Source organism: Saccostrea cucullata, unplaced genomic scaffold (assembly GCF_032062105.1).
Source record: "Saccostrea cucullata isolate Sc308-1 unplaced genomic scaffold, CSIRO_AGI_Scuc_v1 ctg718, whole genome shotgun sequence".
Lineage (NCBI taxonomy): Eukaryota > Metazoa > Mollusca > Bivalvia > Ostreida > Ostreidae > Saccostrea > Saccostrea cuccullata.
This window is the reverse complement of record NW_026918836.1, coordinates 1-144,179: the sequence shown is the minus strand read 5'-3', so window position 1 is coordinate 144,179 and position 144,179 is coordinate 1. Positions and strand designations below refer to the sequence as shown.

General features: G+C 32.3%; 3 protein-coding genes and 2 long non-coding RNA genes across 5 annotated transcripts; all 5 read left to right on the top strand.

Moving 5' to 3' along the window:
* Window positions 1–19,985: 19,985 nt before the first annotated feature.
* On the top strand, window positions 19,986–23,890 carry LOC134272047 (uncharacterized). The gene is made up of 7 exons (XM_062754285.1): window positions 19,986–20,262; window positions 20,732–20,974; window positions 21,101–21,238; window positions 21,887–22,027; window positions 22,929–22,984; window positions 23,222–23,359; window positions 23,879–23,890. Exons 1-7 carry the CDS (start codon window positions 19,986–19,988, stop codon window positions 23,888–23,890), a joined length of 1,005 nt encoding a protein of 334 aa, XP_062610269.1.
* A 6,902-nt stretch (window positions 23,891–30,792) lies between these two features.
* LOC134272030 (multiple epidermal growth factor-like domains protein 10) lies at window positions 30,793–39,445 on the top strand. The gene is made up of 7 exons (XM_062754267.1): window positions 30,793–31,163; window positions 32,296–32,433; window positions 32,602–32,736; window positions 32,884–33,021; window positions 38,544–38,690; window positions 38,889–39,018; window positions 39,133–39,445. Exons 1-7 carry the CDS (start codon window positions 31,007–31,009, stop codon window positions 39,290–39,292), a joined length of 1,005 nt encoding a protein of 334 aa, XP_062610251.1. The 5' UTR covers window positions 30,793–31,006; the 3' UTR covers window positions 39,293–39,445.
* A 13,979-nt stretch (window positions 39,446–53,424) lies between these two features.
* LOC134272021 (uncharacterized) lies at window positions 53,425–62,404 on the top strand. Its single transcript, XR_009993124.1, has 3 exons — window positions 53,425–53,512; window positions 53,899–53,979; window positions 61,966–62,404. It is a non-coding gene; the product is annotated as an uncharacterized LOC134272021 (long non-coding RNA).
* Window positions 62,405–68,057: 5,653 nt separating this feature from the next.
* LOC134272018 (uncharacterized) lies at window positions 68,058–69,971 on the top strand. The gene is made up of 3 exons (XR_009993123.1): window positions 68,058–68,240; window positions 68,739–68,796; window positions 69,370–69,971. It is a non-coding gene; the product is annotated as an uncharacterized LOC134272018 (long non-coding RNA).
* A 5,521-nt stretch (window positions 69,972–75,492) lies between these two features.
* LOC134272037 (platelet endothelial aggregation receptor 1-like) lies at window positions 75,493–144,079 on the top strand. Its single transcript, XM_062754276.1, has 25 exons — window positions 75,493–75,520; window positions 79,203–79,445; window positions 99,782–100,021; window positions 100,113–100,250; window positions 100,561–100,701; window positions 116,318–116,455; window positions 116,630–116,767; window positions 117,205–117,342; window positions 117,881–118,021; window positions 118,249–118,386; window positions 118,528–118,662; window positions 118,800–118,937; window positions 119,170–119,310; window positions 129,615–129,738; window positions 130,174–130,229; window positions 130,496–130,662; window positions 139,967–140,054; window positions 140,687–140,760; window positions 141,081–141,117; window positions 141,232–141,329; window positions 141,503–141,631; window positions 141,841–141,989; window positions 143,180–143,315; window positions 143,434–143,592; window positions 143,941–144,079. Exons 1-25 carry the CDS (start codon window positions 75,493–75,495, stop codon window positions 144,040–144,042), a joined length of 3,216 nt encoding a protein of 1,071 aa, XP_062610260.1. The 3' UTR covers window positions 144,043–144,079.
* The last annotated feature ends 100 nt before the right edge of the window (window positions 144,080–144,179 follow it).

Here is a 144,179-nt window from a genome sequence, read left to right as displayed (position 1 = left end):
AGCTAGGCATCATTGTTAAAACACTGCCCCTTCCTTAACTGACATCTAATAGGTAATGCCAGCTATCTTTTAAGGTTAGTTGAGAAATGTGTATTGTAATCATGTGAATAAATGTACCAATATCTCATTTCACTCTTTGGAGTTTAAGGGTTGTGGACTGAGCTTTATATACATAGTTCAGATAGTTACTATACTTTGGTGTTACTTGAATTGCTCCTTATTGTTTGATCAGTTTTGGTACAAAGTTTATATGTAACATTTCATGTTTTGTATATTGATAAATATTGAATGGATATTGTACAAAGTCTAGGTAGTCAAGGTATATGTACTAATTTTGTTGGTGTAGACAATATTAACATTATTACTCAAGATGTTTATCATTTCGGTGGATAATTTATGTACTTATTGGGTTGGTGTTGTTAACGGTTTAAACTGAATCGGTGTTGCTCAAGTGGTTGATTATTTTAGTACATTGTACAAAGTTAATAATTATGTACTAATGGGATCAGCATTACTCTTTCAAGTTTATTCAAGTTTATTGTTTTGATATTAAGTTGATAAGTAGCTATTTGATCAGTGTTGCTTAAGTTGTTTATTGTTTTGGTACAAGGTTTTACCTATTGGGTCAAAGTTACCCATAGTTTTTATTGGTTTGGTACACAGTAGATATGTACTTATTGGGTCAGAGTTTGGTACACAGTAGTTATTTACTTATTGGATCACAGTTACCTTTGTTGTTTATTGTTTGGTACACAGTAGATTTGTACATGTTGGGTCAGTATACCCATATTGTTATAGTGCACAATATTTGTACCTATGGGTCAGTATACCCATATTGTTTTGGTACACAATATTTGTACCTGTGGGTCGGTATACCCACGTTGTTTTGGTACACAGTATTTGTACCTGTGGGTCGGTATACCCACGTTGTTTTGGTACACAGTAGATTGTACTTGTGGGTCGGTATACCCACATTGTTTTGGTACACAATATTTGTACCTGTGGGTCGGTATACCCACATTGTTTTGGTACACAATATTTGTACCTGTGGGTCGGTATACCCACATTGTTTTGGTACACAGTAGATTGTACCTGTGGGTCGGTATACCCACATTGTTTTGGTACACAGTAGATTTGTACCTGTGGGTCAGTATACCCATATTGTTTTATTGTTGGATGCTCATACTGACAATCAATTGGCGTCATATGAAGCTTTTCGGTTTATTGTTGGGTCGATGTTACCCATATTATTAATTGTTGGGTCGGAGCTACTTATATTGTTTATTGTTTGGGTCGGAGTTACCCATTTTGTTTTATTGTTGGATGCTCATACTGACAATCAATTGGCGTCGTATGAAGCTTTTCGGTTTATTGTTGGGTCAATGTTACCCATATTGTTTATTGTTGGGTCAGATTTACTTATATTGTTTATTGTTTGGGTAGGAGTTACCCATATTGTTTTATTGTTGGATGCCCATACTGACAATCAATTGGCATCGTATGAAGCTTTACGGATTATTGTTGGGTTAGAGTTATCCATACTGTTTATTTTTGGGTCTGAATTACCCCTTTTGTTTATTTATTGTTGGGTCAAAGTTAAACATATTGTCTATTGTTGGGTCGGAGTTACCATACTGTTTATTTATTGTTGGGTCAGAGTTACCCATATTGTTAATTGTTAGATCAGAGTTACCCATATTGTCTATTGTTGCCTGGGAGTTACCCATATTGTTTATTTATGGTTGGGTCAGAGTTTCCCATATTCTTTATTGTTGGCTTGGAGTTACCCATATTGTTTATTTATTGTTGAGTAAGAGTTTTCTATCTTGTTTATTGATGGGTCAGAGTGTCTATTGTTGGCTGCTCATAAGAACAATCAATTGACGTCTTATGAAGCATATCTGTTCATTGTTGGGTCGGAGTTGCCCATGTTGTTGATTGTTGGCTGCCTCTAATTTTTATCAATTGGCATCTTATGTTGCATATCATATCTGTTTATGGTTGGGTCAGAATTACCCATATTGTTCTTCTTATTATTATTATTCACTTATAATGACAATCAAGTTGATCAAATGGTGTCTTATGAAGCACATCTGTTGATTGGGTCAAAGTTACTTATAGTGTTGATTGTTATTTGCTCGAAATGACATTCAAATTGTGTCTTATAAACCACATCTGACCTTTGACACGGTTTTTCCTATTGAAGCTAATATGGATGTCATTAATAGTACAGAGATGTTGACTGACCCATAGGTTGAATTTACCTATCATGCCTATGTCGCTTAATATTCTGATAACAGCAGTTACTGATACTATGAATCGCAGTAACACAAATTAGTTTGGTTAAGGAATTTACATGTACGAATGAGGCAGAGATATCTATTGTTAATTGCTCTTGACATATTTTGATTGGTTAGGAGTTTTATATACATAAGGGTCAGAGCTTCATATATGATTCATTGTTTTGGGACAAAACTTATTACGATAAAGTATTGGTTCATTTAATCCATATTGTTTACTGGCAGTATATGCCTTCTTTCTTGGAGTTCTAATGTTTATTCATGTTTTAGTTCATATACCTCTTAAGTAAGAAAATATCTATGAGGTGACACTGAAAAAATCCATACAAAGTATTGTTCCCTGTAGTGGATTCATGAAATATACTGTTAAGTTGTTAATATTTCTTCTGATATGTCCTTGGTCATATTGCCAGATTGTTGCCAATATTAAGTCATCCTGAATTAGCCAAACATTTATCATATATTATAATAATTGTGCAGGATCTGCTCATTCATCCTGAAGAAAGTTTCCTTTCTTTTGTTATTGCATTGTTTGCTCATGTAGACCTAATTTTGCTTCCCAATTTTGAGCTGGTATCCTCCTTTGTGAGCACTTTGTACGTGGATGAGTAATAGTAATAATAAAAAAAAATTAATTTTTAAGTACATTGTAGATACATCTCGAACAATCGATGAGAACACAGATCCTCAGGAAAAGAATCCTTACAACCCTCATCATAACATTCCACTAATTCCAGTTAAGAGGGAACCAAGATGATCTCCATAGCCTGGGGAACCAAATGAACCTGTACCTAATGCCGTGAACTTTATGTATTATATCTATATTTAAAATTTCAAAACTTGGTTGACACTTTTTGACTTTACCATGCAATAACCTTAGATAAGTTGCAGATACATGTATGTGCCAGTAAAACTGCAGCAGTGCTGCCATGGATGTGCCCTAAATCAGCTGAATGACCAGGATATCAACTAACGTTGGTTGAGGAAGCATCCATATTAGCTAGATCATGAAACTTGGTTTCTTATAAAACGTTTGCAGGTGAGTCAGCAAGCAAATGGTATATGCAGATTCCAATTATCCACATCACAAATGATCACCTTTTACAACTGGCCTTTCTACTAATAAACTAAGGATAGGATTCTCACTTCTTCAGTTTTAATTACTTATGGGAGGGATCCTTCAACAGTCCTTCAACAGGTAAACAATCCACTCTATATGCTAGGATTATCCAGTCAAAGAAATGAGTAATCTTTATTTGAATCAAAGATAAAGATGTGACAAATTTGAATATGACAGAATCAAGATTATTTTTCCTTTAATAAAACAAATTAAAGAATGTATCTTTATTAGTAAACATAATCTATAGGGAGGGAATTTGTCCTTAAACAAGGTATGCTTACAAATAAAATCACGGGTTATGTATCTTGCAAGAAAATATTTTATCGATGGCTTAGATAAGGTTTGGTATAGGAAAATTTTACCCCTTCAATTCATTACCTTTGTACTATGCCTTTAGTAAACACCTTTAAGTTCTCTAGTTTAACATTAAGGCCACTTTCCATGCAATCTTATTTTTGGGATATTAGCTTATACTCATATTTAAACTTTCAAGTAGATGCTATTTACAAAATTCAGTATAATCTAGGAAGTTCACATTATATTCACGATTTGCTTAAGATCTTAATAATATTAACCTTCACCATGTAAAACGTATTCATACTGTCTTGTATAGCCGCATGGTATGTTCCTCCATTAAAAGGAAATAATTCATGGAATTAATGTATACCACATTCTTGGTTCTACAGTTCTAAGAGGAACAGTTGTTTTGCAGGTATTATTGGAATTGTTGAATATTTTGTCCAATTTCTAATTCAAATCTTTAAATTACAAATTAGAATTAAACAGTTAAAAGTAGTATGAATAGAGAAAATTAAATAATTCAAGGTTTTAGTGTGTAAAATTTTCACTGACCTTGTGTCCTACTCAAGGACACTATCACTCATCACTAGGTAGAAATTGCAAAATTTAAGTTTGCTTAAATTACTAGACCTCAAACATATAAGTTTTGTTCTACTCCCAATGGATAACCAGATTCTATAGTGTACTGACAGTGCAAATGCTGGTCAGTGTTTAATTGTTGTTTTTTTTCCACTCATGATAGACAGTCAGATACTAGAATGTAGTTTAAATACAGGTCAGTGATTTACTGCTGTTTGGTCTATAAACAGTAAATAGTCATATACTAGGAGGTAGTTCAAATACAGGTCAGTTATTAACTGTTGTTTTGTTCTACTCATGATAAATAGTCAGCCAAAAGAATGTAGTTTAAATACAGGTCAGTGATTTACTGCTGTTTTGTTTTACTCCTACAAGATGAAGTACCTTAAGGAACATGTTCATTTGCACACTGACAGGTCAGTGAATAACTGCTGTTGGATATTAAAATACACCTCTCTTAACCTAGCTTGCTTGCTGGCTCATACAATACTTTGTGATTGTTATATCATTTATTCTGAAATTATTGTTATTTCATACTTTAATTACTTAGTAATGCCTATATTTCTTAACATTTCTCGGATATTATTTTATAAGATGTTCTTCCTTCATTTTGTATTACATATGACATTTTCGTGTAAGCTGTGATTATGGAATAATAATAAGAGGATTTTTCATTGCATTACTTTAAAATAAAATGTATGGAGAGGCCAGTGATTAACTGCTTCCATGAATAATTCATATTGTGTGCAAGCTCACCTTGGATGGCACGGATGTGATCTGCATGTCACATCTAACATGGATGTGACTTGCATGTCACATCTTGTGGCCTATTTTGTTTTTATGTGCCATCTTTTTGCTAACTTTTTCATATGATGTTTTCATTGTCTTGTCTTATAGATACTTTTTTCTAGTCAGTTTTGGGGGATCAGACATTATCATATTTTACGTAACTGCTAATCAAAGCTTGTGAATCTGATCCCCTTCTTGTTTGTTAAATTGTTCACATTTATACCGTCATATTAATAAATGACATTATTCATCTCTATGAAAGTGTTTTATTTGACTTATACAAAATTAGGAAAAACAAGCTGCGGTGAGCTTGCATATAAGCATAAGAATACATAAAACAACAACTTTTAGAATAATAATTGTATTTATGCATTGAATGCGATAACTTAGTTGGAGGTTTCCGGTAGGATTAATTTTGGTAAAATATAAAAAAATTCCTAGATCCACGCCTTGGTTGATGGATTACGTGTGATAGAAGGTGTAAGGTCACGTGGTCAGCTCAGCGAGTCATTCAGTTGTATTGTGATAACCCGCCTGCTGACCACGCTAAAATTAGAGGCACGTCTATTTTGAAGACCCTCCTCCACCCCTGCATTCCTACCCCTTAAAATAGCTATTAGTGTGTCATGCAAAATCATATATTTCATTATTTCTGACTCGATTTATTTATACTGTTTTTATGTATTTTGTTTCACTATTATCCTTGGGCTAGGCCTATTTTGTTTTTATGTGCCATCTTTTTGCTAACTTTTTCATATGATGTTTTCATTGTCTTGTCTTACAGATACTTTTTTCTAGTCAGTTTTGGGGGATCAGACATTATCATATTTTACGTAACTGCTAATCAAAACTTGTGAATCTGATCCCCTTCTTGTTTGTTAAATTGTTCACATTTATACCGTCATTTTAATAAATGACATTATTCATCTCTATGACAGTGTTTTATTTGACTTGTACAAAATTAGCAAAAACAAGCTGCGGTGAGCTTGCATATAAGCATAAGAATACATATTTTTTTTTCTTCTTTAAAATTCCTTTACTGCTTATTATTAGTAGTATAAGCTATTTACTTTTACCTAGGTATAGAATAAGATAAATATATGTTCTCAATAAGTTTGATATATTATATAAGGTTGCACATTGAAGTTTATTGAAAAGACTGATTGTTTTTGCTGCATTTTCTTCAGTCTTCAGTTCAACGATGGGTTTTAATAAATCTGATTTGCAATATCTATAATCACAGATCCGGGCCTATATCTTGGTGTCAGGGAATCAAAATATGGTCTTTCTCTGCCCTTTTCAAGAAGACTTTCTAAAAGTTTCAAAGGAACAGAGTGAAGTTTGATACGAATATGACGTAGACCTAACTCCTGATTTACATAAGGTAGTAATGAATCAAAAGAGACATCGTATTACATGTGTATAAAGGTTTATTGTAAATCTTATGCCCATGACTATGCTAACGTCTTGGGGATGGTTAATCTTGGGGATGGTTAAGAAGTCCCATCAAATGTACATTATTACTCTCTGGAATGGAACGATTTTCGATCTTATCGACATTGACAATACATCCATAGGGGAAGGTTTTCCCTAGTATTCTAATCTAAAATTCTTTTTAAGGCAATGCAAGGGCTATTGATCAAATGTGGATTAAGGTGTTATGCCTTATACTGTCATATACTAGCTTGTCATTCCCTGTCATCACAGATGTCCCATTACTACCAATACCTTCTCATTTTCTTGTGATTATGTTTCTTCATTTAAGTATTTTGATTATTTCTCAATACAGCCCCTCCAAATTTCCATCATCCTATTCCATGGTATTGCCGAATCGAAAATACCCGTGAGCCGAAGGCTCAAATGAGCTTTTCTAATCACATTTTGTCCATCGTCCGTCCGTCCGTCTAGTTGTCTGTCCGTCCGTCCGTCTGTAAACTTTTCACATTTTCGACTTCTTCCCAAGAACCAATAGGCCAATTTTCACCAAATTTAGTACAAAGCATCCTTGGGTAAAGGGAAATTTAAATTGTTAAAATAAAGGACCAAGTCTCCTTACAAAGGGAGATAATCAAGAAAAGGCAAAAATAGGATGGGTTCATTAAAAAATCTTCTTCTCAAGAACCACTTGGCCAGAAAAGCTGAAACTTAAGTGGAAGCATCCTTGTATAGAGTAGATTCTAAATTGTTCAAATCATAATCCCCGGGGGAAGGGCGGGACCACAATGGGGAATCAAAGTTTTATATAGAAATAGATAGGAAAAATCTTTGAAAATCTTCTTCTCAAGAACCACTGGGCCAAAAAATCTTAAACTTATGTGGAAGCATTCTGGTGTATTGTAGATTCTAAATTGTAAAAATCATGACCACCGGGGGAAGGGCAGGGCCACAATGGGGAATCAAAGTTTTACATAGAAATATATAGGAAAAGTCTTTGAAAATCTTCTTCTCAAGAACCACTGGGCCAGAAAAGCTAAAGCTTATGTGCACATTGAAGGATCAAGGGATAGTGTAGATTTCAAAATGTCCAAATTATGATCTTTGGGGTAGGGTGGGGATGCATTATGTATTACAAGGGGAAAATCTGGTAAAGAACAGAATGGTCATAGCTTCTCAGGTGAGCGATGTGGCCCATGGGCCTCTTGTTTCATTTCTACTTCTGCTGTGCTTAATACATTGATAGTTTATTTGTGTTCTGGTCAATTACATATAGTACTGAAATCTTTATGAATTAGACAATGAGTAAATTACTATCCATGTTTACGCAAACCATTAAAAATGCATTTATTGAATAGCAAGAAAAGGATAGTTTACTGTGATTGAATGGTGCTGAGAAAAAAGGCTCTAGACCAGGTAAGTCTTTATATATATATATTGGTTAAAACTATCATACTTCGAAAGTTATATATTTTCATCAGTAAACCAACAATCCACTACAAGGTTTTTTTAATATACTGCATGCTCTGTATCTTATAATCTATTTAAGCTTAAAATTGTGTATTCTTCAGAATAAAAACATCGACCAAGAAAGAATCCACCAATATGTTAATTCTTTTTTATTAAGAACATGCTCTGACATCAGAAATTTTAAAATATTTTGATATCGATTAGCACAGCAGTACAGCAGTATTTCCTTCTGAAAATATGCCTTATATACATTATCTTATCAAATGCATGAAGAGAAAACACCTTGACAGTGATTTAATTTACTTCCTTGTTGTTTTGGCTGTTAACTGTAGAGAAATGGGATATCTGATTGTGTTTTTCCTCTTGCAAATATTATCAATACACGGATATGGTAAGTGTTTTTTTAATAATTTGTATAGTTGATCGAAAGGATAGTGTTGTCCAGTATTTTCTTCTAAAAAATCAAATGTTTATATACGTAATTCTAAAAAATATTTGATAAATTTACCAAAATGAGTCATCAAAGTTTATTTTTGGATTATTTTTTCAAGAACGAATCCAGTACATGAAATATGTGTAGATAACGAACAGTAATCGAGCTCAACAGTCCCTTAAACTTTATATAATAGTATCGGATCAAATATAGAGTTCATAAAATATCCGAGGTGGGATTAGGTGCCATGGAGGAATGATCATCCCCTGCCCTGAAATTTTAACAATAACTCCCTATGGTCTACTGCAGATCCATTTTTAAATTGAGGTCAAAACACCAAAGGTCAAGGTCATAAATTAAAAAACTCAGTCTATTTTTTTCACTTTCATTTTCCTGCGATGCATCTCGAGAAACCTTTGAGCATTTTCAATGATATTTTATACCACAACTCCTTTTGGCTAAGAGAAGATCCCCATTACTTTGTTTTATTATACAGTTGTTTTTCAGGTTCTAAATTTTTTGTCTCTTTCTGAAAGCCAGTATTATTCAAAAATTCTAATATTAAAGCCATTTTTCTACTTTTCTGATTTCAAATCAATGTGATACTTCTCCGCACCTAGCTGCAGAACTATTGAGTTTAGATTTTACATTTTATATCTGAACATAACGCTCCCAGCATTGATCAATCAAACTACCTTCCAATCTCTTATTCAAAACACATTTTTGAACCAGTGTGAGTATTCTATCCACCTCCAAACCCTTTATTTTGTCAATAAAGGCCAGTTAACTCAATTATTTCCAATGTTCTGCCTTCCAAAAAACGAGTTTGGTCTATGAAGATAAGTATGAAGGGTAAGAGATAAAATTAAAGAAATCAAATCGGTTAAAAATTTGCTTAAATTTGAGGAGTGATCGATAGACTAGTATTAGAAAATGCATATATTCTCTTGAGATATGGGAAGAAATGTTTTTCCTTAAATTCCATATTTATTTTGAATTTCAGGTCTGTAAAGGTCAAAAGTTAAATGTAATTATTGCTTACATGGCTCCTGAGACTAAAGAGGACTCTTTTATGCAAAATATTGTTTATATCCACAGCTTTTTCACTAATAAAAGTAAATCTCATAATATGAAAAGCTTTTCCGTAGCTTGTTCTTGTAGCTTGAAACACTATCTAGAAAAGACATGAGAACTTGATTTGAGTGAAAATGTCATTTATTGACCTGATAAATGACGAAAGTGAACAAAAGCACGAAAATATACAATTTTACATACAATTATATAAATTATAGCTGGGATAATGCCAAATAATGAATAGTTTCAGCTTAGATACGATATATTGCGATTTAGTGCTTATCCCATCTATTGTTATATAATGATTACCAAGTTTGTGTAACAAGAAGGTGGCGTAAACAAAGAGGCCACACAGCATGCTAAATGCTTGCATGACGCATGCAGCGCCACCCAAGGAAAGGCATTTCGTGAATTACATGCTGCTCAATTTTAATTGTAGCAAAACATGTGTTTTTTAACAGATACTAACATTGTGTACTGAATAACATGTACCTGTACTAAATAAGCATAAACACTAAAAACCCAACGTAGACACAGAGTTATATCTGAAAAAGTAACAAAATATATAAAGGACAAAGGTTACTAAACCTGTGAGTAACTTACATTTAACGAGAATAAAGAAGGGGTCATATGCTGCCTCATAAACAATATTTAGGAACAAACCTTAGTATCATGAGCTCATTTCTACAATTTATATTTTTGAACATCCATAAGCTGACCTTATGCACCAAATCCTGCTGAGCTCCAGCTAACATCCAGTTTTTATAAGCAGCTGTACGCTGACCTCATACACAACTGTTTGAACTTCTAAGCTCATCACAATGATACAATTTTGTAAACAGACATATGCTGACCTGATACACAATTCTCAAGACCAAACTTAAAGCTGAGTTCCAACTGTCTAATAATAGATTTTATGAGCAGCTGTATGCTGTCCTCAAGTATAATAGCTCGCAAATTTAATGGCAATTTGGAAAGTGGAGTGTTCGTTTAATGAACGAGCAAGCACTTAATTTTCAAAGCGAACACTTTGCAAGCTCCGAATTACTGTTCTTTTAAGCAGCTATATACTGACCTTGGAAGGTTCAAATTGTTGTTTCATTTTGATGAGATGCTTTTAAATTTTTTTATCGGAGCAACCATTTGCTGACCTCATAGATTTGATTTATACGTTTAATTACTGAAATGGATGTAAAAAGTTTATCAGATCCTAGATAAATTCTGGAGAAAAAACAGCCATTTGCTGACTTCTCTTTTTCGATAGTTGGGGGTCCTACATGTATAAGGGGAACATTTAGTTTGGAATTCTTAACAAGTGTGGAATTTAATTTTATTTTGATGTGATGCTTTTAAAATTTTACAATTTATCGGAGCAACCATTTGCTGAACTCATATCATAGAATTGATTTATACGTTTATTAACCGAAATGGATGTAAAAAGTTTATCAGATCCTAATTACATTCTGTAGAGAAACAGCCATTTGCTGACTTCTCTCTTTCGATAGTCGGTGGCAGTACATGTGTAAGGAGGACATTTAGATAGGAATTCTTAATAACAAGTGTGGAATTTAAAAACGGAAGGCATTATTTTAAAGTAATGTCTACCTGCATTTGAGTCCTAACGACCGAGTTTTTGGATTTCATTTTCAGATAAGCCATTGTTAGCTGCCATTAGCAGTACAAACGCTAAAACTATGAGCAAAGTAAAGTGATCAGTCAAAACTTACTGCATGTTTCAATTGGGATGCCACAAATTTTGCGTAACTGGTTATCAGATTTGAAGTTGAATAAAGGACCAGCTGTGTGTTAATGTTGAGTAATGTATGCTTTTAAGGCATGAACTGGACAAAATTGGCAATCTAAGTTATTGGCTGCTAGAGTAAGTATAACTGGATGCCTATCATTCATAGTTTGGAAAACCTCAGTGTGATCTCAACTGAATTATCATCATTGAACATTATGGCTTGTCTTTGAATGTTGAATGAGTTGTTTATAGGAACGAGTTCTCCTAAGCTCATAAAAGCGTTCAAGGCAAGGATGGAAGACTGCTGGTAGTATGGTTCTTGTGTCTGCTTTTGTTAGATTCTAATTCGCTAAGAATGGGGTTTGTCTAGCAGTTTTTGCTAGGTTCTGGGCTCTTTTGACAACTTTCCTCACCATAAAGGAGCATTTAAGGTCATAAAGATAAAAATGTTAAGGAACGTACCTTATGGCCGAAATATGTGGATTAATCGTGGATGGGTTAAAACCCTGAGTAAATAAATCCTAAATAACTTGCAATATTTTTTTTTGACGGTATAACCGCTATATTATCAGCGAAAAAGATAATTTTTGATAGCTGAAATATGGGACCCAAAATTTCTACAAGCAAAATGATTGGAAAACTCTAACATGAATTTGAAAATTTGTATAGATATCTAACTAAGATTTAGCAGACCATTTTGAGCCATATACAGCTTCATAGCCCAAAGCACCAGATGCATCTGTCTATAAAGGTAGCTTCTGTAAAGAATACCACTAATCCTGATGAAATATTGACTTGCCCCAAAGATGATCTTTAAAAAGCTACCTTGCTTTAATGTCAGCATGCTCCTTAGCAGTTGATTTTATGTAATGGTTTGTTTTGGACACACACGTTAAATCTATTAAGAGTCTAAAACAATGCACGACCATGTGTGACCACTTGAAAGGCAAATTTAGAAGATCTATGAGTTTGTCTTCAGGTAATCTTAGGCTACTTTCCTTAGGGATAGAATCTACCTCAATTCCGTATATAGTCAACATGTTGTCGGCAAGACGGTTTCTTATTCTTTAGAAGAAAATCATACTCTCAAACATAAACTTTCAAAGTTTCTAACATCAGAGAGACATTTTTGAGGTAGTGGCCTGATATTTATTCAACATAAACTTTTGCAAGGACGTGCTTAAAACCTCAAATAACTGACAAGATGAACTGGCACCCATTGGTAACATTTCTCAAATAATATTGATTGTTCAAATGATAGTCTGAAGGTGCATTGGGATGTTTCTAAAACCATCTCCTATGTCTAGCTTAGCCATAAGTGCCCTTTTCCCATATTTCTTGATTAACTGTAATACATTTTCATTTACGTCACATTGCACAAACTCATTTTCCACAAATTGTCATGTTCCGCCATCTCATTGATAGCTGTTTGTACGGTGCGGGCAGTGTAGCCTCTTTTGCATAAGTGGGACTTAAGAAGACCACTTTGCTCCTGATTTAAGGCAGGTGACGAACAGATGCGTGAAACGAACTTCATGGGCAGACTGGAACGCAACTTGTTACTTCAAGCACCATTTAGGCCCCATAGCTGGTTGCGTTTCATTGACGATATAGAGATGAAGTGGGTGGAATGTCGCGAGAGCCTCGAGGCATTCATTACGTTTGCCAACACCTTTCATCAGTTGATCAAATTTACAGTAGACGTATCTAATTCGAAAAACGTATTCCTAGATACTACATCTACCCTGATTGATGGTGAAATCGAATTCAGTCTCCACAACAAACTCACAGACTCCCACTTATATCTTATGCCCACTAGCTGTCATCCCCCACACACTTTTAAGGGAGTGCATAAGAGTTTAGCCACCAGAATTCGACCCATCTGTTCGTCACCTGCCTTATATCAGGAGCAAAGTGGTCTTCTTAAGTCCCACTTATGCCAAAGAGGCTACAATGCCCGCACCGTACAAACAGCTATTGATGAGATGGCGGAACATGACAGGCAAAACCTATTACACTACAAGGAAAAAGACAATAGCGACAGGGTCCCTCTGGTAACCACATACCATCCCGTCCTTAAGAACCTTAGCGGTATCCTTCAAAAGAACCTACCAATTCTCCATTCAACCAAGCGAATGGCAGAGGTCTTTAAGGAACCCCCATTGGCTGCATACAGACGCCCAAGGAACCTAAAGGACATGGTAGTAAGAACCAGACTGGACAACCCATTACCTAACGGGGGCTTTAAAACTTGCTCTGACATGAGATGTCTTCTTTGTAAGCACAGCACTGGCACAGACAGTTTTAACAGCCCTGTTACAGGCCGCAGCTACAAAATACTAGGGAATTTGTCCTGTCATACTGACAACTGCATTTATCTCATCAGTTGCAAAGTTTGCTCCAAACAGTATATTGGTGAAACAGGAGATCTCCGTAGGAGAGTCAATAACCACCGTTCGACCATTAGGACCAAAAATCTCAATGAACCCGTTGGGGAACATTTCAACCTTGAGGGTCACAAATGGGAGGACATGACAGTATTGGTGATTGACCAAAACCCATGATGGACAGATGCTCAGAGGAAAAGCAAAGAAACGTTCTGGATGCACAGATTGAAGTCATTCCGCCCTAATGGTATTAACAAACTGAATGACTTCACCAAAATGAACGTAATTAGACCCAATTCCTGAGCATACTAAACAAAATTATTCTCTCAATTTAGTGTAAACTCTACAGTTAATTTGCGCCACCAACTCTCGAACAACCACATAACTATGTATTGCTTACGCCTTTGTTAATTATTTTTTCCCGATAATAAGTCCTTACGCAGGTAGGTTAAGGTTACAACCAAATATTCTACTTGTCTATATGATATGACGTCATAGTAAGCTATATGATGTGAGGTTTAGAGATAAAAATTTCTTAAAATCGATATCTAAGATTGATTTGAAGTCGTAAAAATGAATCAAAATATGCAGAGGCATAGTGTAAAGGGAATTTTGTCGCTCCTGGGCCTTTGTAGTTATCACAGGGGTTACATACCAAACCCGTGACGTCATTACTGTTGATCATGCAGTAGCAGAGTGAAACTGAATCGTAACGAGAATTGATGTAAACAAACACAAGAAATTGGAGTTTAAAAGAATTTAGAATGAATATCATGTGTGATTCTTGTGGGGATAAAGCGTTTGAATAAGGTATGGTAATATAATTTTGCAATTTCCTTGTAGAATTATAGCAGGGAGGGTGTTTACTTGCCGATCAGTCTTTCTTCTGTCGTTCGTAACAAAAAAGATGCAAAAGTTCAACACTACGCCGCATACCTTGAAACTTAATTTTTGTTTCTATCTAGAGTTCTTATCCTTTTGTTTTTGGAAAGTGCTGCTAGAATCGTAAGGTTTACGGGAATTGATGCTTTTTTTCAATGTTATGAACAAAATGTAAAAATTTTGGGAAGGTTTCGTCCGAAATTGTTGAATATTTATTTCTATGATAGGACAGTGCGATTCTAGCAGCACTTTTCATGGTAAAGAGATGTTTTTACATAACTATTATTACAAATTGAAACTAATTATCACCGGGGCAGTGTTAAACTTTTCACTTTTTCATTAAGGCATATTTTCTAATTATAGACGTCACGTGGTGACGTCGTGGTGAAGTGCCTCCTGTAGTATAAGAGCCATTGAAGTCTATAGAACGCAGAATTATAGCAACAGTTTTATCCTTGATTTTTCCGATTTATTAGTGTTGCATAATCATAAAAAAGTGTGAATTCGCCGAAATCTGATCCATGCGCTGTCTTAACATACCCGCGTAAATATTTCAAAATTTCAAAATTTATAATTAATCACAATTCATATGTTTAAATATCCCAACTTTATGATCTTTCTTTCATTATTCTTTATATATATATATATATAAAGCACTAAAAATGACCAACGACACGAACAATATAAATTGCCAAATTTTCGGGACGCCCTGTCCCTTTCTCAGGACAAAGAAAAAAGTTAAAAAGTCATAAGAACAAAGGAAAAAGAGAAACAAAAACAACTAGCACTACTACTAAACTACTAAACACTAGATATTTACATACTTAATTACATGATGAATTAGAAATTATTAAGAACACTAATAAAGAAAGAAATCCGGACCGCTATGAAATGCGTCCGGTCTTTCGGGTATACTCGGGTGAAGTGCGATTTACATAATTGAACGAATTAATTATGTTAATTAATTACGACAATCAGTAAATCGTACATTGTTTCATTCTCTCAAAATGGCGTAACTTTACTTAATAAAGAATAATCAAAGAAAAATAATATAGCAGGGATATTTAAACATATGAAATATGATCATTTATAAATTTTGAAATATTTAAGGACTTATTACCGGAAAAAATATTGAACAAAGGTGTAAGCAATACATAGTTATGAAAGTTGTTCGAGAGTTGGTGACGCAAATTAACTGTAGAGTTTACACTAAATTGAGAGAATAATCTTGTTTAGTATCATCATGAATTGGGTCTAGTTTACGTTCATTTTGGTGAAGTCATTCAGTTTGTTAATACCATTAGGGCGGAATGACTTCAATCTGTGCATCCAGAACTTTTCTTTGCTTTTTCTCTGAGCATCTGTCCATCTTGGGTTATGGTCAATCACCACTACTGTCATATCCTCCCATTTGTGACCTTTAAGGTCTTTAAGGAACCCCCATTGGCTGCATACAGACGCCCAAGGAACCTAAAGGACATGGTAGTAAGAACCAGACTGGACAACCCATTACCTAACGGGGGCTTTAAAACTTGCTCAGACAGAAGATGTCCTCTTTGTAAGCACAGCACTGACACAGACAGTTTAAACAGCCCTGTTACAGGCCGCAGCTACAAAATACTAGGGAATTTGTCCTGTCATACTGACAACTGCATTTATCTCATCAGTTGCAAAGTTTGCTTCAAACAGTATATTGGTGAAACAGGAGATCTCCGCAGGAGAGTCAATAACCACCGTTCAACCATTAGGACCAAAAAACTCAATGAACCCGTTGGGGAACATTTCAACCTTGAGGGTCACAAATGGGAGGATATGAAATATGAAATAATAGGCTTAATCTGTTTTCAGCTTACATTTGTAGTAAAATCTTGATAATAAACATGTAGTGTTTTATATGAAAATAAAGGGTTTTCTCTCACCAATAATTTTGCTATGAAAAGAAGTATTATTACAAAATATGTACACATTGACAGACTACCATATTCCGGAATAACGTCAATTTCTGTCATGTCCCGTTGTAACAGAAAAATACCTGCAACAGAGTTTATTCCAAAAAAAAAAGATCGAACAATCTGCTCGGATCTCCTTGATATTTCACAGGATCGTTCTCTTACATCATATTTAGACATAATATGTCTGTTGACACCCCCTGTTAAGAGAATGGATACCCACATCCTTTGAAATAAAAGTTCTTAAGATGTCCCATGCAATGAAAAATTAGTGTAACGCATTTTCCATGGGGGAAAAAGAAAATTTTGTTGGTAAAATTTACAAATTTGAACTGACATGCAATGAGTTCTTTTAAACAACAACCTGTTCCCAAAAAATAATGAAAATTTTCCAGGCGCTAAGGTATTTAATCAAACATATTCCATGTCTTGCAAACATATCCCCCTGTGTAAATGACGTCATGTCAAATATATATTAGTAAATAGCTTATTGATTTATTCCGAATTCGAGAGGCAATATCTATTAAAATTTATGTCAGTGAAAAGAATTGAGAAAATACTTTTGATACATATAGGTTTCATCAGATCTTATCGCTTAATAAGGAAATTACTAAAGAATCGAAATGTCTTGCAGAAATGTCCCCAGCTGCTTAAAATGACTAATGACGTACTAGGGATGCACGATTTGGGACGTACGTCAATGTGCATTTCCTATTAATTTGTTAAAGTATTGCTGTACCCTTAATACTTTACATGTTGATCTTTGATTTAACCTCGCTGTATCTTTAGATTGCCTTTTCTGTTGAATTATTTTATAAAAAAAATTGATCACTGCGAAAAATGATAACCTCGAAACGAACATCGTACACAAATGTAGGTGTAATATTAAATCCATGCAATTACAGAATATTTTTTTGTAAATGCAAGAGATAAAATTATGATAGAAAATTTAAATTACAGTGCAATTTGTTTTGATGATCTGCTTAATTGAAAAAGAACATTTACCCAATGTTCTGTCGACAAATTACTATTAATCATTATTCATTACTTCAATGGGATCAATTATTCTTTAAAAACATATTTAAACACTGCACTTAGAGAATTCATATTGAGTCGTTTTGACGTTACAGCGTTGAGTAGCAATTCCTGACGTTGCATCATAATATATAGTTGAAAATAGTTCAAAGTCGATGTCACACAGGTTAAAATAATTATAAAGAATCTATGACGTCATAGTAAGGTTACGTAAAATTTAGGGAAAATTTTACGTAACGCAGCCTTACTATGACGTCATAGATTACTTCCTTCCCTGCAAAGACTCTCATGACGTCATGACGTCATAGTTAACGTTACCAAGCATTACAATCAGTTCAATTTTTGTACTTCTGAAGACGGATTATGAAACCAAAAAAGCGCTTTTGTTAAATGAAATTTGGAAACAGCATTTTCTTTTTTCTTTTATTCAAGCATTGAATTCATATTTTTGGATGTCTTCGGTCCTATAACATACCTGGCCGTGCCGACAAATTGAATACCGCGCGTTAGCGCGGTATGATAATTTTTCTGCACGGCCGGGTGTGTTATTGGATCGAAGACATCCAAAAATATGAACTCAATGCTTATATTTACATTCTCTAATTTTCCTTCTTCATAACTGCTTATTTCGTTAATCTTAAATGTGAATTTATCGCCCTTACAAACTGCCGTGGTTAATAAATGTAAGAGCCGTTTGTGACGTCAAATGACGTTGCAAAGTTAAATGACGCAAACAAACATTGCGATGAAAAAAGTGACAAATTAATTCTTAACGCACATTACGTTAATTTTAACGTTAATTTTTCAGGGTTGCAGTTTTTCATTAATTAAGGGATGAATTTATTAGCTACCCATTTTATACGGTGTAAACTCGGTTGGGGCAGTTTACGCTTTATAAACCGCGAAGAATTTGGTAAACTGTATGAATTAAGGACATTCCATCCTCAGATTTTTAATGGTTCAAAGTACAAAAACTGCATTCATTCTTATTTAATAAACTTTAAATTTACCATTTATGCCAAAAAGGTGTAGGACGCCATACTATTTAAGATGGGAGACATAAATAAACAGAAGCATATGTAAACATAAAAATGTACATTTTTTTTTGTAAACAGCATAATAAATATAATGTAAAATTTGTTGCAAATGCATAATTCTGGTGCTGAAAGTTCAAAATACTTACTACTTATAATATAATTTATCCACAATTGACAATGTTCGAATCCCAACATTCCAATATAGCATACTTCCATGTATATTCCATTAGTATGCATTTGAGAAAGAAATACATTATCAATATACATAAAGCATTTTAAGGAACTTTAAAATTCTTTTAATTTTGAATTATGAATATCAGGCAACCTATTTTATATTAGAAATGCCCAGCTTCAAATGCCTGAATGAGGATACCTGAGTATGTGTTATTGTCCTTGTCAACACTTTTTAAGGATTGATTAATTGATAAAATAAAGAAAATATGTATTTTTAGAATTATTTTACTTATCAATATTTATCATTTCACCTATAGAAAACCATTCTTTCAAAAAAGAATATTCTGTTGGGTATGAATTTAAAGCAATAACAGTTTCTTCAAACACCTATAACATCAAAGTAGGATATAAATACTTTAAATATATCTTTTTGATTACTTTTGTTTAAGAAATGCAATCCATATCATTGGCGAAAATATATAATGCAAATAAGTTTCATTCAATAGAGATTCTTTGATCAAATAAGTTAATTGTCAACAATATCTTGTAAATACTTTTTCTGTATTATATTAGAAAGTTTAAATTAAGTACCAAATGAAACATGTGTACAAAAATTGGAGAAAATATTTAATACACATTTTTCAACCAATGCATTAGAAAAAAAAAATCATGCTACCTTTTGTGTTTTCTAATTAAAACTATCAAAGTCTTTTCAGTATAAGCTAACTCATAGATTTTTATCACAAAATAAATTACTATAATTTCAAATAAAACTTCAAATTTCGCCACAATGCTTATTATGTAATAAAAAAAAAGTACCAACATGTGTACAAAAATGGGAGAAAATATTTAACACAAATTTTTCACCCACAGACTTAGAAAAAAACTTATGCTACCTTTTGTGTGTTCTAATGAAACATCATTACAGTCTTTTTAGTATAAGCAAACTCTTAGATTTTTTACTCATAATAAACTACTGTTTCAAATGAAAATCCAAACTTCGCCTTAATGCTTGTTATGCAAAAAGGAGGACACTTTAGAACACAAATTTTAATTCTTTACTTGTGTTGCAACTTTTTTGGAACCATTTTCTAAAATAATGGAATGATCTACATATATTCAATATAGAAATGATTTCTTGTCAAAATGTTAAGTTAGATCTATATGAGAGAAAATGTGATGTTTTAAATTACTGCATTTTTCTTGCAAAGTCATATATACACTCGGTGTCGGTATCTAATGTATCTAATGTGGATGCCATCAGCTTTCAATTTTAACATGCCAAGTTATAGTTCACATGTATTCTTTCTTTTCTCTGAAGATAATTTGTCGTTGGGTCAATATTCTGTACAAAGTTCAATCTGGCCATGTCCCCCAGACTGCACCAGGTATTCACCAAACAATGCAGTTGATGGGAATAACAAAACATGTATGAGGGCTGACATTATTGGCGAATCATCAGGTGAAAAAACAGTGTGGTGGAGAGTGAACCTTGGAGACATAAAGAGTATATACAGTATCAGGATACAGTTTAAAAACATATGGCAGCAGTACAGTGAGTAGCAACTTTATAAACTTTGCTTTTATATGAAATAAAGAATATACCACTGAAATTGTAGAGACCTAGTACTATTCAAAGGTTATGGCTAAGATTGAGTACTTTATAAAAGTGAAGCTCTTTAAGAAATAGTTACACTATAAAGGTCATGTCACAAGTAAATAAATGTGAAATATGAAATCATTGTATATAAAGTAAATGTTTGTTAGAAAGAAATTAGCAGTGAAATTTTATAGACTTGGTACTGTTCAAAAACTGTTGCCGTGGTTAAAGTTCAATAATTTCTTGCTTTTGCAAGAAGGGTTACAATTTGTAAACTAAAATGTCGAAGTCAAAAGGATAATATATTGGTACCAAAAGTAAGATCTTGTAATAAAGAAAACGTAAGTGAAATATGAAGCCAAAACTGACAGACAGACGGACTAATGGGGTAAAATCTAAGTAGTTACTACTGTTTTGTTTTCAGTTGTTAGACAAAGAGGAAGACTAGCAGGCTTTTCTTTATACATTTTCAACACAACAGAAATACAAAGTGGTCATCTTTGTTACAAGGACGGACCAGAATTACCTCTGTTGGATATCACAAACGTCTGTACCAATCATGGGAGATACGTTATATTTTACAACGAAAGAAAAATTTGGGAAGTATATTATCCTAAGGATTACGAAACTTCAGTGGTAACTGAGTTATGTGAAGTGGATGTTATGGGTAATATCTTAATTCACTACAGACAAAATATATTCAGTTTAATAAGTGCAAGTTGATATCTACAACACTCTTATATTTATAGAGCTTGAATACTGGTCGTTTTTAAAATATGTTTTGTATAAAAAGGTTGTCATACAGAAGGCTTTTATGGACAAAACTGTGATCTTGCGTGCCCCCTACACTGCCAAAAGAGAAGATGTCATATAATAAACGGAACCTGTCTTGGTTGTACAGCGGGCTGGATTGGAGATTTCTGTAACACAGGTAAGATTTCCAATTTCCCAGATTAAAGAAGTACAATAAGGCAGTCAAATATAAAGTTATTCATAGCTGTATTATGAACTGTAAATTAATTTTTAAAAAGGTTAGATTTTAATTAAACTTTTATTGTAAAACATATTCTGATTTCAAAAACACTTGTTAAGAAGAAAATATCATTAGTATAGTAGTTATGCTCGATCCGGGTCCTCCTTATTGATTTTCAATAAAGAAAAAACATGATTAAATTTAAGGTATTTTTTTTAACATTATTTAAGGAATAAATGTCAAATATTTTGGTTTTATGATGTGATCAATCGAGTGTCTTGGGTGAGTGAATATTTGCATAAATGCCGAAGGCGTTTATGTTTAAAACTGAAAATGTAAATATCTATAATATATAACGCAAGCAATCGATTGATAATTTTCATAACATTGAGAAATCTAGCACTTATTCCTTGTCTTTACATGCGTTTGATTCCACAAACAAATGCTCTAAGGCTCGCTTATGTCTCCTTTTGTCCCGCATCTCACGTTAGTTTTTGTAACCGCGCCAATCGATGAATCAGTACATTTGTGTAGAAGTATCGTACATAAATCATTTGCAATATATCGGACAAAGAAATTGGAAATGTAAACATTTATTTATAACAGCATGTTCCTTTGGATATCATGGCATGGAATGTAAAACAAGGTGTACAGGTTACTGTTTACGTGGTTCTTCCTGTAATCATGTAAGTGGTCTTTGTGAATATGGCTGTGAGTCTGGATGGACTGCACCATCTTGTGATCAGCGTAGGTATCATTTTACATTTTGTTCTCGGCCTAAATAAGTTTCATGTACAAAAACTGTTTCCTACCTTACCATTAAAACAATTGAAGTCACTACGTTTATCTTGAAAGTCGGTTGTTAGATTACCATTTACATAATTTATGTATTTTTGTACTGAAATTTCTTAACATAAAACAGATGTTTAAACCCTGTGGTATCTTTCTTTAAGTTCCCTGGGATATATCTAGTCGACATATAATTGGGAGAAAATATTGTTTATTGATAATATGTTATAAATATAAATCAAATTAAATGCTGAAGACAACAGCAACTTATTTGTAAGTATTATGTTTAAGGACAGGTTATACAAAAAATCTTTTTTTCTTTGGAGGAGACTTTATATCATGTCACAAAGAACTCAGTTCACTTCATGCGTTATTTGGCCCTCAAATATCAATAAAAATAAAGTTTGCTTTTGGTATCATATTAGCATATCAAAATAACATAGACCCTACCTTCTTCTAAAAAAATCAATGTTTGTTTGAAAAGTATGATATGCTTTTTAAGAAAATTGATGTTAAAAACAACCATAATTGATAAAATTCAACCAAAAAAAAACGAAAAAGTGAACTTTTTTACATGTTTTGAATCGGTGGATATCGTATCACCACTTTGAAACTATGCATATTTAGTAGCCATTTTTTAGTAACTTCTTTCAATCATTTGGAGAAAAGGGGAATTTTAAATTAGAAGCTTGTCATCAAGATCAATATTGCATATTTCTAAATTGTCTGTTTGGATCATATTGTATAAATATCAAATCATTTTTTTTTTAAATATGACTTTTTTTCACTTTCGCGTACATAGTGACATTTGTACATAGTCTGAGAATAGTGGATAATTCTTAGAATTTGTTCTCCTAAGAACTGGAAAAGGAAATAGACATGGAAAATATTAGTAATGTTTCAATAAAAAGACAAGTATATACAAATCACACTCCGTCACACCCAGTAAAGCTTTAAAGGCGAGAAAAAATTTCAGAATATGTTTCCTTGGTGCTAAATGTGTAATATAAACTTTATAAAAATATACCTAGCCAAGTGAATTTGACAAAATGACAAAGACAAATAGCAGCAATATCACATGGGCTGATTTTTACCATTTTGCCACTCCTTATAAAATTGACAATACTTACATTCATATAAAAATCTTTTTAGCTTGTCAAGATGGATGGTATGGATCGAATTGTACACATAAATGCAGCGATAATTGTAGAAATAATTCACGATGTGACAAGGCAAGTGGGGAATGTGAAAGCTGTGTACCTGGATACATTGGGACATTTTGTAGTAGTTGTAAGTACACAGCTGTTTTGTCTTAGATGTATTGTTAGTCATCAATGTAAATGTTAAACTTATTCATCTGGAATGGATGACTTTTTTTACACTTTCTATTGTAATGCCTTATTATTATTATTTTATCGAACCTGTTATGTGATTGGTTCTAGATTATTAAATTACACTTGAAGGCCATGAACCTGCATAGTTCCCTGTCTTCGGCATGTTTTTCGACATATTCAAACTCATCGGATACCTAATTAAATTTCTGCAATATTTATCGTTCGTTGTTTAAAAACTCACAAGAATAGTAAACGTCACAATAGCCTTGTTTAGGTCATGAAATTTCTGATTGTTTTATCAAAGTTTTATGTGTTAAGGGTTAAAAAAATTTAACATTACGCAGGTATGTTAAGGTTGATTCTATGTCGGAAAAGTCTTTGTCACAAGATTTTCAAACTTTGCAAAATGAAAAATTAGCACTCGCTTATCAATCAGTCAAAGGCACATGACATGTTTCTTTGTTATTAATTGTAGTGCAGTCTGTGATGATATTTACATATTGCGACTACACATTTTCAGTCATTTTTAGGGGTACTTGTCATGAAGAGAATATGAAAAATCTCAAAAATACTTATTTAAACATCGCCGTTCGGTGGCTTTATTAATTGAACAGTATTAAACATTATTTCTCAATAATATATTTTTTTTATTCCATCGAGATAAAAGATTAGTCCACATTTAAGAAAATATAGGCCAAATGAACTTTATTATTTTTAGTCAATTGTCGACCTTAAGTTTGTCAAAATTTTTCCGAAGTCTTTGTCACAATGTTTTCAGTCTTTAATATGATATAGAACATACCCAAATGATTATAAAAAGTGATTAAAATATATACCTTTCGCCTCTAACTAATGGAATATAGGTAATTTACCAATGCTAATATTCTTGACCTTTTTGCACTTACACGGGATCTAATTATTAAACATTAAATGACTGTTTTGGGGTTACTTTCAGACTAAAAATGGTTATCAAAAGTTGTACTTTTTGATTAAAAAATTATATTCAATAGAAAAATTACAATCAAACACCAAGAATATGAATAAGTAACGAATAAGTATGAAATGGAATGCACATCATTTCATGATATATATCACAAAAATGTACACACGATCAAACGATCTGCAACACGTACATCTTGGACATAGACATATTTCATCAAGTACACTATTTAGTTGACAACTGAAGATTTCTAAGGATTTTGGCAGTCATTGAAAATGATTACATACCATTCACATTATTACAGTAAGGTGTACACATTGTAATTTCATTACACAAGATATTCCTGGATTTGTCAACTTAATTAAGGTAAAGATGAATTAAATAATAGGTGCCTACAAGTTTCTCTAATTCCAGAAATATATTTTCATTAAGCATTATAACCAAAAAATATATAAATTAAATTAAAATTATTTTGGCATGATTTTAAAAAGTATTATGTGAATTTCAAAATGCAGTATTTTCTACCATTTCTATTGAATCTGTATAGTACGGGAAACAGTGACATTGAATTAATTATTACGTCATAATGGATCTAGCACAGGCTAACACATTCACTGGTTATGATGTCATACGACATAGGTTCTACGTTAAGGTTACAAGCAAAACTTCTACTTGCCTCTATTATATGACGTCATAGTAAGCTATATGACGTGAAGTTTCAGAGATAACAATTTATTAAAATCGATATCTAAGATTGATTTGAGGTCGTATTAATTGGATTAAAATATGCAGAGGCATAATATAAACGGAATTTTGTCTTTTCTGGGTCTCTGTATTTATCACAGGGGTTAAATACCAAACCCGTGACGTCATAACTGTTGATCATGCAGTAGCAGAGTGAAAGTGAAATGTAACGAGAATTCATGTAAACAAACACAAGAAATCGGAGTTAAAAAGCATTTAGAATGAATATCATGTGTGATTCGTGTGGGAATAAAGCTTATAAATAAGGTATGCTAATATAACTCTACACTTTCTTCGTAAAATAAAAGCAGACAGGGTGTTTACTCGCCGATCAGCCTTTCCTCTGTGGTTCGTCGCAAAAAAAAAAATGCAAAAGTTCAACACTACGCCGCATACTTTGAAACTTAATTTTTGTTTTAATTTAAAGTTCTTATTCTATTGTTTTTGGAAAGTGCTGCTAGAATTGTATGGTTTACGGGAATTGATGCATTTTTTTCGATGTTATGAACAAAATGTAAAAATTTTGGGAAGGTTTCCTCCGAAAGTGTTGAATAATTATTTCTGTGATAGGACAGTAGGATTCTAGCAGCACTTTTCATGGTAGAGAGATGAATAATCTGCAAATTCCATGCTACTAATAGTAAAGTTCAATAATGCGTCAAAACAAATAAAATTTACACTTAATTTATTTTAGGCATCATATATTATGTAAAATTAGTAAGAACCTTTCCTATTAGACGCTATTCAAAAATAATCATCGACAGGGGCGTAAACGTGCTCATTTTGGCCCGTCAGGAATTTTTATAAAATTCTCTTATAAGGGTTTAACATGACATACCATGTTAAATACGGCTAGAAATATTTTTTTAGCATACATTTGCCCAAGTGAAATATACGTTCAAGTAACGTTGCATAGGCGTCGAAACCGATGGGGGGGGGGGGGGACTAAGGCTAGCCCCCCCCCCACTTTTTTTTCCAAATAAATACTTAGTATAAACACTGAGCATATCTTCGTAAGTTTAGCCCCCCCCCCCCCCCGCTTTCCACAGATACGTCTTAGTATAGGTTAAAAATGGAGAAAGTGGTGGTTATGTGAAGAAAATTTTAGGTACTGGAGTATGGAGTGCGAACCTAACCCCCCCCCCCCACTTCCCCCCCCCCCACGAAATAGGATTTTCGTGTTTGGGAAATAGACATTTCCTTTTTTTTTTTTTTTTTTTGCTTGTCAGGTTTTTTTGGAGGTACACTTAGCCCCCCCCCCCCCCCACTTTCAATTTGCTTCCGACGCCATTATTAGTGAGAAAATACGGTAAAATATTTGATAACATAATTTGTTCCCTTATGAAAGTACGTATAACCTGTACTTCTACTTGTAAGAGTTTTAAATGTAAAAGTGGTTTACTTAAAACAAATAATCCGGAAAATAATTATATTTCAGTGTATAATATCGTTTTACATTAAACAACATAACATTAAATACAGATACATGTAATTCAATTTATGTCGCTATGAGAAGTATTTAAAAGTTTACATCGTCAGATAGTTATGGATTTTTTAAACCAATCAAAATCTTTTGATTTTGTTGCGCAATTTTTGTTAAGCAGTTTAGTGCGTTAAAAAAAAGACAATCACCGATTCTTTTTATTGGTTTGGTTTTGTATTATTTTGCATTCTAGTGAAAGTTCGAATTTTTCTAATAACTTGTCATACGTTTCTTAGATTGGCGCAGTTGTTTGGACGCCTCCAAGGATTAACTCATTGATGTTATATTTTGTGCATTTGTACATGTACTCTGATATTTTCACAGCAGTTAAACTTCTAGTCAGTCTCGGGGGATCACACCATCCATTCAACTGATATTTCTCAAAGGACAGATAAATATATGCGTGTACTTATCAGAAGACGATTGAAAGAAGCCCCTGAAATTTTAATCGATCAAAGCATATTTCGAAAATCTAGAGGTTGTGATTTTAACTCCTTGTCAATTTATATATATATATATATATATATATATATATATATATATATATATATATATATATATATATATATATATATATATATTATTGAATTAGTGATAATCAGTTCTTTTAATAGGTATTTGAATAATATTCAGGTTTAAAAAAAACGCACACTTTTTGAAAAATAGACAGCAGTTTAAAAAATTTGGACTTACGTGTACTTGGCAATCTACACGGAAGTGGGTAAGTGTAGAAATTCGTGATTCGCAAACCTGATGACGTTATGCACACATTTTCGGTGGAAATCCCCTGCTACACGTAGACCTGCGCGTACACGTTTGTTTAATAAACGTCTCTATTATTTCAAAAGCATAAGTAGTAAAAATGAAATAATAGATGAAATACTGCGAGAATTATCTTTACCACTGGATACGAAAGAATTTCAATATACATGTACATGTACCTTAGTATAATTTTACGTTCCATGTTGATAGTCAAGAAAATCAAGGAAAAAAATATGCATTTCAAAATGTCCTTGTTCATTTAACTTCCGACATTTGTTGTAATCCCATAAGTGCGTAAATGTTAGTAACTCCTTCATGCACCAGTGCCATAAGTACATGTAACAAAACTATCATTTTAAAAGGATAAAAAGAAAACATGCATAAAATGATTATATTAATCTCCTAATTTGGTGCATGTATTAGCGATCATATTCTTGATAAAATGGTGTAAACATCAACACAAAAATTTATTTTTCGCTCAAGTAAGCTTTACTGATCAAATTTTTCCGTTGTCTGTCCTTGTCGTCGTTGTTGTTGGTCGTTGTCATCGTCTTTGCATTTTTTTTTTTTACATTTTTGTTTTCTTTTCAAGAACCGTCGCCCGCGTAACGTAGTGGTTAGAGCATCTGCTCTAAAGTGGCGAAGTAAGGAGTTGATCCTTACGTCGCGGGTTCGAATCCCACTGTGGGACGTGGAGACCGGTCCTTCGGATGAGACCGTATAAACCGAGGTCCCATATTGCAATAGGTGTTGGCAAGTACTCTTGGGTGAAGGCGATTCAGGTTTATACAAATAAAGGTCCACGCCCTCTTCCTAGGGGGATAATCATGAATTGATAAAAAATTAATAGCTTCTTTTTAAAATCTTCTTCTCGAAAACTATTGATCCAGGAAAAATGAAACTCATGTAGAAGTATCCTTAGGTAGTGTAGAATCACGTTTGTTCAAATCATGACCCTCAGTCTCAGTTGTGGGGGGAGCACAATGACTGATCAAAGTTTTACATAGGAATATATGGGGAAAATTCTTAAAGATATTTTTTTTCCATAACCAATGGGCCAGGAGAGATAAAACTCATGCAGAAGCATCCGCAGGTACATGTAGTGTAGTTTAGGTTTGTTCAAACAAGACCCCGAGGGTAGGGCGGGGCCACAATGGCTGGTCAAAGTTTTACATAGGAATATTTAGGAAAAAAAAACTTTAAATATCCTCTTTTCAAGAACTTTTCAGCCAGCAAAAATGAAACTCGTTTGAAAGCATCCTCAGGTAGTGTAGATGTGAAGTTTGTTAAAATTATGACCCCCATGGGTACGGCGGGGCCACAAAGGTTGATCAAAATTTTACATTGGAATATAGGCAAAAATCTTTGAAGTTTTCTTCTCCAGAACCATTCAGCCAGGAAAGATGAAACTCATGCAGAAGCATCCTCTGGTAGGGTAAATTCAAGTTGTTTCAAATCATGACCTTCGGGGGTAGGGCGGGAACACAATGGCTGATCAAAGTTTTACTTTGACAAAGGTAGTGTAGTTATAAGATTTTTGAAATCAGAATGTTTGGAGGTATGATGGGGATAACATGTGGGATCAATTTATACATGGGGTTATATACTAAAATATCTTTATGTACAATTGCCAATGCCAATTTATTTTGACATAATAACTAATTATTGGAACTTCTCGTTCATTAACATTTTCTTGTACTCTTGTAATTCCAACTCACATTTATTGTACTATGACAAAAGAAACCGTCTTCACTCTCCATTCTCATTAACAACAAGACATTTAGGTATGTTTCACTTTGCCGCTAATGTGACTTTAATTAGAGAACATACTTGTAATTAATTATGTTATAATTGATCTTGAAATCCAAAAAAATAATAATAAGCAACTTATCATCTGTATCAAAAATTTACCACAGAATGAAACCGAATTATGATTATGATTAATATGTAAACCGTGATAACATAATATATGGCGTAATTGATTACATAATATATCAAACGTTCTTGTGGTCTGAAACCGACAAAACGACTAAAAACACATTAAAAACCAAGAAAAGAGGATAGATAAAACTGGACAACCTAAAAAACAGGAAAAGGTGGAGGGGTGGAGGCGGCTTAAGATAATTTGAAGCTATCCAACACACATGTACTTTTCACGGCGTCCTAAAAGAAACTGAAAAGTGACGCTATCTGGACGACCGGGTCCTGATTTTTACCGCTCATGAATTTCATTGGACCTTTACTAAATGTTTTCAATTCATTTCCAAGAATCGCTTGCATCTGCCTCTCCTAATTTGGACACGGCAAAAACTTTTCTACGATATGGCAAGCGCGATAACTCTTGCACGCAGAGCATTCCTTTGTACATAAAATATTTGAAGTAAAACTTTAAGTAAAAATTTTCTGGAGAACACCAAAATACGACGGCGTATTAGTGCCATTTTAACAATGTATAAATTTTTTTAAAATCGTTTGTACGATTTAATAAATCGTTTGTACGATTTAGTAAATCGTTTGTACGATTTAATAAATCGTTTGTACGATTTAGTAAATCGTTTGTACGATTTAGTAAATCGTTTGTACGATTTAGTAAATCGTTTGTACAATTTAGTAAATCGTTTGTACAATTTAATAAATCGTTTGTACAATTTGTATTTTAAATCGTTTGTACAATTTAGTAAATCGTTTGTATGATTTATTAAATCGTTTGTAGGATTTATTAAATCGTTTGTACGATTTAATAAATCGTTTGTACGATTTAATAAATCGTTTGTACGATTTAATAAATCGTTTGTACAATTTAGTAAATCGTTTGTACGATTTAATAAATCGTTTGTACAATTTGTTTGTTAAATCGTTTGTACAATTTATTAAATCGTTTGTACGATTTAATAAATCGTTTGTACAATTTAGTAAATCGTTTGTACAATTTATTAAATCGTACAAACGATTTATTAAATCGTTCAAACGATTTATTAAATTGTACAAACGATTTATTAAATCCTACAAACGATTTTAAAAAAAAATTCTACATTGTAAAAATGGCACTAATACGCCGTCGTACTAAACCCATGATAAGTTTTTTTTAATATATGGAACTAATAAAACCATCCTCAAGTGGTTAAGATTTGTTTAGATTATCATCCCCGGGGTTAGGGTGTGCCCATAATGAGGGAGCAATGTTTTGCAAAAAAAAAAAATAAAAAAAAAAATCTTCTCCAGAAAATGTTTTGTTTCGTCAAATTGACATGTAAGCATTTGCAAGTAGTGAATATATAAATTTATTTAAATGATCTCCCTGGTTGAAGGGGGGGGGTAGTGAGGGGCGGTCACAATTAAAGATAAAGTTATAAACTTTTCAAATCTGAGCTGATTTGTGTTTTTATCTAGCCCATTTGCTGAGGTGAGCGATGTAGCCCAAAAGCCTTTTGTTTAATATCCCAGGAATGTCATGTTAGAATGTTAGAATTGTTTTTGCATGAAAACCCTGTCATTTATAGTGATGTATAAAACACAAGGTGAAAAGAATCGCCAATGACCTTTGCTTTTTTTTTTAATCCTCATGGGTTGAAAATCTGATCCAAACACAAATCAATTGATTATATAAATACGTGATTAATGGAAACTTATAATTGTGGTATGGGAAAAAAATATCTTATGCGTTTTATATACTTATGTTTATTTTATTAGCTTGTAATATGGGATCATATGGAGAAAACTGCAGGGAAACATGCAGTTCATTCTGCATAGTAGGTCTACATTGCAGCAATACTAATGGACATTGTGAAGACGGCTGCGTGGATGGATACATAGAACCAAAGTGTGATAAAAGTTCGTTTGAATACTAAAATTGATAATGTATCATGAATCAAAAGATATATGAAGCATTTTATTAATAGTTTAAAACTGATTTTATAAATTATTAATTCATTTCAGTCATAATATAGTCGACATCAAAAGGATGCTTGAGTTTGAAAATTGACAATATCTATGTTGTTTTTGGAGACCAGGTCCTCCAGCAATCACCTGAAAATCCCATGCGTACGAATTGCGCCCAGGTATTTGCAGACCTATTTTTGTATTTGTATAAAGCAGAATTTGTGCAAAAAGAAGAAAGCTGCTATGACCCTCAATTCGACATTTAGATATATCGACGACTTTTTGTCAACTAACGATTGTAATTTCCATTGATTTCTTATGTCAATACGATATATATCCTGGGTGTTTGAGAAAAGGATACCGGTATTTTAGAGTCTAGTTGGAACATCTGTTTCATATTTGTATAGTTTACTTTAAAAGATGTTTATGGTAATTTAATAATCAGATTCTATGATACAATTGATGACTTTAGCTTTCCTATGGTCAACTTCTCTTACTTATGCAGCAATATATGCACTAAATGAAATAAGAATATCAGCAGTTTTGTTGAAAAACCAACATTTCGTAAGTTCCATAGTTGATACAATGATATGTCAGAAAATACGATTTCTCATTTAGTTAAATGTTGACTGACTTTGTTCATACTAATAGACCCTTTCACGGTAACTGCGGTACTGCTCTTTTGCTGGGAAAAATGATATAGATTAGTGAAATATGACGTAAAAGTAAATGTTTATTATACGTCATTTAATTATCTGTATATAAAAACTTCGTCAAACGTTATCATTTCTCCTCGCAAAAGTGTAGTACTGGCTATAGGCTAATTGTTAGTCAATTATTTATACACTGAAATGACGAAAGATACTTGTGCTATATCTCTATCCTGACAAGGATCACACGCTGGGTGTGACCGATCGACAGAGGATGCTCACTCCTCCATGACATCTGATACAACCTCTTAAGTTTTGGAGGTCCGTTTCATAGTTGTGTATTATGGATTTTATTATACATTTTAAATCCAGATAATAGTTTTATTGTAAAACAAATATTTTACAATGTTCGTACAAGTTAGACATTTTGTTAGGTTGTGAGGGTGGGTGGTATGGCAAAAACTGCTCAAAGCAATGTAATGATAACTGTGTGAATGAGTCCTGTGATCACAGAGATGGTGTGTGCCTGTTTGGATGCAAACCGGGCTGGATTTCTGCTTATTGTACTCAGGGTATTTTTTTTATTTTAGACTTAAATTGTGTAGTTATAAAAATTACATGTATTGTACATACAAAATTTAAAGAGTTTATCAGTTTTTAATTTTAAGATATATCGTATTCTAATTGTAGCATTCTCTTTATGTATAATATCTAAAATAACTCATTTTTAATCAATGCAGCATGTAATGAAGGACTGTATGGCAAAAACTGTTCAAACATCTGTCACCACTGCCTTAATAATCTGTGTGATCCTAAAAATGGGACTTGCATTCAGGGATGTAACGACGGGTACATGGGTCATAAATGTGATGAGTGTATGTTATTATCAATTATTTGATAGATGTTATGTTTTTAATAAAAGAAGAAAACAAAAATCATAACTTCTTGTTTAAGAACATCTCTCATTCTTTCAGGATTTGCATACTTTTTTGTTTATTTTTTCTATACTTTTTTTTCTAAAGCGTGCAATATAGGAAGGTATGGAAAGAATTGCGCCAACTTGTGCAACAAATATTGTAAAAACAAGTCATGTAACAACACCGATGGTAGATGTACAAATGGGTGTGAAGCTGGATGGATGGGGTTAAACTGTCTAGACGGTATGAGTTAAGGTTTAAGTAAACTCAGTTTATTGTAACCACATTATAAAGCAAGATGCGTATGCTCTACAACACAACTCAGTAATATTGTCCTTCATTCTAAAACACAAATTCATATCACTCACTCCCTTCATTTGTGAAGGTTCATCTGCAATAAACGTGTTATTACTTTTGAGGTCTATATTGTTGTAAATAAATAAAATACTTGCACAACAACAACAACAACAACAACCGTATTTTAAAGTATATTAGCTTTTCCTATCCCACCGTGCGATACACAGACTAATCACAAAACGAATTTTCATTACATACTTCATATACGTTGAACGACTAAATATTAGAAAACAATCTTCTTGTGTAAAAAAAATTATCCCTCGAAGAACCTTATCAAGATCTGTTTCGAAGTCAGATACACTTTTAAAAAACTTCAATACCATTGAACAAAATATATTTTACAAGGTATGGCTTCATTACAGTTAAACATAGAAAAAAAATTCAAAACAAATTAGGGATGTCAACGAATAGTCGTCTATTCGACTGTCAGTCGAATGGACCGACGATCGAATAATGAAACAAGATTCGAATATTAAATAAATGCAAGAAAAGGGTTGATAATGAAATTTTCATCTTAAAAATGAAAAAAGGTCCTTCCTCAGACTATACAACTGTACATATAGTGTACGTCCTCAGACGAATAAGTGCTTAAAATAAGTCACAGTATATAAATAATTTTCCACATTGTTATTGAACGTAGCAAATTATGCAAAACTATACTGGACTATGAAAATTATTTAATTTACTTGTACCATTTATATTTATAAACTCTAGGAATTCCAAATGGTTAGAAACACACAATATTTGCATAGCCATGACGTTTCTTATTTCGATAATTATTAAAACAATAATCTAACATAAAAGAAATTTTGATATATAGCTTTGGCAATCATTAATTAAACAAACAGTATTTAATATCATCGGAGATGAGGATAGTGTGTGCTTACAACTCCCCATTTCCAATTTATTTCAATTTTCCATTTTATTTTAGAGGTGCTATAAAAAAAATAAATGCTCCGAATAGTCAACTATCGTTCAAATAATGCAATCGAATGTTCGACTGAGAAAATTAATACTTTGACATCCCTAATAAAATAAAATGTGTGCCACCAGGGACCTATATACTAATATATGTCCCTGGTGTCACTATTTATTTAAGTCAGATCGATCCACTTAGCATAAACTTTGTGCCGGATTTTAACACCTGTAATGGAATATTTGAGGACATGCGATATGCTTTAACACATCAAGATTCTTCAAAGATTTTCAAAGCGGAATAAGTACATATCCACAAATATACTTATATGTTAATAAAGAGCTAGGTTCACTTTATGCATAAAATAGCCCTGTACTTATATTAATTAATGAACTATCACCCTTTTGGATCAGAGGTTGTGCTCTATTTGTAATATTAAAAAAACACTTTAGGCCAGTTTCAAAGGACTTTGCTGGATATGTGTAAAATGAAGCATTTTATGACTTCATAATGCATTCACTAGATAGGAAATTACCTAATGATTAATAGATGTTTGGTCACAAAAACTCCAAGTCAATTGCTGACTGACGTTTTTCATACTAATTGTTAGTCCATTATTTATACACTGAATTGACGACAGATTTTTTCGTTATTTCCTTATCATGACAAGAAGCACACGGCGGGTGTGACCGGTCGGCAGGGGATGTTTACTCCTTCGTGGCAACTGATCCCACCTCTGATGTTTCCGAAGTCCATGCTGCTCTGCTCTTTATTTGTATTGTTTTATGGACTTTGTGTTTGAATACTGTTCGTTATCTCCATATCCTTCTATGAATATTCTTAAATTAAACTGACGACAAGGAGGCATTTAATGATTTCATAACACGTTATTACTGAATTATTCTTTCAAATCTTGATTTAAGTGAAATAAAAGAAATAAGCTGTAATTACTGACAAAACAAAATATTCAAAAACTTTCGACCTGACTGGCCTCACTCGAACACGATGAAAAAAACCATGAAAATAATGACAAAGTAATTGATATCAGTTTGTTTTACATAAATATTGAATGTAGTAAGTGGTGCAAATAAATTTACAAATAAATCGTGCATATTTACAGTTGAAAGGATCAAGACAATAAACTCAAAGCACAATTCATATCAAACAATATTTTCATTTCTATTTTTTTCTCTGTGATAACTCCTTGATTGTGTGTGTGTATTGTTTAACGTCCCTCTTGAGAATTTTTCACTCATATGGAGACGTCACCGACGCCGGTGAAGGGCTTCAAATTTAGACCTATACTCGGCTCTCAGGGCCATTGAGCAGTGAGGGTTCTTTATCGTGCCAGCGCCTACCGTGACACGGGACCTACGTTTTTAAGGTCATATCCGAAAGACCCGTGACTTTCACTTCTAGTGCCGAGCGCTTGGCGAAGGAACAGTCACTACCTATGTTTACGTCTTAGGTATGACGCGGCGCCGCGATCGAGAATCGAACCCGGGCCTCCCGATCACGAAGCGAACGCTCCACCACTAGGCTACCGTGACCGGTGATAACTCCTTGAAGTTAGCGGCCTAATATGCATGCATATCCCATGCACAACTGTCTCCGTGTCTGACGCTAAGGAGGCGAAATATACATGTAAATCTCGAGCGTCTGCCTTTTTGTTTGACGTCAGTGGGCGAGGACTATTGAAATTGGCATGGGGACCCTTGTGTAATTTAAATCTATGTCTACATTTTTAAAGTCTAAATCTACAATTTCATTTCACAATGAAATGGAAATAAAAGGAATCACTGTGTAGTTAGTATAGTATGCCAAGGAATTCAACGATAGTTGATTAAATGGGATAATTAACTTCGCCCGTTATCCAAATTATCCCATGTTTCCCACTATCGTTGATGCCCTGGCATAATATACTAACTAGACGGTGATTCCTTAAATAACCCTTCTAAAAGAAGCTGTTAAATAATTACTATGATAATTTGTTTAAATAAAGTATGTAAAATGTTACCTTAAATTATTAACATTTTACCAAATAAAATTTGGATTATTAAAAATTCAAAGGGACAATTTGAAAGCACACTTATTTTACCATAATTAACAGCTTGAAAACGTACATCTTTTCAACTTTATATCTGATCATAACAGGGATCACACAGCGGCAGGGGATGCACACTCCTACGTGACCCCTGATCCCACCTCTTATGTTTTGAAGGTCCGTGTTTGCTCTACTTCTATTTTGTGTTGTTTTAGGGACTTTTTTTATTTTGAATATCAGAATTAAAATACCGATATGTTTCACCAAATAGTTTTAAAAGTGTGTGATTTTATGAATAATTTTTATTGTAGTCTTTTGTATTCTGTTTTTTGATGAAAGGCCTCATTTTAAGGCATTTTGTGTATGTTTTTTTTAATCTTACGATGTTTATAAGGGAGTCATCTTGAAGCACATGAATGCTGTACCGTGTGAAAGATTACAGATTTTGAATTCGTATTCTGGTCTGGCTGCCCCCCTTTTTCCCTATTTACATCATGTTACATCATGTTACAATGTCATTATGGTGCTTGGGGTTAGATTGTACAATATTTTGCATAAGATGTGTAGTACTCTATCTTTGAATCCCTTTTTCTGACTCTTTTATTTTATTTCTACAAGATGTTATTTGTTGCTTTAACAATACAAGAGCTAAGTCGTTCGCCAGGAGGACTAAGAAGCATAAATACCTTGAAGGATAAATAACACATATTTCTCAAAGATTTACATTTAAGTTGATAACCTAAACAATGTTTATCAAGTTTAGTGGGAGTATTTTATTAGATTTTGTTATTTGGTTGAAATTAGTGCAAAATTTTGTATGGAATTTTATAGGAAGCAAAAAAAAACGTTTCAAATCTACGTACTTAGAAAAACCTACAATTTCCTTATATTTCAGGGATTATTAATTTATGCCATTTTAAATCAAAATCAGTCAAAAAATATATATACCAATCCATCCATCAAGTTTTTGTTTGTGTACCCTTAAGGGTATACATATGCAATGAAAACCTTTTTTACTTTCTTGATTCGATACGCAAGACTATGCTCTACGTAGGAACAGTTTCTAAAACAAGGTAAAAAAGGTAAATTATAGGCAAACAAGTCGATGAGACAAGAATATCAGAAGTCTCGTTTAAAGTCGTCATTGGGGTTGGGCGGGCCACAATAGGAAATCAAAGTTTGACATAAAAATATATAGGAAAAAATCATTGGCTATCGAAGATGAATAATAAAATATTTTTTGAAATAAATCTGTGAAAAAAATAATTTTCTCGCGCTTCCTCACAAATTTATATTGACTGTTCTATCGACAAAAATGTGGGAGGATGAAGTGGGCTTGTTTGACTGGTTGTTCATAATCATTTAATGGTTTGAAATGCGCCAAAAATATGGAGTTTTCTGTCATTTCTTACTTTATTCATAATTCATTATCTATGTTGTTTTCATACTCCTCTCTCTCTCTCTCTCTCTCTCTCTCTCTCTCTCTCTCTCTCTCTCTCTCTCTCTCTCTCTCTCTCTCTCTCTCTCATAAGAATCGAAAAAAATATCAGTCATTTACAAGTGACTGCATAGTCGTTGGCTTTCGTAGGTTTTGTAATTTTATTTTCTTTAAAAAGAAAAGTACATCAGCAATTGATATTTCTTTCTGTGATAATTTTTTAGTAAATTTATTTGTTGTAGTTTCTTTAAAATTTAACCATTGCTTTATATCATTAGACAAACAATGTTCTAAATGTTGTTACATATATAAAAGAACAATTTTGAAGGACCTTTTCTGAAATACATGTAAATAAATGCTTTTACACATAATATTACAATGAAAACTTTCAAAAGGCCCTTAGTTTGTTATAACCTCCCTTAAGTGTATAATAAAACAAGAGGCCAATGGGTCACATCTCTCATCTGAGAAGCGTTCACCATGCTGTTCTTTACCAGATTTCCACCTTGTAATACATATTGTGACCCCACCCTACTCCAACGATTATGATTTGAACAATTTAGAATCTACACTACCCAATGATGCTTCCAAATAAATTTCACCTTTCTGGCCCAGTGGTTCTTGAGAAGAAGATTTTTTAAAGACACAACCCTATTCTTGTCTTTTCTTGATTATCTCACCTTTTGAGGAAACTTGGCCCTTCATTTTAACAATTTAAATTTCCCTTACCCAAGGATGCTTTGTACCAAGATTGCTTAAAATTGGCTCAGTTGTTCTGGAGAAGAAGTCGAAAATGGGAAACGGACAAAATATGATCAGAAAAGCTCACTTGAGCCTTCAGCTCAGGTGAGCTAAAAACTTATTAAGTGCATCATAGAGTATATTTACGTGAACAAATTTTCTTTGAGAAGGGTAAAGTAGAAGCGGCATTGAAAGCAATTTTGAAATAAATTTAATTATGTATGTACATGTATAATAATGAGGGTATTCATTTCTTTCCTCATTCTTAGAGTGTCTGTCTGGATTGTATGGGGAGGATTGCATACAAAATTGTGGCAAATGTGCTTTGAATCAAACATGCAACAGGACAAATGGGGCTTGTTTAACTGGCTGTGCAGAACCATTTACGGGAGTGAAATGCGACAAGAATACGGAAAGTTCGTAATGTCTTATATGCTCATTATATCCTCCCTCTCTCTCTCTCTCTCTCTCTCTCTCTCTCTCTCTCTCTCTCTCTCTCTCTCTCTCTCTCCAAGATCATCACCAAGTTGTTGAAAGCTCCTCCATGTTTTATAACGTATCTTTTTATTTTCATAAATGGAAATATAACATGTATTTATTGAATTTTTTTGTAGCCGTACTGAAAATAACACCTAGAAATTTTTCTGAATGTGATTTTTTTCACGGCTTCGTCATAGCCTTATCAGTAGGATTTGCTGTATCCATGGTAATAAATATATATGCCTGTGTAATGAAATTACGAAGGTAAGAAAATTAGTATTACTTAAACCAATGAATATTTGGTGTTTGTGCACTCAAATTAACAGAAAAAAATACTTGATCACGTTTCTTAAATATAGTTGATTTAATATTCTATAGAAGATACTGTAAACGAAATGAGGAAGCATCGAAACATAATGCTGTACTTAACCACGGAATGGCTGAAAAGACTGAAGATACACATACCTACCAGGAACTAAATACTATTAATTGTGATTTTAATACTTACCATAATCTTTCATTTGGCACTTCTGCCTAGAATAAGAAAGAAAGGAAATGTTTCTCCGTATTTCTTAAAGATATTTAAAAGCTTTATGTACAACGTACGTTCTTTCATTTTTGATTATGGATATACTGTAGTTTAAACTGATGTAATATATAGAGTTGTCACAATGGGATGATTTCAATTCATTGCGAATAGGGCTATTTCATTGAATGACGAAAAAATAAAAATCAATGAGATTATTTTCAATGAGGTCAGGCAGGTATTTTAAATGAAAAACAAAATAAATCATAACATTTTCGCAAAAAATAAAAATTACACCAACCTTTAAAACATTTTTTTTTCACCGTCATTAAACCACTTGATATGTAAAGATCTAAGATCTGCTCTACATGTACAACACAAATTTATCCTCTTAGTTTAAAAGACGCATGCTCCTTTAAAAAAATACAATTGAAGGTTATTTTTTTTGTTTGAAACGAAACCTTTCAGTATTTTTTGTTCATCAATTTCAAGTTTTTGTTTTTCAGTGTGATACAGGGACATTCCTGTTCCGTAGTCTATGCCTTATGCGTATTAATGAAATAAAACAATCCAGTGACGTTATAATGATTTCATTTTTCTTTTTAAGTTGTCAGATATTTTGCTTTTTTGTATTAGAATAGTGCTGAGTATACATTTAAATTTGCAGCCCTCCACCGACAAGCAGTATAGTTTTCATATGAGTGAAAAAATCTCGAGAGGAACTACGAGACCCAAGGTGGATAGAGAATGGATGTCTCCTTTTTATCATATCTGATATGTTAAAAATCTTACGCAATCTTACGTAATGAAGGGTATGGAGATAACAAACAGTATTCAATATCAAAGTCCATAAAACAATACAAAACAGGAGCAGAGCAAACATGGACCTCTAAAACATCAGAGGTGGAATCAGGTGCCATGGAGGAGTGTGCATTCCCTACCGACTGGTCACACCCGCCGTGTGCTCCTTGTCATGATCGAGAAATCCGTCGTCAAATCAGTGTATAAATAATGGACTAACAATTAGTATGAAAAATGTCATTCTGAATTTGACTCAGTGATAAATTGTATTTGCTGACAAGGTCATTGTATCGACAATAGAACTTACGAAACAATTATTTTAAACGAAACTGTTGATTTTCTTTTTTCATCAACTTGTCTGTCAATAACTTACATCGTTTTAGAAACTTTTCATAAGTAGAGCATGCTCTTGCGTGTCGAATCAACTGAGATATGTAAAGACCGTATGCAGTTGATAAAGGTATATTGCTGCATACGTAAATGAAATTGACGATAGAAAAGTTAAAGTCATCACGTTTATCATAGAGCCAGCTGGTTGTTAGATTACCATTAACGTCTTTTTCAAGTAGAATATTCAAGTATGGAGAAGATGTGTCAGACTCTGTGGTATCTTTTATCTCAAGCTCCCCAGGATATATCGAATAGACATAGGAATGGAAATTAACATTGTTATTTGACAATACGTCGTCGATATATCTAAATGTTGAGTTGAAGGCCACAACAGTAGCTCAGCTGTACACTGCAGTTAGTGATATCTTTATTCAACAATTATAGTATTGTTGAAATTAAGGGGTTTCTAAGATATAGCATAGATTTTAAAGTCGTTTATTGAACGAGCAGGACTGAGACAACCATATTTCGTCACAAGTGACCTGCATAGTGACGGCATTTTAACATTGTGATGTCACAAACAAGAATAAAAACCTTATTCAGCATATGCTATTTATAGAACGTTTGTATGACTATATGTGTACGAATTCATTTTCTAATCTGAATTGTGGTTTTGTAGATATAGAGATAGTTCGCGAACTTTTTAATCATCCCTCGTAAACAGAAATAACAAAAATATGGTCAGGCTCTGGACATATTCAATAACATCTTTTCTTTACCATATACTCCATCTAAGGAACTTTATCCTCAGATACTCGTCGTCCAAAAGCCATCCAGAAGTCACTAGTATATGCTTCATGTATCTGGAGAGTGTGGTATTCTGCAAACTTACAAATTAGATACATAATAATATAATGACCAAGTGCCTATAAGTAGCTTGATTTTCTGTTTCCTTGTATTAACGATTTCATTTTTCTGTCTGTGGTGACATTTTTGAACCACGGTGTAATATAGATCAAAAGAATGAATATGGATTCTTTCATATATTTTAGAAAATGATCAGACGATCAGAAGATTACGCGAGATATATAATTATCGGGAGGCGTTTTCAAACTTTATAAAAAGAATTTTGACAACAACAAAATCAAACTGGTAGCTTTGAAAACTGTATCTCATATGTTATTTAAACATTGATTGCGGAAGTGAATTCCTTTGTTTTTGAGTTTCTGCAACTTATAATCTCTATATTGCACGGGACTTCATTGAACAAAGCACAAAGAACGATAAAAATCTTCTTTAACGAGTGTTGCAAACCAACTTTGTCATTGTGCTAATAATTGCTCGTTTTACATAGTAAGTCAAGTAAATATTTATGACTATTCCACAAAGTTAAGGAAGTATTTTACCTAATTATGCAAATAAACCATCAACTAACAAAGTACCGTATCAATGTTAAATTTCAATTATAATAAATGTTCTAGCGAAAAGGAATGAAAATGGACTTAAAAGCAAAACACCGGTTTGAGTCTGTTTTCCATAATGTACAAATAGAATTATAAGTCATACTGATATGTCATATTGATATATTTTCACAAGTGTAATAAAAAGAGATAAAATGCTGCACAAGATATTCTTTTTAAAATATTAAAAGTAATAATTAAATGCGTCTTCACCATTTTTTCACAACAGAGCAGAGCTGTAAATAAAGATAAACACATTAATTTAAAAAAAAATCCTTTTGAATATATGCATACAGTGTACGGGCTTGTATAATGCACCGAGAGATAGGTCATTTACTCAAGCGTTTTCTGACTTCCTTGTTCGTTTGATTTATTTCCTTGTGAAAATGGAGTATCTGACTGTGTTGTTCCTCTTGCAAATATTTTCCGTATACGGATATGGTAAGTCAGTAGCATAAGGTATAAATAAGAAATGAGAGACTTCAAGTTCAAATATTAACATCTACGCTATTTTACATACTGAAAGATGTAAAAAAAAAATTACAAATGCTGTTGATTGCCGCATGGCTTGCTCTTCTTGAAGGAGCATATACTAGTATAACGTTAATGTAATAAATGTTCATCTTTTAGTGTTAAATACCAGTGTAGACCATTTGTGTTCTTATTATAATTTCATAAGAGAAGGGGAAAATACTCAGTAGCATTGTTGAATTGTTGTTTCTTTATACTGTTCATAATAAATTGTATGCTAACTGTTAAAGAGCTTTGATTTAGAAAAAAAACATTTTAAGTGAGAATTGAAAGCAGTGAAGATAAATTTTATGCATCGTTTTCGGTATATATTCTGTAAGATGTCAACAAACAGCTGCAGATTTTATAAAACTTACATTTTTGGTGGCATATGTATGCCACCCACATTTCTTGTCATCATAGCAAATGTTGTATAGTCAAGATAACTATAATTATTTAACTGTTAAAATACAATTTAACTATGAATGTGAATTTCTTCTTTTTAACAAATAAATTTTACGTTTTGCATCTTATAGTTAAATACTTTTCACCATGCCCTCCCTCTGAAAAATGTCTGATACTGTAGCATTTAGATCTTGACTGGACAAGATAAAAAGTTCGTGTTTGGCACCAAACCATAGAGTTATCATGGATTGGTGAGAATTGAGAAAGTTATCTTAAATTGATATGATAGGCTATGTTAACAAAAATGTGCTTAGCATAAATATGCTACCATAAATTACTTATTATTATTCAAAACATCTTGTATATAAAGGTATCATTTGGATTGATCAGAACAAAATTAAATTAGGTCATCATAAAATATAAAATGGAAGATAACTATTTCCCCAGTGACGTTTATACCTGTGAAAACCTCTCTTAAAGATTAATGTACAGCTGCCTATAGGTACATGTATTAAAATTACGATTTTCTTTATTCCTGCTTTGTGGGGCTCGTAAATTCCTAATAATATGTTCTGCGTAGACATTTTTAAAACCTTTTTTCTTGCTTAGAAAAACTGTAGAGAGCATTGTAATATTTTATTTTTGTCGTTGAATTTGATTTAACTATACAAGCCCATATTGAGCAGAGTTTCTTCCTCTTCATTCTCATGAAAAACATTCATCAGATGCGTAGCTTAGACGAGGGGTCATGAGTTATAGAAACTTTATTCTACACATCACGCAGATGCCTTCGTATAAGTACGTATACGTGTTTGAATAATCATGGTATGTTCTGGAGAAGAATCTCAGATCTTTTATTCTATGATTTACTATGTATTTGCAATACATTAAACACCATTTTGGCCTCAAAGTAGAGCATAAGAGTCATGATGAAGTATATGGAGTTAACAAACAGTTTTCAAGCTCAAATGTCCATTAAGGACAGATGAAACAAACCATTTTTTTTCTTTGGAAGAGACTTAATATCATGTCATAAGTTTAGAAAAGTGGATAGTTCTTAGAATTTTTTCTCCTAAGAACTGGAAAATGAAATGAGTGTGCTCTTTTTTTATGATCGGGAAAATAACGGAAAAAATCCGTCGAAAATTCTATGTGTAAATAATGACCAAACAATAAGCATGAAATGCGTCAGTCAGCATTTGACTGAATGATAAAATGAACAGAATTGAATTTACATTACCTTAGGAAGCTTTCATATAAATATTACTGATCATGGACTGGCTACTCTTGAGAAGTATTTTTGAAAGATTTTTTTTAAGTTTTAAGGTAGGACACAATAGAAAGCCAAAATTTTCCTCAAATTAATTTTTTCTGAAACTTTAATATTTTGTTCTAGGATGCAAAATCGCTCTTTATAGATGATATGAAAAAAATTCAACCACACATTTTTTGCCCACATAGTCTGATATATGGCCTATCAGACCCCCGTAATAAGATTGTGAAAACAGACGTTTGACTTGAGAATGAGCCTTATTTTAAAATAATCAATTAATCTATTACACATTTGTGTAACACTTTCAATAAAGATAACCTTTTTGTTACTTTAAATAAGTAAGTCATATTGATACTGGAAAATTTGAGTAAAATAATAAGTAAAAATAGAACATGCGTAGCGTTGGACTTGAAAATTCACATGTAAATTTCCGACAGTTTTAGTTTTCTTAAGAGAAAATGTATGATTCAATTTTTGCAAAAAATCAACAGAATGTTTCAAATGGGTCCTAGAAAAAAAAATTAAAATTAAAGAAAATTGAACCAGTGGTTAAGATATTTTGGCGATTAAAAAAATTCAATGGCAAAAAAACTAAAAGATTCAGAAGATGACGTCACTATATTTGACCGTTGACTTCTTTATATGACCTTGAACTTTGTAGTACATAAAGAATGGGGACTCTTTAAATATGTATTCAAATATCAGCCCTCTACTATTTCTGGAACAAAAGTTACACTGCATTTTATAGCAGACTGTTAAATGCTTATTTATTACATTAGATAGCATAAACAAATTCCAAAATGTAAGCTCCCAAGTGACCAATATATAGGATTCTCTGATTTTTAACACTAACTATGAGGCAAACATGCCGAAACTTACTATTTTTCTTACAGGGAACATTCATTATTGTCAATATAGTAATATTATTCTTTTTTCTCCAGTACTTTTTAACAAAACGGGTGTTTTGTCCTACCTTAAATATTATTACCTAACCTACTGTATAAATTGTAATTAGGCATTTTGAATGTTTCACGGTTTATTTTATGTTTTTGCGTGAACATTCCTTGAAATTTCCGTAGCAACCAGCCAATTTTTAACTTGAATGAACAAAAAAAAATATCTTTTCTTTCAGGCACTATTTAAATGTAACTACTTAAGGAATTTCTTTTTTATTGCTTTTCATCTCAAGAAACACATCATAAGTGCTTTCACAATCAATAACATAGATCTAAGATTTAAGATAATTGTATGATACATATGGGTATATATACATGTTTTTCCCTTTTTGCTGACTTAGCAAATACCCCTGATTTTGGAATTATTCAAATGATGGACAAGATACAGACATGGTGTGTATATAATTTAAAAGCAGAGGATTTGTTCTATCAGAATGAATTTGAATTCAGAAGCGTATATAACGTTTTTAATTTCATATCCGTTGGCTAGCAACAAAAATGGATGTTTTTATGAATAAAAACGTTAACAGATAATATGAAAAATCCTGAAATCATACACCACATTGCTTTTTATCTTTGAATTATAAGAACAAATTTTACAAGAAATATAACTTTTGAGACTTTTCTGAAAATTAGGGACCGTTTTACAATTTTATATCTCCATGGTAACAGCAATTTCTTCTTAGCAACACATCATAGAATGATAATATTATAGCACCTTCATGTATAATTGTTAAAGATTCTTCTTTCATTTTTGTAAAAATTTAATCAAGCAGATTTACAAAATGCAATCAGCATCTTATTAAAGTTTTTTTTTACTCGATAATCCAATGGCAACGATTATGAGCATATAGCAACCAATATAATCTATGAAGAGTTGTAGGCACTTCAACAGTTTTTGAAACCCTAACCAAAATGTTTCCATGGAAACAGGTGTAGATATTTATGTGTTTAATGAATTTTAACTGTACTTTAAACCGTTTAATCTGTGTGGAGCTCTTCATAGAAAGGCCGAGAATGAAAAATCTGTCAGAATTCTTGTTCATGTACAAAATTCTTCAATCCATTGTTTATTATTTAATCAGGCAAATTTAAAAATGCAATTAGCATCTTTTAAAAATTTTTTTAACTTGATTAACCCAAAGCAACAATTTTAAGCACATACAAGCCAATATACACTATGAAGGGTTGAGAGCCATACTCTGTGAGCATTTAAACAATTTATGTTCACAGAACCAAGATTACGGGACATTCATGATTGACATGTAAAATGATTGCTGATAGAAAATATGTATTAATATACAAATTCTGCAAAACAAGTCTTTAATAATCAAACTAGTAATGTTACCATGGTAACGAGTAAAACATTTTTGTTTAAATCATTTATTTTTGTCTCACCTGAGCTGAAAACAATTAGCTCACCTGAGCCGAAAAACAGGATGACCAAGTTTACTAAGGTGAGCGATGTGGCCCAGGGACCTCTTGTTAAACTACATATTTTATAACTTAAAAGGTTTTGACGGTTGCTGAGAAAAATAAAATTCAACATTTTTTATTTCGTTCCTCATAATATTTTTATACCTGTGTTTAATACATATGATCACCATTTTAAAGAAGGGGCATTGTCTTGAAGCAGTGTTCCGACCCTCTCTCCTTTAAAACATAAGTACAGCAATTATATTTCATTGGGGGTGGCTCTGGGGGAAATCGAACTCTATAACTACTACATAGAGTAGGATTTCCCCCCGGAAAATTGACTCTGGTGTGAGGTTTCCGTAGGGGAAATCCTACTCTAGAGCAATTTTCCCAGGGGGGAAATCCTACTCTAGTCTCAGCCAGTTTTCTGGGGGCGGGGGTGGGGGAAGAATCCTACTCTATAGCAAGTTTTCCAGGGGATGGGGGATTTTAGGGGGGAAAGGCTACTCTACAAGACTGGTATGCTTGTATGGTTAAAATTTATTTACAGTTATTATATAAATCATAATTTATATACAAAAATAATTTTACAGACGAGTTGTAGGAGAAACAGCATTTCTACTTTAGTCATATGTCTTTGAAAGATCGTTTTGTTTGCATTTTTAATTAATTAAGACCTCCCCCTTTTTCAACTTCTGCCACTTACATGTAATTTATAATTTAGATTAAGTTTTGTAAAATAAGTTTGTTCATAAGGAAGATGTGGACCAGATACGAATTCTGAAATTTTTCTTTCGGTAAACTTGCCAAAATGACCATGGGTGAAGGTCATGACACACCCTACAGTCATAAACAATATTTGTGTGAAGTACTTGATTCAAGTTCATCCATAAGAAAAAAAATTGACTGGATACAAATCTCGAACTTTTCTGTCAGTGACCTTGAAGTTGCACAAACGACCTTTAGTCAATGGAAATGACATACCCTCAGATCATAGCAATCTTTATTCAAAATGGGAAGTCACCAAGTTTATCCTTGAGAAAGAAATAGAACGGACATGAATTTTGAAATTTTTCTTCCAGTGACCCTGAAGTTGCTCGAATGACCCGGGATCAAGATTGTGACACACACTAAGGTCATGAACTATGGTGGCATATTTCTGCCCCCTACATGTTAACATGCAACATAATTATGTAGACATCAAACATACGAGTATTTATGTCAACATGCTAGTTAATTATGTTGACATGCTAGTTACTAGTCATAAGAAAATTTATGTTAAAAATTTACTGGCAGACCAAGGCAACATAACAGCACTGTTTGTTTCCAAAATTTATACATATTGTAACAGAAGACATGTTAAGTGTAAAAACCTTGCATTTTTGTCATTTATTTAAATTACGAAAAATGAAATCCATTTATAAAAAAAAACAATTACCAAAGAATTTGGCTGGGAGACATACCAGAATCATTGAAATTGCAGTTTAATAAATGATTACGAAACAATGGTCTCCCAGCCACAATATTGTTACAACATACAGACGTCACGGCGTCAGGCACTACTAAGAATCAATATTTCCTAGGTGCGAAGATAATAGGTCACAGTTTGTGCAAGCTGATTATCATCGGATTTTGTTACATGCATTTCAGCAATAACAGTTAGCAGAAAAATAACCATATTGCTGATACAATACATTGATGTATTTATTTCCTTTAGCTTTTTGCTAGCAGCTATTTATTTCATGCGAGCTCTAATACGGACATGTCCGTTTGACCTTTTTTCTGCGTTTCTATACTACTGGTTTAGTCCATTTGTCTTCTATATAAGGGGTGATATACTCATTTTGCGCCAAAATGTCACGTGTAAGTTTTTGCGCCCATTTCCTGGATTATTCTATTGAATGGAAATGAAAACTACATGAATAATATAAAGTAACTGTATGTTCTTCTTTGTTGGAATCATGGTCAAGCTTTGGAAAAAAAATATATTGGTGATATTGTGAAGTGAGTTAGAAGTTACATCATTTAAAGTAATAAAAACGAAACGAACAAAAACATATCTTACGAGGATGCACTGGCCAAATATACATCTGATCATAGCCCCCTACACCCCGTCCTCCAGGGGGATTCTTCCTACAAATACAGAGGATATAGACTTATGAAAGTGTCATCTCACAATTCAGGATTGAGAAAGTTTATTACTTTTTTGCTCGTACAAATATTTTTGATGTGGACCCCTCATCCCTGGGAAAAACTTCCTGAATCCGCGCCTGTCGCCATTCATATATCGCCGTCAAGTTTGTTGCATGGGTCATTTAAGCATATAGGGCTTTATTTATCCCACGTTTCCAACAATCTTTGATGCGTTGGCAAGAAACCATTAAACATATTCTGCATGTCAGTCATAACCGTTACGATTACCAATTTCTTGCTGTTATCATATTTTCAGCTGTCTTTCTCAAAGCCTATGCTGTATGCAGTTGAATCTAATTTGAATCTAATTTATGTAACCTCTCTAGCATTAATCAATTACATTAGTTTTTTTCCTTATTCACTTCATCTTCTAAAACCAGACTCGCGGAGTGATCGAGTTGTTCATCTTTACGTCACGGGTTCGAATCTACAGCGGGACATGTACATGAATTCTTTATTTTATTTGAGATACAAACAATATATACGATTACGATTTATATAAAATGTGTTCTTTTTCCATTGCTCTGATGAATGTTTTGTGCAACATCTTCATAATTTACTCTGTTGAAACAATTTACGCCCCCCTCCCCCCTCCCCTATGTAAACCTGTACAACTTATCATGCTTATAGGTTCGATAAATATTGATGGTATTAGTCAGGCAAGCTTTTTGAAAAGCTGTTACTTGAAATGCGGTTCAATACAACATCAAACTTTATTGGAAACAAAAGTGGTGCATAAAAAGCGCCCCTGGAAATACAAATAAAAATAATTTTGGTTAAAAAAAATGTGGGGGATGGAGTGGAGGTGGTGGTTGCTTTTTTGTCCACAAAAATGTTGCGGTAGCACTCCGAGTAAACAAAGAAGTATAAAAATAGGATGCCTTGCGCGGCAATCGTTTTGGCTCAAACTGCTTAGGCCTTGATAAAATTTATGGACGCGGTAAAACTGGATCACAGGAAAAACCGGGATTACAAATTAAAGGTTTCGTAAAATAACAAAAAAATAAACACATTGACATCCACAAAAATACATACAAGAAATTTTTAACATAAATCGCTTTATTTGAAAATAAACCTTATTTTGTTTTTCTTTTCTGTAGAAATTTTAATAAATACACGGAAACTTTGTATTATATACTGACTGACCTTTAATTCAAACATGTATGCAAATGTTATAAGCAAGATCACGCTGAAGCTGACCAAATCAGCGAAAACCAACAGACAATTGCTATCAATTAATACATGTAATTTTGAAATAAATTGTGATATAAATTTCATTTTTGTCATTTATTTTGAAAAGAAAGGATCATAAATATATGTAGATGTAGAAATTAGACTACACTGAAATGAAGGAAGAAGATTGAAAATTTTGTGTACATACTCTCTTATGAAAATATTATCTTTAGTAAAAAGAATTTAAAATAGAACTAAATTGTCGCTCATATTCATGGGTTTGCCTACACTATAAATACGAATAGTAAAGCCAATGTCTACTCGATCCCTGCTCTATATGAGTGAAAATTCTCGAGAGGGTCGTACAATGTAAAACAACATACAATCAATCAAAATTAATACTTCTGGAAAATCTGAATTTCCTTGAAGATTTTAAGACATTGAATGAAAAAAGTATATCTTCTTCATTTAGAGACCTCGAGAAAATCAAGCACGAGGTCTTAAAAATTAAGAGTCGCCTGCGTGGCGCAGTGGTTAGAAGGTCTGCTCTAAAGTCGCGAAATAAGTCGTTCCTGACGTTGCGGGTTTAAATCCTATTATGGTACAAGAAGATCGGTCATTCAGATGAGACCGTATAAACCGTAAAGTCCTCTGTCGCAGTAGATACTCGCACGAAAAAGACCCCTCACTGCTCAATGGCCCTGAGTACCAAGGATACCGTAGGACAAAATTTCTAGCTCTCCACCGGCAAGAGATCTAGTCTCCATATGAGTAAAAATTCTCGAGAGGGACATAAAACAACATATAATCAATCAATAAAGAATCAAAAATGAAAGTGCATTCCATTGAAGATGCAAAGAAATGCGAATGATAGTATTGTTCTCGACCACGCCTACCTCCAAGTCAATTTTCAAAAGTTAAAATATTCGATGAATTTTTAATATTTTTTATATATAATTATATGGATTTTTATAAAACATTACTTATTTGGGAAAATAAAGAGAGATAACTCTAAAAGTTTGGTAAAACTGTTTTTACTATAAAAATCAACGGAAAATATTTTTACCCCGCCCCCCGTGACACAAAAAATCCTTTTTACAGGTTATATGGACTCTTATTTCACACATTCAAACCAAAGCTTTTTATGTGACATGGGGGAGGGGGACATTTGTTTATTGACAAAAACGACAAAAATGCTTATTTTCCACCAATTCCAAAGCAATTTACGACTGAAACATTATATTTTATTAATTAAATGTTTTATTTATTTGCCTAAAACATAAGAAAAGATATAAGAAACATTTAATCATATCCAAGATTATTTCAAAATATAGTGGTGCTTGAAAGTCCGATTTCAATTGAAAATATCGTCTTACCCTGTTTTCAGGAGCTGGAATTATTGATAATTTACTATTTAGCGCTGGTATTAAGACAATTCATCAATTACCATTGAACTGTTCTTCGTTTTAAACAAAGATTATATTGCCAAATTGCTATTTATATTGAATTTTATGGTTCCAAAATGTAATGGAATAGAGAGTAAACGTGCATAATTCTTAGCTATGTTTGTCCCAAGCATCATACAGTGGTAAGAGCGTTTACTTTAGTGACACTGAGTGAGTAGTTGATCCTTATTCATGTACGCTGCTGGTTTGAAATATTCTGCAGAACGTGGAGACCGATCCGACCAATTAGACTGCTTAAACAGAGGTCTTGCGTTCCAGTTTATGTACATGTAGGTAATGGCAGGAAAAAAGATTTCTCACTACCTAATGGCCAGAGTGCTGGCTGTAGGTCACCGACAAGCAGTGGAGTTTTAAAATGAATGAAAATATTTCAAGAAAATAAACAAACGAACAGAGAGGTATAGTCAGCTTGTGGAAAATTTTTCAATAACAATTTCCTTTGCCATGTAAGCTACATCTATTTCATATTTAGATCTTTTACTCGAAAAAGACGTACGGTTAATGGTTATCTAACAACCAAGCTTTCTAATAAACGTGATAGAGTAAACTTTTCAAATCTCAATTTCCCTTACTTAGCCAAAAGATATGTGTTAAGAAAGTTGTATATGTGGTTCTTCGTTTGTGTCCCAAAATTCTGCAATTATTACATGTAATAATGGAAAAATTAACGCTAAACTTATTGGATTAAAGTTTGGTGCCAAGGATTTTTCTAGATGCCCTTCGAGGTATCTACATGCAAATTTCAGTATCACTCTCTAACTTGTGAAATTTTAAAATTTTATAATTTACGCTGGTAATATTCTAAATTTTTTTCATATTAAATAGTTTGATTCCTCCGACCGGATGGTTTTTCTGATTTCTTTTTATTATTTTTGTGCATCGCAGTTTTTTCATGTAGTGTAACCGTAGCTATTCAATAAGTAGGCCTTTCTACTAATTTTTCAAGTTGCACATACGGTAAAAAAATCATTTCATTTATAGATTTATATGTACATGAAATTATCAAAAAAGATAATAACTTTTCATGCATACAATTAATTAAATCATTAAAACATTTAAGAGCAATTCTCTATAAGCACCAAAATTTGATGGAAAGCCATAGTCACCAATTTTAATAAAACTTTGGTAAATTAATACATACTACTAGTCAAGTATACTGGTATATGCAAAATGACGGGATACTGCTGTTTCCATGGAAACCAGCAAGTCATACTTTTGTCACATTTGCTATTATTTCCTTTATAATGTAAGTGGCTGAAACTCATAAACGCAGCAACACAATTCAACTTAACTAATCCTGTAACAAGATTATAGATATATAAGTTAACCTTAAAAAAATTGGAGGTGTGTTATTTAAAATAAAGAAAATAAAGCCTTGTAAATTTGCTGTTTTTCAAGAGAAAAGTGCTAAATTTTATCAAGAGTTATTTCCCTTCGTGTAACTCTTTTGTGTTTCCTGTGAAAAAAGGAATGTTTTTTGCCAGCAGAAGACTTTCAGATTGGTTTGCTGCTTCGTTTTTACTACAAATTCCACTTGTCAGGAGATGTATTTAATTTGAATTCAGTTGATATGAATAATAAGGACATAATACTAACAGAATGTGGTATTTTGCCGTCCAGTTCTGAAAATAAGGAAATTTGTTCCACACATTTTTCTCTGCCGTTGAAACAAAACTGTGACCAGCTGGTGACTGAGTGATGTACGAAGAAGAAAGTTTCAAGTGCCATTCCTTATTTTAAAAAAAATCTGGTGAATCATAATTCATTCCATGAGAAGCAGAAATGCAACAGACTGATCCCAGTCAATGGTTTACTCGAAATACACAGAGGCTAGAGCCAGTACTAGAGGACTTGTTCTTCCTGTAACCTGTGAGTATTGTACAGTCAGTGTTTACTAGTATGTATAGTGGACTATGTATTGTTTTAAAGTGCACATTTCAGTCTTTGAATAAATGTTCTTATTAGGGTTTAAATAACATGATTATAATGTTTAAACAAATGTTAATATAAATTTTTATTTAAAAAATGGGTTAGGGGATGCTTAAATTATTTTAACAAGCATATAGTACTTTTAAAAAAACTATATTAAAACAAGATTTGTATGAATGATATATCTTTTGATTATCTGCTCAAATAAACTTAATTCAATTTGAACTTTTAGCTCTATGCACCAGCCTGTCTCATGAAGTTGAAAACATTATGAAGAGGATGAAAATCTAGCTAACAATCAAAACAGGAAATATGATCAGGTTTGTAATTTATTATTCATTATGCAAGCTATCATTCATAGTTTAATTTGTCATTTAGAAATTTCATAATAATAGTAAACAGTTTAAAAGTAAACAGAAAACAAATTGGAATAAAGATGTCTTTAATGAAAAAAAAATTATACAAGACATCATCTAACAATGATTACAAGGTTACTGGTACATACATGGTCTATTGGAAATATAGTAATAAAAAATAAATTATATAATTTACACCGAATAATTTAATTTATTTGATCAAATATTTTAGCATTATATATATGTTATGTGTATTTTACAAAGTTCCAGGATAAACAATGTTGTAACAGTAAACGCTATGTTTTTGTCACTACAGTAGAAGGAGTGCTTATTGTGCTTATTTATTTTAGGCTCAGCCACACCTTAATGAACATAAAGAGCTACTTCATTCAAGGCAATGATATGTTCTAACAGCTGATTCAATGAAAGAGGTACTACATATTGTAGATCTCCATTGCAGGAGAAATGCCACACCAGAATTTTAATAGATCTTTTAAGTAGGGATGTCAAATCGGTCAAATTTTAATACTCGGTAACTCGGACGTTTTTCCGATCGAGTACCCGGGTACTCGGTAGAAGTCTAAATAAATATGAACAAGTTAATTGAAAACTGTAAAACATTGTTAAATCTTGTAGAAATACAACCTTATGGTCTGATGGAAGGTTTACCTGTAAATGTGTTGTAACAATAATGACCACTTGTGCCGACGAAATTTAATCTAACATTTTTTTTTTAAGTTCAATTTTTTTATCAGATAAATACGAGAAATAGAATCATAAATGGCTCAAAGTGGTTTGTTTTAAAAAATAATCTGTTCGCTAATTGTAATGTAACACTTTGATGCATTTGAAGTCCAAGTGATAAGTCGTCAGAGCTACATGTATAGTATCAACTTGATCAAGTTCTCCGATTTACGATCTTCGTACACTTTTCCATCCTAGATTTCATAAAATTATGAGACGGTATGTTGTAGTTTGGTGCAACGATGGACATAAGATTTTTAAAGCCTTTGCATTCAACCATTTGCATTAGTTGGCACGCAATCAAACGCATCCATATCAACAATCGCACTTGCAATATCGTCTGTCTCTTTCCCCGAGAATTTACGGCTTCTGGGGAATACAAAGTTATCTAATTTATTTAAATATAATAGACCTTAAACGATGTTCAATGAAAACAAATAATTAGAGCAAACTAAACATTAGGGTAGAAGACAGCCGAAGGTGAGAAAGGCCAGGTAGGTAGCAGGTGCTTGGTCACGGTAATTACTGTATAAACACTGCCACGGGCGATAACGGTCATTTAGAGGAGTAGGAAACCCTAATTACTATATGTACAAGTGCAATGAACATTTTACGTTTTAAAACCGATGTTTAAATGAATTAATAAATAAGCTTAGAAATATTTAAAAATATACATCCGAGTAACCGAGTACCGATTTTAGTATTCGATACTCGGACGTTCGATCGAGTACCCGTGTTACAACGCACTTTGAAAAATTACGCACTTTGAAAAAATTTTTCAAAGTGCGTTAATTTTTGGGACCAGGTTAACGCACTTTGAAATTTTTTTTCAAAGTGCGTTGAATTTGGGACCAAATCAACGCACTTTGAAAAAATTTTTCAAAGTGCGTTAAGACTGTACATCATAATTTTACACCATGTCAACATTTAACGCACTTTGAAAAAATTTTCATGAAACAAAAGGAATTAGACTTATATTTTAGAAATAGACAACAGTATTACCCCCTCGCAACGTATGATGGGATATAGTGATGCGATTATGTGTGTTATTACTTTATGTGTATGTTATTTTTTTCTGTGTGGAATTGATGTAATTTGTATCGCTATCGATGTCAAATGCTGCCTTGATTTACTGAACATGGTTTTTGGGGGAAGGAATGCTTCGCTTTGCGGTGCCCTTACTTTGATGTGTTTCTTTCTAAAAACTGATGGATTGAGGAAAACCTAGAAACGGACAACGAAGAAAAGACTGGCTGAATTAAGGTCTATCAGCTCAACTCTTTATCATTCCCACCCAGATGTATCTATTTCTATAACTCGTAAACTTACGTGTCAATGATATTTGAAAAAAGGAGCATTATAAATACTTAAAACTTAAAAATGGTAAGGCAGCTGGTACTGATAGAATATGTAATGAAATGCTTAAACATGGTCAAACGGTCTTGGTACCAATATTACTGAAAATCTTTAATGGTTGCTTAACTCATGGATATTATCCTTCTTCATGGTGTGAAGGATACATTACTCCAGTATACAAATCTAACAACACTAATGATCCCAACAATTATAGAGGAATCACAATAACCAGCTCAATTGGCAAACTGTTTAACTATATTCTTAACTCAAGATTAGATAAATATTTAAAATGCAATGATAAAATCAATCCTTGTCAAATAGGATTTACAAAACAAGCTAGAACTTCAGATCATGTTTTTGTCTTGAAAACACTTGTCGAAAAATACTGCAAATCAAAACAAGGGAAGCTATATGCTTGCTTTGTTGACTTTTATAAGGCCTTCGATAGTATAAACCATGCTGGTCTGAAGCTTAAACTACTAAAAGCTGGTATTAGCACTAAATTTTACTCAATTGTTAAGGATATGTATTCTAAAAGCTATTCTTCTATTAAATTGGGTAACAAATTAATCGGTCATTTCCGTACTTACAATGGGGTAAGACAAGGTGATAACATGAGCCCAAACCTATTCAAGATTTATCTCAATGATCTATCAAATTATCTGTCAAATTCTAAAAGTTTTGTAAAATTAAACAATGATTCATCTATGTCCATTCATTGCCTAATGTATGCTGATGACATGGTACTTCTCTCCCCAACTGCTGAAGGTCTACAAGAAAAACTCGATATACTAAGTAAATACTGTAAGGACTGGTGTCTCAAAGTTAATACAAAGAAAACAAAAATTATAGTCTTCAATTCATCTGGCAAACACGTTAAAATTCCATTCCATCTGGATAACAACAATATTGAATGTGTTAAACAATACAAGTATCTGGGTCTGACTGTTAATGCATCTGGAACACTAAGTAATGCTAAAAATGATTGTTGTAACAAAGCCAAAAAAGCCTATTTCAAACTTCAGAAAGACTTTCTAACATTTAATCCATCAATTCGAACTGCTTTAAATGTATTTGACCACACTATTAAACCCATTATCCTGTATGGATCGGAGTTATGGGTTTTTTTTTGACCCAACAACCTCTAAATTTAAGAGAAATCCAAATATAACACTAGACAAAATATACCAAAGCTTAGAAGGCGAAATTTTAAATCTTAAATTTTACAAACATTTACTAATGGTTCATGGTAAAAGCAGCAATTTTGCTGTAAGATCTGAGCTAGGACGTTTGAATTTACATTTTGATGTCATTAAAAATATGTTGTTATACTGGCATAGATTAGAGAATCTAGATGGTGAATTTCCCTTGCTTAGTGAGGCTTTTAACTGCTCTAAAACACTACACCAAAATGGTTTTACTTCATGGTATTCTTGTGTTAACTTTTTACTTAACCATATTGACATTAAAATTAGTGATTTCCTAGGTATGTCAACCCCACAATTTAAAATCAATTTGAAAAGAATATTACTGAATTTCTATAAATTAAAATGGGAAAAAGACAGGAATTTACATAAAGATGGCAAATTGTCTACCTTTACCAGCATAAAGACTAAATTTTGTTTTGAACCTTATCTAGATATTCTTACAAACAATCAACATAGATCAGTTTTAACAAAGTTAAGAATATCGGCTCACAGGCTTAAAATTGAAATTGGACGTTACCAAAAGATACCTAGAGAGGAACGAATTTGTTCACTTTGTCATCACAACGAGATTCAGGATGAAATTCATTTTCTCCTTGTATGTCCTCATCTTAATGTACAAAGACTTGAACTCATAAATATTTGTAAAATTAAATGTAAAAATTTTCAGTCTCTATCTTATGATAATCAATTTTATTGGCTCATGACTAATGAAGACCCAGACATCCTTAGACCTCTTGCTGGATTCCTTAGTAATTTACCTTAATTGAAGATATTGTGATAAGCATAAAAAATTATATACCTATTTCCCAGTTTCTTGCCTTTAACTATATATATGTATAAATTATATATTTGTATGTAACTTACAATACAATACATGTATGTATATTCAGTATATATCATATACTTTTTTGCGTATTTGTTTTTTTAACAATTGCTCTTTATTTGTAATATCATCATCATGCTTGTTCTATCATTTGGATCCTCCTCCTTCTATTTGTAAATCTTTTTGCTCCTCCGGGGGCCCAAATTGGATTAATAAAATCTTGTATCTTGTATCTTGTATCTAATACAATATAAGCACTGTACACGGAAGTCTGTAGTAAATTGAAATTTTTTTCTTTTAAATCTCAAAGTCTATTTATGTTCATTTTCAGGAAAATCAGAATATTAATTACATTAATTACATTTAATAATATTAAGTACCTGTCTGCTTTCGATGTTAATTTGATACCATATCTGATTTTACAATTGTAACATTGGTGTCCGCCAAGGAGAAAATTTATCACCTCTCCTGTTTTCTATGTATATTAATGATCTAGAAGAGTTTCTGGCCAGCAAAAATGTACATGGGCTATCTTTTAATAATATAAGCAGTTCAAACTCTGTAGAAAATGAAATTTTGATGTATTTTAAATTATTTATTTTGTTCTATGCTGACGATACAGTTATAATGTCTGAGTCTGCAGAGGGTTTACAACATGCTCTAAATGAGTTTCATTCATATTGTGTACAATGGAAACTGACTGTCAATGTAGACAAAACAAAAATTATGATTTTTTCGAAAGGTCCATCTGTTAAGAATGTATTTTATTACAATAATTCTGTTATTGAAATTGTGAACGAATTTAAATACCTAGGTATACTGTTTTCTCGATCAGGTTCATTCTGTAAAACTAAAAAACATTTATGTGAGCAAGCTCAAAAAGCCATGTATGGAATTATACGAAAAATTCGACAATTTAATTTACCAGTAGATTGCCAGCTTGATTTGTTCGATAAAGTTGTCACTCCAGTACTTTTGTATGGATGTGAGATATGGGGTTTTGAGAACATTGATATAATTGAACGTGTTCATCTTAAATTTTTGAAACATATTTTTAATCTAAAAAGTAGTACTCCTAGTTATATGGTTTATGGCGAAACGGGTCGCTTCCCTTTGTATATAACAGTGTATTCGAGAATGATATCCTATTGGGCAAAATTATTGGTAAGCCCTGAAAACAAGATTGTTTATGTTACATATAGACATTTATTTGAACAGTTCAGTACAGGAAGTCATAAGAATCCTTGGATTTTATGTATTAAGAATATATTTGATAGTTGTGGCTTCTCAAATGTGTGGAATGAACAGACCTTTATAAATATTAAATGGCTAAAGGCTATAGTTGATCAACGTCTTAAAGATCAGTACATACAGAAGTGGCAAAGTAATATACGCGATTCATCTAAAGGTCTCTTTTATAGTATCTTCAAAACAGAATTTGGATTTGAAAAATATTTAGCCTTACTACCAAAAAATTTAGAACAATATTAATTAAACTAAGAACAACAAATCATCGTCTTCCAGTTGAGACTGGGAGATGGTTTGGGATTCCCAGAAATGATAGACAATGTAATCTTTGTAATAATGGACAAATAGCTGATGAGTATCACTACATTTTAGAATGCAAATATTTTTCCGAATGTAGAAAAAAATATCTTCCCAGTAAATATTGTAATAGACCAAATTTTTTCAAATTATCAGAATTGTTGTCATCTGCTGACTCCAAACTATTGATTAAACTAAGTTGTTACATAAATAGAGTATATGAAAAAGTCTGTCCTCCATAGTTATCTGTGTTACTTTATATGAATATTTCCGCCATTTCACGTGTATCTTGTATATTATTCTTTGTATATATTGTACATATTGTTGAACCTCATGTACCATTGATATGGTCTGAGTGAATAAATTGAACTTGAACTTGAACTTGATAATCTCTCTGTTAACCTCCAGGTATTTAACTTACATGATATTTTCATAGGAATTGTTCATTTAACATGTATCTAATATCTTTTCTCATGTTTTACGTTAATAAATAAAACATGTATATTAAATTAATAAAATACAATAATTTAGTTTTAAATAGCTTTAAAATTGGTGAAAAATAAGCATTTTTTTTTTCGTTCTTTGTCTATAAACATATCCCCCCCTGTGAAACACAAAAAGCTTTGAAATAACTTGTAAAATAACAGTCCATTTTATCTGTAAAAAGGAATTTTTGTTTCACGGGGGGGGGGGGGGGGGGGGGGAGTTGTTTAAAAAATATTTTCAGTTTTCCGTTGATTTCTATAGTGGAAAACACAAGTTTGCCAAAATTATAGAGTTATCTCTCTTTGGTATCCCAAATAAGTAAGGTTTTATGAAAATTCATATAAATATGTATAAAAATTTTGAGAATCATTCCAAGATGTTAATTTTTGAGAATTGACTTATAGATGGCGGAAGAATAATACTATCGTTCGTAGTTCTTTACGACCTTGAATGTTGACCTTTTGACCCCAATTTCAAAAGGGGTCTTCCTAAGGCCACAGGGATTCTGTTATGTTAAATTTCATTGCAAAAGCTCAAAGGGTTGTCGAGATATCGTGTGGAAACGAAAGCGTTACAGAAAGACGGATGGACGGACAGCTAGACGGACGGACGGACAGGTAGACCCAAATTAATACCCCCCCCCCCTTTTCAAGCGGGGAAAAAAAGTATCAAATCAGGTTCAAATGATAAGTTATCATACTTAAGATTTGTAGGAATATTGACTAAGCCATGCAGAATTTTTTTTCAAAGTGCGTTAATATGGTCCATATTAACGCACTTTGAAAAAAAAAAATTTTTTCAAAGTGCGTTAACCTGGTCCCAAAAATTAACGCACTTTGAAAAATTTTTTCAAAGTGCGTAATTTTTTCAAAGTGCGTTGCCACATACCCGGTTAACCGGGTACTCGTTGACATCCCTACTTTTAAGACATCCCTTTTAAACTATGTCTGTATCAGCCTTGAGAGACCTGGGTATTAGCTTTTAATTATTTTATTCAATTTATTGGACATTTTTCAGAGAAAATAATTTTAAAAACTTTTTTTTGCAAACAAAATGCTTATAGTTTAAAATTTGATGTTTATTAACAAGTGAAAAATATGAAGGTCTATATTGCATGATTAAAATCTTCATAAAACTATTGTCACAACTAAAATGAACAATTTTAGTAGTCAGTCAATTTAAAAAAAAAGAAAGAAATTAAATTGCAAAAAATTTAAGAAATTTTTTTTTTGATAGTTTGACCAATCCTGATCAAATTTAAATAATCCCAAGGAGGATTATCAAATTAAAAATACAGACATCATTTTCTTGCCCTGTTTATGTATATTAACTACTACTAAGAATTTCATTCGGTTGTCAAGGTCATTAACTTTTTAACCCACATTACATACAATTTTATTTCAACATTTTTTTGTCTTAAAGGTCTATGAAACAAAATTATGATGAGGCATATTTCCTCATTTTAATTTGCACTACATTGTATTAACCAGCACTGGTGAAGTTTAAACAGGAATAACAGATTTGATTTGAAAAGAGCTGTAAAAAAAAGTATGTGAGCCAATGCACAATAGTAATACCCTCACTCTGATGTGAATATACACTTAGTATCATGTTAATGTTAAACAAGTTCAATAACGGGCAGATGCAGGAAAATAGTAAGATTACAGAAATGAATTTAATCCTGCTATATTGCATGCCTCAGCAAAGAATGTGCTCAAGTTTCTATCATCTGCAATGACTAGTTGCTGAGAAAGTTGTTATAAAATTTCTGTTGTATGATATGGACGGATGCACAAACAGGAAGTTGACATCAGATGGCATGCCTCAGTAAAGAATGTGCAAAAATTTCAAGCATTTGAAATGAGTAGTTGCTGAAAAACTGACACCAAAAATTTGCTACTGACATACACATGGACAGACAGACACACAGGGATAAAACAATATACCACCCTCTCCTTTGAAGCACATGGGAGGGGGGGGGGGGGTAATAACTACTGTAGAAGTTAGGGCTATACGGATCTTGAATATCAGTCTAGATAGCTCAGTGGTTAGAGCACCTGAGTCCTGACTAGTAATGCAGGGGTCACGGGTTCGATTCCCAGTCCAGCCATATGTTTTCTTCATGCATTTCTCCTTTCCTACACTACATTTACATTTATTTATTTTATAATACTTTCAGCTTCATAGAATGTTACATGTATTTTCAAATAATTTATAACTTGGTTTAATTTTTGCATATTTTATTCTTTTTGCAGGTTATTGAACAATCTCTGAAAACTGTCAAGTAAAGAGTCAGAGTGGTTGTAGATACATGCACAGAAAATGAAGAAAAAACTCTACTGAAACCATGGCTTAGATATCAACATAAAATAACTTCTTTTCTCAAGTATATCTCTTTCCCAAGTATTCCAAAAGTGGATCTTTTTCAAATTCAAAGTTAAGTATCACAGGGAGCATTAGAGATTGTGAAACAGTCTGCCTACAAAAATTAAAAGGGAGGAAAACATCTACATGTGTACCAAAGATGGTTGCACACTATTGTTCTCTATATATTTTCCTTATGATTTTCATGTACAGTCTTCTGTGTGATTGTTAAGTTGGGTGCAGTAGTAGACTTCTCCTAACCTTGTATAGAATTTTACAATTTAAATTCTGAGGAAAAATCCTGTTTTAGTGTTCATTCAGTTATAGTAATGGGCCACTCTCCTATTTAACAGCTTGATATCAAAATATCAACATTGAATGCTTATCAATTGTTTTAAACGAATAAAAACATGTATCATATTTCCAAAACAAGATTTGTTCTTTTTTAAAAAAACAACCTCTTTTTAGCTCACCTGAGCCAAAGGCTCAAATGAGCTTTTCTGATCAAAATTTGTTTGTCGTTGTTGTCATCGTAAACTTATCATATTTTCATCTTCTTCTCAAGAACCACTGGGTTAATTTCCACCAAACTTGCCACAAAATATCCTTGAGTAAAGGGGATTCAAGTTTGTTCAAATGAAGGGCCAAGCCCTCTACCAAGGGGAGATAATTATGAATTAATGAAAAATTAATGGCATCTTTTAAAAATCTTTTCAAAAACCATTGGGCCAGGAAAGATGAAACTCATATGGAAGCATCCTCAGGTAGTTTAGATTCCATTTTGGTTTAAATCATGACCCCCAGGGGTAGGGATTGGCTACTACTGAAGATCAAAGATTTACATAGGAATATATAGGCAAAATCTTTGAAAATCTTCTCCAGAACCACTGGGCCAGGAAAGATGAAACTGATGCAAAAACATCCTCAGGTAGTCAGGTAGTGTACCAGTAGATTCAAGTTTGTTCAAATCATGACCCCTCAATGGACGATTTAAGTTTTTCACAGAAATAAATACACTGGAAATTTTTAAAACTCTTCTTTTTAAGAACCACAAAGCCATGATTGGTCATATATTTAAGTAAGCATCCTCACGTAGTGTTAATTCAAGTTTGTTCAAGTCATGAATGGGAAGTAGGGGCTGGATAGGGTAGGCCATAACTGGGAATCAAAGTTTTGCCTAGAAATATAAAGGAATTTTTTTTCCCCAAGAACAGAACAGCCATGTTTAATCATATTGAAATTGAGGCATTCTCAGGTAGTACAAAGTCATACAGGTTCAAATGAGGGCTCCCAGGGGTAGTGCTGGACCACAATTTAGGGAGGTCAAATGAATGAATAGGAAAAAAAAATCATCTGCGCAGAAACAGCAAAGGCATTTGTTTTATAGAAGCATCATCAGGTAGTTGGTAATTTAAAATTCCAGACTCCAACCCCAATGTAAACTTCTCAATACTGAAATGATTTCTGCATTATTTCCTAGCCAATGTGCTCAGGTGAGCCATGTGGCCCATGGGCCTCTTGTGAATGAAAAGTGTTGCTACTCAAAAAAACGACCTGTCTCAATGAATGTACAGGTGTGTGAAATATGAAAGCACTGGCACAGTCGTGGCTAAAGTTAAATGTGGGTCAGACTCCAAGGTCAAGGTGGAAAGGTGAAATAAAAGGTACAAACGAGAAGGCCTTACAAGAAACACACAAGTGAAATATTAAAGTCTTAGTACCAATTGTTATAATATGGCCATGGTTTATGCTTTTCAAAAATACATCAACATCCAAGATCAAAATGTCAATATTGTTTGTATGTTTGGGGAGGCCTTGTTGAATTGAATACAATTATGAAACATAAAGGTCCTAATAGTAACTGCTCAAAAATCATTCCCAAGGTTAAAGTGGGTCAAATTCCAAGGTGACGTTCAAAAGGTAAAATATGTATTTTATAAATTCATATATCCATGCAAAGGACTTGTCACAGTAACGTATGAAACCCCTAGCACAAAATTTCACGCGTTGTAGACAAGGTAAAAATTGGGTAAATTCCTCCGAAACTGGTCATACTCCAACGTCAAGATATCAAATATTTTGGTACACAATGAAAAATCTTGAGGGAATAGATAAATTATGTTGAATATGAAAGCCATAACCCCAACAATATAAAAGTTATAGACAATGTTAATATTTTTGTGGACAAACAAACAGAATGGTTGAGAGGGCAAAAACTACATGTATATACCCATATTCTTTGATTACTGGGGCATAAAACATGTAAAACACTTAATAAACATACATGTACACCGTAAAAACATCTTTACCGAAGAAATTTTTTTGAAAGCATCTCAATCTAATTTTGTCTTTCCGCTGTCAAATGAAAAATATGCTTTTTAGCCCATTGTCTAAACACTTGAAACACTGAAAGACTTGTTGCTAAGGAAAATTCAACATGGCTATTTTCATGGCAACTACTCAAATATTTTAGAATAAACTACGATTCATCCCTTTTCTCAATATTGTATCATAATGATGAATAGATGGGGTCTTGTTTGAATTACAATGTTACGGTGTATCACCCTCTGTTTGATCTTAAAAAGACCAGTATTATTACTATAACTCACACGCATAGAACATTATACAGCATATTATATTAAATGAAAGTTTGAAAGGTTTCCATGACAACTGTGCATGTGCCAATGAACACATTAACACATTAAAATCTTTTAATGAAATAATCAAATGAATTAAATCTAATCTAATTGAATTTTTTTTTACATGAAAATTGAATATGAAGATCATAATTATGTCTCTTTTTACAACAAAAGCACAATACATGGACATATATAGTTGCTATGACAACTAGCAAATCTTATTTAAAAAATCAAAATTCTGCACTAATATGCGATACATGTAGATTGATCCAAATTTTAGTTTTTCCAACAATTTTTAATCCAAAAAATATGTATAAACACAAGTAAATCTATCTTGATATATTTTTGATGTTGCCATGGCAACGATTTTGAAAGTCAATTATTTTGGATTTAAGAAAAAACACACCTTTTATTTTTTTGTATGTTTTTCGTTTAGTTCAAATTCACATTATACTTGATTGAGATGAAAATCTGTCGCTGCATTTTTCTTTAATTTATGCTCAAAAATGTATAAAAAATGCATTTTTCAAAAAATGGTCAATTTAGCAAAACATTGAGATTTTAGTGATTAAATTAGATACAAGGATGATAGACAAATTTAAATAACTTGCATCTTTTTGTTGCTTTCAGTCTTGTTCTTAAGCAGATATATTTATTTCATATTCAAATTTTTCGGTTGTTTAATTATTTTTGATTAAAAAATGGTAAAAACAGTGCTGTGAGAAGCGTCTAGGAGGCCATATTTGAGCCATGTATGGTTACCATGGTAACGGAACCCCCAATTAAATTTTTTTTGCTAAATTTCAAGAAAGGGTGTTAAATAAGTAATAAATATAAAATTTGATCAAAATCGGTGACATCACCTTACCACCCATTATTGAGAAATTTTGGTTCTTATAGAGAATGGCTCTTAATTATTTATAATTGAATTGTACGATGCTGTGTTTTAAGGACAGGGAACTCAGGTGTGAAAAAAGACCATCTACATTTGTAAGTGCCGATTTATGAGTTATCGTTTATAGGAATGACATATAGGCTATTTCAGCATTGGTATTATTATGTACACAAAAGGGTTCCTTATATTATTTTGTACACAAAAGCGTTGACCAAAAAGAACTCAAGGGGAATGTCTTCACTCTACCTGAAATAACAGAGTCAAATGAATTGGGAACAGACTATATTCAATATTTTTAATTCTCTTTGACGATTGTTATGAGGAAGAACATATAATGACATGTTTTTGTGTGCACTTTTGCGCTTCCTATATAAATATATGCATTTTACAAGTAAATGCAACAATTAATTATCTTATTTGTTTTATCTAGCACGAAGAAGAACGACCGAGTATAAACATTTAAACAGATTAGAACTAAGAAGGAGGGTAGATTTCACTCTTTATTTTAATTAAAAACTTGACATATCTAATTAAAAGGTGTCTGCAACTACATAGTAAATAAGTTTAACATTAGTGCTAAATTTCAAAACCACTGAATTCTATTGACAGCAAAGAAACACTTGGGAAATGCTAAAAACTGACTTGCGTATAAACAGTTAGATACCTCGGACCTGCTCTAAACAAGTTTCAGCAACGAGTAATCGTTCATAACAGCAAACCCTAGCTGCAGTTGAACATGTTGAAAGGCCTACAATAAGTTTAATTACCGTCACGTATCTTATAGGACGGAGTGCATGTCAATAAGACACTGACTAGACGAGGTTTAACAAACGATAACGACAGAAAAATGTTATAAGTTATCGGGTTTTTTATGTTCTGACAAATATTGACTTACAAGATAATACTGTTAAAGTAATCAAGAAAAGATTTATGAATGATTCACATTTATCCTATCAGTTCATGAAAAACCTCTTTCTGGATTGTTAAGATAAAAATGCGATTAACAATACCAGATCAATGTGTTTTGTTTTATTTCAATAAAAACAACATGTTCAAACAAACAAGATGTGTTTGTGAAACACTGATGCCCTCGTATTGCAACAAAAGCAAAGAATAAACTTTTCTTAAATGCAAATTTATTGAATATATTGGAACCAAAAGCAGGGTATTCTCACTGGAAATACAATTGTGAAATATGAAAGTGGACCACGGTTAAAGTTTTTTCATAAGTATGGAAATCGTCAAGGTCAAGGTCATTGGTAACCAATGAAAAGTTAAGCCCTAGCCCTAACCGTTCAGAAATTTTGACCAAGGTCTATAAAAGTAGGTCAAACTCCAATGTCAAGGTCGAAGGTCTTGCTATCAAATGAAAGGTCTTGTCACAAGGATTAAATGTATAAAGGATGAAAGCACTACCCTAACCGTTTAAAGGTTATGATCATGGTTTGCTTGTTAAATATGGTCAAACTCCAAGGTCAAGGTCAAAGAGTTAAAGTTCTTTCTATCAAATGAAGGGCCTTTTTACAAGGATTACATATGTACAGGTTGAAAGACTTATCCCTTTCCGTTCAAAAGTTATGACCAAGGTTAATTTTTTTCACAAGTACGGAATTTTCCAAGGTCAAGGTCAAAAGGTCAAAGTTGTTGGTATCCAATGAAAACTCTTTTTAAAAAAAATATATGAAGGATAAATGTCCTGGTATCTACTGTTAAAAAGATATGGCCAAAGTAAAAGTTTGGAATGTTTGTGTAAAAGTGAGTGAAACTCCAAGGCCAAGGTCAAAAGGTCAAATTTGGTGGTACCCAAAGAATGGTCTTGTCACAAAGAATACGCATGTGCAATATGAAAGTCATAGCTACACTAAATCAAAACTTATGGGCAAAGTTAAAGGTTTTGCGGACAAACAGACAGACAGCTAAACAGTCAGACACACAGAGAGATAGACAGACAGTTAGACAGACGGACAGAGACAGACGGACGGAAACGACAAAAACTATATACCCCCAAAACTTTGCTAAGTTTCCACATAAAAATACAAATGTTCTTAATATATTGAAATAATTATATCAAGAGTGGTTGAGAGAGCATTTCAGTAGCAAACATAGTTAGTACAGTGCTGCTATCCCACAAATTGACATGGGATGGGATTGAATAGGATTCAGAATTGAGGATTCACGATAGGAACATATAGAAATTAATCCAATCCTATCCTATCCTATCCTATCCTGTATCCTACAACCAATCAGATTCGAGCAAAGGTTCATTCATATTTCAGAATAATTTACAAAAACGAAATAAAGTATGAAATGTTTACAAAAGAACTATTTATAAAATTTAGATAGAAAATAAAACATTCTCTTTACTAAAAACAGATTTGCATTATAAACTTCGAGTAATACGGCGTACGATCTAACCGTGAACGAGCACCGGAAGGTAGAATATGAGAATGTAAACAACGAAGAGTCCAGGCATCGAAAGACCGTATTTCTTCAGCTTGTTTGGATGATTTAACCGATTCTTACTTGTGTAAAAGTGTAATAACATGTTTTCCTGTTAAATTTGCTCTGTTTGATTGGACAATTCCACAGGAACCGTCGACCGCGGACTTGAATAGATGATGTGCGAGAACATGTAAGTTTACTACAAACTGTACACTGTACATGTGTGCATTTTTACACTTATTTCGCCCTTTAGACAATATTCTAATGACTTAAATTATAAACATTTTATTCTATTTTATGTAAACAAAAATAGGGTGCGGAATGATAGAGAGAAGTAGTGTAGATAGAAGTAGCTAGATAGAAGGGGGGATAAATATTTACAAATACTCTGTCACATGATTCAATCAGCTATCAATGAGCTCTTAGACTAAAACAATCATAATTATGTATTATGCCTTAATCAGTTTGCTACTATTATCATTTCCCTAGTAAGGTTAGAAAATAGTTTCTTTCATTTCAGTGCAATTTATGATAAATGAATGTAGAATCATTATGACCATTTCTAATGCTATACTGTTTAAATGTTTGATAAGCTCATTCAGCACTGCACTTACATTGTATGTACATTTGTAATGATGTATTGTGAGTTATGAAACACAGGTTAATCTCTTAATATTCATTATTACAGAGAATGGATTTGCCTGCACTCATGCATCATCACAGTATAAAGGATTTTAATCTAAAGAGTATGTATGATTTGATTTTTTTATCATGTATTTATGCATGATCATTAAAATGCATATACATTATATTATCTGAGTTGAGATAACGTATCAGCAGATTCTTGGAACAAGTGATTTTCTTGTTTTAAAAATCTGGAGAGGAAATTAAACTGAAAACTATGTTGAAATATTCTAGTCATTTTGTTGTTATATAAATTGTGTATTTTCTTTTTCATATTCAAATTTCAAGACAAAAAAAAAACATTAATTAAAAGATAAATACAAGCAGAAAATAGAGAAAAATCTCCCAAACTAATGTATTCATATACTTGTTAGCAAGTCAACAAGATAAAATGAATTATAATGTACTTGTGAGTAAATTAGGTTACATAAGATTAAAAAAAAATTAATTTATGACTGAGGTTGCAGTATAAGATTTTATTTTTCATGATTTCTTAATGCACTAGTTTTTGGAGAGAAAAAAGGTGAAATTAAAGCCAATTGTACATGAAAAGTGAAAGATAATCACAATCAAAAACAGTTTAAATGTGTAATAACACAAAATTTACAATCTACATGCCTATAATTTTTTTTCAGGACAACCCTGCTCATTTCAGCTGTACAGATTGCAGTTCATCTCATATGCTGTTAGACTAAATAATGAAAGATGTTCAAACCAGTTTCAAAGAGTCCTAAGTCTGAAATCATGGTGCTTTTATTAGGAGATCAGTGCTTTTTTCTGTGCATTGTTGACATTTGTGGAACTGTTTGGTTTATGACCATCTCTCTGACAATAACTCTGACATTTGAAATTCAGTTTGAGCAACGGATAAGGAAGCCAAATCATATGCATGTAAAACATTATACAACTGTAATAAAAACATTGATAAACTTAAATTTAAACAAAGTGCATGTACATGTATCTGTGATCTTGGCATTGAAATTCATCCTGTACATGGATACTTTTAATGAATTTGTCTCATGGCAATGGAATATTCAATTGTTAAACATTGTTGAGGAATCACCCTGAATAAAAATATTGTGAACATGATCAAATATTTTTTCATCATTTAAACACTGAAAAATTTAAGATCAAATGTCAAGGTCAAATACAAGGTTTACTCAAGAAAATGTGATAATTGATGTAAATACTGTGAATTCTTTTGCATGTTTTATAAGATCTAAGGAACATGTGTGGATCATTTTAATGTCTCTCAATCAGACACTAATGAACATTAAAGATCAAATGCCAAGGTAAAATACAAACTTGCCTTACTCAAGAATGAGTTATAAATACTGTAAATACTGTGAATTCTTAATTTCTTATGTATGATTTATAAGATCTAAGGAACGTGTGAGCTCACTACAATATTTATTGCTTTCAATCTGTCTGAGTCTGACAATGAAGATTTAGGAAATATTTTAAATTAAACATAAATTATTAAATTTCCACACATAAAACAAAATTGGAAATTGAAATACATTTGTTCGGCACTGAACTGACCATAAACTGAGAAGAAAATGAAGTTAAATAAGAAATTTGACATTCTAAATATCTTGAATTTTATTCAGCAACTATATATTTTTCATGTTTGTAAAATATCCACATAAGAATAAATTAATATGAATTTAAGTAAAAAAAATTATACATTTACATTTAATATTTGATATAATAAGACAATTTCACATTTAAAATGTTTAATATGTGAAAGTCAAGATATTCTAGATCTAAATTTTGACTTGTCTGTTTGGTTTATGGTCTAATCATATCTTCTTTTTTATAACCGCGTACAGAAAAACATGTTATACAGACACAGACTTCACATGTACATGCATGTTATTTTTATGCTGTTCGGTTTAGGAAAAAATAAAATTTTACATAAAACATATACTTAAACATTATTACCGTATAGACCTTTGGTTTTTTTTTTAATAATTAATTATAACACGCTGGGAGCAAGTCGCGATCCTGTGGCCATGTCTCCCGATCATTGTAAGTAGGAAAATTGAAACAAAATCTAGTTATATTTTTTTTCGTTAATTCCTTCTTCTGGATGCCCAAATTCTTTACAGATGTTCGCAAAATCAGTACTTGCCCACGTTTTATTACAATCTGTTTGTTTACATTTATTTTTAACATGGTAATGAAAATCCTAAATTTAAAATGTGCACTGTGTCATGAATTATGGAATGTCGATCTCGATTATTTTTATCCATTAAAATATATAACACTTAAATGAATACCATAACTATATCTGCTTTTTTTGGTGGTCATTCCGTTTTGTTTTGTTTTTTTCGTTTTGTGAAATTAATTCCTAAATATTAAAAAACTAAGAGTTGCGGGATAGGATAGGATAGGATTAGACTGAAATCACAGGATAGGATTGTGGATGCAGGATTCACGATAGGATAGGATAGAATTGTCAACTTATAGGATAGCAGCACTGTAACCACTATTGAAATGCGACCACTATTGAAATAATTATTTCAATAGTGGTTGAGGGTGCATTTCAATAGCAAACATAATTTATGGCCACTATTGAAATACGACCACTATTGAAATAATCATATCAATAGTGGTTGAGAGTGCATTTCAATAGCAAACATAATTAATGGCCATTATTGAAATACGACCACTATTGAAATAATCATATCAATAGTGGTTGAGAGTGCATTTCAATAGCAAACATAGTTAGTAACAACTATTGAAATATGACCACTATTGAAATAATTACTTCAGTGGTGGGTGAGAGTACATTTCAACCATAGGTTTCAACCACTATTGAAATACGAGCATGCACTATTGAAATAATTATTTAAGCCGCTTAACCCGAAACAGGCACATATTATCTTACACAATAAAAGTACGTCATTACATAGATAATGTATAAAAATACATTATAAGATTGATTTAATATTTAATTACAACAATCCTTACATGGAAAACGCAGATCAAAACCTTATTGACAAACAGTAGTTCCTGACGGAAGTTAAGATCTGTAGTGAAGTCAATTTTGAAAAAAACAAGTTTATCGGATATATTTGATAATGAAGATAATTCAAACCCGAGTATTTTTTTTATCTATTAGTATAAGCCTTAGTCATAATATATCTTTTCAAAATTAAGAAATTAATTGAATATTATAATCCATTGTAACTTTTATATTAATATGCATATGTTTAAAGAATAAAGAAAAAATAATATATTTTAAATGATTTTTAAAGGAGCTAAAATATAAAATGCTCGGGTTTGTTCTTCATGAGATAAACATCTAAGCGATAAATTTAATTTTTCGAAGGTGATTTCACGCGATATCTACAGTGATCAACATAGGATTATTTTTTGTGTGACTTAACAAAACTTATTTTTATAACTTTTGAATTTTGATATCTTTTAAAAGAAAATACTTTGGGGATATAATTTGACAAAACTTGAAACAATTTATGGACAATTATTTTTCAAGAAGTAAAACGAATATATATTTTTAGCAATTAGAATCGGACCAAGCGGCTTTAATAATGGGGAAGAGTGCTTTTCAATATGATTACGAGAGGTTTCAACTACTCATGAAATATGAGCAGTATTGAAAGAAAATTTCCATCGCGTAATTGTTTTGTTTTTTATCCAAAATTTCACAAAAATTGGATTTGGGGTGAAAAATATATACATAGATTAATAATTAAAGTGTATAAAATAATAAGGATGGTTTTAGTGAGGCAAAATGTTGAACATCATAGAAGATTTACAATTATTTCTTTACATTCTAGAAATTTATTATTTGCATCATTGTCAATGAAATCAGACAAAAAAAATATACCAATCCAGGCATCCATATTTTGTTTGTATCATCAGTCCTAAGATGAAGATTTAGATAGTTATTGAAATAATAATAATTTCAAAAGTGATTTAAATAATTATTTTGATAGTTGCTGATAATACTTCAAAACTAAAACCATAATTTAATCCATATTGAAATCTTTATTTCAAAAGTGAACATTAATTCAATAGTAGTTCCAACCTATGTTTGTTATTGAAATTAATCTCACCCACTATTGAAATAATTATTTCAATAGTGGTCGTATTTCAATAGTGGTTATAACCTATGTTTGTTATTGAAATACACTCTCAACTACTATTGATATAATTATTTCAATAGTGGTTGTATTTCAATGGTGGTTAATAACTATGTTTGCTATTGAAATGCGCTCTCAACCCCTATTGATAAAATTATTTCAATAGTGGTCGTTATTTCAATAGTGGTTGCAACAGTGCTTGTTTGATCAAGTGGACTAAGATGATTGGGTAATTTATTTCTATTTTTTCAGTTTCGAAAAAGAACATTTTTTCTTCAGGCGAGCCTTACTGCCTCCGAGTTTCTGATTTATAATGTAATTAATTTTTGCATTAATTATCCAATCATTAACTCTTAATTATCTAAAATAAAGTATAAAAACAGCATTGCGTCTGAGTACTCTCAGTTCTTTGATGAATTTTCTTATTGGCTGCTAGCTTCTACGGGCTTAGTGGCTGCTGTTATTGGCTGCTAGCTTCAGCCTGGTATTAAAGTATCATTAATCGTATAAATGAATGATTATAACGACCATAGAATTTAAGTTATGTCACTCATGAAACTTGTTATTTCAAAGTTATTTTGAAAGGTATATTTTGGATAGTACCCGATAGTATGACGCGAGAAGATAAGGGGTCAGTGTGCATCCTACTTATAGCTACGGTTCAATTAAGTTTACCTTTTTGCACTTAAATTTTTATTCTTTTATTTATCAACATTTATCATATTCTATTAGATATAACAATGGCTATGATTATAATCTTATTTTACGTAAACTAGTTTGAAACATATTTATCATTGAACAAATGTTACAAAATAATCCGCGTAAATTATTTCGTGATATGTTTATTTTTTACATTATAAAGTTACATATTTGTGGCATAGAAATCTAAATAGGCGATAAAAAAATATTTTCTTTCAGAAAGTACTTCGTAGTATATACACCGATTCCACACATTACCCCATATCATGGACCTGTCCGAAAATGTATATATATCACATATCAGACCGGTGTGCAAAAATCAATATCAAACCGGAAGTAACTTAACGCTTGTATCAAGTTTAAAATTTAATTTACTTGATTTTATTTAAATACACATTTTAAAAAATTCCTTAATAACATTTTTGTTCATATTTATTTTTCAATTATCTAAAATTGCCTAAATAATTTTAAAGAAAAAAAAGCATAAACAGACATGAAACATTTTTAAATTATTTTATGTAAACTCGCTGACTAAGTATAAATATATGATAAATAGAATACTACATACTAAAATCCATACCCTTGGGCCCCATATAAGCCTGAGTTTGGTGAGGGAAGGTGTAAAATCTGTTCAGTATAAATTAAGACCTATATAATATACATGTAATATTCATAGTATATTAAAACGGAAAATATTCTCCGTGTAAAAAGTATGTGAGGCTAAAATTCCAAGATATTAAATTGAATAAACGACAGATATGCCGAATTTTCAGCTAAATATACTTCCGCCATGAGAAATAGTCCCTCATTAATATGGCTTTCTTGTGGAAGAATTATACTTCTTGGTGTGCTCCTTGGGAAAGAGTCAGAAAATGTACATATCTCGCAATATTTCTGGGACAAACCAGTTTAACGATGAATTTGTTACATATAATGTAGCAAAATGTACAAATTTGATAACTTAAATCCAGTGCATTAACTACGAACTATCCGGAGAGTTCCGATTGCAAGCATGGCGTGTTTGAAGCAATAAAAAACAGTGAGAAAATAAATTTTGAATATTCATTTATATTTGGATTTTTTCAGGGATGGGGGAATAATAGACATCTTATAATCTCAAAAAGTATGCATGGGGTGTCTCAGATTTCTTTTTAGAACAATCTTTTGTTGTAGTTTTGTTTCATATGCAAATTTTCATTTGGACGCTGCATGCCCCATCCCCACTTTTGTTGCTGTTTGTCAAAATATAACAATATCAAACAAACTGAAGTCATTCTAAATACTATATCCCCAACCTTTGTCAATATGCGTTTTCAGCTGGGAGTAGAGATTTTAAAATAAATTTCTGTATAACTATTTGAAAATAAAACAAAGATGGGTGAACTATGTGAGCCAAAGCGTTCCAGTTCGCCAAACTTGTAGGTGAAAATTAAATCTCAATTATAGCAAATTTTCTTGTGACATTAACGTATACTTGATGTACAATCTCCACAAAATTTTTATTAAAAAGATTGCTTTTTGTCTGCTGTTTAATGTCCTTTTCAAAAGTTTTTCACTCATAAAGAGACGCCACCACTTGAACTGCAAATTTTGTCCTATACTTGGCACTCATGGTCATTGAGCAGTAAGGGATCTTTTTCGTGCTTACTCATACTGTTTAACAGGGCCTCGGATTAAACAGCCTCATCCAAACGCCCGATATCCACTTCCCACATTATTATTTTTTGAACCTGAAATCAACTCTTTATTTCGCAACTTTTAGAACAGAAGCTCTAACCGCTGCGCCACGCTGGTGACATTAAAAATATTATTTTTTTTTCCTATGAAATAGAATTCAAACCCCAAAGAGGATAAAAAGAATCATTTTCTAATACTATAACATAATTTTTGATATGAGTGGATCATCACATATTCCAATTGCAAGGCCTGAAGATCAATAAGGATAAGATGTTTCAGATGAATAGTCTGAAAGAAGGTATGTGAACTCGTCAAGTCAGTTACTGTTGACTTCCTTTTTTTCACAGGTTCATTATGCCGCGGAATCTCAGTTTCCTTTTAATCTGCGGTTTGAAAATTACGCGGATTTCTCAGATTGTCACTATATCCCTTGCTTTTATATTAGTACGCTTGGACAAATTTCCGCGGATGATTTGTGACCGCGTAGATAGAGTAAATTAATACCACGCGGAAGAAATTACTTCTACAGTATATTCAGTTGGGGCTTGCTTATAAACAGTTGCAGAGTGTGTCATGACTTGGAGGAGAGTCATTTATACAAGTTTAATATCAGAAGAATTGTACATTCCTTTATCGTCTTAGCTTTCTACTGCTGAAAATTGCAAAATGATATGCCTTTGAAGATTCCTCACAACCTTAACATTAGGCAAGACCTTGACTTAATGTCATTTTGTACTATTCGTAGCTTTATTGGATTCCTACTCATTGCTTTGCAACGAGATCGAATCTAGTTTCGTCTTTTAAATTTGAAAAAAAAAATCCCATACACTACTGTTCATAAAAAGTCTGAAAGCGCATTATGCGACTGTGTATATTCCAGACATGCTGGTTTATTTTCCTTCTAATGTTTGACACGTCTGCTTCATATCTGGACGTTCTACTGACTTTAAACGATATTTTAAAGACTAACTTCTTAATTGTCTGACAACTATGATAACTTCAGCATTTGCCAACTTCAACATTCTTTATGTACTAATAATTCGCTAGCACTTGCAAATGATGTTTACGTCTACCAGTTACATGTAGCCGTAAAAACACAAAGAATCTGGGGGGATTAGGCGAATAATATGCCTACGCAAAGGCAGGTAAAATATTGAATTTAAAAATTCTTACAAATTCCACTTTTTGTTAAATTTGAAACTTATTTATATCCTTATGCATACAGTGAAGATAAAATCTGAATCAAAAGAAATTGATTGTAATTAACCCACCAAAATGGAAACACGCTTTAGAAAATGATAGAAATTGAATGTTAAAACTGTGTGTTTTATATAGAGTGGGTCTTCGTACCATTTTTTTTTTGTAAAGAAACATTGAAAGGGAACGGAAAGCTGTATCTCTATCCCCATTTTCAAAAAAAAAAAAAATGATACGAAGACTCACTCTATGTAAAAAAGTTAGTTATCCTAATTTAATTTCGGAACATATTCTCAAAAACTCTAAACCCAATTATGTGTTTGCTATACTCGTACATATAGAACTGTTTGTTAAAAAGGGTAATGTATATGCGACTTCGTGGCTCAGTGGTCATAGCGGCAGTGTTGAAGCACCCAGTTATTTGTCGCGAGTGTTCGAATCAAGGTTTTTTTAAGTTCAGTTTGCAATTTATAGATATATATATTTTTTCACCAAAAACAAAGGGAAAAAATAAGATAATGAATTTATTTACGGTCAAATAATATATTTCCTATAATAAAACAAGTTTTCAAGATGTATAACATTTTGAATGCATTCAGTTCAAGACAATATTGCACAATTGAAAGGTAAACAATCATGGGTAGACCAGCACGGTATGGCTGTTCCGTAAGCAAAAACAGTTAAAAGGAAAGTTAAAGCGTACCATCTCCCAACCCCTAAAAACATATTCGATAGAACAATTAACACGCAGCATGAAAAGCATCACATGTTAAAAATACTGGAACGATAACAGCAAGGTTTGAAATGGTAGATATTGTCATTTGGACAGTGCTGTACATAGTTTAAATGTTTAGGTAAATCGTGCGACTATTCCGATAGCTTACAGAGCGACAAAATCCGTGTGGGCATATGACTCGCCTACTCCTCCCAAATTCTTTTAGAGGTTTGAGGAAAACCTCTTGGTTCGTGGGGATTTAATTTCGTGGATGTAGAATTTTTCAGTAGTTATGTAATTGAATGTTGTCACAGGGGTTTCAACAACTCTAATTAAAGTCAGCATTTCGCAAATTCAATGGTTGTATCAATTACTCTCTCAACAAATATAACATATAATTGGGCCAATTTTCTGGCCTTGGTTTTTATGCTAAATTCGACAAAGAAATGTTCCGTTTACTTGATTTATTCACAGGGCTCACGGCGGATGCGATGGGTCAAAAGTGGATGTTTACTGATAGATATTTAAATAATAAAATGCTTTCTTTGGTTGTCAGTACGGGAATTAATGTTGCAGCTATTGCAGAAAAAGCCTTCAGTCTGTTTAAAAACATCCATGTATAAATCATATGTGTCAGAGTATAGTGAGTCTTTAATATCAAGTTCATTGGGATATTTTGAGATGATATATGAAAAGAAATTCAAAAAACAATTAAACAAAAGGAATACCAAAACTTATCTTGTATCTTTGCAAAAAAGACCCCGTAGCTTAATCATAAATTTGTTATCATTAAAGTAAAAATGAAAACAAAAATAATGTACGAGGGTTGTCCCAAAAAGTCGTAGACAATGTTTATAATTTTTTAAACATGCAACCAATACTTACCAAATTTTGCATAGACATAATGTACTTAATGTTCTTTAAAATTGTGAATTTTTAAATACATATCTTTTATATTGATAATATTAGGACAATTTATATGAAGGCCGATAAGGCCTGTCGGCGCATAGACAAAATTCGGAATAATTTACGCATATTACTATTACATTTGCTATTTTTTTAGTACTATATAATACGTTGAACTCAAATTCAAATCACTGAAACCAGAATTAAAATCTTAATATTATGTCAGAATTTCATTTAAATATCATTAGAAACAGACGATTGGTGTCATGATTTTCATAGTATCGATGAACTTGAGTATGATGAAAATGACGACGTCAAACGTGTAGTCGGCGCACGGAGATGTAATAAATTGTGATATGGTTTATATACATCAGAGACGGGAAAAAAAGAGTACAGAAGTGACATTACACACCAGATTTTAATAAAGAAATTGTTTTTAGATTAGACAATATTCAATGAGAGTTTTTATTCTGTACCAAAAATAGTTAATTACGGCACATAAGAAGTAGAGTACTATTTGATGAACGCAGACAATTGGGAACAATCTGGACGCGAAGGACTTCAAACAATGGGCATTCTCTGCTGCCTACAATGTAAGACGATCTTTCGACTAAATTTCGACTGAAATTTGAATCTGCTTTGAAAACTAAAACAAGTAAAAAAACAAACAGAAAGTAGTGATTTTAAATATTTCCATTAATCAAGAGTGGTCTATCACTTTAAAAAAATTATTGAATATTAATACCCGCGAGTGAAGCAAACAGAGACCATGACGTTATAAGAGACGTACTTTACGCTTTCTTTCGTGCGCCGGTGTACACTTATATCCTTTCTTTATTTCTTCATAATTTTCTTATAAGAAGTGATATCAACATGAAACTTGAAGTGTATGATCATAAAATGTTACTTTTTGCTATGACAAGGAAAGAAATTTAATTTAGCAAAGAGAAACAAAACCGTTTCCCCTATCTACGACTTTTTGGAACAACCCTCGTATTTAATATTTATGTAGTGTACATGTACATGTTTCTTATTCCGATCAACTTCAATTAAAATTCATTTATATTTGCCATATCCATAACAGAAAATCATTTTTTATCATAGCAGAAAAATTAATTTCTGAATTTGTCAATTTTCAAGTATGAAAGATATCTTTTTTCAGATAATATATCTGCGGGTAAATATTCTGAACAAAATTCAGTTTGGCCATGTCCCCATACTACTCCACACTGCACCTTCAATTCAGCAAACAACGCAATTGATGGCTCAATCAATACATGTATGAAAACTGATATTATTGGTCCATCATCAGAAGATCAAACGGTGTGGTGGAGATTAGACCTTGGAGACATAAAAAGTATATACAGTATCAGGATACAGTTTAAAGACTATGGATTGCAATATTGTAAGTAACTACATTTCAAAGAAGTGAAAAGACTGAAATCTAGGCTTTCACTAATAGAGTTTTTTATATAGTTATTATTTATACAAAATTTTATTCATAAATAAAACTGAATGGGATTGGGCATCAGAAAAGCCTATTGTAGCCCTCTCCATACAAGGTCAAGCAAGGTGAAAACACACACTTTTAAAGGAGTGTTAAGAAAGTTTGTACCATAATGAAATATTGCAAATTTCAAAGTAATGTTTAACTGAAAAGATTAAATTCCTAGGCTTACATAATCACAATACTGTGCTTTTGATTTAAATTAATAATTTTTTTCAGGAAATTACAGAATTTTTTTTCATATGAAAATATATATAAATATCCTTAAAACACTCTTATGATAAAAGTGCGTGTCATAAGTTGGAGCCACTTTGGTACCCATAGCTGTGCCTTTGATTTGAAGGTAAAATTGCTCATTAAAATGAAAATGGTTATTTTCTTAAACTACCTGAAGGGCTTCCAGTATAAATTCTTTAGAGAAGCTTTCATTTGTTCCTGTCGGATATTTCTCCATCCAAAATTTCACAGCTTCAAGTCCCAAGTAATGTGGGATGTTGGTGTAAAGACTGATTATTTCAAAACTTACAAGAAGCGTGTTTTGTTGTACTTCCTTTGAAATGTAATTAAGGAAATCCAAATCATCACGGATGAAACTGGGTACTTTTTTGCACAATTGTTTGAGAATCAAATCAAGTAGTTTGCTCAGTCTTTGTGTTCATGAGGATGGCCCTGCTACATATATTATGGGACGGAGTTTTAAATCCGAGGGTTTCGGAATTTTTATATATGTATTTTCACATCTTTTGATATTTTCCTGGATTTCCTTGGATTTGTGAATTTTTGGTAGACCGTAGAAATTACTGGTTTTAACTTCTAAATGTGTGAGATAATCTATATCATTCTTAGTAAACTCAACAGCAATTTTTTTGTAAGCCGTTCAATTCTACGCATTGTTTGACGGTCTCAATTTTTGTAAAGTTTTTTATAAAACTGATCATCTTGAAGTTGACTCATTACCATTTCCTTGTAATGGTCTCTATCCATTATAACTATTGCACCTCCTGTGTCCACTTCTTTGATAATGATAGACGAATCTTCACTCAGATCTTTCAAAGCATTTTGTTCCTTTCTTGAAATGTTTGATTTCACATTGGTTTCCACTAAATTAGTATCGGCTGAATTTTTAAGACACATTATGCAATCTTCAAGATGTTTATTTCTGTTTGGTGGCGGTTTAAAACATGTTTTATTTCTAACTAAAGATTCGTCGTCTTCTGTTTCATTTTGAAAAAAAATCTCCCAAACGCAATTTTCGGCAAAATTCCTCCGTGTCCTTTTTTTTAAGTCAACATCATCTTTTTTAGGGGTCGGCGTAAACTTTAACCCACGTTCTAAAATTGTTTTTTCTTTACTTGTTAGGTCCCTTTGGGATAAATTGATTATCTTAGGTCCAGGTTGTTTTGATTCATCCATTTTCTGTTCCTGTTGAATACTTCCGGTTTCTTGCGTTTCTTTTGATTCTGTCCCTGTCCTAAAAATGATCCCTGTCAAGATTATAGTTTTGTTTGTTGTAATTGACATTCCGTTGGTATTTTGTTTTTTTATTCAACGTCTTGTTTTGATTCTGATGTTGTCTTTGTTTATGAAGTTGAACATTTGATTGATGGAATTTTGGATTTGCTGGTTGGTGTTTTGCAGGACCATTACTTTTCTGCTTATTTCCTTTCTTCACCATCTCAGCATATGAGGGATTTTGCTTCATTGTTTTACCTTTAGATTTGAATGTAGGAAGACTTCTGGCTTGTTGATTGTTATTCTGCGTTTGAGTTTTCCTTGGTTTATTGCTAGCAACGCGTTTCTGTTTTGTTTGTTCTGTGCCATACGTTGCTTCATAATTTCCTAACCATGCGATTTTGGATTCAAGTATTTTGTTTGATTTCTCTTCTTCTCTTTTTGTATCTTGTTTCCAAAGATCAAGAAGTTTATCCCGAATTTTTCCATTACAGCTTCTGCCTATCACATCTGTAATTTCCGCATCACACTTTTCAGATTTGCTTTTAAGAAAGAAAACTATATGATAAACTTCCGGAAATGTTTGACAAAACTTTTGTACAATACATTCGCCAAAACTGGAAAAGTTTCTTTGATGATATTTTTATTTTTTGGAAAAAAAGTGAAGACGATTTACAAAATTCCGTACGGTGATTAATCAATTGCGAAATGTCCGCCTCTTTTTCAGAAAAATCGTCACACGATGTCCGCCGCTACAAAATGGGTTTCATTTGGGTCCATTTGGGTAAATCGTCGGATTACGTCCGCCGCCAAGAAATGTCCATCTATTCTCGGTAAACTCGTCACTGATCACATAATGTCCGCCGTTAAGAAATGTCCTTCAATATTTCTGATTGTAAATATCGTCTCGTAATGTCCGCCAACACGAAGAGTGCGCACTTTCTTTTTTAAGAATTGAGACGTTTTATATACATTTAATTTTTTAATAAACTTTATATCAAAATTATTTTAATCTTTTTCTAAGAAATGATGTTCTCAATTTTTTAGTCTTAGTCGTAAGTTCTTTTGTAAAACGGGCCCCAGGCCTTTACCGACTTGAACAAAACAATACAGAATTGTCCCTTTCTAAATTTTCAAATGATCACGTGTTTACTTCATCCAATGAGGGAACGCGTTGCGCGGTCTCACCTGGCCGCAGGTAGGTATCTGTTTTTACTTTGACCACTGCTGCGCCACATTTCTTGGCAGCGGACATAATATTACTATTTTTGGGGGAGAAAGGCGGACATTTTGTAGCGGCGGACATCGTGTGACGATTTATCAGAAAAAGAGGCGGACATTTCGTGACGGCGGACATAACGTGACGATTTTTCCGAAAAAGAGGCGGATATTTCGTGACGGCGGACATAACGTGACGGCGGACAAAACGTGACTCAACAACCATTTATCAATAAGATCTAGATCACTAGTAAGCGATTGTTCTACATTTGTGGCTTCCTTTTCTACAGTAGGAGGGGTCATCAGCAAAAAAACGTTCATGTATATATTAAATTGTCACAAATATCATTCATATATCATTTACTCGAGTATATTGTCTAATCTGAAATCAGTGCACAATTATATTTTTTCTACATTGTACTTAACAGGTAGACTTTGGGTCCAAAACTCAACGTTTAGACGATAAAATTAATTTTTAAAATTTTTAATGAAAATATATTTACAGTGTGTAACATTCTGAGCATTAAGCTCACAATGGGTATTCATGGTGACAGTACACTTTGAGTGTTTTTGCTGATTAACACAGGCACTTAGTGTCAGGGGGAGTTAACGGTGTCTCCATTTTTCAAAAATAAACTTTTGCAATAGAAAATGTACAATGAAAGGTTTATTGAATCTTCGCAATAAAATTTAATTGGACCTTTCATCTCACTCTTACATTTATCGGTCACGGTAGCCTAGTAGTAGAGCGTTCGCGTCGTGATCGGGAGGCCTTGGTTTGATTTTCGATCTAGTCGCAGTCGACAAACCTAAGACGTAAACATAGGTAGTGACTGTTCTTTAGCCATTCGGACGTAGATCCCGTGTCACGGTAAAGGTTGGCACCATAAAGAACCCTCACTGCTCAATATCCATTAGAGTCGAGTATAGGTATAAATTTGAAATCCCGGTCACTCTTTTCAGGGTATTTGTCACGAGCTGCTAAAAGGTTTATTTAAAGCAAAATGGATTGTATATCTTTTATCAGATTGTACCCTTCATTTTGCCTTTACACTTTAATATGATTTATTATGCCTCTATTGATAATACTCGAATTTGATTCGCTGGTTAGAAAACTTTAAAACACAACAATGACTCCAAATGGTACTGTTTACAGCAATAATGACCCAGGAATCATTGCACGTGGGATATAATGACCCGGTCATTATAATTAATGACCGCTAACTAATGACCTCTTAATCAAAAATTCCTTTTTGAGTGAAGTTAATGTAAAAAATAATAAAAAAATAAAATAATTAAATAAAATAATAACAAAATCATAACACGTTTTTAAAATTTTTCATGGTCCGTTCTGCATTACCATACAGCATACGGTAAAATTTTATCGTTAACTTAAACACGGTTTACTTATTTCAAAATATCGTTACAATTCAGTTCAATGGAATGTAGAAGCGGCTCTTTAAAGAGTTGAATTCTGTGTTAGGTTTTGACTGTGTATTTTTATTAACCAAATTTAATTGCATAGTTATCAAAGATGAAAAACACTTGAAAGTAACAGGGACCTGTTCTGTGAAATGCACATAACTTCTTTTGTCATTTTTGTTTCTGTTTTTGTTGAGCAAGGGGGCTAAAAATGCATAGGTGCACTGAAAATGGATGCATAAACAACCCAATATCCCTCATGATTCATCTGTCAAATACGCAATATTAGTAATTGATGAATGTATTATAGTTAGATATTTATAAAATTCAAAATTTTATCTTTCTTTTGATATGTAGAAGTCTATGTAACAAGCTCCCATTCAATTTCTTTATAGAGGTCAGATTTGCTTGTCCCTCACCAAGTAACGTCCTGATAACATCATACATAAAACTGTATTTTGCACCCTTAAGGAGTAGCATTTGATGACTTTTCACACATTTATTTGCCTGTAAGTTCATAGAAAATTGCTTTATTTGTTCTAATTTATGTAGTAAACCATACAATATAATCTCAGGTTGACACTGTGTAAGGCATAATGCCTATTAGATACAAGTTCCATAGAATTTATACATGAGATAAGGATTCTGAAGGCTAAATTTGTTATTTTACATTATGACGCAAATGCATTGTGACATCAAAATGTGACGTCATGTCAAAAATGGAAGCTCTGCAAGGTCATGACCTTCAATTTAATTGATCGCAAATGAGAATATATATTATCTGTGTAAATATAAATGTGACATTGGCCTATTAAGTATCTGGTTAGGGTGACACCGTTCAAACTTTTGAGGCAATTTTTTGATTTAACACAGTGACTATTTCTCATTAGATCCCCGCAGGGGTAATAAGGAAGCATACAAAATATTCTATCTTGACTAAATCTTTCCTACATTATGACGTCATAGTAGGCAAGATGACGTCAATTTTAGAACACAAGTCTTCGTAATATTACTCTTTATGGATGTAATTTAACTCTAGAAAATGAATAGAAACGTGTAAACAATAAACACAAATAAAATGTTTTTATTTTGATTTGCTGTATCAGTCATTTTGATTAAAATCTACCACCGATGACGTCATATGTGTATATCAAGTAACTTGGAAATTGATCCATGTCGTGTGAAGAGAATTTAGCTAACACGGCAGGTACAAAGATACGTAAAATGGAGTTTAAAAGGAAGTATCGTGAATATTGTGTGAAATTCATATGGACTTCAGTTAATTAAACAGGTATGCTAATTTAATTTCAGCGATTATATTCTATTTCGAAGACAGTCAGCTATATACGTAGTCCGGTCGGCCTTTCCTCTGTCATTCATGACATAAATAATGCAGCAGAACAACAAGAAGCTGGATATTTCAAAACATGAGATTTGTACAGATGGAATGTTTGCCTTCTGATAAAATTAGAAAGTGCTGCTAGAATCCCGAGTTAAGCATGGTTTTTACGAAAAATCTCGGTTTACATGTATAAAATTCAAAACAGAGTGCAAGGTTTCGTACGAATGCGTGAATAATTATTTTACTGACAGGACAGATGGATTCTAGCAGCACTTTTTAGGAAAAATAGATGTTTTTCAACTATATTACTCAATCAAAGACATTATCAAACTCCGGGGTATTGTTGTTCTGTTAGCTTTTTTATTAAGGAAACATTAAAAATTATTGATAGAAGTCACGCGATGCCGTGGCGGTGGTACACGTCTTTGTATTAGACACTCTTTTATCTGTATGCAATAGTTAATAACAGTTTACGTTTATCAGCGGTTTTGGTAATTTATCAAACTTAATTTTCTTCAAAAAGTCTAAATTTCCCGAGAAATTACTTACATACTTCCTTAACATACCCGCGCCCCCTTTATTCATACAGAAACAAGCAATATGTGTAAAATTTGCTTTTCAAAAATAGTTATCAGGTAACATTTTATTGATATTCAAATACTGTTTATTCCATACTTTGTGTTTTTAAAGCCGCTTAGTTCTATTCTTATCCCTAAAAAATATATATTCGTTTTTCTTCTTGAAAAATAATTGTCCATAAATTGTTTCAACTTTTGTCAAATTATATCCCCAAAGGCCTTTTCTCTTAAAAGATATCACAATTCAAAAGTCAAAAAAAAATTTTGTTAGGTCACACAAAAAATAATCCTATGTTGATATCGCATGAAATCACCTTCGAAAAATTAAATTTATCGCTTATATCTCATGAAGAGAAAGCCCGAGCTTTTTTTTTTTATACCTTACCTGTACAAGGACAATATTTAAGCCTTCGATACTAAACTTCCTTTTAAAAAATATCTGATTTTCTTTTATTCTTTAAATATGCATATTAATTAATATAAAAATTAACTATGGGTTATATACAATTAATTCCTTAATTTAAAAGATATATTTTGACGTCTAAGGCTTCTACTAAAGGCCTATAAAAATCTTCATGCAAAGAAAAAGGTCCATGATTGCTCTTGAAATATAACGAAATATACATGTAGTTCAATGCAAGTAAATTCATGTTCGCTGCTCTTTTTAAAGTGTCAGCTTTCTTAAAAGACAACTCAGTCGTAAGATAAACTCTATATGTCAAGAAATGATTTTTTCCGAATCTCTTTTTAATTCAAATGTTTTAGCTGAACTTTCTTACATAGAACACCAATCTGTAAGTTTGCTTAAAAGAAAAACAAAACAGAGAATTTAATCACACATAGCATCGACAAAACAATGTGAAATTATTCAACAATCCCATATAGAAACCTGTCGAAAAGCCTGCGCTATTGAGAAAAATTTCGCTTACAATTACATGACTGTACATGTTGGAATTATACAAGATATACAGTTAAAAGACTTGAGGTAGTTGAAAACATCTCTGCACTTTCCGATATCACCACGACTTTTAACATTTGACTGATATTTAATATTTTAATTACGGGGTATTTGTATAGAAGATAAACGTATGAATAAAAGTACAGGGCAAGGTTTTGAACCGAACAAAACAGATAAAGAAGGATATGGAGATAAAGACCAGTATTCAATCTCAAAGTCCATAAAACAATACAAAATAGGAGCAGAGCAAACTATAAAGAAATGGAGAGAAAGCAAATGAAGAGTTAAGAAAGGAATAAACATGAGAAATGAAAATAGAGGAACTGTGTACAAATAAAAATTTACTTTCAAAAGTGAAGTGTTTTGAGTGGCGTCATGGCATGTCTTTTGTTAAACAAGGCAAAATCAGAGTCGTGAAGAGCGTTATAGAGACGGAGTTCATAAGGCGTACAAGTCATGTAATCACGGGATTTCCATTGCTTCAATGTAAAGTCAATACCATTTAAACTTCTTGCGTTTCAATCCACACAGGCAGCATAGAACCATTCAAAAACAAGGCTGGTGTAATCTCTGGGTGTTCAAGAAAATTTATTATGAGTTCGCTGGTTTCCCTTGTCATGTCGTTAACTAACCCCACGATGCCCTCTTTGACTTTTGTAGCATAGCTTTCGTTTTTTAGTCTGCATTTTGTCTGTGTTTTTTTTATTGTTTATTGTCAGGAGGCCTTTTCTTTTTCCACTTATGTGATGAATGGCAATAATGTCATTATCGATGGCCACATTTCCCTTTGTTTTCAATATTTCTTTAGCAACCTGTAAAGTATCTTCGTTCACTCCAAATATTCGCAGTTATGATAAGGTTGTCCGAAGGCTTAAAATTCCTTCAAAATATACATTTAATTTTGAGCAAGATTTTTATTTCATTATGTAATCCTTGTTCGCAATTTTTGTCAACTTGAGATAATAGTTTAATCAGGATGTATTTTAAAGCATTTTTGTGATGTCACATGACTGTGTTGATCACGTGACGGGCATTTATCACATTCCTAATCGTTGCACAAAAATCGATTCGGCACAAGTGCAAAACAAAAATATTGTTCAAAGTTTATAACATAGATCAATTCATCGTGACCTCGGGTACATAGAAAATGCTGGGGGCAGGTTTAAATTTTACTCGTTAAGAAAATATTTCACAAGCAATTCAACTTAACAACATAATGAGGGGTATTTTCCACTTTTTATCGCGATTTATACAAAATTGGATAAACTACACACAATCCCCCAGCAAAATTCAGTTAGAGGACATACTTCTCTTGTATATTCACACAGAATATCTTCAATTTGTCCTTGTTTATCACTTGTGCCAGTCCAATATAAACACGATTCTTAAAGTCTAACTCTGTCTACAGACATGTAAGGGGAGCGTTTCACACATAATGTTTCGCTATTTGAATGTGTGCATATCGGACAAGCAAAAATAATAAAGGAATATTCAAATTTCAAACGTTCACTTGAATTAAACAACAAGTCCCCAAAATAAATCTACATGCCATGTAAATGTTATGACACCTTCCCCGTCATGTCATCTCAAGTATGCAGTGACTTGACGTCATATATAAAATACATGGTTACTGTCTTGAAATATAAGCGATATTTGGGCGAGGGTAAGAAAACGTGATAGAGGGCGAGGCTTGCCGAGCCCTCTTACGTTTTCGACCCGAGCCCAAATATCGCTTATATTTCAAGACAGTTATCATGTATTTTGTTTATCCTGCAACATATTTCTTACATTTGAGCGTCCAAAACAAGCTAATTCCGACAGATTTAGGCACATCTGTGCAGTTGAAACTATGACGCCATGGCGTAAACATTGCAGTATACGTGACGTCACAATGCTTTTGGAACGTCGGAATACATGCACGAGGCTTTATTAGGGCAGTGACCGGATAAAGCTTTGGTTTATTAGGTTACCTTTATTAGGTCAATGCAAGGGGTAGTTGCAGGATAAATTCTATTATGACGTCATATCTAGGTAGCTCAGAGAAGTAACTATCATTTGAACAGTTCGATATTTTACGGGCAGCCTTATCCTAGCTGCGTTTTCAAATTGTTTTAATTTGAATCTAAATATTGTTCTTTGTAATTCGCCTCAAATTAACTGTTTCAAAAGAAGCCAGTTCTATCTGTTGCAATTTTTTCTAGCTCATGAAGGGTTACCATGTTTTCGCATAGTTTTTCTAGGAGAGTTCCATTATCAAGTGGGTGTGTTCCCTTCTTTCTTATACTCTTCCAGCAATTCTTTTACAATGTTGTAACTAACGATTTAATGTGTTTTGATTGTGCTTTTGAGTTGAAATTTCATCTCTTTTAGGTCTTTTTTTTTTTTTATTAAAGAACCCCTTATTCACCTGATTGAATTCCCTGAGTTTGACCTACGTTTTCTTGCACTTTTTCCATGTCATCAGTTTTATCCCCTTTGAGTTTTCCTGATTGTCTTTTTTTGACTAGTATGGCAAATTCTGTTCACAATAACAAAGAAGAGTTCTCACGATTGTTTGCGACGTGAATATTTCAATCCACAAAAACTTCCTGTCCAAGACTTTTTCGCAATTATTTTTTTCATTAATAATATTACAATACACCTGTAGACTTGCCTCATAGGTATTTTTTAGAAGTAGATGCAATTAATAGATCATTGAACTGCCACAATCTGGCCTCACAGAGCATCCGTGTCAGCACATCTAGAGCGCCATCTTGTTTTTTTTCTTTTTTTTTGACTTATTTCCATAAAAAAATGATTTTAAGATTTATAAATGTGACCTTAAAAATGATATTTAGTCAAGAATCAAAACAAAGTATACGAAGCACCAACTGGCGAAAATACAGGCAATGGCCTTGGGAAAATATAGTACGTTATTGACAAGAAATACTCAACTTGATAATTTTTTTTTTTTAAATCTGCAGAAACATTTTTTATGATTTTAGATTTTTAACAATTACACATGTATAATGATAAATTAAAAACGGATACCTGGACTGGGATGCTCAACGTACTGGTTAAATTTGACGATTGAAGTTAGCCATTGGTTAAATTCGATATCCACTGGCCAACTTACCACTGTTCTAATGTTTGTTGCTCAAAATTAAATTAGTCTTTGGTTAGGCTAACCACAAGTTAAGTAATTTTACCACTGGTTATATCCCACAATGCACTACATTTGTCCACTTGTCAAACAAGAAATGGCTACCATGGTGAATATAAAATGAGTAAATAGTGAAAAGTTTTAATATTACAACCGTATTGAAGAAGTGGAAAAACACCTACTAGATGTAACAGTTATCAAAACTAAACAAACGATTTAGTCACAAAAAGTGAGGAAAGCACAACTCAGCTAAGATTATACCATAGTTCAAGTGGAGGATCAATTAAAGTGGCATAGGAGGATCAGTACCACAGCTACGATGGATAAAAGGCTGTCCAGACTGATGATGGGCACCTCAACGCTCGTTACATCTTACCCATTTTTTAAAATGATTTAAAGCTGTTCCTACCCAAGACTTGGATATACTAACAAGGTAAATACATCAATTTTTATTGTCTCATACCTAAAGATTGGACACCTTTACACCATGTTAAGTTGTACACGTCGTCTGCTATTATTCGAGGAAATTCACACTTGTATTATGAAATCGCTTTTAAACATACTTTGACAGAAGGATCTCAGTTCAGTACTAGTGTTACGTCAAACATGTACAGACAAGAAATTTGTCACCCTGTATTAGTATTACAATGAATAAACACGTATAGTAGGTAGTCACTTTTTTTACTACGGAAAGGTCATGGTCGAATACCGATATATACACTAGACAAAATTGCTAAAGCACCACGTAAGAGAATTAATATTTTACTTTTAAAAACCTGTTAATGATGTTTTTGATATATAAATATGCTACTGTAATTAACAAAAAAGCATATAAATGTCGAACATTTTAAATGATTAATTACAATGTTTACTGAAGTGTGACCAATTCATGGAAAAAATTAGAATGTTTTTTCCATTTTTGAAGAAATAACATTAATTTTTTTCTTCGTGTTTGTGTTCTTTGCATTCGTACTAATTAAATACGCAGAAAAAAGTCACACTTTAAAAGGCGTTTGACGTTAGAGGAGCGTGCTAAAGCAGACAGTATGGCGTCTGCAGGGAGTTCTTTTAGAGAAATCTGTAAAAAATGAAAACGATAAAAAGTTAATGAATTCCACTTATGAAAAATTATTGCAAATAGATTTACAAACTTAAAAATTATTACGAAAGTTAGTCACGGCGTTAAGATACCACCATACAATAAGTTGAAAATTGTTCCATGAAACTGGGTCAACCGTAAGTTGAGTGTATTTGGTATGGACACTAAGGCACCGGGTGATTACTAGGCGATATGAGAGTCAATTATTGTATGTAATATGCTTTATAACTTGGGGACTACTCCTGTGGCAACCTCTCAAACCACCTTTAGTGATCTAAAATTTCATATAACATATATTATTTCAAAAATAGTGTACAGTGCACTCAGGGGTCTTTTCATTATACCATGAATTTTGTCAGTCCAACTGTTTTGGAAATAATGGAATATCACATGCACTAGTAGGGATCCGGCAAATGTTCAAATTACAAAAAAAGAATTAACAAGTGATGCGTTAGAAATTTTGTCTAGTGTACAAGTAGTACACCTAGTGATTTCGTCATTTATGCATTTAGCTCCGAGAGATTAAAAAGTGACATTTCACATCTGAAATTTATTATAAATATCACACCTTTTAAAATATAAAACGCAGAAATGTTTTCAGCTATAATGTGACATAAACATTAGGTAAATTTTTGAAGAAAAAAAATCTTCAATCTAAAGAAATAACTGAAGCAAAATAAAAACTGTACAATTCTTCCCCCTTTTGTAAAATTTCCAACACGCCAAAAAACCCAGATATACGGTATAATCCCTTCGTGACCATGTCAAAATAGAAATGATACGTAATATTGTCAAGCAAACGGTAATAAATATCATTTTGTAAAAACAAAATGACAAACACATCATGCAAGTCATTTTAAAAAGTGTGAGGGTGGTGGAGTGGTTTGGATTCTTAATTTATTTGAATATAGTTTAATATGTTTGGTTACTAATGTAGCCTATACTAGTATGCAAATGACTAACAATTTTATTCATTTAAATTTTATTTAAAATGTACATGCACCTATATCTATTAATTTTTTTTTTATCAGCAGCCGTTGGGGAAGGCCACTCGATGAAATTCTTTGGAACGCCAACAATTTATACTGAGAAGAACCCAGATAAAACAACAATTAATTACTCGTTAGTCATAATTATCTGCTGGTTAGGAGACTTAACCCAACTTTTTGGAATGACTAACTTTAGCCAATATTTAACCACTGGATAGCAAAGTTAACCAGTGGAGTAATTTTGAGCAACAGAATTCAAGCAATGGTTAAAAGTTAACTGCTCGATAAGAGATTTAAAAAGCGGAGTGTTACCAGTGTTTTAGCTGCAATAATTTAGCCCTCTTTCCTTTTATTTTTTTTTTTTGGGGGGGGGGGGGGGGGCTACAACTCCTTAGGATCTCCGTAATGGTGCAAAGCGGGATCGATTCACTCCCACACAGATTTCGGCTCAAATTGTCAGTAAAGGGCTATTTTATTTATATGTCTTACCTGGACTTCCAAATTGTAGTTATCCCAGGCATAAATCGATCCAAAAATATACAGAACAATCCATATATCCGTATTTTTCGTGTATGTCAACATCACAACTTAAATCTAACCGTCATGTTTGCTGACCTTGGCAGATTTTATTTTGGGACAGCCAATGAGATTAAGGATCTATAGGGAGCGTTTTTCTTTGGAATTACCTTATTTTAAGATAAAATATCGCTGTTTACGAAAAATTGACATATGGAATAATTTTATTTATCGATGGTTTAGTGTTACTATTCACCACAATTATTTATAAACATTGACATTTGCTTTATTAAGTTATTCTAAATTTCAAGTGCAAGTCTCGGTACGTCACACGTGAACTGTCATGGCTGCTAAACAAATCGACAAGTAGTCATGCAAATTTATTTTACATGGTTTTCGCGATTACCGAGCTAAGATGTCGACAGTGATTAAAAATTTCGTCTTATATAAGTAAGTTGAATGTGAAAACAATTTATTCTACATGCAGTCGCCCGTATTTAAAAGAAATATATATTTTTGCACCATTACGGAGATGCTGTTGAATTGTAGCCCTCTCCAGAAAATATCGGATAAAAAAATCGGAGAAGTCTACATTATTGCAGCTAAGTGTTTTGAGCAACCCAACCCTGATCATTAATAATTATGAACAAAGTACTAGTATACAGCATTTCCCATATGCTACAAAAGCAAGATGCATATTCAATTATCTTCACGTTTATTCAGGTAATGGAGTGTGGAATATAGAAAAATCAACTATATTCCAACATACCATAATGTTTTGAAAATAGAATAAAATATTTGCACATGACACATACGGCATTTATACATGAAATACATAAAGGAGTCAAATTTCCGCTTTTGGCTAATCCAACACTCAGAACAAAAAATGCATCTGTCAATTACATTGACATAGTAAATGTCCCAAAAAGTGAATTCAAATGAAACATTTTCAGATTTTATACCAATTTCATATATCTGCATTTTGCTGAAAATTTTCATATTGGTAAAAACTAAGGCTAATTTTGTCTTTCACTGTTCCTATTCTTTGTTTAGGTCCAATCATCACTAAAAGTTTTGCATCTTGTAGTTCATTATATTTGATTCTCTAATAAAATCTCATTATCAAAGGAAAACGTGTATGCTGGTTTTAGGCACAAGAAGCATGACTGAATGTATAAATACTGGAATTCCAAAACTCCATATCTAACTGTCTTTTGTTATTTTTGAAACTGGAAACACATTGGCTATTCCACAGATTGCTGTGTACTACTAGCTTACCTGTGGCTGTTTATTCTGTAGACAATGAATTTGACAAAATCAATTCTAAAATCTGGAACCAGTTTTGTACATTTTCTTATATCTCAAAACAAAGTTGATCATGTTAAAAGTAGGAGAAAGGCCTCAAACTGTCCATTCAGTGAACCTAAGGACCTAAGACCCTCGAGTATTTCTTTTTTTTCACATAATGGACAGTTTGAGGCCTATGTCTATAACCTATACTATGGACTTCATATAAAAATATTTCCGGTCGAAAGAATTTCGGAAAAACCTGACTGAATTACACACAATTCCTACTATGCTCTTATATTGTATACCATGAAAATGGTTTAATGTATATTAAATTTTTGAAGCTTGAATATCTATTGTGCTTTCATGAAAAAAAGGTGAAGATAACGAACAGTGATTAATCTACAAAAAACTATAAATAACAACTCTGTATGTAAAGAAGGAATAAAACGACTGCCGTCACGAGAAAAGGGCCCTTAAGGTCAAATTTTCACAAATTGACTTTTTGGTAAATTTTGATAGCCGGACTCTTTCTGAATGCAAAAAAACATAAATTTTGAAAATATCTCTCTTTTTCGGTATTTTATGAGCATTTTAGTGAGGCGCTCCAAAAATAACTTTGACGTTACTCATTGAAAACGTAATGACGTCGCCTGTGTCTAATTCAATGTTCAAAAAATCTTAAAATTACATGTTATTTAAATAACATCAATCGTTTTGAGAAATAAAAACTTGAGAAAGTATTTAATTTTTTTCTTCCAAGCGACCTTATGTAATTATTCTTAAGGGATTTCGTATGTTATTACTATTTTCATGCTAATTTTAGAACAGAGCTAGTAATTTCGTAGAAAAAAGGGGGGTCTAGACAGAATCTAGGAACGCTTTATAACATAATCAGTAGGGAAATAATATTTGTTTATATCCATACAAATTATCCTTTTTATATAAAATAATCTAATTCAATCTATAAAATATATAAAGCACTTGTAACACTTAAGATTAAAAGAAATGTATATATAGAGAGAATCCCATGCAGAAGGACACTGTGCGCAAAACGGGGCATCCCTCGCAAAATGCACTGTTATTTTCATAAAAAGAGCTGTAAAACTCTATTTCAAAATTTTCATCAAATGATCTTTTGTATATCGTTAAAAAATGAAAAAAAAATATCATTGAATGCCGAGATGTCTGACATTCATCTAATATATGAGCGTTTAAAAGCATGTCAAACTACCATATACCAAACAGAAGCAAAATCTACGGGTTTCTCTTCATGAAAAGCCTTATTGCAGAATGTTTATATGCTATAGTTGAAAAAAAACATTCTTGTACATTATTTTTGTGATTTGAATAAACAATTACAGAAAGTTATTTAAACAGGTGCTCTGCCAAAGCAAATTAAACTAGGAAAATATACTGGTAACAGTAAGGACTCGGGTAACAGGAAGGACAAAACAGTAACAGGATGGACCAAATAGTGTAACAGGATGGACAATGAAATCTACATTTTAAATAAAAATTGACTTTTTTTAAACTTTATTGGTTAAGAAAAGAGAAAGAAATGTAGAAAATAAAAACATAATTTTGTCAAATCTGGCAAATTCGAGACAATAAAAGACATTTATGTCCATCCTGTTACAAAATTTAATTGTAAAGTGCTATTAAAATATCTATCACTTCAATTTTTGTTTATTAAAGGTACTCTATGCTGTTGCAAAACTAAGAATTTTTCATAATTTTAAGAAAAACAAATGAGAAAACTTAAATAGGTATATAAATACCAGGATAATTTGTCCCTCCTGTTGCAATTTCTGTCCATTCTGTTACAAGAGTGCTTGTTTAAGTTATAATGGCACTATCTGAAGCACAAACAAATTTCAATATGATTTACAAAGTTTTTTAACATGTGTTATTAAACTTATATTACGTAGAAAAATAATAGTAATTGTTTTTGTTGTTAAAACTCAAGATTTCCTTACTGTTACCATATTAATGGTAAAAGGAATGACAGTAACAGGATGGACGTTTCTCATATAAATCACCAGTTAGTTAGTATAACGTACTCTTTTTGCATCATTGAGACATTGAAACCATTTCTTTGTAACTTAGTTAATCTAATTGTTCTAGCTGAATAAACAATTTAAAGAGTACTTGCATAATATGAAGGTAACAGATAGGACGTATTTTAATTATACTCTACCAATAAGACAAACTTATTGACCTTTGAACCCTTTCTTTACTCACTTTCAAATCATGGCGCTCATAAACTTGAGACAACAGAAAATGATGATATAATGTGGATCATAAAAACAGTTCCTAGGAAAGTGAGATAACTTTTATTTTAACATTTTCTTTTTGGTAACAGGAATGACATAAACTTGTAGGACATGTCACTTCCTGAATGTTAAATGCACAATACTAGTATTTAGTGGGTGGCATAAGTAAAACAATCATATTAAATTAATCTGTAAATGAATTCAATTAATATGAGGTGCAAAATTTGTACATATCTTCACAGGGTAATATTTTCCCCATCATTTAACTAAGCGAGTTATAAAATTTTTGTTGAAGAGACATGCTTTTACTGTTAAATTTTACTCGGAATGCATAGAATATTTTTTATAAAACACCTGGGAGATGATCATAAAATAACTTATAAGCTGTATGACCATGTATATTTGTTACATTAAAAGTTTAAATCTAAAGTTTAAACTTATCTATAACTAGTTATAGATAAGTTTAAACTTTAGATTTAAACTTTTAATGTAACATATTAACCAACGGGGAAAAAATTTCACTCTTAAGAATGTTTTTCCTATTATTCTGATCAAAAGACAAAAAAGTGAACTTTTTTTGAAAATGACCCATATATACATGTATGATCTCAAACAAATGATTTATGTATAATATAGTATAATTTAATCAAGGAGATGGGAATTGTGCTGTTCTTGCCTCATTTTATTATATGTACACTTAAAAGTGCTTGACTTTTGTGTCCGAAATTACAGTTCCATTAAATTTTTGACGAAATCTATTTGAGACTGAATGAATACTAATATATTTTTACGCAAGAACGGCAGGTCCTTAAGAAGCCATTTCAGTTGAGGGGGGGGGGGGGGGGGCAGCTATATTTTTTTCAGTTGTGGGCACTTTCAACCACCAAATTTTCCTTGACAAGCAAAACAATTTTTTTACGGCCAGGAACGATCATCTATTCATTTTCCTCCGTGGCAATGGCTAGTTAACTTGATATCTTATAAGTTTTTCACATTTCGATGCGATTGTCTTATCTAATAATGAACTGTTACGACCAACTTTCGTTAATGCTTTTTGTATGAGGCGATACTGTTAATTAAGCAATAATATACCGCTCTAATTTGACTCTCTCTCGCTGAAAATATTTAGGCAAACCATTTTTTCCCTAGTTATTACTTCAGAACATGCATACCAAACATATCAACAACAAAAAAAAAATTGACCCGTACCTTGCCTGTCCCCTCACAACTCGTTTGAATATAGAAGGGGGGGGTTCAGTCAGGAAAAAAAATACCTTAAAAAAACCTACTCCAACCAAAAAAGGGGGTGTCGAAACTCAAATCCAATTTCGCCGTCGGGGAAGGGGGGGGGGGGTTAGGTTCTTTGATACTTGTGTGTGTGGAGGTAGGGGGAGGGGCGGACTTTCAATGTACACCCCCAACCCCCGTTGCTACTTGTGTGTGACTGTATTATACCGGGGTATTTTATTTAAAAGAAGAAAAAAAATGTGTTTGTTTATTAATTACTTTCCGTAGAGTCATGATAGGATTATGATATAGTCTTATCTCGGAGCCTTAAGAAATTAATGTCGAGATATACCGGGTATTGATGCATGTATCAGAGTTGAAGATTTCAACGCAAAATGTGACTTTATTTATTTCATATCATGAATTCAATAGTCAGTGATATATATTTCACGCTCATTAAAGTTTTTAAAGATTTTGAACATTTTCATAACTTTTGGAAATTACACCCATAAGAATTTGTCACATACTTCTTGCTCTTTTAATGATGTATTCTCAAGAGATGTAGCCATATATCTGATGTTATCCAGAAATTCGTACGTCTTTTGGCTTAATCTATAGGTTTTTTTTTCCTTTTTGTTTATAAATATCCTCATTCATAATATCACTGTCTATATTGTTCACTTCTTCAACATTGGGTATACAGCTTTTGGGAAAAGTCTACAATAGCAGTATTTAATTTCTTAACATGTTGCAAAATAGGTTCCAGTGGGATTTCATTCATTCATTTTATCGGAACAATTTCAGAAATTTGAAACAATAGTAATTTCTACCATACAATTGCTTTGAATGTATTTATTTAATAATTTTAAATTAGTTTCTATAAGCAAAATTTTCCTGGCATCCCCATCATCCATATTTTTCCCTTAGCATATTCTATTGCTGTTAATTTAGTAAAAAATATTTATTGTTGATGTAGAAGGTTTAGATCTCCCATGTAACCAGTATCTTTATTCAATCAAAGAGGGATTATGTTTCTTAGCTTTTATCGGACTTTTTATTCGTCGATTTTTTTGGCTTGTCGTCTTATCCCCCCCCCCCTTTGTTTTACATAATTTTAAACTCGACAGTTCCCTGAAGGCTGGTTATCGGGGCATATCAGTATGATTAACTATGAATTAAGATTAAAATGGCTAAATACGTTTTAAACCATTGTATATATTTTTCAAGAACGCTAATTACTATATGTGCATAGATCTCTCGCTCGCTTTTCTCTCTCTCTATCTCGGTTCTCTGAGAAAAAAAATATACGTGTACATGAAATATACCTTTTAATATCAAGACTTCTAAACATGAATTCAAATTTCATCATTTGTAAATTGCTCAGAAAACAAATATGCAGCATCTTTAATTTATTCATTTATAGACATCGTTTTAATCGCTGTTCCAGAGCTAGCAACGTGCATGTCCAATGCCGCGTATATCACCATCAAGTTAAATACTTTTAACAAAATTATGAATAAATTTACGTACTAAATTGTAATAATATCATATACTTATTAATAAATGTCCGCATCAACATGATCAAGTTTCAAATTTTTGTTACGCTTTGAAATTCAATTTCATTTCTTGTTCACAAAATACAGTCAACAAAAATTACATCCGTGTTTGCAATACCGCGACTTTGACGTCGTTTTTTGAGCATTGTGACGTCAAAAGATAAGGGCCTTTTTCTCATGACGACAGTCAAACATCGAATCCTGGAATTCAAGAGAGAGGATCAAGTACCTAGGAGTAGTAAGCATCCCCTTCCGGCTGCTTACATATACATCTGCCATGTGCTATAATAAGTATTGATCGGTTGTTCTGGTCATTCCGTCGGCAAATTCAGTTTAAAAACAAAGGCCTAAAAGTCTCTATGATGAACGTGATGACTTTAACTTTTCTATTGTCAACTTCCATTACTTATGCAGCAACATGCCTTCATCACTTGCATACTGAGTAATTATCTCTCAGTAAATTCGAAAAGCCTCTCTTACAGTAATCATTTTGTAAGTTTTATGGTCGATACAATGACCTTGTCAGCAATTACAATTTATCATTGAGTCAAATACTGTCTGACGTTTTTCATACTAATTGTTTGTCCATTATTTAAAAACCGAATTGGTGACGGATTTTCCTATTATTTTCTGATAATGACAAAGAGCGCACAGCGGGTGTGACCGGTCTGCAAAGGATGCTCACTTTTCCATGGCACCATGATCCCATCTCTGATGTTTCGGAGGTCTGTGTTTACTCTGCTCCGATTTTGTATTGTTTTATGAACTATTAAGCATGAATTCTGTCCAAGTATTTTCCCCTTATACGTATAGTAGTTCCTTTAAAATAAATTGCTCTATTTTAATTTTGGAATCTACAAAAATTGTACATTGGACTGAGAGGATGTGTGAAGACCATTCTAATTTTTCATTTAACTTAATGAATTTTAAATGCTTTTCTTTTATCGGTTTTTGTCATTAGTCGAAACTGGTAACGTCGAAGAAATCAGATAGTTAGGAAACTGACAAAAACATTTCTTCTAGAGAAATGAATACTTTTTTCGGATCAAAAGCTCTTTTGAAATCCCAATCGTATTGTTTTTATTGTCGTGGCAGCTCTGCACAGTTAACAATTTTTCTGTAATTTAGACTTTCATTAATATGTTTAGTAATTGCATTCATTTTGCTTTTAGTACAAAGACAAAGGGGAAGATTTGCTGGATTTTCTTTAATTATTTCAAACACAATCAGAAAACAAAGTGGTTATAGTTGTTACAAGGACGGACCGGAATTACCTCTGTTAGATATTACCAACGTCTGCACCAATCATGGGCGTTACATTACATTTTACAACGAGAGAATTGATGGGGAAAAATATCCTGATAATTACGAAAAATCAATTGTAACTGAGTTATGTGAAGTGAATGTGATGGGTAATATCTTACTTACTACTGATATAAATCATTACGTTAAGTATGTGCATGTTATCTTTAATATATACTCATCTATGCTTTGTGTTTCAAGGTTGCATTAATGATGGCTTTTATGGAGAAAACTGTGACTTTCCCTGCCCCTTACAATGCCAGGACAGAAGATGTCATATAATAAATGGAACTTGTCTTGGCTGTACAACTGGTTGGATGGGAGATTTCTGTAATAAAAGTAAGATTTCCATTTTCCCATCCCTTGAATAAAGACGTATACCGAGGCAGTCAACATTTAGTTATAAAGTTGAAATTCATTATATACTGAAATATTAACAACACTTAGTAAACATGAACTTCCAGTCATTTAATATTTTTTCTTTTTCAATAGTAAAATTTCAATTTTGGAAAATATTGTAACCCTATTTTCAGTAAATAGTTGCTTCTTCATCTATGGTCTCCTTTTTCATTTTCAAAGAAAAAACGTAATAGTTTTAAAATACAAGAGAAAAGAAAACAATGCTAAATTTTATTTTATTTTCAAACAGCTTGCGCCTATGGGTATTATGGCATGGAGTGTAAATCAAAGTGTATAGGTCATTGCCTGGCTGGTACTTCCTGTAATCATATCAGTGGATTATGTGAATATGGATGCGATGCTGGATGGGCTACACCAACCTGTGATCAACGTAGGTACACGTGTATCTTCCTTACATTTTTGGCTTTACTGACAGAGTTAAACCAAGTAGTGTTCCACCTGCATATCGCAAAGAAATATTAAAAGAAGGTATGCCCTTAACTCTGCAAATCAGCTTTAAAAAATTATAATATATTCTATTTCTTTAAACTATATACAGACACTGACTTAATAAGAAATAAAATAAAGCAAGAACTGTTGTCAAAATTACGAAGAATTGACTTTGAACGATTTTTCAAAAAAGGGTACGGGGTTGTCCATTCATAAGAATTAAGGTTTGCATATAATTATATTCCCCAAAAAGTGCACAACGTATTAAAAAAGATTGGTTTTAAACCAAATTGATTCTTTATAAATATGTTGTCCGCTGCATTTCATTTCTGGAAATATGCATAGCATTTCCGACATTTTTTAATTTCATTTCGGACATTTTTTGTTTTCATTTCCGACATAATTTCTTTTTCGTTTCCGGAATTCACCTGTGCGGCAATTCAATTTCTTCTAAGTAAAAGAAAATGGAATTTTAAAAGTATTTATACTAAATTATTAATAATTCTTAAAAAAAACATCTATACATATGTTCATACATGTAGCACTAAGTCTAGGTAAAAGAGTTCAATGAGCATTTTTTACCACATTTAATGTGCACTAAATTAAATGTTAGTGACAGCACCATACTATGTCTTATGTCCAAGTCACTAATAGATTTACAAAATTGGATTTCAATAATTCATTTATGATTTATTCCTGTAAATTTTTCATAAGTAAAGTTATCAAACCTGTTACTATAGGTACTGCATATGTATTTGAAAAATGTCGGAAATGAAAACAAAAAAAAGTCGGAAATGAAAACTGAAAAATGTTGGAAATGAAAAGTTGATAATTACCAAAAATTTCGGAAATGAAGTGCAGCCAGTAAGCTTTTTGTCAACAAAATAACATGAGCGCAAAATTGTTAACCTTTAATACATACGTAAATGATACGTCGATTGAATAAAAGAATCAAAAACCTAAAAAGAGTATGGATTAAATATTTCTTCAAAATATTTTTGAAAACATAATATGGTTTTTTAATATGTACTTAAGTAGTACTTCATCTCATATTTCTGGGGTGTTTTTTTTTTCTTTTTTATTTGTTTTAAATGTCTCAGTACACCAAACATATGCACCTGTTTAACAAAAGCATCCAGTTACTTCCATTATTCAGGCCATGAGCCTAATGTGTTTTAGTAAAGTAAAATGGTTTACCTTTATGCCCAAGTAACAAAGAGGGACAGTAAACTTACTGTAGAGCAATGCTAGCTAACAATGTTTTTGATTGGTAGCAAAGCGATATTTAATCTACCACTGATATTAGGTGCTGCTTTAGGAACTCCTAGTAAGAAGTCGCTAATGATCTTATGATGAAAATTTGCAATAATCTTTTTTAAAGATAGAAACTTGATGTTTAGAGACCTACCCTTAATTTTTCATTACTTGACCGTCATTTGTTATTTTTTGAATAGCATGACTAAGTTGGTCAATGTGGGAAAACAAACATAAGAACCATAAAGAAGAATGATTAAACAGTCATAAAATCTAATTAGTTTTTGTAGGTCGGAAAATGAACTTACAGAGAATCATCCTTTGATTATCAGGCAAAAAAAATTTTAGAAGGGTAGATAAAAAATTATAGATAAACTGAAATTAAGCTTTTTTGTTTCAAAATCTCACGCAAATATATAAACACTGATCTGAAAAATACATATCGGTACATGGAAGTATGCTTAATATACTACAGATAATTTGATAATAGATAAGCCATGTAGACGTTTTCATTTTCTTAAAATTCCAATTTGTATTTGAAAATTTAATGATACCCCTATTAGCATAGGGCTCATTACATAAACTAATATCATAATGACATCGGATATAATGAATCGAATGTCACAATTATGTATATATACATGTAAAATGTGTATAACTTTAGGAATTATTGGCTTTTGTTTTTATATACTGAGTATAACTTTATTTTTCTTTAGTTTAAAATGAACATTGTACAATTCGACAATGCTTTGATTAATTTTCTTAATATATGTTGGAATTATACATGTACAACAATTGTAAATAACAGTCTGTAAAACAAGCTTTCAAAAAAGATTCTTGAAATCATATTTGTCAAAACTTTGTCAAATTGGACATAAGACGTTCACTCAATGCTTGTTATTGATTTAGAGATTGTCTGAAAATTTATCAAATTACAAGTAAAGTGATCTTGAAATAAAATTTTTTATATAACTTTAGAAAAATAATTGGAACAATTTATGTACATGTCTTCGTTTTGTTTTTGGAACTGTGTCGTAAAACAAATGTTTCAAATACTGAAAATTCAAATGAATGCTAAAGAAAACAAAATGTATTTGTGAATCACTGATATCCCTATAGGCCTTTCACTGTTAGAGTTAATGGAGAAAGTTAAACTTTTCCAATTCTAAGTCAAACTTTAAGGTCAAGATAAAAAGCACCTGTTTTAATGAATCTACTTGTAAAATAGAAAATCCCTCGCAAAAACTGATTCAAAATCTATTGCCAAGGTTAAAGCTTTTTTTCCAAAACGTAGATCAAACACAAGGTTAAAAGGTCAAAACTCTTGGTATTTATAGAAAGGCCTAGTCACCGGAAATAAACATATGAAATATGCATGAAAGCCTGTGTACCAAATATTCAAATGTTATAGCCAATATCAACGTTTTTTGAAAGTGGGTCTAATGTCAAGGTCAAGTAGTCAAAAATATTTACATAAGATCTTCTCACTACAAATGCACATGTGAAAGCACTAGCACCAACTGTTCAAAAGTTATTTCCAAGGCTGATTCTTTTGCAAAAACTGGGTCAAACTCAAGGGTCAAGGTCAGTAGGTCAACGATGTTTCTACCCCAAAAAATACCCTTCATATCTTGTCATAAGGTATCTACTTGTGGAACATAAAAGCAAAAAAGTCATAGCTTCGATAACGGGGGAAAAAATAAAAAATGGAGGTACAGAAGCGTAAAAACGTAACAAATAAACGAGTCAAAAATATCATTCTACATCGTCTACGATAGTTGATTCGGCTACGCCTCGAGAAATAATTGCTATCTTGAGGGACAATCAACTTGCTATTGTCCTCATAACCAGTAAATAAGTGTATCAAATTTTGAAAGATATATGTCGTGTAAATAAAGTAGACTGTATTTTGAAAATGACATAATAATATCATATACGAACAACATGCTATGGATATACATTTCCTAATGAAAAAAATGTGAAAAGAACGAATAGTGATGATTTTAAAATATCCACAAACAATTTGATTCTGTTAACTGGGCATAAATACGGACCCCCGCAAATTGCAGAAGTGGGATCAGGTGTCTAAAAAAATTAAGCATCTCGTGTTAACCCGTCACAACCGCCGTGAGGCATATGAATAAATCAAGTAAATGGAACACGTTGTTATGAAATGCTGACTTTGAACTTGGTTGTTGAAACCCGTGTAACATCAACGTATATGTAAATGCATCAACCTGCCTCAATTTAAAAATATTAATCTGGCTCTTGGTTATTCAATAAAGTAGTAGATGTAAAGAACATATGCAAATGATAACTGAATATTATTTCTTAGTAATAAAAGTTGACAATACAAAAGCGTAAGTCATCGATCCCATCTGGCAGGGGATTTAGTTTTTATTGGGTCTTAATCGACTATAGTCATTAGAATGTCCAAATTAGAATCAGACACAAATTCTATTGTATTAGCAAGAAAATTCTTAAACTTTTTCATCTGGAATCACATTGTGTGCATATTTTGGTGAGAAAAGTTGTATAATTATGCAATTTAAGAGAGCCTGCAGATTCCTCGTGATTCCTATCACGTACAAGCTTTCGTACCAATAGGCCTAAGCCATTCTTGACTTCGATCTAGTCAACATTTCTCTTGACAACAAAATTTTCTTGAACACTCTAATAACTTAACAATTGTACAAGGCAACTTAATCCATACTTCTTTGTTAGCGTAGTGTAAAGCTGTATCAAGAATCGAGGGAGGTCAACTGAACGCAAACATTTTCTTCTTTTCTTCTTTCAGATTTTGTAAATTTCAAGTTTTTTTAATTCATATAGACTGTTCAATACAATATTATCAGTTCACAACATGAAATATTTGATAATGAAGTTCAATTTTTGACTAAGAATAACAAAATGCAAATGTAGGGACACAGAATCAGAGCTGGACAATCAAGAAAATTTATGGTTTACGTATACGGGGGTTGTCCCGTAAAATCGTGGACAAAGCGTTTTTCCCGGGCGCACTAAGCTAAAAATTTCAGTAAGTGTTTATTTATCATATTTAAGTGCATGATAATTTTTTTGATAAAATATAGGCAAAAATAAAGATTTATTATGCTTGGATGTGCTCGAGGTATTGCCCTTTGGCGCACGGTCAAAAAACCAAGGTTTTATTAAAGAATACACAAGTTTGAATTCAAAAAAAAATTTTTAAATACATAAGATTTGGATTAAAATTATCCTAATTCAATTCCACAATCAATTTCGTAGTCTATGTAAAAATTTTAAGGCATTTGCTTAATTTTTGGCAGTTTCTCGAGCATTCGAAATGGGAAAGTGGTAAACACAACACATAAAAAATAGCTACGTTTGATGACGTTACGGCGCACCGGAGAGCAGTCCAGTTTGATTTCTATGTTGTAATGACACCTTGAGAGACTTTAAATGACCATAGAAGAAAAAAAAATCATAAAAATATCACCATATATTAAGTATACAAATGAAAATGATTTTCTTGGCGAAGTTTTTTTTTTTTTTTTTTTTGATCGAGTCCCTGGGGAGTACAAAACATACGGACAAACTTCTGATGTAATAGCAAAAGGCGCTGTCACAGTAGACCGCCGATATGAGATTTTCTATTGGTTGAATGATGGTGAGAATATTGTCCGTAACTTACTAATAAATCTTCAGAAGATAGCATGAGGGTGCCAATTGGTTCTTCGACTGTTTATGGAGACTAAAGAATGTGTAACAATGAAATTCCTAAATTTAAGTCGGACTGATCCAACTTCATTTTCAACAAAGATAAAACGTGACGCTGTTTTAGACCTTTGACGTTATAATCCATGCGCCGTAAGGTGATACAACACATGGCATAAAATCTCATAATTTGTTTATTTACGCATATATTTATCTAAAATTTGCTGTGTATATTACTAAAATATGTACTAAATAATAGTGAAAATTTCAGAACGCAGCGGTGTTTATTGTTCACACTAGACAACGTGTCCATGATTTTACGGGACAACCCTCGTATTATACTGATAATTCTTAATAAATGTTCATACATGTATTTGGATATTATAATATGTTTAGATTTATATGATGTACATGTAACAATTACTAGCCCTCTAATTGGTCGTGGTCCATCGTTTTGAAAATCATACTAAGATATGTTGCACTAGACCTTCCACATGGACATAAACATTTATTTTTTTTTCTACACTGGACTAAAAATAGATCAAGAATTTCCAACAACTGATAGCAACCCTCAACTACAATGTTCACTCGCCTTAGTGCTCGGATAATACTACTCTTGGGGTAGCTCAATTTTCATATTGTCCTCAAAACAGCAATTACTGTATATTAACTTTTTATATGAAGAGGCATATGGTGAGACAAATAATAGGTAAAAATGTCTTCGGAATCGTCGTCAAAAATTTATCTTAATAAAAGAAGTATATTAAACAAAAATCCATGTTGTAAAAATCCAAAGTCATTTCAAAAATATCCTTCAACTTCCATTGCATATTTGAACATTGTTTCATAAATAAAAAAAATACTGTAATTTATTTTCTGCATAACGAATCAGAATTAAGCAGTTTGTGTATTTTACGAAATTCGAGTGAATATGACGTCATTTGAATTGCCAATTTGAGCTAATTAACACATTTCAAATTTAAACGACTAAATATTCCGAACTAAAGTGATCATATTAGTGTTATATTGTCATTTTACATAGTTGTATTACGCTCAGTGAGTTTTTCACAAATCCTTTTTCCTATGTAAACGACATTAAGAAATAATTTGAAAAAAAAAATGAATATCCGTCATTTTGAATCGCCATTTTGACTTTTAACCTACAGCTGCACCATCATTCAATTGTAGAATAGTAAGATAAAATGTTAGCATTGTATTATCCTTTTTATAGTTTTATTACACACAGTTAAATATTCACTCATTATTTCTCCATTTTGATCGACATTCAGTGAAAATTAGAAAAATTGGATATCTGCCATATTGAATCGCCATTTTGACCTCTTTAACGCCATTTTCATGAAGGCCAGCATATTTTTTTCGGATTCAGCATACTCGAAATAGGTTAAAAAACTATGCTTGACCAAATAATAATTGTTTGCCGTTCGAAGTTATTTCTAGCCTTCTTTTTAAAAATCAGGACCAGACTATCGTTAATGCGAAGTAAACTAATGCGAATCAAACTAATGCGAATTAAATTGTGTTCACACGACAGCTAATGCGAAATAAACTAATGCGAATAAAAAATTTTACTTCTGCAGCCCGGCGTCAGCTCGGCTATTATGACGTCATTTGCAAAGCACGTCACCTTATGCAGAAGCAGATCCATTTGACATAATGGCAAAGTGTCTGTATACACATTTTAAATTTTCCTTAGTTTTTCACTCAAAAATAGCACAAGTACCTATAGCTAACCACCCACTGGTCATCGATGTCGTTCAAAAAGTCCAGTTCAAAATGTTCTGTAGTATTTTCCATTACTACTGTTTTCCTGGTTAAAGATAAAACTTTCGTTGACATCTCACGCTTTTTTGTTTCATTCAGACGGGATGCATAGTGTTTAATGCTCGACTCGGATTGTGACGTTACATTATTTGACTTCAACGACGAGCCTATTGTGACGTCACATTGTTTTTGGCGTCTTGAAGGTTTAATTAAGTCACTTTTTAAAATGAATTTAACAGCCAGTCTCCGAGAAAAGCATGCAAATTAGTCCGAAAGCAGGTTTCTCCGATTGCCTTCAAATTTTATGAGCCAAATCTACTATGCATAAAATGAAATCAGACAAATTTTCATTGAGCTAATCAAACCTACAAACGTTTTATGGCCTGTTACTAAAAATAGCTCTTATGCAAGAAAATTTTAGGTAATTTTTTAACAGTTTAGACATATTTTGAGGAGAAAAAAAATTGCAACTTTAAAAATTATTCAAATATTCTGTTTTGTTGTAAAAGAAAAAAGATTAGTTCTTCTTAAATGCATAGTCAGAATGACTGACATTCATTTTGTTTTAGTGCAAATAGGACATGAAATTGGCACTGTTCCAAGATTTGGAAAAAATGACAATTTTTAGTGGAATTGAAACTATTCTTGTAAAAAGGGGTGATGTTTTAATCCAGTAATTTTTATTGCTTATTGTTAAGAATGTCTATGTAAACAAAATATATAAAAATTGCCCTTGGCCAATGTACACTTTAGAAAATATTGAAAGTCAAAGTTTGTGAAATTTTCACATAAAAAATTCAAGGATACAGTTGAAAATACTCAAAAAATAGCTCAAAACATGTCCAAAACTAAAAAAAAGAGTTAATTTCAATAGTTCTTCCTATCTGTAATACAGAATTTAAACAAACATATATCTCAATCTAATACTCAATGACTTTAAATAAAAAAAATACATAGAAAAAGAGGAGGGGGGGCTAAAGAGGCCAAATATGCATGTAAATCGTGTGGCTGCCTTTGTTTTTTTTTTAACAGTGGGCGAGGAATGTTTAAATTGTCATGGGAGTCCTTGTATAATTTAAATCTATGTCTACATTTTAGCTCACCTGAGCCGAAGGCTCAAGTGAGCTTTTTTGATCACATTTTGTCCGACATCTGTCTGTCTAGCTGTCTGCCCGTCTGTCTGTCTGTAAACTTTTCACATTTTCGACTTCTACTCAAGAACCGCTGGGCCAATTTCAAGCAAACTTGCCACAAGTATCCTTGGGTAAAGGGGATTCAAGTTTGTTCAAATGAAGCCCGTTATGCATAAATTATCCCATGTTTCCCACTATCGTTGATGTCCCTGGCATACTATACTAATTTTTAACTAGACAGTGATTCCTTTTATTTCCATTTCATTGTGAAATAAAATTGTAGATTTAGACTTTAAAATGTAGACATAGATTTAAATTACACGAGGACTCTCATGCCAATCTCAATAGTCTTCGCCCACTGACGTCAAACACAAAGGCAGCCGCACGAGATTCACATGCACATTCGACTTCCACAGCGGAAGACACAGAGACAAATGCGCACAAGATTTGCTAGCATATTAGGCCTCCTTAGCTCCTGACCTATCGACCTACCTAATTTACATTCCGGTAGAATTATCGAGAAATCAACTCTTTGAGAGTTAGCTGAGTTGATTTCTTGATATTTCTACCGGAATGTAAATTAGGCAGGTCAATAGCTAAGGAGGCCAAATATACATGTAAATCTCGTGCGGCTGTCTTTCTGTTTGACGTCAGTGGGCGAGGACTTTTGATATCGGCATGGGAGTCCTCATTTATTTAAATCTATGTCTGCATTTTGAAACTCTAAATCTACTGTTTTATTTCAAAATGAAATGTAAATATAAGGAATCACTGTCTAGTTAGTATAGTATGCCAGGGATATCAATTATCGTTGATGCCCCGGCATATTATACTAACTTGACAGTGATTCCTTAAGCAAATACATGTACACTACATGTAGATTTCGTCAAATGACTGCAGTACACCCATCAGTACATTTTTTGCTTTTTGTTTTTTTTCATTTTATAACTTTTTATATATCTGAGTTGGAATCCAGACAATGTCGAGCTCATTTACTAAACCATGATATGTGACTTTCGGCTATATTAATATTTTCTTTCTAGTATGTGAGAATTTGTATTTGGGAATATGATCGCGAATGTCCAAGTCATTCCGACACTTGGAATCTATATTACAGAAACCAATTTCTATAACGTTTCTGAGATGATGTTCAATTGTTGTGTCCAAGTGTTAACCCCCCCCCCCCCCAAAAAAAAAAGGAATACATGTCTATTATTCATCAGTTCAGCAGCATTAATTTCATTACTGCTTTTGATGCAGTCTGATTTACTTGAAAAAAAAACCCACTAAATGTAATTAATGATTTTTATTTTTTAGATATGGAATAAACTTTCTCAAAACAATACTTTGACATCATTATGTAAATGAGCCTGCTGTTTTATGTTTCTCCGCGTGGTAATAGAAAATATTTTATAATTTATTATTTAACCCTGAAAAACCAACTTTATACACCAGGAGTTCGTCTAAATGAAAGTAATATTTATTCCATTATATCGGGATCGATTTTTTTGCGGGGGGGTTGCGCGCAGTGCCCTACTTCTTGGACTGGACTTCTCTCTTTTTTCATGGTATTTGGGGGAGGCATTGTATTAACAATATTAAGTTGTATTTAAAGATGAAACGTACTGAATTTGAAACCTGCAACGAAATTAAATTATCATTGAGTCACACCAACGTTGTTTTGAAGCGTCTTAAATTGCTTCTCAAATACTGGAAAAATTTGATAAATTATATATTTAAAAGTAATTAAGTTATGCATATTTGCATTCAAAAAGTACCAGGCTATATAAGGGTCTGTTTTCTCGTATACGGCAGTCATAATATTAATAACATTTAGTAGAAATATTATTTTTAAAAAAGAATTGGTGTCTCTTTTGTTCTATTTTTAAGTCTTTCCTTGCAATTGCTAGCTACAGGTTTAATGTTTACTTTTTGTACTGATATTAAAATTATTGGAATAAATATGACTCTTTTATAAGCATTTTCCTTACATCCTATTACCTTGGTTAAACAGGTGCTTTTTCATTATCAATTTGACGCTTCTTTTTCCGGACGCAACTATTTTACGTCGTAGTTGACGTCATACGAATACGGCATCCTTGACGTTATAGTCATAACGTTATTCGGCGTCGAAAGGGTTACGAAATGAATTTAATTTTTGAAGATTCATGAGGTTATGAACTACGACGCTTCACGCTGGCATATTTCATGAAGCAAAGCGAATTGATGAAAACGTTTTCCGTTCAAATTTTTTCTTTGATACTTCGATCAAAGGAAAAAATTTTACATTCATTTCGTATCTAACGCGCTTCATGATAAATATGCCGGCGTGAAGCGTTGTAGTTCATATACCTCATGAATCTACAAACAATTAAATTCATTTCTTATACATGTATTTACATTATTTTTCTGATGACTTGCCATAAATTTACGCCGTTCAACTGTCATTTTTAACAATGGAGATATTCATGCTTATTCGTGGTACATACCTAATGTAGTTCATGAGAAAATATACTGCATTTCATTTTGTAAAGAATCATAGAGGAAAGTTATTGGAAATGTAAATATTAAGAAATGAATTTAATTTTTGAAGATTCATGAGGTTATGAACTATGACGCTTCACGCCGGCATATTTCATGAAGCAAAGCGCATTGATGAAAACGTTTTCCGTTCAAATTTTTTCTTTGATACTTCGATCAAAGGAAAAAATTTTACATTCATTTCGTATCATTTAATTTTGTTTTTAAATTAATAAAATGAAACTTTCTTACACTTTGCTGTGAAATTTACGTATCAAAAGCAGTGCGTATGAATAAAGCACAACAACGTTAACGTTGCTGAAATTAAAAATGGTTAACTTATTGGGCTAACGAAAAAACATGTTCTCATATATTGTCTTGTCATTAGCAACCTTCTCAAACAATAATTAACAGTTCTTTAACACAAAAAAAAACTTTCCTGTTGTTTTATTATATTTTCCCATATCCCAGTTGGTAAATTTTCCCTGATAAGTTCGTAAATGTAAAGGGAAGCTACTCAAATATCCTAATATTCTAGGCAGAAATTTTGGGTTTCATTTGCGCTCCTTTTCATCTGAATTTCAAATCGATCATATAAATACGTATCACAACCTGTCAATACTGTTAAATCTGAAAGAGTCTGTTGCCGACTGTTTAAGATTAAAAGAATTCCGTCCTCATTTATGCGGTGTCTAAGAATTAACACATTAACGGCATTTTCCAGCTTTGGTAGCATAAAACATTTCTTCACAGTTCTATTGTTCATATCAGTTATCTCTAAAACATTAATTTAACATAAGTATGCTGATTTCTTTCATTCTTTCCCATAACTGTATTGTTGTCATGCAGGGGATAATTCAAAAAGAAACAGACAGGCTTCGAAATTCAGGAAAATATCTATTAAAGTAAAACTATTTAACTATTTCATCCAAAAGTAATCTGGATCAAACGGGAAATATACATGTAAAGACAGCCAAAGTAGTTCCGGCTGCTTAGTGCAGGCGAACTCTAGATTTTATTGATGCAGTTATCAAAACATTTTTTTATTTATCCAATCAGAATCAAGTATTTTATAGAAATTAAATGATTAGCCAGTCAAAAGTAAAAAAAAAATTGATGGTCAATATTATTCGGGTGGACTAATATTTCAATTATCTCATTTTCGTGTATATAGAGTTATATAGTAAGAATATCTTACTGAATATAACAATGTTGTGAAGTGCGTAAGATATTCTACATAATAATATAATAATGAATACAATAAAGACTTGCAATGGTGATGGGTAACGTCAGTTACAACCCACCTGAGCTGTGGATCTCGAAAGACTTCTGTATGGTTCCAGGGTAAATTCACAACTGACTATTATTAGAAAGTAAACACTTGTTGTACGTAATAAATAGTAATCCAAACCCGACCTCTTTTTTACTATATTCCTCCCCATTTTAATTGAACCCAAGGTATGACACAAATCAGAATACCCGACTTGATGCCATTTAAATATAAAAATTGAACACAAATATTAAGAACGATAAAATATAATCTTAAAATCTTAACACCTATTCAAGTAGCATTTGTGGGGCATCTCTAAAACCAGCTATACTTTTCTTCTTCTGCCAAATGTATTTCTCCTGAAAAGTCGTTCTTTTTTGTGACTGACCAATTGATTTTATATGAAATATCACCTTTTATTTTCTTTCTTCCCTTCATTAAGTTTTCCCGAATTAGAATACTTATGAATTAAAAGTTGTTTTAAAAAGTTAAAAAGAATAAAATTGGTGTATAAATCTCTTTCTTATAACAACCTCATATAAAAGATAAAAGCTGTGAAAGACAGTAGTTACTCAAACATATTTCTGCTGATTTAATCTTGTACATAGATTATGTATATTTGTTTTGTTTTCTGGCTTCATTAAATATATTGTTAACTGCAGAAGAAAAACCTGATATTGAATTTTGGATAATGCATCAGAAAATCCGACGCATAATCTCTAGTGTCAAAAAAGATGCTGAAAATACATGTATCAGATAGTCCAAGAAATAATGAATCTGCTATTTCCCTAACTACTACATCCCACCTTTGTACATTTGGTCCCATCCTTAATCTCACCTTTTTTGCTATTCTAGTTTTGATGATGTTACGTTTATGGCCAACTGTTACTTTGAATTTTACTTTCGGACGAGGCCTATCTGACGCGTCTGAAAAGGTTGAAGAGTGGCCTACATCTTCAACCTGTTGAAATTTAAAGAATTTGACTGAGATGTCGATAGTAACCTGTTTCTAACGTAAGGATGTTCTTTGTCAAAGTGACCTCCTTATTCACACTTAACGCAAGTTTGTCTGCTTGGGCTACTTGATTGAGTTCTAACTCCTACACTATCTCGACTGTTCGATCTGTAATTCTTTTTCTCACTTGAGGATTTTAAAATTTTGAGGATATCTTGAATGTTAGTTTTCTATTTCCCTTGTATCATCTTCTAACCTGTTGACCCTTGATTCTAGTTTTGACACTTCTGTTTGTTCTGTGTATTATGTTGATGTTTGTTTTGTGTTGTAAATAGCCCCAACTTTGTTTACATTTTCTTCATCTTTCTCACTCTCAATCTTCACCCTTCTTGCATCAGATTTTCTAAAATCTAATATGAGGTTTAATTTTGATTTGCAGTGGCATCTTTTAAGTATTCTGTTGCAATGCCTACTATTGGTGGGCTTTTCTCCATTGCAAGGAGAGCAGCTTGTTTGTTCAAACATCCTCTTCGAAATGCATTTACTGCTACAATTTGTTGGTCATTTTCAGGTGTGTCTGGATATCAATTTTTTGTCATGTCTACGACTTTGTCTGCAAATTCTTTTACTGACTCATCAGGACTCTGTTTGATGTCTTGAAGTTTTCTTCTTATAATATGAAGGAGGTCTTCCTTTCCACACCTGTTCTCAATATGCGAGAAAGGTTTCCATTCGTTCTTTCCATCAAATGTTGACATTTTTGGTGGGTTTGGACCTTTCCACTCATTTGAGTTTTCAAATCTAAATTTTCTTCCTCTCCACTGATTTTTTCTTCAAGTTGTTTGATATGGTGTTCTAGTTGGTGTATTTTACTTTGCCACTTGTCTTGATCAAGATGTTTTTGTTCCATTATTGCCAGTTCTTCATTCTTTGATAAAACAGCTGTCTTAATTTTACTGAATTTATTTTAATAATATGTTCTTGTGCTTTCTAATTCGATTACAAATTTTTGCTGTATTTTTTTTCATTTTATTTTCATCTTCAGATCTAAGTGTGTTTTCCAGAAATTCTTTTTGCTTTTGTCTAGCAATGATATCTTTTTCTAACTGTGCAATTTGTGATTGTAATCTTGTAATCTGACTCGATGGATCTTCAACATTTGATCGTGTCTTTTCTTGTTGTTTCTCTCTCTCCCTAAAAACAAGCATACCCTCTTTCATCAGGGGACCCCAGATTGTGCTTGGGATTGATGGTAAAGCTTTGAGATCTTCTACAGTAAGAACCCCTTCTCTTCTCTTAACCTAATGATAAGCCCTGCCCTTTTTTCTTCAATGTTTGGGATTGTTTTTATTCCCCATAAGTTGGCATTGTTTAAGTTTTCAGGTTTCTCATTAGATGTCATTTCGGTTTTCTACTTTGTTGAGAAAATAAAGATAGAAGAAACAGACGTGTTGTTGATTAACTATCAGAAAGTCCGACAGAAAATCGAGAGTGAAATGTTTACGATCGTTATAAGAAAATCCGACAACAGATCAAATGCAATCTAATTGAAAAATGAGAAAACAGTTAGGAAATTATAGAAACCGCCATTCAATTTATATTTTGAAAAAGAATTTTTTTTGATAAGATAAACGAAAAACAAAGAAAAAAATGGCGCGAAATATGAACACACAACGTCGCACTTCATCGATCGAAAGATCCTACCGGAGACACCAATGTTGTGAAGTGCATAAGATATTCTACATAATAATACAATAACGAATATAATAAAGACTTGCAATGGTGAGGGGTAACGTCAGTTACAACCCACCTGAGCTGTGGACCTCGAAAGACCTCTGTATGGTTCCATTATTAGAAATTAAACACTCGATGTACGTAATAAATTGTAATCCAAACCCGACCTCTTTTCTACTACAACAATAACAATTGTTTAAGCATATGATGGAATTGGGTGTAAAATGTGAGTCATTAAGCTTAAGCTACTTCATACGGGTGAGGAATAGATAGATCGACCTTCACCTCGTCAATTTCGGAAGACCCGCTCAAATGATTACACACCTGTGTAGCGTACACACTCTCAAATCCCCAGATTTTATTTTTTAAAGATTTAAACAATCACAGGTTATTGCTGCTCCAAACTGATTAGCAGCTCAGATATAATTAGAATAGGTTCTCGCAAGGAAAGTGACCAATATAATTAGCTTGTCAATTAGTAAACAAACAATTATGTCTCTCTAATCCCGCTATTTTCTACCTTCTACGATATAAGCATGGAAAAATAACTCTACTACAAGAAGAAAACTTTGTATTAAATTTACGCTGTTTTATTTTCCACGATTCAGAACTCGTCCCGAACAAAGCGGAAATTGGATACACGTGGGAAAAAAACACTGATACACGCTATTTCAGTTGTGTTTCTGTTGACACATAAATATAAGTTACAGTGTATTACCTTGATGCAATTTATGTCGCAGAGATTATGGTCATGGTTTGGTTTCGTATGGAGAAAGGAAAAGTGTATTGGAAAAAGTATGCAGCAATTGTCATGCGCGGATCTAGAGGGGGGGTCGGGTCAGGACCCCCCCTGGAATTTACAAGGTTAAAAAATGTATATACTAAAGCAAGAAAAAAGTTACCTTGGACACCCCTTGGAAAACGCTGACCAACCCCCCCCCCCCCCCGGTAAACGTGAATATGTAAGAAAAGGGTATGAAAAGTGAAAGCTTTGAGGCAATAAAAGTCATGGACTACCCCCCCCCCCCCGGCACGAAAAAGGTTTTTCAGGTTTGGGCGAGTTTGGGGGGGTTTCTTTTTTCTTTTTGTTTGCTTGTCAAGAAATTTCTGGGATCGGATTTTTTTTTCTGACAGGGGTGGACCCCCCCCCCCTGGATCCGCGCCTGATTGTGTTTACCTAATTTTATAGGTTTTCACAAGTGTTATTTTTTAGCTTGTCAGGATGGATGGTATGGACCTAATTGTACATCTAAATGCAGCAGAAATTGTAAAAGCAATTTACCATGTGACAGGGCGAGTGGGAAATGTGAAAGCTGTGCAGATGGCTACATTGGAACTTTTTGTAATAAATGTAAGTACATATCTGCATTATCGATCAATCAGGTGAATCCTAATTTTGCATTTTTTTTTCAGAAAATTTATTCTTATTTAATTAAGGTAATTGTAACACTTTCTAAAAGGAGTATATTTTTCAAATTCTCTTCTTAAAAATATGTTTATAGTAAAACAAAAACTTCTTATGCAGCATGTGCAAATGGCAAATACGGACAAAATTGTTCCAAGAGTTGTAATGCCAAATGTCGAGGTCAAAACTGCTTTCATGAAAATGGATTTTGTACTGAAGGATGTGAAGATGGATACCAGGGAAACACCTGTACCGAAAGTAGGCAAATAATTTATTGCAATAAGAAATACCCAGGTATATTCAAATAACACTAGATAGAAAATGAATAACCATACAAAATTCACTTAAACTATTACAGAATATCTGTTAGATTGAACACTGCGCATGTGCACGTGGATGTACAAAAGCAATGAACAAACGCATGTCTGTGTATCCTTAGTTCAATTTTAATTACATAAAGATATAAGAAAACAAAAAATAAATCTTAAGGGAAGAAAAGAGAAATTTATTTGCAATGACTCGAAAATGTTTTACGTTAGATTAATTACACTTGTATCAGAGTTTAACGCTTTACATTTGAAAAAATAGGAGGTTATCAGATAGAAAGAAAATCATTTCATAATATTGTTTTAATCCTCTCTCTCTCTCTCTCTCTCTCTCTCTCTCTGAGTTTTTTCTTCTTCTTTTATGTCAAGAATGTAACAATGGATGGTATGGAAAAAATTGTACTGGGGAATGTAACTTTAACTGCGTTGGAAAATCCTGTCACCATGTAAATGGACACTGTATCACTGGTTGTAAACCTGGATGGACCGGTCTGAACTGCAGTCAACGTACGTAAACACATTGTACAGAAATTGATTACCAGGCAGAATTCACATATAATAAACAGTGGACTTGATTTTTAAAAATCCAAAGCATTCAGGCGTGGCATGAGCAAATTTAAATGAAACACGATTTACAGTTTGTCAGAAAAGACAGCGTATACGAATCATTGATCGCCTTATTATTTATTAAAAACACATTTACAAATCAACATGATTGGCATATTTTCTAATTACTACTTCATACGAAATATAACTTGTAGAAGAAGCTTGAAAAATTGTATTGATAAATGCCTTCTTCGCAGCAAAATTCAACGCAACATGACTTTAATGTACATTTACTAAGATTTTGATATTTGAAAAGACTACACACATAACCCAAAACGTCAAAGTTGACGTACAACATTCAAAAGTTTTATTCGTGATAAAGTTGTTAATGTCAGTACTGATGATTGACTTATACGTGATATAAGTTGGCTATCATAAATGTTAGGCATGAAAATTTTTCATTGTCCATAGAGTTATTTATAATCATGCCTATTTTCAGCTTGCAGTTTGGGATTATACGGAGAAAACTGCTCAGAAACATGCAGTTCTTTCTGCAGAATAAGTCTTCATTGCAACAATACTAATGGAAATTGCGACGATGGCTGCATGGATGGATATATAGAGCCAAAGTGCAATAAAAGTGTGTTTTGAATAATTTATTCATATTGCATTATCAATGCAAATTAAGCAATATACATGTGTATCAGAAATATTGCTTTATAATTATTCAGAAATAATTCAATTTATTAAAATATTTTCATTCATAAACTAATCTTTATATTACATGTAGACTCCCTACCCAATTTTAAATAAAATTTGAGCAGATATCATTTTATTATTATTATGCTTTGTACAATGATTAAAAAGTCTGCAAGAGTGGCTGGTTTGGCAAAAACTGCTCCCAATACTGTAACGTAAACTGTGTAAACCAAACGTGTGACCACAGAGATGGGTTTTGTACATCTGGATGCAAGTCAGGCTGGAAGTCTTCCAACTGTTCTGAAGGTATATTCAAGTGTCTACAAAAACTTTAATTTGTGTAAATAACAGTAGCATATACCGTACTTAGACTTATGTAAAGCATAAAGCGCCGTATATTATTATGCTAATTGCATTTCGTTAATTTAATGTTTTTTATCTGTGTAGTGTGTGATGTAGGCTCTTATGGCAAACATTGTTTAAACAGCTGTTCAAACTGCCTTAAAAACCTATGTGATCCTTTCAATGGAATCTGTACTGAGGGATGTGACAACGGATATTTGGGTAAAAAATGTGATAAACGTAAGTTGTTATCAATTATCAGATACTCCAAAGATTTTATTGAAATGACATAAACAAACAGAAATTATAATTTCTTGCTTACGAAAATCTTACAGGATTTGCATTCCTCTTGACTTTAATTTTGTTTTTTTCTAAAGTTTGTGATATAGGATGGTATGGGAAGAATTGTTCCGATACATGCAATCAAAATTGTGTAAATAAGTCATGTAACAACACACATGGTGGATGTATTAAAGGATGTGAACCTGGATGGATGGGATTTAACTGTTCTGATGGTAAGAATTAACGAATAATAAATATGTATGCACATACTCGTATATAAACAACATTCTACACCTAAATATTTAAGTACCACAAAACTTATCATTATTACTTTGGTGTCATTTTCAAAGAAATGTTTTTAAATATTTTTCACATATCCATTTAGTAAATTGTCGCAGTTTTAAACATGTGAAATAAGCTGAAATGTTTTACAATTTATGTACGTTTATCAAACAAAATTTACAGATTGTATGTATGGGACCTATGGAGCAGATTGCAAAGAAAGATGTGGCAACTGTGCTGACAATGCAACATGTGATAGGTTTAATGGAAGTTGCATGAATGGATGTGAACAAATATTCACAGGGGATAAATGTGATAAGAATAGTAAGTTTTCAATTTTTATATGTGAATAATAATGAATTATTATTTATCATTATTGTAATCTTACAATTTCACAGTTGAAATTCCTAAGCTTCGCTTCTACATCTTTTGACGCTCAAATCTCTTTTTTTCAAAGTCAAAATGAACTTAATTTTCTAAATAATCAGCAGAGATGCGGTCAATTGTTAAGGAAAGTCATTAATTGAATAACAAATTACAAATTACAAAAAGTTACGAAAGTTACAAAAAAAATACTATTTAAGTATATGATCATATACATTCCAATATATTTATAGTAGATTATTTTACAACATTTTTACAGTAATATTATTAAAATGCTGAAATAATTTTCCAATAATGTGCCCCTAACCTACATCTATTAAATTAGAAGAATTTCCTACCAAGCTGAATCTTTTATTATTTCCACTGGGGCATTTGTGAGAAGAATATATGGATACTGAGTAGTAGACAGTTTAATTTACTTATGGCTTTACCTTAATCTATATGTAAAAAAAAAGTTGGAATCATTTTTTAGCTTAGATCCAATGTATTAATGTTAAACGTACAATGGATGCTTTTTATCCTAATATTTCCTTATTTCAGCATCATAAGCTATCTCATGTCTCAAAATGTTAGTATTTGACTTATTCTGTGCTAATCTGCAATTTAAAGTCAGAGTTAAAATGTGTGAAAAATATCTATAAAGGATTATGTACATGATCTCAGTGCACTAATTACATATAGCACCTGTTCATAACTTCTAACACAAGCTGAAGATATTGAAAGCAAAAGGATTAGAAGCTACTGGAATACTTATTATAGCGCCAAATTCATTAAAAAAAGTTATAAATTCTATTTGTATACTTTACAAAGACTAATTTGATATAAACGTTTTGAAGAAAATGAAAAAGGGCAATATTTAAAGTGCAATTTACTTAAAAGGGATATGATTATGTTCAAATTCTTTTTAATAAGAACTTTTACAATCAAACTATTTTGTCCAAAACGTCATTTACAGATAGACCGGTCATGGTAGCCCAGTGGTAGAGCGTTCGCTTCATGATCGTGAGGCCCAAGTTAGAGTCTCGTTCGCGGCGCCTTGTTATACCTAAGACGTAAAAATAGGTAGTGACTGTTCCTTCGCCAAGCGCTCGGCAATAGAAGTGAAAGTCACGGGTCTTTCGGATATGACCTTAGAAACGTAGTCCCGTGTCAGTAGAGGCGCTGGCACGATAAAGAACCCTCACTGCTCAATGGCTATGAGTGCCAAGTATAGGTCTAAATTTGAAGCTCCTCACCGGCATACGGTGACGTCTCCATATGAGTGAAAAATTCTCGAGAGGGACGTTAAACAATATACAATCAATCACTTACCGATGGAAGGGGGGGGGGGCTTTTTTCATTTATCTAAAATCAGTGTAATTGAATGTAGTTCTGGATTCCATACTTTTTTTTTGGAAAGTGGTTTATTAAATTACAATTACTTGTAATTGAAAATATGGTCAATAACACATTACGTTCAATTAACATTATTCTATCCCTGATCTACCATCTTTATGTGATAATCCCAGACTGTCGATACCATACTAATTCAGGTCGTATTAGTAAACGCTTAGTACTTCTACGGGTTTTGATGCAGATCATCTCAAATGTACGATGACCGATATGAGCCGTCAAATTACAAGTAAGAGTAGTTCTATCATGTATGGAGAATTATTTGACTTTCGTGTATTTATGTATATAAAGGAATTTATGTGATCTAAATACGTACAAAATTGCGTATTTTTATTAATCTCCATTTTGTGTGAATCCATGGGTTCCAAAGGGACCTCTTGTTCCTTCATTTTTAGTTGTTAATGTGGCTGATTTAAGGGGGGTACACCCGGCGCATCCCCCCTAAAATTACCAAAGTTAGCGTAAATCACAGTTTCGTCTAGAGGATGTAAATATGTCTACTTGGTAGACCTCTTTTTTTACACTACAAAATCTCTAGAATCCAGGAGCTTCCAGGGGTTTCGCCCCCTGGGCCCCCAACAGGCCTTTGCCCTGGACCCACTGGGGGCCTCAAGGCGGCCTGCCTATTTTTTGCGCCCCCTCTAACTTCAATTTCTGGATCCGCGCTTATTTAATATTGTTTACCTTACATCAATTGATCACAAAATGCAACGATTTTTTGGGGGGGTCTTTGATCTCAAAATTTAATTTTTCTCATCATAGAATATTTTGTGTCTATTTATTTAGTTTCCTCTTGGTTTTGTAAATTCTAACTTTCACAACAAAAAACCTTCATTCGTAGGCCCCAAAATACTGGTTAAAGATTCCAGAAACAATGGAGCTGCATCTTTATTGCTTTTTATTCGCCAGATGAAAATCTGTCGCTTGATGATCTGCGTAAAAAATGTGTTTATTTTTTATTCTATACTTTGCACTGTTTCCATATTACTTTTTTTCTTCGTTATTTTATTTTCATTGGAACGAGTAAAAAAAAAATAGAATTAGGAAATACATAACGTTTTACAAAAAGATGCAGCTGATTTACGATGGAATCTGAAAAAAGACTCTCACAAAACATACAAAATATGCCTTCAATGATGGAAAACCCCGACAGATAAGATCACTGACAATGTTTGTAAAATTAAAATCAATCCTACTGTTTTATGTATCATTAAAAGAATTGGAATACAGCATTAACATGTATTTACCCACCCTCATTCGTAAAAAAAAAAACAAAAACAAAAACACACGTGTTTTTGTTTAGTCTCCGTCCCAAATAACAGAAATCTACGGAATGTTTCCTCGATAGTTCGATCAAGCGACAGATTTTCATCTGGATAGAAAAAATAATAAAGATGCAGCTCCACTGTTTCTGGAATCTCTAACCAGTATTTGGGACTACGAAGGAGGTTAAGATTCTGTTATCATGAGAGTTAAATAAAAAAAAAAACAGAGAAATCTAAATAGAAGCAAAATATTCTATGATAAAAAAAATAAATTTTGAGATCAAAGACAAAAAAATCCAATATCGCTGCATTTTTTGATCAATTGAAGTAAGGTACACAGCATTTATTAAACAACTAAAATGGGGGAAATTAACAGGAGAAATTAGAAGAAAAATCAGATAACACCTGTTTTTTATTTTGTCCCTTCTAAGTTTTTTTGACAAAGTGTACATGTACAAAATGATACAGGTAATACTACTAAAGTCAAATAATTCTGCGTACATAATAGAACTACTCTTACTTGTAATTTGACGGCTCATATCGGCCATCATACAAATGAGATTTAAAAAGGCATACAATTAATCGTTGCAAATACTTACCATAATGACAAACACACCTTTCCATTTCGTGGCTTGTTACAAGATATCTTATAAACTCCTTATCTCTCTACTGCAGAAAATCTTTTAAAGCATATTTTCAATCATTTGAAGTCTTAACACGCATTCTCTGTAAGCACCAACGAATTTACTATAGGGCTTGGAAACGACATGTCTCGGATTTTGATGAAATTTTTACCATAGGTGTGTCTTGGTACAAAACTAGTAAATATGGTGTCGGAAGTTCCACACGTGCACTTGGTTGCCATGGAGACGGATCCATTGAATTTGGCCATTTTTGGCCCATTTTGACTAAATGAAAACATGAAAATTGAGGAAATGTAAATGAATATTTATCGGTATCTAATACACTCTTACAAAAATCATTAGATCATATGATAACATGACCTTTTAAGGTACACATGTACAGAGCATATAATCGTTTATTCTAGAAATATTCTTCCTGTAAGAAAAAGGTCATGCAAACTGACATGGTTTCTAAAAATTTGAAAGATGGGGAAATTGAAATTTTTAGAGATCTTTGAGGCTAAATAAGAAAAATTGTCCGCGGAAATTTCCCAAATCTTATATGTGTTATTATACTTGGGAATAAGTAGTGTCATTTCATGAAAAAACATAAGTGGGCTTTTGCTCCTAATTTTAGTAACATGTATCTATAAATAGATATATTTTAGAAATATGTGAAAAATCAAATTTTGGCAAAGTTTAAATTGTCATTAATGCATAATTAGAACGTATGTTGTAAAATTTGAAATTTAAATGACAAGAGCTGGACACCACTAGCTGGTATGGATAATTGATGAGGGGAATTCCCATTTCTATTTTTAGTATCAGGTGGCTATATATAGATATGTCTCTGAATATTAGGAAAATTGGCATTTTTGTTCTAATCGGAAGCTTCATATAAAAAGTCCTAACAAATATAAAGCTTTCTACAATATGCTTTCAGAATGTACATGTGTTTGTTCAAAAATTGTTTCAATCTTGAGGATGGACTCTTGTTTCATTTAATGGCAACAATTATCTAAAAATAGATTACTCGAATAATTAAGAAAATGTAGATTATTGCACCTTTTCAGGCAATTTTTAGATGTAGTTGCTGCATTATTAGGAAATATTTTGTACAATTTTAGATGTAAAAGACAGGATCTGGATACCACTAGCAGGTATGGCTAATTGATGGGGGGAATTCCCATTTCTATTTTTAGTATCAGGTGCCTAAATATAGAGATGTCTCTGAATATTAGGAAAAATGGCATTTTTGTTCTAATTTGGAAGCTTCATATAAAAAGTCCTAACAAATATAACTTTCTACAATATGCTTTCAGAATGTACACGTGTTTGCACAAAAATTGCTACAATATTGAGGATGGACTCTTGTTTCATTTTATGGCAACAATGGTCTAAAAATAGATTACTCAAATAATTTGAGAAAATGTAGCTTATTGCACCCTTTCAGGCACTTATAGATGTAGTTGCTGCATAATTAGGAAATATTTTGTAAAATTTTAGATGTTGATGACAAGACCTGGATACCACTAGCTGGTTTGGATAATTGTTGAGGGGAATTCCCCTTTTTCTATTTTTAGTATCAGGTGGCTAAATATAGATAGGTCTCTGAATATTAGGAAAAATGGCATTTTTGTTCTAATTGGAAGCTTTATATAAAAAGTCCTAACAAATATAAAGCTTTCTACAATATGTTTTCAGAATGTACATGTGTTTGTACAATAATTTCCACAATATTGAGGATGAACTCTTGTTTCATTTCATACCAACAATGGTCTAAAAATAGATTATTCGAATAATGGAGAAAATGTAGATTACTGCACCTTTTTAAGCACTTTATAGATGTCATTGCTGATTCCTTAGGAAGTATATTGTAAAATTTTAGCTGTTAATGACAACATTTAGCAGGTAGGGACAATGGTTGAGGGGGTTTCCCATTTCTATTTTTAGTATCACGTGGCGTAATATAGATATGAAGTACTCTTAATATTAGGGAAAATTGCAGTTTTATGCTAATTTGAATCTTCGTACAAAATGTCTTTATAAATATAATGCTTTCTACAATATGCCAACAGAATGAACACTTGTTTGTACAATAATTGCTACAATATTGAGGATGAACTCTTGTTTTTTTTAAAGCAACAATGGTCTAAAAATAGACTCCTGGAATAATCGAGAAAATGTACATTACTGCACTTTTTCTTGCACATTTTAGATGTCATAGCTGCATAATTAGGAAGTATATTGTAAAATTTGATATGTTAATGACTGTAGCTGGCCACCAATAGCTAGTGTGGACAAAAGTTGAGGGGGGGGGGGTCCTATTACTATTTTTAGTATCACGTGGCGAAATATAGATATTTAGGCCATTTATAAGAAAACTTTAAAAATCTTTTCAATTGTTCTGTAAAATAATTCTGATTCTAGTCTTTGACAATGTACCTGTACTATTTTCATCTACAAGTTTATTTTGTCCAAAGACTTTTAATTTTTTGAGACGAAGACTCAAAGAACGTATTCTATATGGCAGTTTCTGTGTTCTGCATTTTTTTTTTTTTTTTTTTTGATAGTCACCAGATTTCAAGAACCTTTTGTCATTTTTTGTCAAAATTGTCACAGAGTATCTAAGGATTTTTGTTAATACATGTACCAAACATAGGGATTTTCTCTTTAAACAAGAGGAGAAGTTAGGGAATCTAATCTCTAATAACAGGACCTTGTTAAAATGCCATTTCACTGATCTGTTACAGGGTTACTCTCATGACTGTTGATGCCCTCTTGTCTCTTTTATAAGAAGGTACGGTTTGAGCTTTATTGTACCCTAAAAATTTAATGTTCTTAAAAAATTGTGAAATTGGCTTTAACAATCGTTGAGTAGATGAATATGATAGATCATTAAAGAATATGACACGAAGGGAGGTCGTTCAGAATATATGACGTCATTAATTTGGTATACTTTTAAGTTTAATGCAGAAATGCCTCAAAATGACTCATTTCTGTGCTGATTTTCCTTTAGCCACGGTGCCCTCTTTAATTTTTGGATTATGTAAACTGCTATGAAAAATTACATATCGGTTATCTAAAAATCTCTCTGGACGAGAGTGGCAGAGTATGTCTTCTGAAAGAAGATATTCCACGGAAAATTGATGTCTTCTGCAAGTTTTTAAGAAAATACAGGAAAATACACAAGTTAATGACGTGACAATTAGCATTTAGGAGGTCATATAAGAAAAATGATTTGTGTATTTTTACTGCAGGGAATTCTAATGATTCAGAAAGAGTGAATTTTGATTTCCTATATCACTTTCATATATTAGAAAAATATAGAGCTTTAAATATTTTGTATTGAAACTGTACCTTGTTCTTTGTTTCTATAAATAGAACTGGAAGTCCTCATTGATTTTGCATATTTCAAATATAAGTAGAACTGAATATCATCATTGTTTTTATGCTTGTTAGTTAACGGTAACTACCGATATTACATATAGTTTATACTTATCAGTCACATGATTATTTTACTAGGAAAACTTTATTATACTCATGATATATTGAACATATTGAATACAACAGTATATTTCGTAAATATGTTATCAATGAAGCTCCTTTAATCCTTTGTCATTTTTCTTCTTAATATCTTTTGCTGAGAAGTTGCTACATATAAGTGGATGTGCTACAAATAGAAAAGAGAGCCCCACGTTCAGATAGTGTGCATTTCACTAAATAGATTGGAATTATTTGTCAGTCACACGTACAACCTGTACTGTAAATCTGGAAATTTTTACGTCGATTTAAATATTTTGTGAATTCAGGTCAAAATGGTGCTTATTAATTTTTACGTATCAAAATTTTGCGAATAACCACTGCTTTGTTAACATTTTCTTATTTGTAATTTATTTTTAAGAAAAATATTTTTGCGAATGCAATGAACTCGCAAATTTGCTAAAAATTTATCTACAGCAAAAATTTCCAGACTAACGATATAACATTGATTTTTCTTTCCAACATTGCCGGAAAAGGTACAATAACCAATATTTTCTCGATTATTCTAGAAATCTTTTTAGTCCATTGTTGGTATAAAAAAAGGGTTAGTCCTAAATGTAGCAATTCCTGTACAAACAAGTGTTCATTTCGAAGGCATATTGTAGAAAGCTTTATATTTAAGACGTTTTCTAGGAAGATTCAAATTACCAAAAACCTGCCATTTTTTCCTAATATTTAGAGACAAATCTATATTTCGCCATTTCATACTAAAACTAGAACGGGGAAACCGCCTCAACCATTGTCCAAACCGACTAATGGTGTCCAGATTTTGTCATTAACATCTCAAATTTTACAATATACTTCCTAATTAAGCAGCAATGGCATCTATAATGTGCCTAAAAAGGCGCAAAAATCTACATTTTCTCAAATTATTTGAGTAATCTATGTTTAGACCATTGTTGCTATAGAGTCCATCCTCAATATTGTAGCATTATTGTACAAACATGTGCATTCTAAAAGCATATTGTCAAAAGCTTTATATTTGTTAGGACTTTTTATATGAAGCTTCCAATTAGAAGAAAAATGTCATTTTTCCTAGTATTAAGACATCTCTATATTTAGCCATCTGATACTAAAAATAGAAATGGGAATTCCCCTCAACCATTATTCATAACTGGCCAGCTCGTGATGTCCAGATCTTGTCATTAACATCTAAAATTTTACAAAATATTTCCTAATTATGCAGCAATTACATCTAAAATGTGCTTGAAAAGGTGCAATAATCTACATTTGCTCAATTATTCGAATAATCTATTTTTAGACCATTCTTGATATGAAATGAAAGAAGAGTTCATCCTCAATATTGGGGCAATTATTGTACAAACATATGTACATTCTGAAAGCATATTGTAGAAAATTATATTTGTTAGGACTTTTTATATGAAGCTTCCAATTAGAACAAAAATGCCATTTTTCCTAATATTCAGAAACATCTCCATATTTAGCCACCTGATACTAAAAAAAGAAATGGGAATTCCCTTCAACAATTATCCATACCACCTAGTGGTATCCAGATTTTAACATTAAGATCTAAAATTTTACAAAATATTTCCCAATTATGCAGCAACTATATCTAAAAAGTGCCTGAAAGGGTGCAATAATCTACATTTTCTCAAATTATTCGAGTAATCTATTTTTAGACCATTGTTGCCATAAAATGAAACAAGAGTCCATCCTCAATATTGTGGCAATTATTGTACAAACACATGTACATTCTGTAAACATATTATAGAAAGCTTTATATTTGTTAGGACTTTTTATATGAAGCTTACTATTAGAACAAAAATGCCATTTTTCTTAATATTCAGAGACATCTCTATATTTAGGCACCTGATACTAAAAATAGAAATGGGAATTCCCCTCATCAATTATCCATACCTGCTAGTGGTATCCAGCTCTTGTCATTTACATCTAAAATATTACAAAATATTTTCCAATTATGCAGCAACTACATCTAAAAAATTGCCTGAAAAGGTGCAATAATCGACATTTTCTTAATTATTCGAGTAATCTATTTTTAGACCAATGTTGCCATTAAATGAGACAAGAGTCCATCCTCAATATTGGAGCAATTTTTGAACAAACACATGTACATTCTGAAAGCATATTGTAGAAAGCTTTATATTTGTTAGGTTTTTTATATGAAGCTTCCAATTAGAACAAAAATGCCATTTTTCCTCATATTCAGAGACATCTCTAATTTAGCCACCTGTTACTAAAAATAGAAATGGAAATTCCGCTCAACCGTTGTCCATACAAGCTAGTGGTGTCCAGCTCTTGTCATTTAAATTTCAAATTTTACAACATACATTCTAATTATGCATTAATGACAATTTAAACTTTGCCAAAATTTGATTTTTCACATATTTCTAAAATATATCTATTTATAGATACATGTTACTAAAAATAGGAGCAAAAGCCCACTTATGTTTTTTCATGAAATGACACTACTTATTCCCAAGTATAATAACACATATAAGATTTGGGAAATTTACGCGGACAATTTTTCTTATTTAGCCTCAAAGATCTCAAAAAATTCCAATTTCCCCATCTTTCAAATTTTTAGAAACCATGTCAGTTTGCATGACCTTTTTCTTACAGGAAGAATATTTCTAGAATAAACGATTATATGCTCTGTGTACCTTAAAAGGTCATGTTATCATATGATCTAATGATTTTTGTTAGAGTGTATTAGATACCGATAAATATTCATTTACATTTCCTCAATTTTCATGTTTTCATTTAGTCAAAATGGGCCAAAAATGGCCGAATTCAATGGATCCGTCTCCATGGCAACCAAGTGCACGTGTGGAACTTCCGACACCATATTTACTAGTTTTGTACCAAGACACACCTATGGTGAAAATTTCATCAAAATCCGAGACATGTCGTTTCCAGATTTTTTGGTGCTTACAGAGAATGCGTGTTAAGTGTTTAAAATATTTTGCGAAAAAGTAATGAAAATGTTCAGTGTAATTTATATGCATTTTTCCTTTAGCAAGACACAAAATTAGATACATGTACATGTATATATACAACATTGATGTATAGGTATATGTTAAAAATCTTAAACATTAGAGGAAAGTAGGGAACATTGTATTTAAAATATATCTATTTTCACTGGTGGCGAGATTTGATATCAGTTTCTTTTATCACATTGATAAATTTGAACAATTATTTTTAAAATTTTGTTTCGATTTCAGTGAAAAATTCTCATTTAGTCAGTAACTATCATTGACAGTCAGCTACTGAAAAAGTAATTAAAAAAGTGTCTGCGAATAAATTAACATTATGCATTCTCCATTTACATCATGTGAGATCTGAAAACAAGAAATCAGTCAAATTTCTCTTGAGCTTCATGCAGAACTATAATATTTACTAGTATACTTCTAACACAATTTCTCTTGTTACTTTCTTTAAGCATTGACTTTGAGGAAGACAGCATTTGAGGCAGAGGCAGCAGATAGCGGTGTTCTGGGAGGTTCATTAGCTACATGCTTCCTCTTTATAGGAGCTGTTGTCATCACAGCTATATTTATCATTCGGTAATTGCATTGTTATAATATCATTACCTTTTGTTTTATACAATGACATATGGCCCCGGGGGTCATAAAACGTAGACGAGCACACTTTGATCTGTATCATATTTCCATATTTGTACATGTATATCCCTTTTGATAAAGGAATACTTGGAACAAAAGTGAGCCAATTTTAGTTTTAAGAGCCAATTTTAGTTTTAAGATAAAAGAGTAAAATATGTCTTGCCCATGACTTAACAATGAATTTTCACATGCAAATGTTTTATGGTACTAAGGAAGAATAGACAAAAAGGTTTTATCATCTAAACTTTATCCACTGAGATACTGTGACGGTTTTGTATTTCATAAAAATATTTTATTTGTTAGTAAATATACATGTTAATTAAACAAAAAAATTCGTTTTTAAAAACAAAATTACACGTTCTTATTTCTATTTTGCAGACGGAAGAGAAATACCAGGGGAAATAACACTTCAAATAGACAACAGAGTTCAAATGGTAATGTCTTTTATTTCAATCGGCCAAATCATTGAAGGGACGGTTGTAATCAAATTCAGATTAAAGTTAAATATTGATAAAAAAAATTATGTTTTGTCCCAGAGTATTTAAGCAACAACGTATATAAATTGTGTAATATTTGACTTTCCACAGTGTAGATAAATCCCGATATGTATTTTTATATCTGATGAATATGAAATCTTTCAGATGAATGTTTAATAGGAAATTGTGTGTTGAAATGTTGGTTTGTTTTTTTTTTCTTTCAGATCATGACGAAATTGAAATAAATGGCTTTGACAACGTTGTTTTTAACACACAATCTGTACCAGAAAAGGTTTCTCCAAAGCATAAAACGATAACAATTTTGGAGTTAGAGGAAAGAATTAAGTCCATGTCAAACAATGAGAATGCTTCTTTTAAAAAGGAATATGAGGTATGGAAACAAATAAGAGTTCATTTCAATTTTAAAGTAATTATCTAATCAATAAATAAAACAATACATCAATCTTCTTTTGGGCTTCAATTAACCAAAATTATTAAATATTTCGAACAGAATTTCTAATTTCTTAAGGACAGATTATACAAACAAATTTTTTCTTTGAAAAAGGTTTAATATCATGTCACAAGTTTAGAAATGTGGATGGTTCTTAGAATTTTTTCTCCTAAGAACTGGAATATTAAAAAGACTTGGAAAATATTAGTAATATTTCAATGAAAAAAGAAATATAGACAAATCACACTCAGTAAAGGTTTACAGGTTAAAAAAAATTCAGAATATGTTACCAAAGTCTTTTTAATATTCTAGTTCTTCGGAGAAAAAATTTTAAGAACCATCCACTTTTGTAAACTTGTGACATGATTTTAAATCTTTTTCAAAGAAAAAATTTGTTTGTATCATCTGTCCTTAAGTCTATTTACATGTATTTGATCATAATAAGAGCATATTGAAAATTGTCGATAACATGACATTCAAGCTAAACATATATGATTGTCTGTATTTTTACGAGAGTTGTCCATAAAGTTCGTGGACAACATGAATAATTACTGACAAACATTGCTAAAACATACTAAACTATTATTTTCATTAAATTCATGTATCATTCTATTATTATGCAAGTTTTCAACGAAAACAAAACACAAATAATTATATTTTTTCAGATACAAAACAGACACGCACTCATACATGTACCCGGAGCACTAAAACAAAATTTTGTGACGTTAACCGACTTCAAAAGCTTAATACGAGTACATGTAACTTTTCTAACAAAGTAATCGTTTAACTCAATACATTTCCTATGTCGCTTTAGCCAGTGATTAAAATGTGCACAAAATGTTCAGGTTTCATACGTAAAATAATATATAAGAATCGTTACAAAGATACATTGCGGGTTCCAGTAGATGTTAAACCAAGCCTCTTTCGTTACTCCTCACTAAGATTTTGACAGTAATGAAGGAAAAACTTCAAGAGTACTGTGCAACCATATATTCAAAAAGTGGTGTGAATCAGATGTGGATACTAAAAAAATCAGAAGAACTTTTGGACAATTTGAAATCACGAGATTTTACCAAAATCAACAGCCTAAAAAACTTACGGCTTTTCAACTTTATACACAACCATTTCCCACAGTAAATTAAAATTCTTTTTAATATCATTGACAGCTGCTTTTCCAATAAAAATGGAACTCGTAAATTTACTTACCTGGTCATTGGTCATCTTGGTCATCTGCAAAATTATTTTGTTAAAAAAGATTCTGATCGCACAGACAAGTACTCTGAAGTTGACATCAAGGAGATGCTTTAGTTTCTGAATGATAATATCTATTTGGTTTTTGGAGACCAGGTCTTCTAACAATCTATTGGAATTCCCAGGGGAACTAATTGCGCTCCTTTATTAGTAAATCTATTTTTGTATTCATATGAAGCAGAATTTATGCAAAATCTTATGTGTGAAATGAAGAAAACACTTGCTGTGACCTTCAACTCGACCTTCAGATATATCGACGACGTATTGTCAATTAACAATGGTAATTTCCATTCCTACGTCAATACGATATATCCAGGAGAGCTTGAGATAAAAGATACCACAGAGTCTGACAAATCACTTTCATACTTATTTAGTAAAAGGCTGACTGACGTTTTTCATACCAATTGTTAGTCCATTGTGTATACACTGAATTGACGACGGATTTTCCCGTTATTTCCCAATCATGACAAGGAGCACATGGCGGATGTGACCGGTCAGCAGGGGATGCTCACTCCTCCATGGCACCTGATCCCACCTCTGATGTTTCGGAGGTCCGTGTTTGCTGTGCTCTTGTTTTGTATTGTTTTATGGACTTTGAGATTGAATACTGTTCGTTATCTCTATATCCTTCATTTAATAATGTCTGTCTCATATCCTGCAATCATCCACCCTCTGTCCGCGTAAAAAAGATTTCATTTACGGAAATACGGCAAAATCACAATACGAAATCTCGGAATGATCGGTTTTTTGCATGTCATCCTTTAAACTGTTCCTTCAGAAAATATCGTATGACACTTAACAGCCTGTCTCTGAGAAAAACATGCAAAATCTGAAAAAATGTCCAAAAGGGTGTATAGAGCTTTTCATCTTGTCATATATTTTTAAGATCTGGGTTGTATTAGGATATAAAAAATAAATTGTAAAAGTGTGTCACATGCATCTATTTTTAGTAACAACCGAATTTCTATATTTAGCAATAATTGGCATTATATAGAAGGTAAAAATAGGAAAGTTTGAGGCCTGATAAAGTCACTGCATAATTATTTTAAATACAGTATTTTATTATTGCATAAATACATATATGTCAAAAATTACAAATATCTATTTTCCATAATGATTACAACTATCTGCAGTCTATACTGAAGCCATATGTTAGGCGAAGTTTGGAAATTCAGAATTATTATGGATATTTAGTACAGTGGTACAGCGGTGGGGGATAAAATAATTTGATCAAATAAAGTTTTTTATAATAATTGATTTATGTTCTATCAAATATATAAAATTCACCCTTGGCTATTTAGTGCAGATATATTTTATAAATTGTTGAAATGATGACCTAAGCATGTTAGCAAAATCTCATTTTGTACCATAGAATTAATCAAATACTATTAATATGGATTCATTTGATGACCAATAAAAATATTTTAGTCTGAATTTATATTTAGAAAGGCTGTAAAAATTTAAAAGTTGATAAAACTTAAAATTACTCCAAAAATGATAAAAGAAAATAAGATGACAAGAATGAGTAAGTGTGCATAAGAGTTATCTCCCGTTGTGGAAGTCTTCATGTGAAAAAGGCGGAAATGACATTCCAATGTGTCAGGGTCACCAAGAGGACAATGCAACTTCGGAGATTTTTTATACATTTCGTGCCATGTATGTATTTTATTTGTATGACAGTATCAAGGATCCACCACACTGCGCTTCTTTAAAGCTCCGACCGAGATGCTATAGTATCAGGTTGTATGGGAAAAAGTTATGGACCGACTAGAGGATTGATTGTGAAATGTGGATTTTTTCTCATGACCATGTTGACCACGTATACGGTGGTATATTTAAAGTTATGAATCTATCCAAGACATACGGATAACGTGGGGGGTTAACATGGTTAAAATGGCGAAGAAGAAATTACAAACTTCTGCTACCTTGACGTTGACGAGAAACTGAAGGATCTGACCATGCTGACAGGTAGGCTAAATATCTGATCTCTACTTCAAGCATTATGAGCTGCATTTTTAAGAATTTTATTTTGCCATAAAAATTATATAATGTATTATAATGTTTGATTTGTATTTAAATTAAAACCTGTATGCTCAGTAAGACTAAAATGAAGTATTAAAGTGTTTTAGAAGAAAGACCTTTACAAGCAAATATAGAATTATTTAAGAATTCAATATTGTACAGGACAACGATAATGCAATCTTGCTTCAATCATAGGTTATAAAAAGTTCTTTCATTGCAATGCGGCAAATATGAACAACAGAAGATTATAAATATTTTTTCTCTGTTCTTGAAATAATTCTGCAATAAAAAAAAATTGGACATCCAAGTTGCAGCTCCTATTTCAATATCTACAGTGACCTATATAGAATTTGTAATAGAAATTTAAATAATGAATGAAAATGTTCTAACTAGGAACAGTCATGTTTATTGTTTGATATGTTATACATGTAAACTTTTGTAAAGAAATTAAGAAAGTTCAAACAGTTGTTAAGAGATGGAGTAAAAATTAAAACTTCTCTGATTAAAAAATATTCAACATTCAACTGCACATATGCTTTGATTCGCATACATGTAATTTATGCTTTTGAATTGTGGTATTGTGCAAGTAGTGAAATAGTTTGCTACTCAAAATAAGTCTAAACTAAAGAGTATATATAAAAGTACCAGGTATTCAAAGAAGGAAAGGTTTTTTATCCAAATACTATCACACATATTTTTCTATCATATTTACTTTAACAATTAATATATTCAAAATGAATACACATTTTTGCAAAACTGATATTTTAGAAAGGTAATGGATTATGATAATATGAACTCATATTAAACAGAAAGTTTATACAGAACATTTAAGCATGCACAATATGATATTTAATTTATTTAGTATACCATAGGTTGGAGAGGTCTAAATTATTCAAATTGTATAACAAACCTGGGTAAAGTTATAAATAATTTACTATTAACTTTCACTTCTTGTAGCAGCATTTGTCAACATGCAGAGGATTTTTTTGGACCCCAGTACATTAAAAGACAAGTGTCCTGATCCAGATGTAAATGGTAAGAATTGTTTAGAAGTCTTATATATGAAAAAAAAAACAATTATTATAATAGTCAAATGCTCTTTAATAGAGCTATTCAGCATGTTCAGTGACACAGTTTTGTCACAATGATAAAGCCAGTGATTTCTTACTTTGTTTGGTACATAAAGAGCTGATTTTTGCTATTCCCTTGATCACACTAATTTAATTATCAACAGATCAAGTCTAAGTGTAAATGTGAATGATTTACCCTAGGACGGGGCCACAATGGCCAACCAAAGTTTTACATAGAAATGTATAGGAAAAGTTTTTAGATCACCTGAGCCAAAGGCTCAAGTGAGCTTTTCTGATCACATTTTGTCCACTGTCTGCCTGTCTTTCCATCTACTGTCTGTCTGTCCATCTGTGTGTCTGTAAACTTTTCACATTTTTGACTTCTTCTCAAGAACTGCTGGGCCAATTTCAACCAAACTTGCCACAAAGCATCCTTGGGTTAAGGGAATTCAAATTTGTTCAAATGAAGGGCCACACCCTCATTCAAGGGGAGATAATTAGGAATTAATGAAAATAAGGTGGCATGTTTTAAAAATCTTCTTCTCAAGAACCACTGTGCCAGGAAAGCTGAAACTATGTGGAAGCATCCCCAGGTAGTGTAGATTCAAGTTTGTTCAAATCATGACCCCGGGGGGTAGGGTGGGGCAAAAATGGCTGACCAAAGTTTTACATAGAAATATATAAGAAAATTCTTTAAGAATCTTTTTAAGAATAGCAAAGCCATGATTGGTCATACATGTATTTATATGGAAGCATTCTCGGGTAGTGTTGATTCAAGTTTGTGCAAATCATACCCTCTTGCCTTTTAGGAATGATTGGGACTACTTTTGGGTTTAAACTTTTCAATAATAAACTAATTTCTGCTTTTATGCTAGCCACGGTGCTCAGGAGAGTGATATGGCCCATGGGCCTCTTGTTTTAATTATAAACTTAATATTCTTAAAATCAGTGTTGATGACAGCAATCATTTTGTCATTATTTTCTTACGTAGACCTTTCCAAAGATCCAACTTCACTTTTCCTCCATTTAGCAGTTACTTATGTATGTACAAAAAATTATTCTTTCTGTCATCATATTTTACTGATATATACTCAAAGAAGGAGGACATATTTCTTTTCATTTCATGGTACATTTTGTTTCATAGGTTATGCAGTTTTTCCAAGAAAGCAGGAACAATGGAGCAGAACTGAAAAGCCATTTCAATAAAACCATGATCTGACTGATCAAGTGAAAGATGATACCAGTTGTGAAAGTTGTCGAAACACTACAGCAAGCAAAGAGAGTAGTAATCATCAATACATGTATAACTCCTGTTAATATTCATCAGACCAAAAAGAATTTTCAATTTTGAAATTTGAACAATATTTGGCAGTTGGAAATCTCACTTATTTTACAAATTCAAGATCAAGTAAGAACATCACAGCAAATTTATATCCTACTAAAATGTTCAAAGCATTAGAGAGTTTCACAATTTACTGATACAAACTGCGAAGTGTCCTATCAGGAACAGGCATTGGTGGAGTTCAATAAGAGCCAACAGGAAAGTGAATTGGTTTGGCTTCAAAATCCAGAAAATGATTCTCCCAGAAAGTGAACAATTACTTGTCTATGATACGTGAAGATTGTTAGAGAGCAGTAAATGTCCAGATTGTGTTTTATGGCAGAAGAAGAAAGTAATGAGTGCAAATGATGAAATTTTATAAACAAAATAAATACCTAAGTAGCTCCAAAAAAGGAGGATGTATTGTGTTACATTCATCAAAAAAAAATTTCAAGTCATTTCACCTTCCCCCAGTAATCTCAATGTTTGTATCGATGATGTTGAAAATTTGCAGAAATTGTTTGTACTTTAACACTCAAATGAATATGTTGATCAAATGACTAGTATGATGAATAATGTGTTCACTTGGTTCACTTGTGTAAGTATTGACCAAGTATGTATACATGTATTAAATGTAATTATTATTTTCTTTATTGTTCCAACTATCTGATTGGCTCTAACTGGATCACATGATCAAGTATAAAAAGTGTTATTATTTTTCTTTACTGTTCCAACTATCTGATTGGCTCAAACTGGATCACATGATCAAGTATAAAAAGTGTTGCAGACTGGATGTTTCTATTTTAAAAATTTATAAAACCTGCTGTTTCTAAAATTGGAAACGTTCTTCTGGAAACAACAATAGTGCTGACATCACAATAGTCTTTATAGACTGGATTTTTCTAAAACAGATACTGCAGCTGGTTTTCATTACTGTGATGTCATAATACAATGACATAACAATGCTTTGTATGAGAAGTTACTGGGTATTATAAAGAAGGATTTTAAGACATTTCTTATTAACTAATAAAAAATAATAAAACAATTGTAGCCTTATGATTCCATACAATCCCTCGATATATAGACCTTAGAGAAAGCAAATCGACCGAGCACGAAGTGCTCGGTCGATATGCTTTCTCTAAGGTTTATATATCGAGGGATTGACCTCATCAAAAGGCTATAATTGAATAATAAAGGTTTATACTTAAGTTTATCCATTTAGAGGTTTATAAAGAATTCATAGCCAGTCCCTCCCCCCCCCCCCCCCCCCCGGCCTCTTTTTCCATGTATTTTTTTAAAAGTTAAAGTCATTAAGTATTAAATTGAGAGCTATGTTTGTTTAAATTCTGTAATGCAGATAGGAAGAACTCTAGAAAATAACTTTTTTTCGTTTTGGACATGATTTGAGCTATTTTTTGAGTAGCGCTAACTGTATCCTTGAAATTTTTTATGTGAAAATTACACAAACTTTGACTTTCAATATTTTCTAAAGTGTACATTGGCCAAGGGTAATTTTTTCATATTTTGTTAAAATAGGTATTCTTAACAATAAGCATTAAAATTTACTGGGTTAAAACATCCCCCCTTTTAACTAGAATAGTTTCAATTCCACTAAAAATTGTCACTTTTTCAAAATTTTGGAACATTGCCAATTTCATGACCTATTTGCACTAAAACAAAATGAATGTCAATCACTCTGACTATGTATTTAAAAAGAACTAACCTTTATTCTTTTACTACAAACAGAATATTTGAATAATTTTTAAAGTTGCAATTTTTTTCTCTCCTCAAATATGTCTAAAATGTTAAAAAAAATACCTCAAATTTTCTTGCATAAGAGCTATTTTTAGTAACAGGCCATAAAACGTATGTGGGTTTGATTAGCTCAGTAAAAATTTGTCTGATTTCATTTTATGCATTGTAGATTTAGCTCATAAAATTTGAAGGCAATCGAAGAAACCTGCTTTCGGACTATTTTGCATGCTTTTCTCGGAGACAGGCTGTTAAATACTAATGAACGGTTTTTAAAACTATGTTTTCCCGATTGTTTACAGGATTGATTGGTCTCTAGGTGTTTTTTTCCAATGTCTACACAGAATTTTATCACTGTTCACTGATCAATTATTCCGAAAACCTCCCTTTTGTGAATAATCCTGATCCTGTCTTGATATGTTCTAACTTTGATTGCTCAGCTATTTTGAAACTTTAAAAGTTCCAATTTTGCAGGTTTGGAGTGATAACTTATGTCAACCTCAAAATGTAAAATTCATTCAGATTTCAGCAGAGGTTTATAAAATACAAATGAAATTTATAAAGTGATAAAAGGTTTTTTAATTAAAATTTAGCGGTGCTCCGGGTCTCCATTACAAGTCTAATTATGAAGTTATAATTATAATTAATCATATGAAGTTGAATAAAACTTTATATTTTTCAATTCATATTTAGTAACGGATTAGAAATATTCTAATAATAATTGTCAGTGACGCAACTTTTATTTAATTTTTAGGTCACCTGAGAAAACTCAGATGACCTGTTGCTATCCGTTTTCGTCCGTCGTCGTCCGTCGTGAGTCGTGCGTTAACATTTAAACATTTTCAGCTTCTTCTCTAAAACCGCAGAACCAATTTCAACCAATTTTGGCATATAGCATCTGTGGGAAAAGGGGAATAAATATTGTGAATTTCATGGTCCCTGCCCCCCTGGGGCCTGAGGGTGGGGCAAAAACCACTAAGATTAGTGCAATCTCTAAAAATCCTCTTCTTTACTCCTTGACATCAAGCAGTCAAACTGTTGATATGATAATAATCAGCATTGAGTCTCCTACCAAAATTGTGAAATTCATGGCCCCAGGGTCAGGGGTTCTGGTGTTAGGGCGGGGCTCTATTGATTATGTAGTGAAAATGCATTAATTCTTTGAAAATCTTCTCCTCTGCCCCTGAGTAGTAAATAAACTAATTAAATACCTAGTTATGATGAGCAAAAGTGCCTCTACCAAAATTGTGAATTTTATGACCCCGGGGTCAGGGGTTCTGTTGTTAGGTCGGAGCACTATTGATTATATAATGAAAATGCATTGTTTCTTTGAAAATTTTCTTCTCTGTTCCTGATTATTAAATAAAACCAATTAAGTACATAGTTATGATGAGCAAGAGTGTCTCTACAAAAATTTTGAATTTTATGGCCCCTGGGTCAGGGATTCTGAATCTGTTTTGTAGGGGCACTCCTGATTATTGCTGAATATTTCTGATTAGCTGACATGCATTTTTGTTCCCCTACCCTGCTTATGGCTATTAAGTAAACAAACTAAACAACTGTTAAGTGTATAGTTATTAGCAATGGTGCCTCTTTCAAAATTGTGAATGCCATAGCATCTAGCTTAAAACATGAACCAAATTCAATCATTTGAAAGTTGTTGCATGATGCTCAGGTGATTTATAAGGCCCATGGGCCTCTTGTTAGCTTGTCCACGAACTTTGCGGACAACCCTTGTTAAATCCTCATTTTAAAAGAATATCAAAACAAATTTAAATTCATTTAATTAGAAGTTTCATTTACTAAAATGTTATTGTTCTGAATTAAGAAAATACCAAGGGGAGAATTGTATCCATGTACTGAAGGGAAAAAGCCCGAGAACGTTTCAAAGAATCGATACACGACAACTTTCCCATGTAAGCTTATATTTGCTTTTTATATTAAAGAATCATAAAAATCGTCAGATTATGTCAATGCTTTCTGATTTAGATACTTTTTTTCTTTTCTTGCTGTATTATTTAACACACAACATACTTCTTTAAAATGGAACACTGCTATGTGCAAATATGCATGTTACATTGTATCCCTCTACATGGTGTTGAATATTTCTCACTTCAGAATTCTAACTTTAAATACGTCTATTGGAATTTTGCAAGGTGCGCTGACTTTTACAGTTGACGGCTTACTTTAACACTAGGACAATGTACGAAAGGTCTTTAACGATGTAAATACATTTAGCTCAACATTTGAATCAACGAAAATAACAGGTTATGTCAAAGCACAGATAAGTTGAAGAAGAAACCGGCAACCTTCCTATCCTCAACACCCAGTCTTCACATGTTAGCACCCTTAACACCATAATTATGAACACTAGAAAGGGTCTTTTTATCTATTATCAAGTCTGTACTTCCGTACATGATATAGGTTCAACTGTAAAAGAAGTCGGTGCTTCTCACAAAAGTCCATTAAGATATTTAAGATTAAGATATAAGTATTGTTTGGTAAATATGATTTTTGATTCTAAATCATAATAACGTACAATTTATAGATGACCATTCGAGAGTTATCCTTAAAAAATTGAATCCTAAGGAATCAGACTATATTAATGCAAACTACATTGAGGTAAGCTTTTACAATTCCTAGCAAATATTTACTCTCAGTGTATGTTTCTTCGCTTTCTCTTTTTGACAACAAAATGTTCTTCATATGAACCATTAACGACAGTTAATATCTATGTCTGTTTTTATTATTGCCATTTGTAACTCTAAACATAAAAGATATGGTTTTTCATCAATGTGTATTTTGTCTCTTTTTTGCTAATTTTGTATGAATAAATCGAAGAAAGAAAAAAAAATGCTTAACGACCTATCTATAATGTAATCAATGTGTTAAACTTCCTTACGCTAAATCATGTTTTGAATTAAACTTTTGTTTGCTTGAAGAATGCACAAGGGAGAAGGGCTTATATTGCCACACAAGGTAAATTGAAAATTTTATATTGATTTGATGTGGACGATTAATATTTTAATCCACCACAAGTGTGACAATATCTAGAATTAGTGATACAAAATTTCTTATCATTCGTTTATCAAGGACCAAAACCAAAGACAATTGCAGACTTCTGGAGAATGGTTTGGCAAGAAAATATTTCTATCATCGTTTGTCTTACTAATCTTAAAGAAGGCATGAAGGTATAGAAAAATTCAAAATTTAGATAAGAATCATAACATATGATATTGTGCAGTCAAAAAACTGTCATTAAACTTAGAATATGTCATTCTTCCTCCTTTCAATCCACATAGTGTTTTTCTTTTCTTTTTTTTAAAGTAATTATCAATATTATCAGTTGAATGTTTTTATTTAGACAAAATGTGCCCTGTATTGGCCAAATGTTAACGACAAAATTCAGAACGGCCAACTGTACGTCAGGCAACAAGATGAGAAAGTTTACGCAAATCACACAATAAGAAAACTAAGGATCCGAAATACTGTTGTGAGTTGACCAATAATTTTGTATCACTCATTTAAATAATTTGATATACATGTATTTATAAATATCTTTATGTGGAGTATGTTGAATGATGTACTTGTATATAATTTCGAGATTTTCCACCAAATTTTCATATTGAATGCACAAGTTCTTGAAAACACTTTATGAATATCAATTACATTAACTTTTCAAACTATTTAATCATTGGGTAGGAAAATACTGAGCGTGACGTCATAATGTTCCACTATACACAATGGCCTGATCACGGGGTCCCTGATCCATTAAGTCTCGTAGTATTTCATCGTCATGTGATGAAGATGTCTGCAATTTACTACGCGGAATATTCATTAGTTCACTGCAGGTATAATGCTATTTATTAAAGATTTGCCTATGGTGTTTGAAATTTTTGCCTGCTTTGAAGGATGCGGAATTCTTGTTTCAGAAATATTGAAAAAATTAATTACTGCAAATATACTGAAAGAAAAAAGAAACGCAGGGTAAACTTTTGAGGTGAATTAAATTTGTTTTTCTTAAATTATGTTTTAGTTTTCCTATCTAACTTTTAAATTCATCTTTCAAAAAGCCATAACCAAAATCCGATTTGATTTTGTCTGATAATTCATGAATTATTGAAGCTCAAATGACGAAACCCCCCAAAAAGTGAAAATCGAAAACTCTCATTATCTTCAATGTCTCTCCCTTACATCTATCAGAGCCTTATTTTTCCTTTGCATGGAATTTCCTCAGAGTGTTTATCTTTCAAACCCTGGCTATATTTGGCATGGGTACCCACGCAAAAAAAATACTTCATTCGGCGCGCGCATGCGCCAGTGAGAGGAATAGAGCAGTAAGTTGACTGGCTCAAAAAACCAAATTGCAGAATGGTTTTCTTTCAATTTCGTACGAAGGTAATGATTATAATCGTCAACTGTATAAATGGCTGTTTTTGTGGTAGTAAGGTGGCGATTTAAGAATGGCAGGACTAATAACCCGCTCGTAACATGGCTCTATTTGATTGAAAACCATTCCAGACCCTCTCTGACAACGGGTAACAAGTTTTATCGGGGAAAATTTACAAGAAACTGCTTAGTAAACCGTTGTTGCCTTTTTCATTAATTAGGCAATTCGAAAACAAGACCCCATTGAACTTCCGTAAACTGTGCCAAGATCGCAAGAAATTCATAATGTCTCTTAATGATGAAAAACGATGTGCATACCTCATATGCATTAAATAATGCAACAAGATTTGTTGACAAACTCGTCGTTATCAAATTGCACGTGTTTTGGGCTTTTTAGCATTTTCCCTACGTGACTTCATAAATTTCACGGTTGAGTAATTCTGAATACTGATTTTGGTGCACAGTAACTAAATTTATCTTCTGACCAATTTTCGTAATTTTCGGTCATGTTGTCAAAATTTTTTCGAACATTATGCTACCCTGCGTTTCTTTTTTCTTTCAATATATATCAAATTTCAATAACATAATCTCTGTGAAAAACATTTGAATGAAAGTTTGAAAATCCAAATATTTATTTCTTATTTGAAAAAAGTGCAGGTGTCGGAAGGACAGGGACATATATTGCACTTGACGCCCTCTATCGGCAAGCTGACGAAACAGGAAAAATTAATATTCCAAAATATTTAGAAACTATGAGAAAAGACAGAATGAACATGATACAGGGAGAGGTGAAACGTCTACTTTTAATTTTTGGAAGTATCGTTGTTTAAAAGATTAAAAGTATTAATGGACATTATGAAACAATTATTTCATTATATAAATCGTATATATTTTATAAATATACAGGATCAGTACAAAACAGTTTATTTGGCGTTATACGAATCGTTCAGAGGAAGAGCAAGGTCTATCTCTACAGACAGATTTCTAGAGCAATTCCAGGAGCAGAGCTGTTATACCAATCTTGGACACGTGGCCAACAAATCTCCCCTATCTGCTGAATTTGAGGTGATCACCATTTAAAGGAATTTTATATATTTAGTTATAGCTCACTTGACGCAATATATTACGAGCTTCTTGTTCATTGTACTGTGTCTATTTATCGTATGTCAATAAATAATATTTCTTCTCGACTTCTTTTTTAGGTCAAGATCTAGTAATTGTCTTTAGACTAGCTTCTTGGTGCTAGATCCATTATGACGTCATAATCACTTTCAACTTTCTTTTCCTCGTTCTTTACGACTCTAATACAATTATGAGAAAAATAAAGTATTTTAATGGAATTCAATTTGAAATTACAAAAAAGCTCATATCATCCATTTGCAGCTTTTATGAAACCTTATTTTGCTTTGTTAGGAGTTGTTCTCTTTGAGAAAAGAATATTCTGAAACAGATTACGAATTTGGAAGAAAGAATATGGAGGCAAACTTATCCCCCAATATATTACCTGGTAATTAAATGAAAACTCCGTTAGAAATGATTGGTTTTTTTTAATTGATCCTACATGGCACGTTAAAATTTAAAAGCGTTTTATATTTCTTTAAGACTTCCTAATATTTACACAAAAGGTATAAACTGTTTATGGATTTACTGCT

Excerpts from the sequence above, each read along its gene's own strand:
- LOC134272047 (XM_062754285.1), top strand. The coding sequence starts at position 19,986 with ATGCCAAGTTATAGTTCACATGTATTCTTTCTTTTCTCTGAAGATAAT. Across the intron at positions 20,975-21,100 it reads ATGTGAAGTGGATGTTATGG|GTTGTCATACAGAAGGCTTT; the intron begins GTAATATCTTAA and ends TTGTATAAAAAG. Across the intron at positions 21,239-21,886 it reads TGGAGATTTCTGTAACACAG|CATGTTCCTTTGGATATCAT; the intron begins GTAAGATTTCCA and ends TATTTATAACAG.
- LOC134272030 (XM_062754267.1), top strand. The coding sequence starts at position 31,007 with ATGTTTATTTTATTAGCTTGTAATATGGGATCATATGGAGAAAACTGC. Across the intron at positions 32,737-32,883 it reads GGGTCATAAATGTGATGAGT|CGTGCAATATAGGAAGGTAT; the intron begins GTATGTTATTAT and ends TTTTTTCTAAAG. Across the intron at positions 39,019-39,132 it reads TGTGTAATGAAATTACGAAG|AAGATACTGTAAACGAAATG; the intron begins GTAAGAAAATTA and ends AATATTCTATAG.
- LOC134272037 (XM_062754276.1), top strand. The coding sequence starts at position 75,493 with ATGTTTCAGATGAATAGTCTGAAAGAAG. Across the intron at positions 100,702-116,317 it reads TACACCAACCTGTGATCAAC|CTTGTCAGGATGGATGGTAT; the intron begins GTAGGTACACGT and ends GTTATTTTTTAG. Across the intron at positions 141,330-141,502 it reads ATCTTAAAGAAGGCATGAAG|ACAAAATGTGCCCTGTATTG; the intron begins GTATAGAAAAAT and ends GTTTTTATTTAG.